The sequence below is a fragment of the Ictidomys tridecemlineatus genome, chromosome 15, assembly GCF_052094955.1.
Source record: "Ictidomys tridecemlineatus isolate mIctTri1 chromosome 15, mIctTri1.hap1, whole genome shotgun sequence".
NCBI classification, from domain to species: Eukaryota; Metazoa; Chordata; class Mammalia; order Rodentia; family Sciuridae; genus Ictidomys; species Ictidomys tridecemlineatus.
The window spans coordinates 49,543,316-49,666,672 of NC_135491.1; the positions used below are offsets into that span (position 1 = coordinate 49,543,316).

General features: G+C 44.6%; 5 protein-coding genes, 2 long non-coding RNA genes and 1 other non-coding gene across 14 annotated transcripts; 5 read left to right on the forward strand and 3 right to left on the reverse strand.

Moving 5' to 3' along the window:
- Positions 1 to 4,541: 4,541 nt before the first annotated feature.
- Positions 4,542 to 30,101, forward strand: Aars1 (alanyl-tRNA synthetase 1). Of its 2 annotated transcripts, none has more exons than XM_013366099.4 (21): positions 4,542 to 4,638; positions 7,162 to 7,326; positions 11,651 to 11,839; positions 12,146 to 12,291; positions 15,655 to 15,846; positions 16,392 to 16,536; positions 16,916 to 17,061; positions 17,748 to 17,856; positions 17,998 to 18,148; positions 19,073 to 19,197; positions 19,666 to 19,810; positions 21,179 to 21,357; positions 22,968 to 23,081; positions 24,054 to 24,260; positions 24,956 to 25,140; positions 26,825 to 26,933; positions 27,608 to 27,721; positions 28,285 to 28,404; positions 28,532 to 28,618; positions 29,018 to 29,131; positions 29,562 to 30,101. In XM_013366099.4, the coding sequence occupies exons 2-21, from the start codon at positions 7,183 to 7,185 to the stop codon at positions 29,745 to 29,747; spliced, it is 2,907 nt and encodes a 968-aa protein (XP_013221553.1). In that variant the 5' UTR covers positions 4,542 to 4,638; positions 7,162 to 7,182; the 3' UTR covers positions 29,748 to 30,101. The 2 variants fall into 2 exon arrangements, with proteins under 2 accessions (XP_013221553.1, XP_005318473.1); XM_005318416.4 differs by having other exon boundaries at positions 4,556 to 4,970.
- Positions 30,102 to 31,298: 1,197 nt separating this feature from the next.
- On the forward strand, positions 31,299 to 32,638 carry Exosc6 (exosome component 6). Its single transcript, XM_005318417.5, has one exon. It carries the CDS (start codon positions 31,367 to 31,369, stop codon positions 32,183 to 32,185), a length of 819 nt encoding a protein of 272 aa, XP_005318474.2. The 5' UTR covers positions 31,299 to 31,366; the 3' UTR covers positions 32,186 to 32,638.
- Positions 32,639 to 33,247: 609 nt separating this feature from the next.
- Positions 33,248 to 37,676, reverse strand: LOC110597466 (uncharacterized). Of its 2 annotated transcripts, none has more exons than XM_078032657.1 (6): positions 36,587 to 37,676; positions 36,388 to 36,444; positions 36,160 to 36,305; positions 35,887 to 36,003; positions 35,392 to 35,534; positions 33,248 to 33,926 (listed from the first exon to the last, which is right to left on the reverse strand). In XM_078032657.1, exons 3-6 carry the CDS (start codon positions 36,302 to 36,304, stop codon positions 33,888 to 33,890), a joined length of 444 nt encoding a protein of 147 aa, XP_077888783.1. In that variant the 5' UTR covers position 36,305; positions 36,388 to 36,444; positions 36,587 to 37,676; the 3' UTR covers positions 33,248 to 33,887. The 2 variants fall into 2 exon arrangements, with proteins under 2 accessions (XP_077888783.1, XP_077888785.1); XM_078032659.1 differs by having other exon boundaries at positions 35,887 to 36,000; positions 36,587 to 37,670.
- Trnag-gcc (transfer RNA glycine (anticodon GCC)) lies at positions 37,619 to 37,689 on the forward strand. Its single transcript has one exon. It is a non-coding gene; the product is annotated as a tRNA-Gly (tRNA).
- Positions 37,690 to 49,042: 11,353 nt separating this feature from the next.
- On the forward strand, positions 49,043 to 54,559 carry LOC144370902 (uncharacterized). Its single transcript, XR_013430985.1, has 3 exons — positions 49,043 to 49,940; positions 51,147 to 51,338; positions 53,857 to 54,559. It is a non-coding gene; the product is annotated as an uncharacterized LOC144370902 (long non-coding RNA).
- Positions 51,019 to 60,466, reverse strand: LOC101960525 (C-type lectin domain family 18 member A). Of its 3 annotated transcripts, XM_040279708.2 has the most exons (13): positions 60,264 to 60,466; positions 59,858 to 60,094; positions 59,215 to 59,306; positions 57,031 to 57,270; positions 56,165 to 56,262; positions 55,655 to 55,776; positions 55,378 to 55,485; positions 54,736 to 54,828; positions 54,258 to 54,364; positions 53,518 to 53,647; positions 53,061 to 53,157; positions 51,918 to 52,009; positions 51,019 to 51,441 (listed from the first exon to the last, which is right to left on the reverse strand). In XM_040279708.2, exons 2-13 carry the CDS (start codon positions 59,997 to 59,999, stop codon positions 51,404 to 51,406), a joined length of 1,359 nt encoding a protein of 452 aa, XP_040135642.2. In that variant the 5' UTR covers positions 60,000 to 60,094; positions 60,264 to 60,466; the 3' UTR covers positions 51,019 to 51,403. The 3 variants fall into 3 exon arrangements, with proteins under 3 accessions (XP_040135642.2, XP_005318475.2, XP_021577407.2); XM_005318418.4 differs by lacking the exon at positions 60,264 to 60,466 and having other exon boundaries at positions 59,858 to 60,257; XM_021721732.3 differs by lacking the exons at positions 53,061 to 53,157; positions 60,264 to 60,466 and having other exon boundaries at positions 59,858 to 60,257.
- Positions 60,467 to 69,420: 8,954 nt separating this feature from the next.
- Positions 69,421 to 110,957, forward strand: Pdpr (pyruvate dehydrogenase phosphatase regulatory subunit). Of its 3 annotated transcripts, XM_005318419.5 has the most exons (18): positions 69,421 to 69,655; positions 76,845 to 77,129; positions 81,865 to 81,998; positions 86,301 to 86,382; positions 86,476 to 86,639; positions 87,695 to 87,816; positions 88,592 to 88,709; positions 89,434 to 89,583; positions 91,171 to 91,363; positions 94,425 to 94,549; positions 97,230 to 97,385; positions 97,789 to 97,922; positions 98,480 to 98,628; positions 99,540 to 99,652; positions 100,728 to 100,822; positions 102,155 to 102,244; positions 104,459 to 104,641; positions 105,816 to 110,957. In XM_005318419.5, exons 2-18 carry the CDS (start codon positions 76,906 to 76,908, stop codon positions 106,218 to 106,220), a joined length of 2,637 nt encoding a protein of 878 aa, XP_005318476.1. In that variant the 5' UTR covers positions 69,421 to 69,655; positions 76,845 to 76,905; the 3' UTR covers positions 106,221 to 110,957. The 3 variants fall into 3 exon arrangements, with proteins under 3 accessions (XP_005318476.1, XP_040135733.1, XP_077888786.1); XM_040279799.2 differs by lacking the exon at positions 69,421 to 69,655 and having other exon boundaries at positions 76,826 to 77,129; XM_078032660.1 differs by lacking the exons at positions 69,421 to 69,655; positions 76,845 to 77,129; positions 81,865 to 81,998; positions 86,301 to 86,382; positions 88,592 to 88,709 and having other exon boundaries at positions 86,503 to 86,639.
- LOC101960820 (uncharacterized) lies at positions 96,565 to 119,506 on the reverse strand. The gene is made up of 3 exons (XR_257671.5): positions 119,268 to 119,506; positions 104,440 to 104,622; positions 96,565 to 97,376 (listed from the first exon to the last, which is right to left on the reverse strand). It is a non-coding gene; the product is annotated as an uncharacterized LOC101960820 (long non-coding RNA).
- Between the last annotated feature and the right edge of the window lie 3,851 nt (positions 119,507 to 123,357).

Consider the following 123,357-nt stretch of genomic DNA (forward strand, 5'->3'; position numbering starts at 1 on the left):
CAGGCTGCTAATTTTAAATGTCCAGGTGCTGTCAATAGGCTCTGTGAGATTTACCGGTATCCTAGCGAGCTCGCCAGATTTGAAACACATTGCATTTGCCCCCACCCCTCCACTGAATCACGAGAGTGGACACTGAAAGCCTTACAGCCACCACCCTGACAAGCCGCGGACGCTAAGAGCAGAGATGCACCCGACACCAGCCGTCGGTTATAGAAACAATCTGCATACACACATTTCCTGCCGCTTCTTAAAAGTTCTGCTCGCCTTTAGAGATTTAGAAGATGGGAACTTTCAAACTAAGTTTTTTCTGTCTTCTTTCAAAGTTGGCTTTGAATAGAACCTATTTTCCTATCAATTTGACTCCAAATTATTTCCGAAGTAGCGAGTGATGTAACCTACCCCCACAGGTATTAGAGCCGCTGTATAACAAAATATTCCCGTAGGTTAAAACTTTGCCCCACCGACAATGTGACAACACCACTTACAGGAATTTAGCGTTGAAAATATTTAAGGAAAGTGATAGGGAAAAGTGTTGTAGGTAGAGGGTCAGAGACAGGAAAGAGCAATGGGGTTTTGGGAACTGAACAGATAAACTATTCTGTCAGTTCTGCCAGGAAGTTAATGATCAAACATAGGAACTTTTGACATTAGCTGTGCCTGGGTTAGAAGCCAACCTCTCCGACATAAGGGTTGTGTAATTGGGATTATTTTATTTTGGGGGACAAAAATTTTGTATGTGTACCAGGGGTTAACCCTAATAGGGTTTCCTTATTTTTATAGCCTCACTAAGTTGCTGAGGCTGGCTTCAAACCTACGATCCTCCTGTCTCAGCTTCCCAAACCAATTGGATTACAGCCATGCAGCACCATGCCCAGTTTTGGGGACATTTTTTTAAAAGGAGGAATTATCTTAGGTTTTTAGAAGAGGTAAAATAAGGATTGAGACATTTGTTTTCCTCAACTGAAATCTAATAGGCTTCTCTATTTTTTCCAAGAAAGAAGTTAGGCATTTTCCTGAAACCTGAAAAAAAAATGAATTCCAGCTTCTTTCATTTGCCACTACTCCACTACTACAAGTTAACATCAGGTAATGGTGGGTAGGTAAGGTTGTGCACAAAAGAAAAAGGCAAACAACCTGAGCCATGACCTCTATCTCATCAAGGGAGAAGCCACCCAAGGAAAATTCTTTCAAGAAATTATGTTAAATTTTTAACAGGGTTGAAGAAGGAATTCCCCCCCACAAAAAAAAAGTTTAATAAAAGTTAAAAATCAGATTACCTGAGGTACAGGTATATAACAGGTTCCACTTGTGCAACAAAAAAAACAAAAAACAAACAAAAAACCCCCTCAACTCATGTATATGCTTTGTATACAAAATGGAAAATGCATAAGGTACACACAAAATTGAAGCTTGTCTCTAGGGTGAGGGGTGTTAGGATAGGGTGGGAGACTTCTTTTTGGTACTTCATCCTCTGAAATTATTTTCAATGCTTTTCCTTTTACAATTCTATCTCAAAAAGGAAAAGGAATAACAATTACCCAGATTCCCACCACAAGGCTGAAGAAATAAAACAGTCTGAGTGTGGTAGCTCACCTGTAATCCTAGCAACTTGGGATGCTGAGGCAGGAGGATCACAAATTCAAAGACAGTTTCAGCAATTTAGCAGGGCCCTAAACAATTTTAATTTTTATCAAAATATGAGATAAAAATGGGCTGTGGATGTGACTTAGTGGTTAAGTCCCCTTGCATTCAATCCAAAACAATAAAAATAAAACAATCAAGAGGGTCTCTGTGGCCTAGACTTGTAATCCCAGCAAATAGGCAGCTGAAGCAGAATTGTGAGTTTACGCCCAGCCTTGGCAATTTTGCAAGACCTTGTCTCAAAATAAAAATTAAAAAAAAAATTAAAAGGGATGGGACTGTATCTCAGTGGTAATATGCCCCTGGGTTCTTTCCCCAGTATCAAGAATTTTTTTTTTTCATTAAAAAAAGAAAGGTGGTTATTGGGGATGTCACTCAGTATAGAGAGTTTGCTTAGCACGTGCTAGGCCCTAGGTTTAATCACCAGCATTGAAAAACAAACAAATGAATAAAAAACTTCAATTGAAGTCTCTCTCCCTGCATACCCATATCAAGACAACAGCTATTCTGGAATTGACACTTGTTCTTCCTGTATACACTTTTAGCATGTATTACTTTTTCTATTAAAACAAACAAAAGAGCTGGAGTTGTGGCTCAGCCAGAGTACTGGCCTCACACATGCAAGGCCCTGGGTTCAATCCTCAACACCACATAAAAATAAATTTTAAAAAATGTAGATAAAAATATATATTAAAAAAATAACACCCCCCCCAAAAAAAAAAAAAAAACACGAAAAGCCAGGTATGGTGGCCAACACCTATAATCCCAGCGACTCAGGAGGTTGAGGTTGGAAGATAGCAAGTTCAAAGCCAGCTTCTGCACTTTAACAGGACTTAAGCAGCTCAGGGAGACCCTGCTTCAAAAGAAAAAATAAAAAGGGCTGAGGATGTACCTCAGTGTATAGACTTTCCTAGTTCGCCCCCAATATATATATGAGCATGGCGAGACTCCTACCAAGAAAGAACCTGATTTCCAAAGTGGGGTGTGGAGAGAGGTTTCAAGGGAATAAGAACACCTGGATTTGCGTGTGCTCCCACGTGGTCTTGGGCAGCCTTAGTTTCCTCTAAAATCATAGGTTTATAACACACGGCAAAGGAATCTACCAGATCACAAAGCAAAGGCCTTGAGGTCTAGTGCCTGGCTTATGGTGAAGCCTGAATAAATTCCAGTTATTATTATCCCCCTGCCCCCAGAGGTAGGGGCAAGGAAGACGCTGAAATGCGGAAAAACAAGGACTGTGTCTACCCTCCCATATACTCACACGGCTCACAGCCAGGGCGAGTGAAAACCTCCCCCGGCCTCGGCCACGGCTGGCAGCCCAAGCCATCACGGCTCAGCATGGCGGTTGCACTCCCCCAACTGCCACTCATTGCCCAGGATAAGTCTCAGCCTCATTGGCGGAGGCCGGAAGCCAGCCGCCCAGCCAATCCCCTTACAGAATGGGACAGGCCTGTCTGGTGCAAGACCAGGGACTTTGGGGGAGCGAGGGGGGAACGACCGGCAAAGACCAGCACTAGTGTCCTGCAGAGGACGTGCTTTTAATATCCAGCTTTGTCATTTGTCGCAGAATGTATGTCTCTGTGACCTGGAACTCCATGAGAGTAGCAGTGTCTGCCTTTTTTAAAATGTTGATCCTCGGGGACTAACATATGGTAGTGACTTTAGGTCCATCAAACTTTCTAAAGCTTTGCTTCTGGGGCTGGTTGTGAGGATCAAAAGCTTAATCAGTACCTGGTGTATACTTAGCACTCAACAATTGTTAGTATGATTACTCTTAGTACATTGTTGTGAAGTGGGGAATTAATCAAGCAATTTATTTTTACTGGCTTAGGAGCTTTACATATTGGTATAGGATGCTATTTTACTTTTTTTTTTTTTTTTAGAGAATTTTTAATATTTATTTTTTAGTTTTTGGCGGACACAACATCTTTGTTGGTATGTGGTGCTGAGGATCGAACCCGGGCCGCACGCATGCCAGGCGAGCACGCTACCGATTGAGCCACATCCCCAGCCCCGCTATTTTACTTTTAAAACTATATTCTTCTGCACTGTCTGTAACCAAGTTATGAACAGTACAATTTTCCTCCGTGTATTTGGATATACCGAAGATGTATGTAATAAAGAAGTGATTAAAGACACAAAAGTTTGTATTCTGACTTTGCGACTTAATGATCAATATGGAGTTGGACAAATTCATTTGCTCATTGCTCATCTGTAAAAAAGGGATGGCAACACCTACTACAGTTTATTACTGGTACTGAGTATTGAAAGGATACTTTACCACTGATCTACATTTTTTTTTTTTTTTTAAGCTAGAGATTGAACGCAGGGGAGCTCTACTACTGAGCCATATCGCCAGCCCTTTTTATTTGTGAGACAGGGTCTTGACAAGTTGCTGAGGCTGGGCTCCAATTTCCAATTCTTATGTCTCAGCTTCGCGAATCACTGGATTACAGGGCTGTGCCATGATGCCCGGCTTAGTTTTCAAAGGCCAATGGAGGGCCAGGTGTCTTTTACTGTTAGATCATTTCTTCCACGTGAAATTGAAGGTCTGAAGAACAAGTGTATACATGAGCACAATAAGAACCGTTGAGTTCTGCACATAATTCTATAACTAGAACGAAGAGAAGTATACCAAAGACCTCTACTACACACGCTACAGCTCTTGTTAACTATGTCAACTGTTAGTAATTCCCATGAGGAAATCAAAATGTCGGTTTCCAGGAGCCAGCCTCCATCCCCGTCACGTGACCTACTCTGCCCATCTTTCTCAACCATTGCATCAGCCGAGCTAGAGCCGCCTTTCCAGAAGCCGATTAATAAGCTGATTCGTGATCAGGTTGATTGGCATATATGTTGACCAATAATGTTTCCTAGGAGGAGATCGTAGCGGAGCACTTTCCTTTGGCACGCCCTGATTGGATAGGGCGATGCGGGTTGCGGCGGGTTGTAGCCCGGGGCGGGTACAGCTGTGCTTTTGCTCCTCTAAGAGAGCAGGTAACCTCGGGCCTCCGGTGGGCTCTGAGGGAGGAGTTAGGAACGGGACCCTAGTGGGTGGCAGGCAAATTTCAGATCTCTGCGGCGCTGGGAGGGACCCGGGCCTAGGGGAAAAGGAGCAACTGCGGCTGGTGCCTGGGCCAGCTCCCGCGTGGCCACGGGAAGCCGGGCCTGGGCTGGAGCGGGGCCCGAGTCCGGGCGGGAGCGCGAGAGCGGCCCTTGCCAGCCCCTTGGCGCGCTGGAGGTGGAGCCGTCTCCGGTGGAGTTGCTGAGGACCCAGGCCTTGCGAGGATCACGGTGGCCATCGAGTTCCCAATTTTAGTCTCTTAGCGGTGAGTGGGGGTTCAGAGAAGCGTGACCCGAATGGTCGGAGTCCTTCTGGGAGCTATTCCCTCAATTCCTCAACTAATAAAAAAATAAATTAATTAACGGAATTGTTGATACCAGCCCAGGCTTACCCTGAGAATCATGTTCTGCTCTTTCAGACAACCTGGGTTTCCTATTGTGCTTTAAAATATGCGAGTTTGTTGTAAAGGATTGGTATAAATGATGATGAAATAGGCATTTAGCAACCAGTGTATTAGATACCGGGAATAAACTGTAATAGCCAAAAACAGCCCCGGTACCCACTGAGATGTAACTTACATCCCGATGGGAGACAGGTCTTAAACAGCCATCAAATGCATTTGGAAATTACGAAGGGACACACTTGGGGCTATGAGTCTAATGTCGGAAGCGAAGGCTTCCTTAAATAAGTTTCTTTGGAATTCAGATGTCAAAATGGAAAACTTAACTAGGAAAAGGGAAAGAAGTAGGGGTGGGTAGGGAGCTTACCTGGCACATGGAGGGAGAGCTTGTTACAAGGTCCTGTGCCTGGAGCCACAGTGTGATTTAATCTAGCCAAGACCTTTACAGTTCCTGCTGGAAAGCGGAATTTGAGGTCCTGTCTTTGTGCTACCTCTGTATCCCATGTAGACATTCTATTGACAAAAAATGAATGAGTTGTAGTGACACACAGCTTTTGATAGTCCCAGACTCCTTAGGGCTTATAGCCAACATATTAGGTCCTTTTGTACAACACTGTAATTATTTGTGTATATGATGGTCTCCCCATGAAGGACATATGGACATATACTGTAATTCCTCTTGATTCCCTGCATATAGTATGCATTCATTATGTTGAATGACTAAGCAAAAATGGGAAATTCATGTCTTGGAATGTAATTGCTTATTTACCTCAAGTGGTCCATTTAAATAAAGAAGTGGTGAACATTTTTTTTTTTTTTTTGGTACTGGGGTTTGAATTCAGAGTCACTTGACCACTGAGCTACATCCCCAGCTCTATTTTGTATTTTATTTATCGACAGGGTCTCACTGAGTTGCTTAGCGCCTCCCAGTTGCTGAGGCTGGCTTTGAACTCATGATCCTCTTGTCTCAGCCTCCCAAGCTGCTGGGTTATAGGCATTTGCCACCTCACCCAGCATGGTGAACATTTTCAAATGGCCATGTGATACTACAAAGGAAGAATTACTGCCATCAATTCATTTTTGCCACCATAGTTAAGATTCTTTGAGAGCCATGACAGGGAGGGGTGAGAAAGAATGTGGTAGGAGAAAGTTTCTGAAAAATTCAAGGCTTGACTCTTAGCATGGACAGCCAGTTCCTATGTGTGAGATTTATAGTCCACTCTTTGGTTTTCAGCCTGTTTTACTCTTTTTGCCAGAAGGGTTCTGAGTAATGTGTTGATTAAGTGGTGAATAAGTCCATTGAAATTGTAGTTAAACATAACTCTTGAGAGTCAAGGTATCATGTTTTACTGTGAACCTCTTTATTGGTTCCTCCTCATGAAAATGTTTTATGCTAAATGACTTAAAGTATTAGCTATCTTGTTCCTTTAGAACTTACAGTTTACAAATTACTTCCAATCAAATACAGTATTTTTTTGGTGTGGGGGGCGATCCTCACAAAACCCTGGTTGAATAAATAGGTAATACTACTTTAAAAACAAAAACAAAAACAAAAAAAAGGAACCAAACTCCAGCCAAAATAACTTATTTCAGGTAGAGTTGGGTCTAGAAAGAGTTCTAGAGACTTTTAGATAATGTTATAAATAAGGTGGTTCCATTTTTCTATTTATTTTTGTGGTACTGGGGATTGAACCCAGAAATGCTCTACCATTGAATTATATCCCCTGTTCTTTTATTTTTTATATTGAGACAGGGTCTAAGTTACTGAGGTGGCCCTCAAACTTGGGATCCTCCTACTCTAGTTGGTGTGTTGATGTGTTGAGCTTATTGAGACTGGCATGAAAAAAAGAATGGAAGGGGTTGCTGTTTGTTGGTGTAGCCAAGTTTCGCTTTGATAATGTTTTTAGCCTTGGACATTACAACATAGAGGTTTTAAGATTAAATAGCTTACCTATGTCTTGCTTTGACTTGGCTTGAGAAATGGGAGTCTTATGTAATGCCTACTTTTAGTTCCAGTTCCCTTGATTTTTCTTTTTCTTTTTTTTCCTTTGGTAAGTTCTTTGGGTTGACTTTCAAGATGGATTCAACCCTAACAGCAAGTGAAATCCGAGCACGATTTATAGATTTCTTCAAGAGAAATGAGCACACCTATGTTCATTCATCTGCCACTATCCCATTGGATGATCCCACATTGCTCTTTGCCAATGCAGGCATGAACCAGGTAAGGATTTCTTTCTCCTTGACTATCCACATAGGAGGCAGCAGAGCAGTGATAAAAATACAGTTCTTGGAATGAGACAGAATCCCAGTTCTGTTACTTATCGTGTGATCTTTTATTTATTTATTTATTTTAGTTGTTGAAGGAAAATAAATAAACTTTATTTATTTTTATGTGGTGCTGAGGATTGAACCAAGTACCTCACAAGTGCTAGGCAAAGTGCTGTACCACTGTCCTCACATGTGATCTTACAGAACATTCTAGTCATGAACCTTAGTTTCTTTGTGAAACAAAGAATAATATTTCCTGCCCATAGATTTCAGTGAAAAATGAAAAAGAAAGCTGGGTTTGGTGATGCAGGCCTGTAATCCCAGTGTCTCAAGAGACTGAGGCAAGAGGATCGAAAGTTCAAAGCCAGCCTCAGCAACTTAGTGAGGCCCTAAGCAACTTAGTGAGACCCTGTCTCAAAATAAAAATAAAAAGGTCTGGGGATGTGGCTGGGTTTAATCCCTGGTACCAGAGTACCAAAAAAAAAAAAAAAAAAAAAGAATGCATAGTGCATACAAAATGTTTAGCATGGCATTTCGCACATAGTAAGTACTCAGACCTTAACTATTTTTAGTTATGATGATAAGAGACCTTCAGGGGCTGGGGTTATAGCTCAGTGGTAGAGTGCTTGCCTCACACATGTGAGGCACTGGATTCAATCCTCAGCACCACATAGAAATAAATAAAATAAATATATTTAAAAGAGAGAGAGAGAGTTGTGATTTATCTCTCTAAAGAAAAATAATAGCGTGGGTCTGGGTTTGTGGCTTAGTGATAAAGCACTTCCCTAGCAAGTTTATGGCCCTGAGTTCAACCCCTAGCACTTCAGTAAAACAGAAAAAGTAAGAAAATATAGTCTGCCATCTAGTCTATAAAATTTTGTCTTTTTTTTTTTGTAATGAAAAAAATTCAGCATTTTGTTCAAATTTTTTTTTCTTTCTTTTTTTAATATTTATTTTTCAGTTTTCAGTGAACACAACATCTTTGTATGTGGTGCTAAGGATCGAACCCGGGCCACATGCATGCCAAGCGAGTGCGCTACTGCTTGAGCCACATCCCCAGCCCTGTTCAAATTTTTTTTAATAATTTTTTTTTCCTTTCTTTTTTTTACACTGTTGGCGATCAAACCTCAGAACCTCACACATGCTAGGCTGTTTAGGGGACAGATGAGACAGAACACCAAAGACAGCAGGAAGCAGTTTTATTTGGCTACAGCCAAGTTCAGGGGGTAAAGCTCTCAGTATAATCAATTAATCTGAACCCTGAGTTCAGGCAGTTTCAGAACTTTATGCCCAGTGTGTAGGGGGAGGGGCTCAGAAGTTCACACAAAAGCAGCTTTTTCTTTCACTGTTCTGGGCAAGTTAACCCTTCAAGGACAACACCTGCGAAGGGGAGAGCTTCTCTCCTTTCTTTCATCCCCCTGCCAGCTGTTACCATGGAGCCCAATTAGTAACATCTTCTCTTGAATTTGAAATGTAAACATCTCTGTGACGCTGGTCTCCTTAAAAGAATCTATTTTTCTTATCACACTCTGCATTTACAGACACACTTCCCTTGAAAACCTTTACAAATTATTATATATATTTTGTTACCAGAAAGTCAATAAATGGAGCTGGGCATATAGCTCAGTTGGAAGAGTGCTTGCCTTGCATGCAAAAGGCCCTGGATTCAATCACCAGGGATGAAACCTAGAGTTTGGTGCCAGGGATGAAACCTAGAGTCTAGCACATGCTACCCACTGCACTATGCCTCAAGCCTCATAAAGGAGTTTATTTATTTTTATTTTTTATTTTTTTGGTAGTTGTAGATGGACAGGATTTCTTTATTTTACTTGTTTATTTTTATGTGGTGCTGAGGATCAAACCCAGTGCCTCATGCAGGCTAGGCAAGCACTTTACCATTGAGCTCCAGCCCCAGCCCTAAGGAGTTTATTTTTTAATTTATTTTTCGGTGCTGGGAATTGAACTTGGGGACAAGCTCTCAGTGAGCTACATTTCAGCCTTTTTTTCTTTTTTCTTTTGAGACACGGGTCCCTAATTTGCCCAGGTTGGCCTTAAACTTGTGATTTCTTATCTCAACTTCCTAAGTCACTGGGATTTCAGGAGTGCACCACAACACCCAGCTTAAAGGAATTTAAAGGAAGTTTTTTGGTTAGTCTGAGGCATTGAGAAATGTTTACTAGGGTGATCCTTACTTGGAAGTGGATGCAGGTTAGGTAGTGCTCTCAGGGCTTTCTACTTTGATTCCCCTGCAGCCCAGGCCCAGGGATCCACCAGCCATTTGGATGCTCCTCACTCTCTGGGATAAATTAACATTTTATTTTCTCTCAGATGTCTTATTTGGTGTGGAAACTTGCAAGAAGTGGGAACATTTTCTTCCTTTTATATCATTAACTGTGAAATTATGAAACATGTTTTCAGTAATATGGGAGTCTTCTGCATACATCTGGAAATGGGACATGATTTCAGGTGGACTCTTTCAAGGGGATGGGTTTTCTGGAACACTGGAAAGGTTCTGTTCTATTCAGGCATACCAGGGCACAAACCATCTTCTCAAATGAGCTGCTTCTTCAGGGCTGGGGATGTGGCTCAAGCGGTAGCGCGCTCGCCTGGTATGTGTGTGGCCCGGGTTCGATCCTCAGCACCACATACCAACAAAGATGTTGTGTCCACCGAGAACTAAAAAATAAATATTAAAAAAAAAAAAATTCTCTCTCAAATGAGCTGCTTCTGTAAGAACCACAGAGGTCCAGTGTTTGGAAATATTCTCCTAATAATAGGAACTGTTATCCTGTGTGTAGTACTTGCTGTGTGCTAGTACTGTTGTCTCCCACATAGTTGACTCATTTAACTTTCACTGTTGTCATCCCTACCGAAGTGCTAAAAGCTCTGAATCAGTAGCCTCTGCTTACATAGCTGGTAAATGCCAGATTGTGGATTTGAATCTAGGCAGTCATTTCCTAAACTTTTTTTTTTTTTTAATTTTTTTTTTTTTTTAATATTTATTTTCGGCGGGCACAACATCTTTGTTTGTATGTGGTGCTGAACTTTTTTTGTGCTACTTTGCCTCAAGATCATAAATAGTTTAACCTTCTTTTTTTCTTTAAACAATTTAAAATGGTATTTTTTGGACTTCTACTTTTTTTTAGGGATTATGCCAGTCTCGGGATGTATAGAGATGGGTGAGGTAATTTTTATGTTTAAGGAGTTCATGATCTAGTACAGGACTATTCAGTAGACTTTTTACAATGATGGAAATGTTCATATCTTTGTGGCCCAATATGGTAGCAACCAAACACATGGAATTACCAAGTTAGTGTGATGAAGAAACTTTTTTTGTTGTTGTTGTTATTGTTATTTGTTTGTTTGTTTGTTTGTTTTGGTACCAGGGATTGAACTCAGGGGCATTTAACCACTGAACCACATCTGTAGCCCTTTTTTATATTTTATTTAGAGACAGGGTCTTGCTAAGTTTCTTAGGGCCTCCCTAAGTTGCTGAGGCTGGCTTTGAATTTGAGATCTTCCTGCCTCAGCCTCCTGAGCTGCTGGGATTATAGGTGTGCACCATCTATAATAAAAAACAGAATTTTTAATTTTTTAAATTATTAATTAAGGCTGGGGCCATAGCTCAGTGATAGAGAACATGCTTAGCATATCTGAGGCCTGGATGTGATCCCCAACACTCAAAAATAATAGTAATAATCATAATTATTAATTATTTGATTTTAATTAACTTATTACATGGTTACATGTAATGGTGCTTAAATGGACATTTCCTACTGGGAAGAGTAAGACCAAGCTAATAGCAATGATACATCTAAGTATGATTGGAAAAGTCCTCAGCAGGGAAATACTATTTCTACACATTTAGTTATTCACCAAGCTGCGCAAATTTCACTCCATTAATATGTCTCAATTTTCTTTCTCACTTTTATTCCTAAACAAGCATATCAATTTTTAGAATAAATTCTTCCAGGAGGATTATAAAAACCCTGAACATTAGAGACTTGTGAAGAAGAAAAACCCTTGGCCACTTCCATCTGGCAGGCCTTCCCTAGCATAGGTGGTATCATTGGCAGTGGTGGAAATCCTTAGGGAATTAGTTTTGGGTAGAAGCTGCTCACTTCTGCTTTGTTCCATCAAGCTACCTGCTTCTAAGTGCTTATATTCTAGGCTCACTAAATCCAAAGCACAATTTGTGTGTGTTCTTTTCCTGCCAGGTTATGGCCACCTGACATAATCTGCAGCTCAAAAGTCATACTGTCCTGTTCTCTTTTTAGTTCAAACCTATCTTCTTGAACACTATTGATCCATCTCACCCTATGGCAAAACTGAGCAGAGCAGCCAATACCCAGAAATGCATCAGGGCTGGAGGCAAACATAATGACCTGGATGATGTGGGCAAGGATGTTTACCATCACACCTTCTTTGAGATGCTGGGCTCCTGGTCTTTTGGAGATTACTTCAAGGTAAGCTCAGTGCAGAAGAACCTTTGGAGTTTTAAATAAAGGGATCATTTCCATTAAGGAAACAAGTTTGTTTGTTTGTTTTTAAAGCATGAAATATCATCATCTAGAAGATTAATAGTGAAGGATATTTGTTAATTCTAATACCCCGAGAAATAATAACTCTAATTTGATGATTTCAGTTTGTATTTCTTACATACATTCATCCTGAATTTGGTTGAGTTTATAGTGAAGATATTATAGTTTTCATGTTCTTAGGATATTTTGGTTTGGCCATCTTCTTTATCTTTCATTTTGTTATTTTTGTAGGAATTGGCCTGTAAAATGGCTCTGGAACTTCTCACCCAAGAATTTGGCATTCCAGTTGAAAGACTGTATGTTACATACTTTGGTGGAGATGAAGCAGCTGGCTTAGAACCAGATCTGGAGTGCAAACAGATCTGGCAAAATTTGGGGTAAGAATGCAACTCATTTGTAGAGAGTAGAGAGGAGTAAGTGATTACTAAACTCAGTGCCAGAGTTTATGATTTTGAATTCAAAATCTTATGGTTTTAAGTACATTGCCATTTCTCATTTTGGGATGTGTGTTTGTGATGTATGTTAGGGTGACTGAGAGTAATTATTCTTTTTTATTTTTCCTCCTCTGCTGGGGTTCCAAACCAGAGCTTTGCTAGGCACATGTTCTATACTGGACATATCTCTAGCCCCAGGAGTAAATATCTTTTGATGTATTCATTGCTTTTCTTTGGGGGGGGTACTGGGGATTGAACACAGGGATACTCCACCACTGAGCCATATCCCCAGCCCTATTTTTTTTTTTAATTTATTTTTTTAATTTTCGGCAGACACAACATCTTAGTATGTGGTACTGAGGATCAAAGCCGGGCCACACGCATGCCAGGCAAGCATGTTACCGCTTGAGCCACATCCTCAGCCCTCCCCAGCCTTATTTTGTATTTTATTTAGAGACAGGGTCTCACTGAGTTGCTTAGTGCCTCACTGTTGCTGAGGCTGGCTTTGAACTCACAATCTTCCTGTCTCAGCCTCCCAAGCCCCTGGGATTACAGGCATATGTCATCACACCCGGCTTCATTGCTTCTTAATATGTTCAGTCATTCTATTGTTGAAAGCTGACACAAGAGTCCCTCATTTTTTGTGTTTTATAAATTTTTAAAAATTGTGTATATAGGGGCTGGGGTTGTGGTTCAGTGGTTGTGCGCTTGCCTAGCATGCGTGACACACTGGGCTCAATTCTCAGTACCACATACAAATAAATAAAATAAAGGTTCGTCAACAACTAAAAAAATATTTTTTAAAAAAATTGTGTATCTAAGGCTAGGGTTGTGGCTCAGCAGTAGAGCGCTCACCTAGGATGTGTGAGGCCTTGGGTTCGATCCTCAGCATCACATAAAATAAATAAATAAAATAAAGGTATTGTGTCCAACTACAACTAAAAAAAATTAAATATAAAAAAAAATTGTGTATCTAGCCAGGAGCAGTGTTGCCTGTCTATAATCTGTGGAGGCTGAGGCAGGAGGATCTCACGTTTGAGGGCAGCTTCAGCAACTTAGCAAGATCTGTCACAAAATAAAAAGGGCTGTTGATGTAGTTCAGTGATAAAGTGTTGCAGGTTCAATTCCCATTACCCTTCCCACCCCCCCCCAAAAAAAAAATTGTATTTCTAATGCATGTGTTGTAAACATTTAAATGCTATTGAAATGTTGAAAATAGGAAATGAAAGTCTCTAAGATTAATCATTTTTCAGTAATTGTATACTCTGTACGTAGTCTTCCAGCTCTTTTTCATATTTTTGTAGACTAGTTTTTTTCAAAAGTGGTGTTCTTTATATGAAATAGTTATTTCTTATGAAAATGTAATGGTATCAAACAGGATTAGAAAAAAGAAAGTTTTTTTAAAGTTTAATGTATAATATATTATAAAAGTGAACACAATGGATGAGTTATATGTTTTTGTGTTTGAACACTTAAAATAATATTGAAATCTTAATAGTATTTGTGCTGTATCAAGGAGAATCTGAATATAGGGGACTGGGATGTCCATGTTGTCATTGTCTTATTTTCTTATTAACTCTCTTGTTATACTTGGACGCAGTATTGTATCATTTGTTCTTTTTTTATTATTATTATTTTTTAGTTGTTGTTGGACACGTGCCTTTATTTTTATTTATTTTCATGTGGTGCTGAGGATCGAACCCAGAGCCTTGCACATGCTAGGCGAGCACTCTACCACTGAGCCACAACCATAGTCCTGTCTTTTCTTAATTGATTTTTTTTTTTTGTAATGCAGATGGAACCAACTTAGCCACGCCCCCTACCCTGCTTTGATTTTTGAGACAAACAAGTCTCACTAAGTTTCCCAGGCTGTCCTTAACTTGAGATCCTCCTGCCTTAGCCTCACAAGTAGCTGGGGTTATAGGCATGTGCCACTGGGGCTGACTTTAATTAAAAAAAAAAAAAATTACTTTCACTGTACTTGAATCTTGTTTTTTTTTTTTTTTAAAGAGAGAGTAAGAGAGGAGAGAGAGAGAGAGAGAGAGAGAGAGAGAATTTTTTAATATTTATTTTTTAGTTCTTGGCGGACACAACATCTTTGTTGGTATGTGGTGCTGAGGATCGAACCCGGGCCGCACGCATGCCAGGCGAGCGCGCTACCGCTTGAGCCACATCCCCAGCCCCCTTGAATCTTGTTTTACTTGACTTTATATATATCCTGTACTTTGTTTATCAAACAAGCAAGATCTCTTCTGAGTGCTTTATTATTTAGCAACTTTCAACAAAGCAAATGGTTTTTAATTCTTTTAATTTTTTTTTTTTTTGAACTGGGAGTGTTGCTTAGTGGTAAAGTGTGTACTTAGCAAGCATGTGGCCCTAAGTTTGATGCCCAGCCTCATACACTCACAAAACTCTGCTCTCAATATCACTAACACCCTCTCCCTCCATCCCCCCCCCTCTTTTTTTGGTACATCCGATTAAACCTAGAAGTACTTAACCACTGACCCATATCCAAACCCAGAGGCACTTAACTAATGAGCCACATCCCCAGCCCTCTTTATTTTTTTGAGACAGGGTCTCACTGAGTTACTTAGAGCCTAAGTTGCTGAGGCTGGCTTTGAACTTGCTATCCTGTCTCAGCCTCCAAAGCCACAGTGCAACTGTGTCCAGCTTAACTAACCCCATCTTGCAGGAGCTATATTAATCTCTTATTGAAGGTTAAGTCCTCATGACCAAATTACCTCTAAAAGTCCCACCACCTCTCAACACTATTCCATTAACTATTAAATTTTCCTTTTTTTTTTTTTTTGGAGGGGGGAGCTGGGGATTAAACCCAGGGCCTCATGCTAAGCATTCATAAAGCCACTGAGCTATGCCCCCAGGCCCTAAGCAGTTGAATTTCATGAGTTTTATTATGAACAGACCACCTCCACATACAAAGCATAACAGTCATTTTGAAAGATGAAGGGTCATTTGTAAAGAAAACATTTGTTAGCTGGGCATGGTGGTGCAGGTTTATAATCCCAGTGGTTGGGGTGGCTTAAGCAGGAGGATCTCTAGTTCATAGCCAGCCTGAGCAACTTAGTGAGGCCTTAAGCAATTTAGTGAGACCCTGTCTCAAAGTAAAAAAATAAAATAAAATAAACTTTAGTAGGATTTGTGTGTAGGCTAGGCTTAATATTAGTAATTACAAAGAGCAGGCCTTCTTTAGGAGAAATCATAAGGATCTCTTTTTGTGGTGGAAGCAGTCTTGGCAGGATTCTTGTCAGTGACTGTAACTGGGCTTATCTTCCCTGTTGTGTGTAGGCTGGATGACACCAAAATTCTCCCTGGCAACATGAAGGATAACTTCTGGGAGATGGGTGACACAGGCCCATGTGGTCCCTGCAGTGAGATCCACTATGATCGGATTGGTGGTCGGGATGCTGCACACCTAGTCAACCAGGATGACCCCAATGTGCTAGAGATCTGGAACCTTGTGTTCATCCAGTATAACAGGTAGCAATGGGATCCTGCTTCAATCCTGCTAAGAGGAGAACCTTTCCTTCAGTCAAGCAGAGAAAGAGGAATCAGCTACGTGACCGTCTTTGTGGCTGAAGGTTCTTTTCAGACCCTAATCTTTAGGGACAGTGGAACAATACTCATGTCACCTCTAGAGACATGAGATCTTATGGCAGTTCTTTAAATTTTATTCTCAGGTTTCTCCACTGATCTCTGTGGTAGAGCTAGGCCTATTCTTTTATAAACTAATTTTATCCCTTATAGTACCTTGAGGGCTACTCCTATAATGACGTTCCTGTTGACATTTGAGCTGCTATTTTAAAGCTCATTTCTCTGAAGCGTTCCTCATTCTAAAATGGACCCCAAAGTACTACCCTTTCTTTTGCCTTTCTCTCCTCCCCTCCCCTGTCACCAAACCAGACAAAAGCAAATGACAAATAGTCACAGGCTATAAACTGCATTGTGAGTTTTGACCAGCAGGACCTGAAGAGGTGACAACCTGAGTCCTTGCTTCAGCTTCTTCCTTTCTCTGGATTATACAGGGAGACCGATGGCATTCTGAAACCTCTTCCCAAGAAAAGCATTGACACAGGGATGGGGCTGGAGCGACTGGTGTCTGTGCTGCAGAACAAGATGTCTAACTATGACACTGACCTTTTTGTTCCTTACTTTGAAGCCATTCAGAAGGTATTGGTCCTGTTGCAAAGATTGAAACTTCCATGGAAGTTTCTAGGCTTTGCAATGCTGATGATCTTTGCAGCACTCAAAGATAAATCTCAAAGATAAGTCATCATATGCTTTGTCAGCCATCGGTACCTGTTACCATCTGCTTATTTCATTGCCAGTAGCATGAGACTCTAGGCACAAGACAGTACAATTTGTTGAGTGTAAGGGGCTGGCAGGAGGGTTTTTGCTTTCCCTAGGGTCGCCTTTCCTGGGGTTATGGGATCTGGCAAAATAGTCATCCTTTCTCCCAATGCTCCTCAATCCTTTAAGACCCTCCTTGGCCAAGGCAGCATCAGAAGGGCTGTCTGCTAAAGGGCTGTGTCTGGGTGTTTACCTGTAGGGTACAGGTGCCCGGCCATACACTGGGAAAGTTGGTGCTGAGGATGCTGATGGGATTGACATGGCCTACAGGGTGCTGGCTGATCATGCTCGGACCATTACTGTGGCATTGGCTGATGGCGGCCGGCCTGACAACACAGGGCGGGGGTGAGTATATACATACTGGGCAGTGTTTGGATGGATACCATGAGTTTTATGACTCTTTGAAACTTAATACCAGACTTTATTATTGGTTTTTGTCTTCTGGGTAGGTGGAAGGATTTTTTCTTTTTAAGGAATAAAGGGAATTTCTGCTTATGTTAAAGAGATGCCACTATATCACTATCTTGAGTCTTTTATTTAAGGTTTTATGATAGAAATTTGGCAGGGGTGGATAGGTTCAGGTATTAACTATCCCCAGGAAATTTTATTACTGACAGGCAGGGCCTGAGATTACATGCATCTGGTTTGTTCTTGCCTCTCTCTGGGTAGCCAAATGTGAAAAGACAACAAACTAGGGTTTAGTCTAGCTAATCTTTGACATGCAGTTGGGGGTGTATTACTGAGTTTATGCTGGAATTAATCTTAGTGACTTTGGGGAAAACAAAAAGAAGCAGGATTAGGATAGAAAAAAGTCTATGCAGGAGCAAGTCAAAGGGCTGGGGATGTGGCTCAGTAGTAGAGCACCTGCCTAGCACACATGAGGCCCCATGTTCTGTCTCTAGCACTGCAAAAAAAAAAAAAGCAAGACAGAAAGTTGGTCATGTTGCCTTGGGTGGAATTACAAAGGTGCTATGACAGGACCCTCAGCTGGGAATGTTGTCTGCCAGGGCACTAGATTTTGCCTCTTACAGGTACGTGTTGCGACGGATTCTCCGCCGGGCTGTTCGATACTCCCACGAGAAACTCAATGCCAGCAGGGGTTTCTTTGCTACATTAGTGGACGTTGTTGTCCAGTCCCTGGTAGGTTCATTTCCCTGATACCTCGTCTGTGCTAAAGCCATATTCTAAGAGGGATAGAGTGGGAGGCAGCATGTTATTAATGGGCATTTGTAAGAGGGGTCCTGGAATGGTCTCTGGCTTGAGCACCCCCTTCTTTGTCAGGGAGATGCATTTCCCGAGCTAAAGAAAGACCCAGACATGGTGAAGGACATCATTAATGAAGAAGAAGTGCAGTTTCTCAAGACTCTCAGCAGAGGACGTCGCATACTGGACCGGAAAATTCAGAGCCTGGGAGACTGTAAGACCATTCCTGGTGAGGCACAGTTTGTGGCTTCCTCCATACTGGCTGTGGCATCTTTCTAGGAAAGGCAAGGCCCTCATTCACAGGCCTACAGTGGGGCTCCCATATGTGCCGAGGCTGAGCATAGCTGGGTCAAACTGCTTTTGGTGTAAAATGGGATTAAGAGTAAAATTATAAATGTTATACTTTATTATGGTAAGGTATTCAAACAATACAGAAGTAAAAAGTGAAAATCCTTTCCCCAAATTATTTTTCAGAGGTAATAGAGTTTGGTGTATTCAGGATTTTTCTCTAAATGCTTGAAATGCACATTTTTCTCTAAATGCTTGTATATATGTGTATGTTTTTCAGCAAAAGTGGGAACATTTGGCATATACCATTTTGCAACTTGCTTTATTTTTCACCAAATGGATAATTAATTTCAAAGGATTTTTGTTTTTGGTTTTGGTTTTTGGTACTGGGGATTGAACCCAGTGATGCTTAGCCACTGAGCCACATCCCCAGCCATATTTTTTGTATTTTATTTAGAGAGAGGGTCGCTGAGTTGCTAAGTGCCTTGCTGAAATGCTTAGACTGGCTTTAAATTCCCGATTCTCACGCCTCAGCCTCCCAAGCCATTGGAATTACAGGCCCAGCTTGTTGTTTGTTTGTTTTTTTTTTTTTTAATTGAAGTATTATGTATAAAGGGAAGAATCTAAATTTTCTCAAACTGAACACACTAATTCAAATCAAGAAATGAACTTTACCAAGAACCCTGTCCTTCCTCCAGGTCACTTCCAATAGATTTATGGGTATTCTGACAAGTCTTGTAGGACTAATATTGACTTGTCTTGACTCTAATCCCTTTGGTCATTCCCAGCATCCTCTTGTGCATTCCACATGGAAAATAAGGGGGCTGTCCATGTTATTCTGATGCAACTCCCTTGTGCTATATAGGGGACACTGCTTGGCTCCTCTATGACACCTATGGGTTCCCAGTGGATCTCACTGGACTGATTGCTGAAGAGAAGGGCATGGTGGTAGATATGGATGGCTTTGAAGAGGAGAGGAAACTAGCCCAGGTAAGGAATGTGAGAGTAATCAGGAAACCCAATACCTTGAATCCCAGGCAAGACTTGGCTACAAAGCAACCATGACTTTCCTTCCATTGAGGTCTTTGAAATTTTTTCCCTAGACTAGAGGATCTCAAATGGGAGTGAATTTGCACCTTTTGGGGCCATTTGGCAATAATACATGAAGATATCTCTGATTTTCACAACTAGGGGTGAGATGCTCTTGTCATCTCATTAGTATAGGCCAGGGATGCTACTCTACATTCTCTGATGCAAGAGACCATGTCCACAAAAAAATAATGAACTGGCCTAAAATGTCAGTAGAGTGCCAAGATTGGAAAATGCTGTTCTAGAGCTTTACCTTGAGTATAATTTTGCAACTATACCCAAGGTATATATATATATATATAGTCCAGGCTTTAAGGTTCTCTTCCCCTATACACTTTAAGGTAACTAATGCTTGTCTCTTTTTGACAGCTGAAGTCACAGGGCAAAGGAGCAGGTGGGGAAGACCTCATTATGCTGGACATTTATGCTATTGAAGAGCTTCGGGCAAAGGGTCTGGAGGCCACAGACGATTCTCCAAAGTATAACTACTATTCAGATTCCAATGGTAGCTATGGTATGTTGCTGGCCTCCTTCTTCTGAGCTGTCTGCCCCTTACCTAGAGTGTTTTGAGAGATCAGGTGCCCTGCAGCAGATCTCCCAAAAGCCTTTCCCTTAATGCTATACAGTTGTGTCAGGCTATTTCTTTTTCTTTTTTTTTTTTTTTTTTTTTTCTTTCTTAAAGATGGGGTCTTGCTTTGTTATCCAGGCACCTCTCAAACTCTCGGACTCAAGAAGCGATTCTGTCCAGGCTCCTAAGTAGCTGGTACTATAGACTTGCACCACCACACCTGGCTATGCTGCACTTTTATTCGCAAAAGCATCCTGGGCTGGTGGTTTTATTTTTATTAACTTTATTCTGGAATTACAGTTAGAGGACGTTGTAAAAAATAGAATTGCAGGGAGATTCTGTGTATCCTTTACCAGTTTCCTCAATTTGTACCACCTTCAAGGAATCAGGCAGTTGACCCTGAAACAGTGGCAATTGAATTTTGCATCAGTATATAGCATTTTAAAGTTAAGAAACAAAAGAAATAAATAAGCAATACAAGCTTTTGCATTTTTGCCCATCAGAGAGCAGTCTTAGACCAAAGTCTATCCAAGTGATCACACAAATTGAATACATTCTTTTTTTGGTACTGGGGATTGAATCCAGGGGTACTACTTAACCACTGAGCCACATCCCCAGTCCTTTTTATATTTTATTTAGCTGAAATTGGCCTCAAACTTGCAATCCTCCTGTCTCAGCCTCTTAAGTAGCTGGGATTACAGGCGTGTGCCAGTGCACCCACCTTTGTTACTAAAAGATTTAATCAGATTTATCAAGTTTCTATTCAGTGTCTATGAGTTAGAGTGACCAGCTGTCTAGTTTGCCCAGAGTTATCCCAGGGTTAACACTGAAAGCTTGCATCTCAGGAAACTCCTTAGTCCTAGAAACTGGGACACTTAGTTCCCCTATTGAGTGTTGCATCACCTGGTGTAAAACCAGCCTGCTAATTCTTTTTTGCCTAGTAAGCAAAAGACCCTGGGTTCAATCCCCAATACTGAGAGGAAAAAAATTCTACCTTTACATATATCTTAAGACACTCTTGGGGCTGGGGATATAGCTCAGTTTGTAGAGTGCTTGCCTTACATGCACAAAGCATGTAATGGGCTTACTTTCTAATAAAATTGGACAATCAGGACCTAAGAAGGATTTGAAAAAAACAGCAAAAGCCATCTAGGAATGTGTGAATGGAGCTGGGGACATAGCTCAGTGGTAGTATTTGCCTAGCAATGGGTGAAGTCCTGGATTTGATTCCCCAACACCAGAAAAGAAAAAAAAACAAAGTGTACGAGAGTCGTTGATCTTGTCTTCTCCCATCTTTGCATTTCCACCGAGCAGTGTTTGAGAGTGCAGTGGCCACAGTGTTGGCTCTGCGCAGGGAGAAGATGTTCGTGGAAGAGGTGTCTACCGGCCAAGAGTGTGGAGTGGTGCTGGACAAGACCTGTTTCTATGCTGAACAAGGAGGGCAGATCTACGATGAAGGCTACCTGGTGAAGGTTGATGACTGCAGTGAGGATGTAAGCCAGCAGTTCTTCCATGTTAGCTAGGGAGGCATGGGTATGAAGCCCAGAACCTTCTTTTGCTCCTCAGCACTCCAGGCCTTGAGGAGCACACCCAATAGATATATTTTTTTTAATTAATGTTTTTTAACTTATATGTAACAGCAGAATGCATTATAATTCTTATTACACATGTAGAGTACATTTTTTCATATCTCTGGGTGTATACAAAGTATATTAACACCAATTCATTCAATAGATCTTTGAGTTGGGTTTCGTTGTCCGTGTTTCTACAACCAACAGAGCTGCTTATACTTGTTGCTTTCCTGACCATTAGGTATCCTTGTAGGGAAGATCCTTGGAACCAGGGTACACGGGTCAACCCTAGTTCTTGCATTCTTTCCTCATGAATAAGGAGAGGTATTTCTCTGAATGGCAAGCATCCTTGTAGGAAACTCGGCCCTTAGCTTAGCCACTGCTGAGTTTGGCTTCTGTTTGTTTTTTTTTTCCTACCCGCTTCCCACCCCAGTACTGGGGTTTGAACCCATAGGTGCTTTATCACTGAGCTACATCCCTAGCCATTTTTTATTTTGAGACAGGGTCTCAATTTCTGAGACTGTCCTCGAACTTATTATCCTGCTCCCTCAGCCTCCCAAGTAGCTGGGATTACAGTCATGTGCCACCACACCCTGCCAGGTTTGGCCTGGATGAAACACTGTCTGATTATTTATAATGGCTTTCAAATTCTTGAAGATGCTTCTCAATCTTGTGTATATGTATGTATATTTAACATATGTAATGGTATTGTATATATGTATATAGATAGAAACCACTAAAGAGGGCCCTTTTTTTTTTTTTTGTAGTGCTGGGGTTTGAACCCAGGACTTTGTGCATGTAAGGCAAGCACTCTACAAACTGAGCTATATCCCCATCCCCAAGAGTATCTTAAGAGAATACATGTATGTGTACAATTTATATATGTAAAGGTAGAAATTTTTTTCCTCTCAGTATTGGGGATTGAACCCAGGGCCTTTTGCTTACTAGGCAAGCATTCTATCACTGAGATACATCCCCAGCCCCTGAAGAGAGAATTTTTATACATGTGAATTTTAATTTTAATATTTAACATATATGAATTTAATTTTAATGTGAATTTACACACACACACACTTAGATTTTTTTTGTTTTGTTTTTGTTTGGTACCATGGATTGAACCTAGGGCAATATACCACTAAGCCACATCTCCAGATCTTTTTATTTTTATTTATTTTTTAAAAATATTTATTTTTTATTTGCAGTTGGATACAATATCTTTATTTTACTTATTTATTTTTATGTGGGGCTGAGGATCGAACCCAGGGCCTCGCTTATGCTAGGCAAGCACTCTACCACTAAGCCACAACCCAAGCCCCGACCTTTTTATATTTTGAGATGGGGTTGCCCTAAGTTGTTTAGGGCCTTGCTAAGTTGCTGACGCTGGTTTTGAACTTTTAATCTTCCTGCCTCATCCTCCTAAGTCATGGGGATCACAGGTATGCACCACCACACTAGGCTCACACATAAATTTAGAGAGAGAATTGATGTTTTTTGAAAAAATCATTTGTTGGTTTCTTGCTTGACTCCCTTAGAAAACTGAGTTCACAGTGAAGAATGCTCAGGTGCGAGGAGGGTATGTGCTCCACATAGGAACAATCTACGGCAACTTGAAAGTAGGGGATCAGGTCCGGCTATTTATTGATGAGGTGAGTTGCATAATATTGGCCCCTATGGATCTTGTTAGTAATCATCTCCTTCAGTTTTATATTGTCCCATCTTTGTCCTTCCTAAGTGAAATTATAAGTAGGGTGCAGGAGTAAATTTTGGTACATTTTTATGGCTTGTGAGGGATGTGACTGAGTAAAACCTGCATGTTCCTTCAACAGTGGTTTTACCACTACTTTCTGTTGAGATCCTATGGACTTGTTCCATGGATTTCTCTTCTAACATTAAGCACTTCTTCAGAAGCTTAAATTAGTTAAGAACTAGGCTCTACTGCATGTGATAGCAAAGCTCCAAAACCATAGTTTAAAGTGAGATAGCAATATATATTTCACACCTAGAAGTCCAAGGTAACATAAGACTCTGCTCCACAGAATTACAGAGCTCAGCTTCTCCTCACTTGGTGCTCCATCATTCCTGGGGTTTGCCCAGGACTTCATGGTCTGTAATGATAACTATCAGACCCATGGTCTACACTAGAGGTTAGCAAATTATTTTTCATGAAGGGGCAGATGGTAACTATTTTGGCATTGTGGACCACATGCTGTCTATCACAGTTACTCAGTTCTGCTCTAGTAGTGCACAGGCAGCTGTAGACAGTATGTGAACGAATGAGTTTAACTGTGTTCCAAAAAAACTATTTGTAAAAATTTATAAAAATAGACAATAGGCCAGATTTGGCCCATAGGCCATAGTTGACTATTCTGGTTTTAGAAAGTGAAAGTGAAAGGTGCACACCCCTTCTCTTAAGGGTACTAATCACTTCTGCTCACATCCTCTTTGCCAGAACTTAGTCATATGCCAGAACTTACTGCCTTCAAGGGAAGCTGGAAAATGAAGTTTTTACTCTGGACAGCCATGTATCTAACTGAAAATTCTAGTATTGGGGGATGACTGGCCATTTGTTATAGCTATCCATTCATTCCCCAAATATCAGCCACCTCTTCCCTTTACAGCCCCGGCGGAGACCTGTCATGAGCAACCACACAGCTACGCACATTCTGAACTTTGCCCTGCGCTCAGTGCTTGGGGAAGCTGATCAGAAAGGCTCACTGGTTGCTCCTGATCGCCTTCGATTTGACTTCACTGCTAAGGGAGCTATGTCCACCCAACAGATTAAGAAGGCCGAAGAGATTGCTAATGAGATGATTGAGGCAGCCAAGGTAGGTTGGACTTGTCTAAGTTCATGACCGTCACCCTTTCCCACACCATCACTTTTTATCATGGAGGCTCAGCAGTTCAAGTGCTTTCATTCTATTATACCATATTGTGTCTTGCACATAGCTTTGCTTAAAGCAGGTAATTTTCCAAACTGCTTTTGTAGTGGGCAAAGGTAGTGTTTGGTGGTGGGAGAGAGCAGTCTTTAACCTGTTCCCTCCTTAGACAACCAGAGATCTTCTAGTTATCTGTTTCTATGTGTGTAGATTCTCTCTGTGTTGTTCAGGCTGGTCTCAAACTTCTTGTCTGAAGTGTTTCAGCCTCTAAAGTATCTGGGACTACAAGCATGTATCACTGTGCCCAGCTATATTTCTATTTAATGTCTATTTACCTACATGCATCCACATGTGAATTGGCTTACAGTTTAACAAAATGTTGGAAATTCCCATCTTGATCCCTTTGTCTTGTACTGGTACATTATTTCAGGAGGCTTCGGGCACATGCCAGGCAGAGCTAGGGTTAGAGCCTTGGAGTCCTGCCAATAGGTCCACACCACTGAACCCAATAAGATGCAAAGGCTGGCCTTGAACTTGTGATCCTCCTGCCTCAGCCTCTCATGTAGCTGTTCTCTGTGCCTCTTGGTTCATCTTCAGGAAAGATTTTTTCCCAGTTTTTTTTTTTTTTTCTTCTTTCTTGGCAGCCTGTCTACACCCAAGATTGTCCACTGGCAGCAGCAAAAGCCATCCAGGGCTTGCGGGCTGTGTTTGATGAAACTTATCCCGATCCTGTGCGAGTTGTCTCCATTGGGGTCCCAGTGTCTGAGCTGTTGGATGACCCCTCTGGGCCTGCTGGCTCCCTCACTTCAGTTGAATTCTGTGGTGGAACGTGAGTACTGTGGGAGGAGCAGCAATAGATGTGGCACCTGCGTTTTGTTAAATTGGCAATACCTTTGAGGTAATAGGCTAGCTAGATTAGCTCATGTCTTCTTTCCTTTCTCACTTCCTCCTCCTTCTCTCCTTAGGCTGTATCCCTAGCTCTTTTTATTTTGAGACAGGGTCTCACTAAATTGCTCAGATCGACCTCATATTTATGATCCTCCTGCCTCCAGTCTTCCAGATAGTTGAGATTCAGGCTTGTGCCATTGTGCCTGGCCAGCTTCCTTTCTTGCTTGCTTGCTTATTATTTATTTATTTATTTGTTTGTTTTACTGTGCTTGAGATGGAACCCAGAGTCTTGCACATATTAGGCAAGCAGTATACCAATGAACTACATTTCCAGCCCCCAACTCTGGTTTTTCCAAGGTTGAAATGAAGTCCACAGATATGCGCTTGCTAAATGGTATTGTCAAGAATCCCAGTGCTTTAATCAGAGCCTTCAGTGTCTGACATTAACATTTCCTGGGTTTGTGATGAAATATTTTTCCTGGAAGAGGAGGTAAAAAGCATTGTGTACACACTTAGCAACAAGAATGCTGGTGTGAATTCAGGATTCAGCAAGGCCATGAAGTGCTTGTGGAGTTCTTGGTCTGGTCTCAGCCCCATTCATTCCTGGCACCTCACCTCATTTCCTTTGCTAGCTTTAGCAGCATCTGAGGAATTAAGGCTGTTGTCTCAGAGCTCCTGAGCAGGCTATGAGGTAGACCTGGCTCAGACAGCCTGGGAGAGCCAATTATTTCTATCAACTTATATTCCCTCAGAGCTAGTGGGGTCTTTTAGGGTAGGTCTTGGTGGCTTGGAAAGTTTCAGAGTAAGCCTGGTGGAAAGAACATTCTTAAGGCCATAGCCAAGCCTAGCCAGGGTTTCCTACAGGCCTTAGGCAGTGAACAGGTGGGGTGTATGGAGGGCAAGTGATGGACCTGAGGGAGCAAGTCCTAGGCCCCTGCCAACTGAATTGGACCTTCAAGTGAATGCCACTTCTTCCCGAATACCTGAAACAACTTTCAAAGACTTCATACCACCCTCACAGAATGACTGTGAGAATTATTGAGGAATAAGACCCTATTTGTTTAAGGGGTTGTGGAAAGATGTCAAAACTAATCCTCCAATATTCTCACCTTGTGAGCAGGGATATAAAAATATAGCTTACATTCCACCAAAGGACCAAAAACGTCATGTAGAGCCTATGTCATGTAGAGCCTGTCAGCCCTAATATTGGATGTTAGGGATTGTAGAGCACCTTCATGTTTATTTTATTTGATTTCACAACGGCCATGTGGGGGAGAATTATCCCCATTTTATACATGAAAAGACTGAAACCCAGAGGGATGATGTCCACCCAGTGTCAGAACACTCTTAAGCCCAGGCCTTCTCTCTCTTTCCCTTACTGCTTCTACTGTTCTTTAACCAGAGTTGTGTTCTGAAATTTCCTTAAATACGAGGTAATTACCCACTGTTCTCTGAGGGATGATGACCTCATGGGGTTCAGCCTAGCAGCTATGGGCTCCCCAGGGGTAGGGAGGTGGCTAGGGATCCTGGGCTTCCTTTCTTTTTTTTTTTTTTCCCCAAATCAGAACATGACAAACAGCACATCTGGGCTTCCTTTCACTCCTGATTTGTGTTCTACCATTCAGGCATCTGCGGAATTCAAGTCATGCAGGAGCTTTTGTGATTGTGACTGAAGAAGCTATTGCCAAGGGTATCAGGAGGATTGTTGCTGTCACAGGTGCTGAAGCTCAGAAGGTGAGCACAGCAGGCAGGTGTGTAGTTTATTTAAACAAGGCAGGGGGAGCCCATTTTGAGAATCCATGGAGCAAACAGTTCTGTGGCTACTGTAGTCAGAAGGAAAATCCAGATTGCTACCCCCACCTGTCCTCCAGTTAACTCTACCTGGCAGAAGAAAGCCACCACCACATTGTCGTGTTTAACTCCCAGCTGTTATGATTAATCTTTTAAATGTATGTAAATTCTGTCTCAGTTCATGCATGTCTAGGAGGGTAAGCCAAAGTTTTGCTGTGGCTTCAAGGGTTCCCTCTCTTCTCCACCTATCCTAAGGATGTTTACCTAGTGTGAGGTGCAGGACATAGAGGTGCATGTTCTAAGAGTGGGAACTATAGTTTGTGCCAAATCCTGAGGACTAGTCATTTCACAGTTTGAAAAGGGCTCCTGATTTATGATTTCTTGGGCATCCTGAGCCTGATGTAGCAGGCAACTTTTGCTGACTGGGCATGTGAAGAAGGTGCTCCTTTCTGGGGCAGGAGGCTGTCAGCATTTGCTTCCCAGAGGAAAGAAATTTCTAGTCTCTTAGAGCATGTGCTCCACATGTGCTGTTGCTGCTTTTGTAGCTACTTACAGACAGAGCTGTGAGACCAGTGGGGGATGACTCAGATTTATAGATCTGATTGTCCCCTTCCCAGGCCCTCAGGAAGGCAGAGAGCTTGAAGAAATCTTTGTCTGTTATGGAGGCCAAAGTGAAGGCCCAGACTGCACCAAACAAGGATGTTCAGAGGGAGATTGCTGACCTTGGTGAGGTAAGGACAGCCTTACTCCCTCCTTGGCCTGCTCATTGCTTGTGTGCCTATGGAGCAAGGCCCTCCCTGTTCTTAAGGAACTCTCACTGTAGCCTCTGGGCTGACTTGTTATCCAGTGGCCTTGCAAAGGGGACTTTTTTGATGCTGGCCTACAAATCCCTGGACCCTGCCTACTGCTTCCAGTGCAGCTGGCAGGAGAGCCCTTTCTAAGTGTTAGTGGGGGTGAGGGAGGTGTGGAGGGAGAGTGTCCACTGTTTCCAGGCCTGCCTGGTGATTCTTAACATCTGGAACTTCCCCTAAGCCTTCTCAGCTGTGCTCATGGCCTGGTAAGGACCAGGTCTTACATGAGAGCTGAGCCCTCTTTATAGTGCCCCTTTCTCTCTAGCCTTGCTTGTGACAACTGCTGCAATTGCTACAGTGACTGGTCTCAAGACCAGCAGATATCTTTTCCTAGACACAAGCTGGAGAGGACTTTGGTTTAAAAGAAGGGTGGGGTGGGCTGGAGCTTCATATCCTAGCACCATGTAGCCCAGAGCCAGTTAGTCTTCTGGTTCCTGTTCCAGGCACTGGCCACTGCAGTCATCCCCCAGTGGCAGAAGGATGAATTGCGAGAGACTCTGAAATCCCTGAAGAAGATCATGGATGACCTAGACCGCGCTAGCAAAGCTGATGTCCAAAAGCGAGTGAGTCCTGGCTGTGCTGGTGGCAGGAAGGGAGCCAAGAGGATTTCCTGGACAGAGTCTAGGTGACTGCTGCCTGGGTTTTGGGGTCCGGGCCTTTGGCCTGACACTCTGCTGGACTTCCTTGTAGGTGTTGGAGAGGACAAAGCAGCTCATCGACAGCAACCCCAACCAGCCTCTGGTTATCCTGGAGATGGAGAGCGGCGCCTCAGCCAAGGCAATCAGGGGCTAGGGTCTGGGCACTTCCCGGCCTGTCCACTGCATGTCCCCTTCCTTCTAGGCCTCATCAGCCTTCTGGTGGCAGATGGGTGGGCTTTGAGTCTCTGAGCCATGTGGTCAACTGAGGACTCGCTGTCTAGGATTAAGGTTAGACTGAGCCATGGAGAAATATGAGCTGGAAGAAGGAGCAGCTCCCTGGAGTTATAAGGCAAACTTCAGAGCCAGAATGTGGGCAGGGCTCTGGGCTTGGTCCTTCTTCATACAGGCTCCCAGGGACAGCACCTGCTCTTGGAAGGAATTGGGGTGGTGGCTTGAGGGCTGAGCTCTGTAAACTCCCTGATTTAGAGCAGGGCCTCCTGCCCCAGGGCCCTAGCCTAACACTAGGTTCCCCCTGTAGGCTCTGAATGAAGCCTTGAAGCTTTTCAAGACGCATTCCCCACAGACGTCTGCCATGCTCTTCACAGTGGACAATGAGGCTGGCAAGATCACCTGCTTGTGTCAAGTCACCCAGGTCAGAACTCCCTACAACCTTGTTCCAAGCCTGTAAACCTCTGCACCTCTGGGAAGCACAATCTGGCTTCTCAGAGTTTGATTCTTCTGTTGTTTGCTGAGACCCATTTATGTGTGTGCAGCCCTTGTAAAAAAACAGCCAACCTCCTGCCCACCTGTGTGTCACCTTTTTCAGTACCACTTACCCTCAGGCCTTTTCATTTGTGACTATGTATGACTGTACTGGCTGACTTCTGGCTTAGCCACTCTTCTTCATCCTGGCAGTGGCCACTGACTAATCCTCTACCATTTGTAGAGTATGTCTTGGACTCTGGTAGCAACACCCAGGGCAGGGGGCGGGTAACAGTGGCTTTCCCTCCTTTTTCTTTCCCTCCATGCCCCTTTAATCCTATCCTCTGACCTGACTCCCACTTCCCCTTCCTGTCTTTCAGAATGCAGCCAACCGGGGCTTAAAAGCCAGTGAGTGGGTACAGCAGGTGTCAGGCCTAATGGATGGCAAAGGTGGTGGCAAGGACGTGTCTGCCCAGGCCACAGGCAAGAATGTGGGCTGCCTGCAGGAGGCACTACAGCTGGCCACTTCCTTTGCCCAGCTCCGCCTAGGAGATGTGAAGAACTGAGGGTAGGGGGGCTCTCACTGGCAGGTGTCTCCCTCTCACCCGGATACATCAGTCCAGCTGGGAGCTCTCCATCTGCCACAAGGACATTAGAATCTTGGAACTTTATAAACAGCACCATCCGTCCTAACCCAGCAGTAACTGGAACACACCTGAGAGCCATCCTGTGACTCAGTGCCCCATTACATTACTTCCCTTCATATCAATGCCGTCTGTTTAGAACTACTACCCCAGGATTGCTATTTAACAACTTCATGATCTTGTCTGTAGATAACAGTTCTCTGCCAACCAGAGAGTTTTGGGTCTGCAGGTAGGAAAACTTTTTGCTGCAGAGAATAAAAGGACCATGTGCAATAACTTGATGCTGCCATGTGATCTGTGTCCCTGCTTCTCCTGAGGGACTCCTGTAGAATTTATGCTGTGTTCCAGCTGGTTCCTGGTTGCAGTCCTTACTGAGTCAGGCCCCTGAGCCCCCAGGAATTATCTCAAGACATTTGTGGAGGTGGAGGCAAACTAGGCCCCAGGTTTGATCCTCAGTGCAGCAAAAAATAATAAAAACAATAAACACGACTTAAGGCTATGGACGTAGCTCTGTGGTAGAGCACTTGCCTATTATATAAAGGCCCTGGGTTCCATCCGCAGCACTGCAAAAAAAAAAAAATCTACCAAGAGTTACAGAAAGCAAAGCAATGCTTTTCTTAGAGCTTCTCTTGGGGAGAACATCTCCATGTCTTAGACCCTCCGCTGGGGACATTGTGTGCCCCGCCCTCCCTTTGAGGCAGCTGCTGTGAAGTCAGGTGGTTTATGAGAATTCAGGTGTAGCATTGCCCCCCACCCTCACTCCAGTAATTGCCCCATTCCCACTTGCTTGACCCAAACATGGTCAGTGAGGATAAAGACCCAGGTCTAGCTCTGAATTCAGTTGAAATTGAAATTCAGTCTAAAACTGCAGTTTGGAATCAGTATGTGGGAAGTAAAGATATAGCTTACCTGTGTTAGATACCCGATATAGCTAAGTGGTCCTGGGGCCAAGGGTCACTCTTGGCCCTGCCATCAGAGTTGAAGGGGGAGCAGGTCTATGCTGCAAGAAAGGGGCCCTCCTCCCACAGGGTATGAGAAAGAGGGAGGGGGCTGGGACCCTGGGTTAAAGCCGCATATGCCAGACAGGTGCCAGAAGTGCTAGAGATTGACTACATTGTCTAGTGCCCAGTGCAGCAAGAGAGACATTCCATCCATTCATTAAACAAGTATATCAACTAGGGCCCGGAGTACAGGAATTCAGGAACCAAAAAGTCCTTGCCTTGGACAAATCCATAAAAGAGTTGCACACGTGCAAAATTAAGATAACTGCAACCTTCACAGGAAAAGAAGATTAACATCCTGGCCTGGGAGACGCCATCAGCTGGATTCCGCCTTGCTCCCCCTGGCAGGCCTGGGCTTCCTTGCCCCTTGCAAGCGGTGGCGCTCGCTGTTCTTCCTCCAGGCCGGCAAGGGGCAGTGTGGGCTCCCCGCCTGCTGCTATCCCGACAGCCCTCACCCGGGCGCGCGTCTTTAAGCTGGCGGAAGAGCCGGCGGGCGAGGCAGGGCTGGGGGCGGAAGTGGCTCGCACTCCGGGTGCTGCCATGCCTGGAGACCACCGTCGCATCCGCGGGCCCAAGGAGTCCCAACCACCTCAACTGTATTCAGCGGACGAGGATGAGCCGCCTGCCCCCCGCGACCCGACACGGCTGCGGCCTGTGTACGCGCGCGCCGGGCTTCTGAGCCAGGCCAAAGGGTCGGCCTACCTGGAGGCGGGCGGTACCAAGGTGCTGTGCGCCGTGTCTGGCCCGCGCCAGGCCGAGGGCGGCGAGCGCGGCAGTGGCCCTGCTGGAGCGGGCGGCGAGGCCCCGGCCGCGCTGCGCGGTCGCCTGCTCTGCGACTTTCGCCGCGCACCCTTCTCGGGCCGCAAACGCCGCGCGCCTCCGGGCGGCGGCGAGGAGCGCGAGTTGGCCCTGGCGCTGCAGGAGGCGCTGGAGCCGGCTGTGCGCCTGGGGCGCTATCCGCGCGCGCAGCTCGAGGTGTCCGCGCTACTGCTGGAGGACGGCGGCTCGGCGCTGGCCGCCGCGCTCACGGCCGCCGCGCTTGCCCTGGCCGACGCGGGAATTGAGATGTACGACCTAGTGGTGGGCTGTGGCCTGAGCCTCTCGCCGGGACCTGCGCCCACCTGGCTGCTGGATCCCACGCGGCTCGAGGAGGAGCGCGCCGCCGCCGGTTTCACCGTGGCGCTTATGCCGGTGCTCAATCAGGTGGCCGGGCTGCTGGGCAGCGGGGAGGGCGGCCAGACCGAGAGCTGGGCCGAGGCCTTGCGCTTGGGCCTCGAAGGCTGCCAGCGCCTCTACCCCGTATTACAGCAGTGCCTGGTGCGGGCAGCCCGCCGGAGGGGAGCGGCCTCGGCATCCTGAGTTCCAAGCCTGAGCACCAACAAATGGAGTGCTGCTGCTGCTGTCCTTGAAAGACCTGTGCCGTCGGTCTCCTGCCTCCACCCAGCTAAGAATCTGGAGCACAGGAGAGGAGGTCCACACATGTACCGATGCACTGGACAGCTATGTTTGAGTGACTTTTTTTTTTACAAACTGTTAAAGGGACTTTGCTACTTGAGCTGGCACCCAGTTACGATCCAACTGAAGAAACCTATGGAAGCAGCCTTACTTCCAAGTTGAAAAGGACTTAAGCTGGACTTATCTGAAAAATGAGATCTGGAGCTGTGGCCTTTTAAGAGATGAACCCTGTATAGGCCAGCTAGTGACTCTTTCCAATATAACTGGGCTACTCTTAAGAGGATGAACAAGGGGGCAGTGCCTCAATATCTAAGCTAAAACATAACAAAAAAACTTTTTTTTTTAATGTTGTAGAAACGTCTTCTGTTGTGGTTCTTTAAGTACCAGAGTAGGGGCAGCTGCTGAAATGTAATAAGAATGGGGAAAGTTGAATGTCCTTGGGTTACACCCCTACTCAGGTTTAGAGCCAGATAAGATACAAATCAGGGTTGGGTATTTGGAAAGGATTGTACTTTGGATGGAAGCAAGATCTCATCAGCATAACCACAGGCCTCCATTGCTGATGAGAAGTGGGGTCCTGGGCTGCCTTCATCTGGTGCCCCTGGGAGCAAGACCCTGAGCAGTGTGGCCTGGGGAGATGGCAGATGCACTGCCAAGAGTGAGAATTCCTAGATACAACGCCTCCTGCCCGACAGCCTCACCTTCAGATACAGCCCCGCTATTCTATAGGGCAGAGCTAGCTTAACTGACCATGAAGATGGGGTCTTCACTCTACTCAGACCTGGATTAAAGGAAGCTAGGAGACTTGTTCAGGAGGCAGCACAGCCCTTTCCCCTCTGTACCCTAGTTTGGTATGAGCTTTGAAATTTGAAGGTATCAAGGACCTGTTCAGCCTCTCTCCTGACTGCCTAGGACAGCCCAAAGACCAGAATAAAGTTGAGACCACAATAAGAATCCCCAACCAGGAAGGAGATATACAAATTTTAATGCTTCCCTTCTGATGTAATACATTTTGTGAGGCAAACCTGAAATATGTGGTGTCATACTAGCAAGAAACTATGAAGCTGGACACAAAAATTATACCCCTATTCTGAAGCATGGCTTTATAGAGTAGATGGGGAGTCTGGAACTAAAAGGGGTTAGGTGGGGCACACACAGGGTCTTACTATTTAGTGTCAGACTGGAGGCACACATGTGTTTTCAACACTTGCTGGAGAAAGCTGGGCTGGCTGCTGCATGTGCTCCATAGTACTGTGATTTGTGGCTCATGGGGAGGTGGCACCTGAGCCATATCTGCATCCAGGGAGCCCTGATGCTGCTCCCTACAGTACCCTATCAACTGCCTCCTCCCAGACAGCCTCACCTTCATAAGAATGGTGAGCTACTGCTGGGCTGTCCAGGAGCTCATCTGAAAACCCTCTCCAAAGCTAAACCCACCACTATGGGGAGACTCAGCTGGCCTGCCTGACCTGTGCCTCTTCTTCCATTACTCAGAATGGGTGCCTCAGGTTGCCTGGATGCACCTAGGAGGCCTTTGGAAAAACAGGCAAGGAAGGGAGCCACCCAAGAAGGTGCATGAAACTGATGAGCCTGGAAGGGTTCCCACCTACTGGCTTCCCTCTTGGTAGGGTGCTTGATTCTTTGTCTGTAGAAAAAAATAAAAAGATGGGCCTGAGGTGGTGGCTCAGTGGTAGAGTGCTTGACTAGCGTGAGGCGCTAGGTTTGATTCTAGGCACCACATACAAATAAATAAATGTTCATCAACAACTAAAAAATATATTTTTAAAAACATTTTTAGTTGTAGGTGGACACAAAACGTTTATTTTTATTTTCTTAAATAACTTTGTTTAATTCTTTCTTTTGTGTGGTGCTGAAGATTGAACCCAGGGCCTCATGCATGCCAGGTGAGCGCTCTACCACTGAGCCACAACCGCAGGCCCCTAAAATATATTTTTAAAAAATAAAAGAGTGGGGCTAGGAATGTGGCTCAAATGGTAACGCGCTTGCCTGGCATGCACGGGGCGCTGAGTTCGATCCTCAGCACCACCTAAAATAAAATAAAGATGTTGTATCCACCGAAAACTGAAAGGAAAAATATTAAAAAAAATTCTCTCTCTCTTTAAAAAAAAAAGTAGCTGATAAGACAGGGAGGCAGAGTAGAACTAGGAAAAAGGGCCAACATGTAGTCCCTTTGCTACCTGCCCCCCCACCCCTGTGTCTTTGGAGCTTTAGCAACTCCAGGGGAACTTTAGAGTCTTTTTGGGGGGTTGGGGTACATCTGGAATTGGACCCAGAAGTTGCACATGTTAAGCACACCCTCTATTACTAAGCTATATTCTCAGTTCCTCTTCAGGCTTCTTGAGACCTGGGAACTCAAAACCAGCAGGCAAAAGAAAGCATGTTCTCCTTCTAACCCATTCTTTTCCCAGGTCCTAGACAGTAGTGAAGGCCCTCCTAAGCTCAGAAGGCCAAGGGTGGAACTGAGGAGGTGGAGGAAGAGAGCTCATTATGCCCAATTCCGTGGCAGCACTGGCCTTGCTAAAAGGGCCCAAGAGGCAGTGTGGGCTTGGCCCATCTTAGGGACCACCAATAGTAGAAGAGAGTATGGGAGAACCAGTAATATTCAGGACCTTTAATACTGAAAAAATGGCATCTTCTCCAGCCAGGAATGTCACTGTACCATAGCTTCCCAGGGAGCTTGGTGCCATGCAGACAGCTCAAAGGCCCTGGGGGAGTAGGACCAGGGAGAAGGCAGAATTTGGTTCTTACCCAAGGGATCTGGGACCATGGGACACATTTGTAACGTTTCCTCTATAGTCTATAGCTCAAACATCTCCTGCCTTCCAGATAGAGATGATATTTCAGCCCACAACAGATCCAAGTGCCCAACTGCTTGGCAGTAGTCCCTGGTATAGCATAGCTGACCAAGCCCAGAGCTGCGAGGATAAAATGCAAGGCCAGGCCCATCCTTTACTTGGGCTCCTCTCAAGTTGAAGTCATATGCTTTCCCCTACCCCACTATTGTGTGCTGCACAAACCCAAGTCCCTCCCTTGCTCTGAAGGCCACAAGGACCCAAATACAAGGGGGAGAAGAGGGGTAGACCACTCACTGCCTGCTGGGTGTCTGTGCTTTCCTCGGAGCTGTCTGCCTCCAGATGGAACATCTGGTCCCTGGGCTCCTGCTGGGGCTCCGGAGTTCTGCATGAGGACCCCTCACTACCAGGGTTCCTGTGATCTTCACTGTCCTTTGTCCCTGCGCAGAGTTGCCAGTCAATGGCCAAGTTTGGAGGCTCCAGCTGACCCCATCAGGGTCCAGCATTGATTTAGGATATCTAGGGCTTGGGAGGGCAAGAAGCAGATGGACCAGGATACTGCTCAGGCTCCAGATAGCTGCTGAATAGGAGGGGGTGACAGAACAACCCAGAAGCCACAAGCATCCTCCAGTCACAAGAACAGCCAGAAGGAATAGATGGGAAGTGCACTCCAGAGAAGGGAGGCCTGCAGACAGAGAAAACCCCAGGCGGAACCCTGGGCATCCTGGCATCTTCAGAAGCAGGAAAAGCTGGGGCTGAGAGCATGGCCTGGGCCCACCCTGGGTGCCTGACCTGCAGGATGGTCTCTCTGTTGGTCCATATGTTCCAGACTCTCCAACAGGCTGTCCACTTGAGTTTTGATCTGGCTCAGCTCCCCTCTGATGGAGCGCAGCTCCTCAGTCCTGACTGCTGGGAGAGGGCCAGTGTTGGACCTCAGCTCCTGGGCACAGAGGCCACAGGAGATGAGGGTAACGTTGCCAGGGCTCTAGGGCCTGTTCTTATTGTAGGTACAGCCATACAGTTCCTCCCAAGCTCTGCAGGAGAAATCTATGTCCCCTTACTTACGCTTTATCTGCCTGGGGGACAGGTGGTTATTCCTGGAAACTTTGTAGGGGCTGCAACTGTTCTTGACTCCCATGCCCAAATGGGTCCTTCTCATCTTGGAAGGCATCTGGCTGATGAGTGGAGGGATCCTCTGGTATTCATTCATTCTATAGGGACAGGAGAGAGGAGAAGTCAAGCCGATCAGCACCTCCTTCTCCCCCAGAGGACCCAGGAGTAGGACCCACTCACCTGTAGGGGACTTCTTCTCTGTGCAGCTCAAAGTTCAGGTTGTAGTTACTGCTGCTGCTGCAGAGACAAATGGGAAGTTGGGGAGGGCGGGGTGGGGGGGGGAGTCACTGTCTAGGGCCAGAATTTCTACCCGGTCCCTAACTGAATTTGGGGAAGTGGAAATAACACAGCTGTTCCTTAGAGCCCCAGGATTCTCCACCTGAAGAACCCCCTGGGACTTGCTCAAGGTCACTTTGAGAGACCACAGCAAACCAGCTTTCCCCTGGATGCACTCTGATGAGGAGCTAATGGTTCCAGGTGGCAGGAAGAGACAATCGCCTGCAGGCTTCTGGCCCTCCAAAGGCTTTTCTGCCTAAGCAGGGCACAGTTGATGTTCTGGATCTTAATCTGGCAAAGGATGAAAAGGAAGAATTAAGTCAGAGCCCAAAGCCACTGTGGGGGTGTGAGAGTCTTTAATCCTCCTGTGGCAATTGCCAGGATGCAGCGACTAGCACAGGCAGGGCCAGCAGGCAAGGACAGAGCTGTAGCCAGACCACCTGCCCCTTTGCTGCAGGCCTTGGGAAAGGACAAGCTCCAGAAAGAACCCAAAGCTCACAATGTCTGACTTCAGCCTTCTCACACACACTGAGCGCTCGGGGGTGCAGGTGCCAGGAGGGTGGGGGATTCGTTCAGGGAGACAACTGGGTCTCTTCTGCCTGGCAGGAAGGGTCTGTGGGGACACCGGGCAGGAGCTTCAGGTACCATGGCGCTAGGCCTGGGGAAGGTGAGGAATTGGGGATAGTGTAGAGGGTACATGGGATAGTGGAAAGGGGCATAAGTTCTGGAACAACTTTCTGGTACTGCTCAGGGCCAGCCCAAGATAGGCCAGGTGTGTGCGGTTCCCTGGAGCGGTCCCTGAGCGGGGCCGCCCTTCCCTTTCATCCTCAGGGTCCCCAGAGCTGCAGCCCGCCCCGTTTTCTGGCTTCAGGAGGCCCGGGAAGCACAGGGCTGCTGACGATTCCGGAGGATGGGAGGAGGAGAAAGAGAAAGGACCGCAGGGCCGGCGCAGGTTCCTCCTCCTCCTCCCCGCGACCCCCAGGTGAGGTGGGTTTGAGATGAGAGGAGCGCTGGGATCAGGTCCCAGCTCCAAGTGACCCGTTTCTGGAGCCCAGAAGGTTGGGCAGACGCCCGATCTCAAAGGACGTCTGCCTTTGACCACCTGAGCCTCGGTGTTGGCCCTTCCCGCAGCTCGGCATTGGTGGTTCAGTGGTAGAATTCTCGCCTGCCACGCGGGAGGCCCGGGTTCGATTCCCGGCCAATGCACGCTTTTTTCTTTTTGTTTTTTTCTTCCTTTTGGAAAACTCCTGTTTTCCAAAATGACCATTTTAAATGTATTAAGCCAGGGATGAGTCTTGTGAAGGAACAGAATTTTACTAACTACCGCTCAAGGTGAGACGGGCAGGGGTTGGGGCGCATGCGCTCCTGCAGCGGAGCCTGTTTCGGGGAGAGGTCCCTCTCCTCCCGGGGCCTCCCTACTCCCGCTTCCTCTGCGAGCGCTGACCGGTTCCCCCGGCGGATGGCCCTGCCTGTTTCTCCCCCAGGGGAGCGTCCTGCTGGCACCTGGGCAGCGGCGTCCGCTGCCTCTGGTCTGGAAACGGTTACAGTCTGCCAGCCTGGACCTTCCAACGACAAGGGAGAGAACACAGCAGGAATGGCTGTGTGGGGCAGTGGTCAGGCCACCTCCTCAAGTGTCCCCAGACCGAGGAGCAAGAGGGACCCGTGTGGGTCAGTCCTTCACACCACAACTTTCCCTGCGCTTGACAAATTCCATTTTTCAGATTGGAAAATGGGATCTGAAATCCCCCAGTAAGTACTCCTGGAGGGGCGCCCAAGCAGCGCCTGGGGTAGCACTGGGTGGCTCTCACCGGAGTCCCTGGGCACAATGAGGCCTTAAGGAGGACACCTACCTCTGCCTACCTCTGCCTCAGGTCTTGAAAGCCCAGAGGCCCCTCGACATGAAGACCGAGTCCCTTTAGGACAGGCAGGATCCCTCATTCCCCATGGCTTCTAGTCTCCCGCCCCCACTACCACCCCAAAGTGACCCAGGGTGGGAAATGGATCCAAGTCGGCTGGGAGAGGGGTTGGAGCAGAAAATATGAAACTGGAACTGAAAAACTGAGGAGCCACTAATCTTCCATCAGACAGCCTCAAAAAATGGTCATAAACGGGCATCATGGCGCAGGCCTGTAATCCCAGCAGCTCAGGAGGCTGAGGCAGGAGGATTGGGAGTTCAAAGGCAGCCTCAGCAAAAGCGAGGTTCTAAGCAACTCAGTGAGACCCTGTCTCTAAATAAAATACAAAATAGGGCTAGGGATGTGGCTCAGTGGTCAAGTGCTCCTGAGTTCAATCCCTGGTACCACAAAAAAAAAAAAAAAAAAAAAAAACAGAAAGAAAAAAATGGTCATGATGGCAGGTGCAGTGCACGCCTGTAATCCAGTGGCTCTGAGGCTGAGGCTGGAGGATCACAATTCCAAAGCCACTCTCAGCAATGCAGTGAGGTCCTAATCAATTTAGTGAGACCCTGTCTCTAAATAAAGCACAAAATAGGGCCAGGGGTGTGGCTCAGGAGTTAAAAGCCCCTGGGTTCAATCCCTAGTTCAAAAAAAAAAAAAAAAAAAAAACTGGTGTGAGCCAGGAACAGTGGTGCATGCCTGTAATCCCAGCTACTCAGGAGGCTGAGACAGGAGGATCAAAAGTTGAAGGTCAATCTCAGTAACTTAGCAAGACCCTGTCTCACTTTTTTTTTTTTAATATTTATTTTTTAGTTGTAGTTGGACACAATACCTTTATTTTAGTTATTCATTTTTATGTGGTGCTGATGATTGAACCCAGGGTCTTGTATGTATGAGTCGAGTGCTCTACCACTGAGCCATAACCCCAGCCCCCATTGTCTCACATTTAAAAATAAAAATAAAAAGGGCTGGGGATGTGGCTCTGTTGCACAGGGCCTGTGGGTTCAATCTCCAGAACAACAACAACAACAACAACAAAATAAAGTAAAATAACAAAATACATCACATGTGATAACTAGGAGAACCACTCTTCCATCAGACAGAAGATTATAAAGTCTTATCAACAGACTCCCCTAGTTGAGAGTCTTGCTCACAAACCAACACACAGCATTTACAGATCTACATCACCAAAGAATGTAAGGTTAAAAAAAAAACAAAACAAAACAGATGTACACCTCTACTCTGCAGCCCCCAAAACAAAAACAGTGAGAAGCTGCTCACACTGTTACACTGCAGATGACACAGACTCAGACTGCTGCTTGCAGGGAGAGATTTGGCCTAATTCCTCTTGAGGTCAACCTGGAGGTACAGAGGCATCTCAGAAGCCCACACCCAGCCCTTTCACCCCACTTCTGGGGAGATGAGCAGAAATGAATGCCAAAAGTAACTGGAACCATGGTACTGGGGTGTTTGCAGCTGCACTGTTCCTAGCAACAATCACCTGTCCTCAGAGCAAGGCCGAAATCTCCCCAAGTGCCACATTGCAAATGCCCAGTTAAGGAGATGGAGAGGACAATGGGGGTTCAATATACCCTCCTCACACCAGTGAGAATGGCGTGTTTGCTAGAAAACGTTGGCGAGCTCCTTTATGAAAATGTTTAAAGAGTATAAAAATCACTTTAAGGGCTGCAGGGAGCTCAGTGATAGAACACACTCTGGAAGCATGTGGGAAGCACTGGCTGGGTTCGATTCCCACACCAGAAAAAATATATATATATCTCTATATATTGCTTTAAGTTTCCCAAGTGAGGGGCAAGGTGTCATCCAGAGAGGTTCCCATTTACTACTTCTCAGTGTCTATACCTAGAAAAAGCCCTCGACTCCCACAGGTGAGGTTTCCCCTCAGAGGACCCAGGCCTGGCTCCAGAACAGAGAAGGGACACCAGCAAGATGGTGACCGGGTTCGTTGGCTACGAAAGTACTGGAATGTGCTGGGGTCATATTCCTGAGGCTGAGGGACAAGGAACCTTCTCTCCAGAATGAGCAGACTGTGCGTGGAGTGGACAGTGTACTGACGGACCCACTTGGAGTTCTTGTCCTGTCCCAGGAGAACCCAAACAAGCCAGCAACCATTCTCCCTCCTCAGCCGGCCAGGGGACAGACTCACCAGAAGATGGCGGTTCCCAGCTGCCTCTTCTGGCTTGACCGGGCAGGACCGGGCCTGGGCTCTCGAGCCATGTCCAAATCTAAAGAGAGAGCAGGAGAGTAGGGCAGAGGTGAAGGGATGAAGGGGTGCAGTGGGAGGGGAGTGGGGGCACCTGTGCACAGGGCCCTGCTCTTCAGCTCTGGAGGGAAGGCCAAGATCCAGCCGGTCAATGGGCAGCCTGGCCAGGTCTCCAAGGGACCCAGACCCCCTACCCAGGCCTGGCATCAGGCCCCAGGAGTTTATCCTAGAGGTGCCCCTACCTAGACAAAGAGACAGGCTCTTGGGCACACTTTAAAACAAAAATAGTTAGAAACTTCCAGACTTTGGGAAAAGAAAGCTATTGCTTCCTTCAAACCCACACCCACAGCCAATTGACCCATTGCTCAGTTCCCATAACTGGGAGTGGTCCTGTCAAAAGGCAGGAGAGGGTTTGCCTGTGATCCTTGTGTTCTCTGAGGAGACACCCAGCCCTGGTCTGGGATAATTCTTAAGAGTCCTCCTGCTGCCCTGCCGGCCGGGGATATAGCCCCTCTGTCTGCCTGGCTGCCTGTGCCCGCACTGGCCTGCTCGCTGCCGGGCCCACGCCCCACACCTGCCTCTGTGCTAAGCCCCTTGCCAGCTGTCACTGAAAGAGCCAGAGTGGCTCAGAGTGACAAGCAAGTCTCAAATTCACAAAAGTGTTGCCCTCAGACAAACAAATTTCCCAGCCCCAAACCCAGATGGTTTACCTTGAACTCAAAAGCATCACAGAAAGGCGGGGGCCCAGCACAAGATGTGGAAGGCTCACCATGTACCCAGCTCTGGGATGAGCTCTGGAACTTGAACGCTCATGGGAAGAGGAAGTCCTGGGTATTAGAGGCCAGTAATCTTTATGAAATTCTACTAAAGTTAATTTAACAGATTTGAAATTCTAATTTTTAAAAAATTTTTTTTTAGTTATAGAGGGACATAATACTTTTTTATTTATTTATTCTTATGTGGTGCTGAGGGCTGAACCCAGTGCTTCACACATGCCAAGCAAGGGCTTTACCACTAAGCTACAACTCCAGCCCCCCTCCCCAACATTTTTTTTAAAAAAAGAGGTTTATGGGGCTGGGGATGTGGCTCAAGCGGTAGCGCGCTCGCCTAGCATGCGTGCTGCCCGGGTTCGATCCTCAGCAGCACCACATACCAACAAAGATGTTGTGTTCACCAAGAACTAAGAAAAACTAAAAATAAAATGTTAAAAAAATTCTCTCTCTCTCTCTCTGTCCCCCTCTGTCTCTCACTCTCTCTTTAAAAAAAAAAAAAAAAAAAAAGAGGTTTATGTAGTATTTTATGGTTGCCAATTGAGTGTATCAGCTAAACTTTAGCAGGATACATTTAAGTATTTAAGAAGAAAATATAGCTGGGTGTTATGGCAGATGCCTGTAATCCCAGTGACATGGGGGTCTGAGGTAAGAGGATGGCAAGTTCAAAGCCAGCCTCAGCAACTTAGTGAGCCCTAGCAATTTAACAAGACCTTGTCTCAAAAAAAAAAAAAAAAAAAAATTAAAGGGCTGAGGATTTGAGGATTTGGCTCAGTGGTAAAGTATCCCCTGGGTTCAATCCCCAGTATAAAAGGAAGAACAAGAACAAGAAAAAGGAGAAGAAAATACAAAGGAGTCCTAAATTCTTCAGGCAACTTCCTAATGGATGCCTTGGGCCCAAGGAAGCAGGGAGCAGGGATCCCTGAGGGCCGTTGCACTGGGTCTCGGTGTTGCTGGCCAACGGGCCACATCCACTTAGAAGGGTCAGGTAAGGCTCCCCCTGGGACTAGTGTGGGGCTGGCTGAGTTCAAAGGACTGAGTGGGAGCTGAAGCAAGGAAGTTGGGCAGCCTTGGGAGGAGGGTGCTGAGGACCCCGGATTCCCCCTTCCCATCTGGACAGAGAGGCCTGGAGGGTGTGCTTGGCCTATGATCAGCCCCAGATTCTCTTGTGACTCAGGAGGCAGCTGGCCGGCCATAATATTACTTAGGGAATGGGTTTCTGCAGCAATGTTCGAGGTCACATCTGGGGCAAGGAACCTGCTGGTTGATAGTAGAACCATGGACAACCATGAGTCAGGACCCTCCAGCCCCAAGGGGCTCCTCTGCCCCAGCCCCCTTGATATGCAGTGACGGCAAGAACAGGGAGGACCTCACTCCCATATTCCCAAATGCAGGGAGGGCTTTGCAGGTGTGCAAGCTGTGCAGCCACATGGGGTCCTCATTCAGAAGGACCTTGTGCTTCCTATACGCTCTGCTGTTGCCATTTTGAAATTCTTAATAATTTTTGAACTTGAATTCTCATTCTGTATCAGGCCCTACAAATCATATAGCTGGGCCTATGCCTCAGCCTCAACCAAAGGTTGACCTGAAGTTTCAGTGGACAAATACAGCAACATATCAATCACCTCTCGATCTTCCACTCTAGCACAGGACCTCACACACAGAGCTCAGCAAACATTCTGCCGAGTGATCAGGTTATAGAGCCTGGATTCTGTTTCATCATCCCTAGGAGAGGTGTTGTTTTTTTGTTTGTTTGTTTGTTTTGTTTTTTTGTGTTTTTTTTTTTTTTAAGTGCAGAGGACAGGGAGACCCAAGCCTCATATTTCTCATATTTGGGACATGAGGCTTTTGGGCCAACCAGGTGAGAATCTTTCTCAAGCCTTCTCCTGGGTGCAGGAGGGACAACCCTGGTGAGTTCTAAGGCAGCTACTGACCTCTTTTCTCCAAGACATTCTGGATGCTCAGAGCAAATTTGGAATGGATGTTGACAAGATGAAGCTGTGCCCCAGCCAGCACCCTCTACCAGCCTTCTGTCCTTCAGCATGTGTGACATTGTTTGTAAAACTATCTGTACCACCAAGGTACCTTCCTCTTCACTTCCAGAATCCAACATTCAGAGGAGGTTGTCTGGAACTATGTTTGAATCTCCTTGTCTCTGCCCAAGGCACAGAAGCAGAGATTGAGGGAAGAACTGCAAATCCTAGAGCTGCTTTGGCTCCTTAGCATTCACCTCCAAAGACAGAGCAGGAAAAGCAGAGTCCAGGAAGGGGAGAGCAGTGCATTCAAACTTTTTTTTTTTTTTAATATTTATTTTTTAGTTTTTGGCGGACACAACATCTTTGTTGGTATGTGGTGCTGAGGATCGAACCCGGGCCGCACGCATGCCAGGCGAGCGCGCTACCACTTGAGCCACATCCCCAGCCCCGCATTCAAACTTCTTCCCCCCCCCCAAGTGCTCACCCAGAGCACTCTGTGGTCTCCTCTCCTCACTCACTTGCTTTTTCACTTTCTTTTTCTTTCTTTTTTTTTTTTTTTTTTGTACTGGGTATTAAACTCCGGGCACTTAACCACTGAGCCATATCCCCAGCCTGTTTTATTTTTTATTTAGAGACAGGGTCTTGCTAAATTGCTGAGGCTGACTTTGAACTTTTGATCCTCCTGTCTCAGCCTCCCGAGCCCCTGGGATTTCAGGCAAGCTCCACCACACCTGGCTCACATCATTCTTTTGTTGTTGTTGTTGTTCTCCTTAGTTCCACATGACAGCAGGATGCATTTCAGTTCATTGTATACAAAAGGAGCACAGCTTTTCATTTCTCTGGTAGTATACAATTTACCATATGCGCAGTCATACATGTACCTAGAGTAATGATGTCCATTTCATTCCACCATCTTTCCTATCCCCATGTCTCTCCTCCTCTCCCTCCCCTTTGCCCAATCAAAGTTCCTCCATTCTTCTCATTGCCCCCCGCCCAATAAGGATCAGCATCCATTGAGCAGGGAGAACATTTGGCCTTTGGTTTGGGGGAATTGGTTTACTTTGCTTCGCATAATATTCTCTAACTGCATCTATTTCCTTGCAAATGTCATAATTTCACTCTCTTTTAAAGCTGAGTAATATATCATTGTGTGTATATATCACAGTTTCTTTATTCATTCATCTATTGAAGGGCCTCTAGGTTAGTTCCACAGTTTACCTCTTGTGAATGTCACTTCATTCTTGAAACCAGAGACCCCATGAATTTAACAAGGAGCATGTTTGGATGCCAAGTCTTTCCTAGAGGAAGCTCCAGTTCTGCACAACTAGCCAGCTTGAAGAACGTCCACCCCAACACTAACCTACTGGATCTCAGCTAAATTCCACCTGCAGCCCGATTCCCCAGAGAGCTCTGCAGTGTGAACCACACCACGGAGAGGAGTCTGTCCTTTCTTGGGGCCTGCCCTCTAATTGACATCTCTCTCTCTTCTCAATCCTATCTCAGGACAAACAGAAGTAGTCCCTGACGAGGGTGGTGTAGCATGGCTTATCCTTTTCAAAGTCTTTTCACGTTTTGAACAAGAACCCCGGGAGGTAGGAAGAACCAAGATCTTTTTTTCCCATTTCTCAGACAAATAAACAGGGGTCCAGGGAGGCAGAAATGGGTTCATAGTCCACACTTCTTTTTTTTTTTTTTAAAAGATAGAGTGAGAGAGGGGGGAGAGAGAGAGAGAGAGAGAGAGAGAGAGAGAGAGAGAGAGAGAGAGAATTTTTAATATTTATTTTTTAGTTTTTGGCGGACACAACATCTTTGTTGGTATGTGGTGCTGAGGATCGAACCCGGGCCGCACGCATGCCAGGCGAGCGCGCTACCGCTTGAGCCACATCCCGCTACCCTTGATCCACACTTCTTGATTCCCAGGCAAGGAATCTTTCCAGAAACCCTAGCGTTCACCTACACTCTTCTCCATCATCATAACTCCACATCAGTCAGTGTCCACTAGCCAATTTCAAAACTCACTCTGCCCCAAAGAGTGACCTAGGAACAGAGACATTTGCAACTCTGTTGGAAACAGAACAAATGCAAGAAGCTCATTTTTAGGTCCCAAGAAGGTCAAAGCAAATTAAATGGTGGGTGTGTAAAAAGGTCCAACAGCCTACTCTAGGCAGCCGTGGGCTGGCCCCAGTTGCCAGGCAATTGTTTCCTGCATTTTTTTTCAACTACATCAAAGAGATGTTTGGGTCTGAAGTAAAATGTCAGCTGAAGCTGGTTCAAGGGAGGACCAAGAAGTCAGGTGATGTAGCCATTTGTGCTCCACTATGGGAATGTCACCTCATGAGTGGACCCTCAGGCCATTCATCTCCTGGCTCCTCTTTTTCACCATTCTTCACTGGAAAAGACAGATCCACACCAGGGCAGAAGATGAGGAATGCTAGTAGTGCTGTAACCCCTCTGCTAGGACAAGGCCAGGCATGTAGTAGGTGCTCAATTGATATCTGCTAAATAAATGAACTAAACCATTACAGATGCCACACATCTGGAAGTGGGCTGGAGGTCTTTGTTCCATATTCATTGCTCATAAAGCCTCCTAGAAGAATCCTAGGAGCCACATCCTCTTTCATTCCCACCGCTGTGCACATTTGACTGCATAGAACGTGGTAGGTGGGACATTAATGAATGGGAAACAAGATGAATGACAGAAGATGACTCAAAGACACAGGAGGTCAGCAATTAGGTGTGAAGAAAGCAAAAGAACAAAAATGAGAGGCCAAGGAAAAATGAGAAAAGAACAAGGAAAAATGAGAAAATCACAACAAACACTGGTCTCCCTGGAGTTCACTGAGCTGATTCCCAGATGTGCCCACGTTGAATTCATCAGATGCACAGAAAGTAGTCAACTTATTTTTTTAAATTTAATTTTCTTTTTTTTAACCTTTATTTTATTTGTTTTATTTTTATGTGGTGCCGGAGATCGAACCCAGTGCCTCATGCATGCTAGGCGAGCGCTCTACCACTGAGCCACAACCCTGGCCCATCAACTTGTTTTCATAGTGCCCCCAGGAAGAATAGAAAGGGTAATTTTGTCATCTTCAGTATTAAAGACTGTCAGTAGCTAGGTGTTATGGCACGTGCCATGGAGGAGCTGGGATTACAGGCACACACACAGGTGCCCAGGGAATTCCTATTTTTTCCTATGCATTGTGCTATTAACTTCACATCTGTTGTTTCATTAAACCCTCCACAGCAATCTCAAGGTTGAGGTTAATGGATTTGTCCAGGGCCACATGGACAGCAAGTAGACAACAGTCATGAGCTCCCTCACTCACAACTGCTATACTGTTCCAAGAAATTAGATAATTTATTGCAAACACTCAGAGGGCTCAGCTACAAGCAAAGCCCTTGTATAGGGCTACACTATTACTCACTTCAAGCTGCAAAGAATCCAATGGCAGGTGAGTCCTTGGCTATGCATGTGTATAGTGGTGGGTGGGTGGGGGGAGGGCAGGCTGCTAACACTAGCACTGAGGCCCTAAATCCTGGATGTACCAGGGGCTTTTTGCAATGAATATGGGTCATTCTTTGAGTTACCTCATATCCCAGCCCTCTTCCTGTTCAGTGGTATTCCCAAACAGAGCCTGTCTCTCCTGAAAGAAGCTGAAAATGCCCTTTCTGCTTTGCTTTCCCAGTCTTCTTGCAGCTAAGGCCTGGGAACGTGGCTTAGCTCCTTCAGGCAGATCCAGGCCCAACTTGGTACTACAGCTGCTGATGTGCCCAGCAGAGGCAGTAGGGTCTTCACCAGTCAGTTCTACTGTGGGATCTCTTCTAGAACTGATTCCCCTCCCCTTCCAGAGCTCCTGGGAACTAACAAGTATTTCCCACAAACTCATTCCTTTCTACTTAGAGTTGCCAGAATTAGTTTCTGTGGTTTAAAACTGAGAACTTTAATTAAAACCAAAACAGCACCAGGAGTGAATGAAGCAAGAAGCCCTGAAGGAAGTAGGAGGACTCTCAGGCTGGTAAGTGGCCAGAGGACTGTGGAACTCCAGCTAGTAATAAGGGACAGGACGCCAGCAGCCCATGCCATGCCATGGCAAGACAGTTAATCCGATAGTCCCCTAGAACAAAGCACTCATCTCAGACAAGGCTTTGAGGGAGCTAGTGCTCCTGTCATAGAAGAGAACAAAGATCACACTGAAGTCAAGATCTGCTGGGCAGGTAGTTGTGCCAATGGCCATAGGAAAGCAATGCCCAATGGCTGCCTCCACCTTCAGGTACCTAGCCTGTGAAGCCTAGATTTCCTAGGTCTCCAGAGAGCACACCATATGGCAGTCTCTCTGGGTACACAATGAGAATATTGGATATTTACATTCATCTTCATTTTTAATTTTTAAAATTTTTTAAATTGTAGACAGATACAATGCCTTTTTTTTTTTAATGTGATATGAGGATCGAACCCAGTGCCTCACACATGCTGAGCAAGTACCCTACCACTGAGCTACAACTCCAGCCCTATACTCATTAATACCCTTTAAAGTATTCATTTGTGTCTCTTTCATAATGTGCATAGTATTTTAGTATTATAGTACTTGGAGACAATTTATAAGTGAATACAGAATGGAAGCACTTTTTATTTATTTATTTATTTATTTTTGGTACCAGGAATTAAACTCACCCACTGAGCCACATCCCCAGCCCTATTTTTATTTTTATTTTTTTAAATATTATTTTTTAGTTATTGGTGGACACAATATCTTTATTTCATTTTTTATGTGGTGCTGAGGATGGAACCCAGTGCTTCACCCACGGGAGGTGAGCGCTTTACCTCTGAGCCACAACCCCAGCCTCCTATTTTTTATTTTTAATTTAGAGACAGGGTCTCACTGAGTTGCTTAGCACCTTGCTGTTGCTGAGGCTGGCTTTGAACTTGTGATCCTCTTGCCTCAGCCTCCTGAGCTGATGGGATTACAGGCATGGCCATTGTGCCTGGCTTTAAGTTGCTTTTTTGTTTTGGTACTAGGGATTGAACCCAGGGTTGCTTACCCACTGAACAAAATCCCCAGCCCTTATTTTATATTTTATTTAGAGACAGGGTCTCACTAAGTTGCGGAGGCTGGCTTTGAACTCACAATCCTCCTGCCTCAGTCTCCTTAGCTGCTGGGATTACAGGTTGTGCCACCATGTCAGCCATGTTTTAACTTTCACAACTACATTATACACAAGATGAGCGAGAGAGAGAGAGAGAGAGAGAGAGAGAGAGAGAGAGAGAGAGAGAGAGAGAGAGAGAGAACTATGCCTTCTAGAACTATCTTTAGAACACCAATTTGAGCCAGAAGGCATTGCAAGGGGTTCACTGTCCTGTTCTGGGCAGAACCTCAGGAAAGGGCTTCCTTTCTCCTGGAAAGCCCAGCAGCTTGTTCCATATTATCTCTCTCCCTGGAGGCCAGCTGGTTCTCTGAGTTATGGTCAATTCATCCACTTAGCCAACTTTGCTTTCCTGTTCCCCCCTGGGGAAGGTAAACACAGGCTGGAACTTTTTTTCTTTTTTCTTTTTTCTTTTTTTGGTGGTGGTAATACTAGAGATTGAACCCTTTCTACTATCACACAGTATCCCCAGTTCTTTTTATTTTGGGACAGGGTCTTGTTAAGTTACTGAGGCTGCCTCAAACTTGTAATCCTCTTGCTTCAGCCTCCGGAGTCACTGGAATTACAGGTGACTGCCACCACACCCGGGCTAGGTTGGGACTTTTAAAGAACTAGCTCCAGGGCTGGAGGTGTAGCTCAGTGGCAAAGCACTTGCCTAGCAGGTAGGTGGGGGCCTGGGCTCCATCTCTAGCACTGCAAAAATAAACCACCAGAAAGGCGGCAGATACCTAGTAGATCAGGCCTTGCAAAATTTCCAGAATGTACTACTGTATCACTATCTGATCATTTAACCAATATCTGTTGATTGCATAAAACTGTTTTGTCCTCGGATTGTTGGCCATGCCGAGATATAAAGGGCAGCAAAGCCAGACAAACAACCACTGAAAACCTGAGGGAGGAAGCAGGGAGCGAGCCGGGCTGCCCAGGATACGTGCCTTCGATGGCACCGCCTCCTCACACCTTGGGCTGATCTCCAGCGCGTCCCAGCTCAGAGTGAGCCTTGAGGACCTCGGAGGTGACTGGTCGCGCCCCTCCGTTTCCGCGGTGAAGCCTGTGGACCACCAAACGAGCCGCGGGCAGGTCTTTCCACACCGGCGTCTACACCTGCCGGGAGCCCACTGGACTTCGGGTCACACAGCCCAGCCAGGAACCACTCTTCCCACCGCCCACTGCGTGGTGTTGGGGTGGGAGGGTCTGGGACCCGCCGCCGGGACTGTCCTGTAGCGGGTCGCCCCCGCAGGGCGCGCCCAGGCCAGACCCCGCCCCGTGGGCGCGCGCAGGACGCACCCTTTTCGGACACGCCTCAGGATGCAAAAAACATCGTGCCTCCCACGGGGGACCCACCCCGACGTGCCACCTTCACCCAACGGCCCCAGGAGGGCCAGGTGACCAACGAGCGTCTCAGCTGGAGGAGTGTGGGCCGTGTCCCCCGAGAGCCGAGGACCCGGAGGTAGGCAGCGGCGGGGTCGCCCGCAGTGGGGCTCCCTCCCGGGTCTCCGAGGAGGGACCGGATCGCCCCGCGGGACTTGGGACCGTGCGACTGCGCATGCGAGGGCGAGGCTCCCAGGGCCACAAGGTGCCTTTGTGGGCAGTGCGTCCTCCGATCCTGAGGCGAAGTGGTCTTCCACGACCCGGGTAAAGAGTTGTGACCGGATGGGTGACTACCTGGCAGGACCACGGCGGGGGAGCAGGGCCCCTCCTGTCTCCCGTGAGGCAGAGGAGGCGTTGGGCAAGCTGACCCGCAGGCGTCCTTGGGCAGAATTTTGGGGTCTATGGCCCCGGGTTCTCGGAACCGAGCAATTGCAAGACCAGCCTGCTCCTTTTGTGAGTGGATGATATTGTTAGGGACATCTGAGTTAGGGCACGACAAAACTTTTCCCATGCCCCCTGGATTAAACCCGCCGGACCAACCCCCACCAACCAAAGTAAATATATATATAAAAGATGAGATGACGGGACTGACCAGGTTTGATTCCCAATGCACTACTGCCTCCGGTAAATTTTTGAACCTCTCTGTGCCTACATTTCTTCAACTGTAAAATGAGGATAGCAATACTCACTTCTCAGTGAGGATGTCTGTTTAAATGAGTTAATAGACGTCAGGTGTTGATTACAGAGTCGGACACACAGTACTTAAGTGCACGCTCCAATAGCTGAGGAGCTGGATGGGGGAGTGTAACTCTCCAGGTTCTTACTATACCATCAGCCCTGATATGTGAAAACACTACATCATGGGAAACAAGAGACAGACTCACACACACTGTGTCCCAGGTCTACGGGCAGTGTCTACCCTGCTTGCTTGAGGCCCTGTCCTGGGAGTTGCTGGAGAAAAGACCCCCTACTGAGGCAGAGTTTGGTTTTCTATGTTACTGGAGAGCCTGAAAACATCCAAAGGGTAGTCTGGGTCACAAGACTGAGCAGGAAAGGAACAAGGTGAATAGTGGGAAAGTGAGATGACAAGCCCCCTCTGTCTTTTGAGGATCATCCTGGGGCATCGGAATTCTCCAAGCTGAGCAATTGCAAGTCCAGCCGATTCATAAATTAGTTTAATCCTTCCTGGGAAGCATCTGGTGGTGACAGCTCCAGCTGCCCCAGGGGTTGGCCCAGGGGGAGGATGGCAGCCTCTTCTGACTTCTAGCTCTGGCTTCTGTTTCAGTGCCTCACAGAAGCCCATCTTCCCAATCAAAAGTCAGCTGAGGGACCCAGGCTCTCCTCTTCCCATGCCAAGCTTCTCCACCACCCTCCCCACTCCCCACCTGCTTCACTGCCACCCTCTGCCCAACTTCCTGCATCATGCAAGGTCTGAGACCTCATGTTGGACTTTGGGCCTAGTTCTTCTTCCACACAGGTGAGTAGACAGGCCTGCAGGGCTAGTGCACTCAAGGGCTGACAGGAGAGCTGCCTGGTCAGGCTTCAGGGCCCTGGGTCCCACCGAGAAATGTGTTCTTGGGCTGGAAAGGAAGTAGAACAGGGTGGGACTTTGTGGCAGCGCAGGCAGTAATGGGATGGAGAGCCTGCTTCACTAGGTCTGGAAGTGCCCATGGCCTAATCCCACATGGAGCTCCCATGTTGGACATGTTGCTGGGAGCTGGTGCTGGGCCAGGTTTCACCTATGCCCTTCACTATAGTTCACTGGACTTTAGGGAATCAGAGAACACTGAGGGACCCAACAGGACCCCAGGTGGCAACTTTCATGGTAGAAGGAGAGGGACCTTGGAGAAGTTCCTTGAAAATGTTCTAGTCCTGTGTCTGCATGGACTTGCCATGTGATGCTGGGCCCACTAAAGGTCCTGAGCAGGACATCCTCTCTGACCTGGTGTGCTCAGACACTCTATGTGGGTGACTTGGATATCCTAGCAGCCTAGAGTGGGCCATCAGTACCCAGGGGACAGGAACCAAAGGAGGGGAACTGAGGGCAGGCCCTCACCAAACTGGCAGATGTAACGGTTTCGAGTTTTGCAGCGCTGGTCGTTCCAGTTGAAGGCAGCAGATGCCTGCAGCTCCACACAATTGCCAAACCTGCCAGACCAGAATATGGGGTGCTCAGAGTGGAGGAATGAAATCAGGGTCTTCTGCATTAGGCCACCTGGGCCCAGGTGCCCCAACCACAGATGGGGCTACTGGAAGCCAGACCAACCCTCAGGCTCCCATTATGCTTCCAGAGCACGAATGCTCTTCTCAGGGAAGCCAGGAGGTCTCAGGAGACCCCTCACTGCAGCACTCAGCCACACCAGCCAGTGGGATGAACCTGGAACAGAGAGCCCAGGTCCTTCCCTTCCATCGAGGAGACGTGCCTGGAGCCTGATCAGGCCTGGCTGCTGGCAAGGAGGGCTGGGGATGACATTTGGAGCTCTTACTGGCCACACAGCCTCACCACCTTCACCTCTGCTGCCCCTGCCCTGGGCGTTACTGGGCTTGAAGGCATAGAACTAGAAGGTCTTTGGTAGGGGGGTCAGGACAGCTAGGGGGGTCAGCTGGGGAGTGGATGTGTACATGAAGGATGCAGGTGGGTGGATGGCTGGAGAATTGGTGGACAGCAGAGGGTAGATGGGCCAGTGGAGGGAGGGGCAAGTGAATAATAAATAGAGGGGCAACTGAGGGGACAATGGGGATGGACGGATGCATTAAACTTTCTTGGGTTCCCTCTTTTTTGGAGGGAGCAGTACTTGGGATTGAACTCAGGGGTGCTTTGCCACTGAGCTCTGGCTCTTCCTTTTTATTTTTAATTTTGAGACAGGGTCTGGCTAAATTGCTGAGGCTGGCCTCAAACTTGCAATCCTCCTGTATTAGCCCCGCAAGTTGCAGGGGTTACAGGTGTACACCACTGGGCCTGGGCTTGGGGTCCCTCTCTTTTATATCATGCACCTTCTGATTTATACCTCCCTCACCTCAGGCCTGTGCCTGCACCAGCTGTGCCCAGACTTCCCTGGCACCAGGTCAGGCCCACAGCCTCAAAGGGCTGGACCAAGCAGCAGGCTGGGTAGAGGTTCTTCAGTGGAGTCCAAAGACTCAACCAAGGAGGCCCAGGCGACACCCTTGGCCCAGGGGAGTGCGGGCACCCCAGACTCACCCCTGGTTGTCAGGCTGCCCAAAGGCAAAACTGGTGAAGGAATGGTGTTCCCCAGTAGTCCAGCGGAAGGAGTCCTTTGCCATCTTGTAGGTGAGCCCTGGGCCAGGGTAGCCAAGGTCGCCTATCATCTGAGAGCCCAGGGGCCCTGAGAGGAGTATCTGAGCCCAGGAGCCTGATGCCTCATACCTTTTGGGCCCCCAGCTCTTAAACTCTTCCCAGTGCCTCCAGCCCTTGCCTCTGCACTGTGGTTCACCCCTCCTGCAGCCCTCTCCCCAGGGAAGGGGGTTGGAAGCCTGTCTACCCTCCCTGTTCTGGACTCTAAGCCCTCAACATACCCTTGCTATTTGCTAGGGAGTACTCTGGGTTGCCATAGCCCAAGCGCAGGATTCCTGGAGCTCTGTAGAGCATTCAGCCCCATGTTTCCCACTCACCACACCCCAACCAGCCAGGCACTCACCGATCCAGAAGTTCCTGGTCTCAAAGTCACTGTCAGTCACCTCGTTGGTGGTCTCCAGGTGACTCAGGTAGAAGGCGAGGATATCCTGTACTTTCTGGCTCTCAATTTGGGCTAGTGTCCCTCCCTTTTCCTGAAATCCCAACCCTGGGTTTCAGTGGCAGAGCTCCAAGAGCTTAGGCCAACCCTTTCTCCCATTCTGCCACCCCACCATGGCCCTAGATCCCAAATGTGTGTGCTGGTCAGGCCTCATCACATACCCCTTCATGATCATGATCTCTTGCCTCTGAGAATAGAGGTACCATTCCCTTCCCTGACAGCTTCTCCTCTGTTTGTACACAGGTCACAGGCTGGGCAGGGTCCTGCCCTCAGGAGGAGTTTGTCTTAACTGCACAGTACCTTAAATATATTCACATTGCATATTGGCAACATTAACTAGTCAAGAATTACGGATGAAAATGTGGATTTCTGACTTTGAAAAACCCTGAGTCCTGACAACCTGACCTGCCATCCTGTCTGGAAATCAGCATCTGGAGCTGGGTCAGGACAGTGCCTGAGACAGAAGTTGGGTGGGGCTTTGTCTCTGGGTTGCTCACTTAATGACCTCCTGGCTTCCTGAGCCTCTGGGTCTGTGACCTCTGTTTTATATTGGGTCAGGAGAAGGCAAAGGAACCATCATTTAGCCCAGGGTCATCTCATTTGAGAACCTGAGGAGTTCCTGGGAAGGTAGGGGTTACCATCACCTGGCATTTCATCTTGGCTCCATAATAGGTGTCTGCCTCCGAAGACACCATGAAGCAGTCTCCATCGATCCTCAGGTCACAGGTGTGGAAAGGAAAGTGCACCTTGGCTGGTGGGGTGGAGGGGACTGAGTTTGTGTCCCCTCCTTAGAATCATGACCCTCTCCCACCCTACCAGAGATCTAAGCTCAAGGTGCCCCTTCCTGTGGCCACCTGCTCCAAACTGGAAGCAGGTGGGCTCAGTGGTGTGCTGATAAACGTATAACAATGAGCTCTCCCCCTTAAATATGTATGGAACCCATGAATACTTGTCGATTTCAGTGGTGTAAATACCCTCACTGTGGCCAACTGCAGACTACAAATGACGTCATGGAGGGAGGAGCTGGGAAGAGATGCACACAATGGGATCCTGGAGCTGATGGAACCCAATCCAGTACCCCACCAAAGGGAGTCCTGGGAGGGGTCTTGGGGCAGGACTCACTGTCACACTGGGCTCCCCCATAGCCAACGTCGCAGACGCAGGAACACTCCTCTTCCCGGAACCTGCCATGAAGGCACTGCACACTGCACCGCACTGCCAGGACAGGGCAGGAGGGCAGAGCACTCAGCCTCCAGCCTCCTGGCGCCCAACCTGCCCGCCATGTTGCCCCCCACAGACCTTCAACATTCAGCTACCACAGCAAGAGCATCCCTCTTGGGGACAGAGCGCACCTGGGCTTCCAACTGCCATTACACTTGGCTTCTTTGGTTTGATCCTCATTATAGAAAGAAGCAAACTGGGGTTTGCCCAGGGTTGCAGAGTTGGGGGGCAGTGGAAGAAGAACCCATTTTCTTTTTCCTAATTCTGTCTTCCTCTCTCTTTCCCATAGCCTCAGGGCCATTTTGATTCGCCTGCATAGCACAGGGTCTGGCAAACTGTTGGTGCTCAATGAATGCTTGTTGAATGAATGCATGCAGTGTGCAAACTCCAGCAAGTACTCCCAAGTAATCCACTCAGAGACTCCCTCAAAATGTTCTCAGCCTCCAGCCACCCCACAGCCACACCATAGAGCAGGGGTTGACACAATGGGGTCACCCCCCTCCTCACCCCTTGGGACTGCCTGCATGGGCACTAGGTCCTCACCTTGACAGTATCTGCCTGTGTAGCCAGGGAGACAGTGGCATTGGCAGGTGCTAATGTTGAGATGTCCATGGTTCCGGCAGCTCATGCGACATGGGTTCCTGGGGACCTCTGGTCAGGCACGGAGGGAACTCTAAGAAGGGGCCTCCCCTCCGCAGTCAGGAAGGTGCCTCCCTGGGTGGTGAGGGGTCAGCGCTTCTGGGATAGTCCCTCAGGCTGCTATCACTCATGCCAGAGCCACCTACTATCCCAGGAGGAGTAGGAAGGGTGGGGCACTCACCACAGAGCCCCCCTGCATGGTCCCAGGCCTTGAAGCAACCAGAAACACTGGCTGTGCAGAGCGAACACCAGGCGCCCTTCTTATAGGGGGTGATTGTCTTCCCGTTTACCTTCCAGTTGCCTCTGTGAGAACAAGGGTCGGAGGGTCTGGAAGGGGCCAGCCTTGGGCAGAGCAGGGGTGGGGCCTTGCTGCCTACCCACAGGCCCCTTCAGCTCTTTCAGCATGCCCACAGAGTCAGGGAGCTGGGTGAGACCGGGAGATTTTCAAGGAAGAAACAGATGACCTCCAAATAAATCCCCTGAAACCGGTCATGCTTTCAGGAAGGGACATCACGGATAAGCCTCAATCTGCACGTCCAGAATCTTCCACAAGCTCTCCTTTCCCTCCTCTTCCTTCTCCCACACAGGGTGCAGACCAAAGGGTAAAAGGCCATTTGGGTGGATAGGCATCTCACCCTGGATGAAAGTATCCCACTTAGCCCTCCCCGTAGCCCATGTTGTGGGCACTTACCCAGGAGAGTAGGCACAGACAAAGGCTTCCATCGCCACCTGGCCCACAGAGCACCGGTGTCGCCCGCAGCCCAGCTGACTCGAGGTAGCCCACACGAGCTGCAGGGAACACAGTGGCTCAGAAACACTATGGTAGACTCCCCCCTCTCTAGCATGCACAGGCAGTGCATGCTTGGCGGGGGGCGGGGGGGGGCACAGTTTGACTCACAATCCACATAAAAAGAAAGCAGCTGTTCTGGGCAGAGCTCTGAGGATGGTGGGAATCATGTAGGAAGCCTTTCTGAGTGGGATGGGGAGTGGGGGCAGTTAGCAGATGTTTGAAGGGAGGGGAAATCTGGGGGTGGATGGAGAAGAATGGCAAAAGAAAGTCTTGGACATCAAGGGCCTTGTGATAGATTGCAAAAATGCACATGACCTTTCACTTGTTGCTATAGTCCACTTTTTTTTGGGGGGGGGCAGGTAGTAGGGATTGAACCTGTGGGCACTTTACCACTGAGCTACATCCCCAGAATTTTTATTTTATTTTTAAATTTTGAGATGGGAATTCATTAAGTTGCTGAGTCTCCTTAAGGTGCTGAGGCTGACCTGGGACTTGAGATCCTCCTGCCTCAGACTCCCAAGGCCCTGGGATTACAGGAGTACACCATGGTGCCTGGCTAGCTCATTGCTTATTTTTAATTTTTTTAATTTTTTCTGTAGTTGCAGATGAACAGCATGCCTTTATTTTGTCTGTTTATTTTTCTGTGGTGCTAAGGAACAAACTGGGTGCCTCACATATGCCAGACCAGTGCTCTGCCACTGAGCTACAGCCCCAGCCCTTCTGAGCTGAGCCAGCTGCCTTCAGTTGGCCTCACCTGCAACACTCACCTGAGTGTAGTGGGTACAGGTGGCATTGTGGGTACACTCGGCTGCTGCATGGCTGTACTGCTGCCCCTCTGCATACCAGAGACTGACCACTTCAACAAAGGAGGCCAAGCCTGCAGGCAGCAGCTGCACGTTCCAGCCCACTTGGGGAACACGCCGTGGGTCAGAAGTCAGGATCGGGGTTGGGGCGCCACAGAGAGCTGCCCTGGCATAAGCCAGTTGGGCCAGGCTCTCGCTCCAGTCCTGGGGGCAGAACAAACAGATATCCACGGGAGACCTTTATGCAAAGGAGAGGACCACTGGGCAATGGCTTAACTCCCCCATTGTCTCTGAGTATCCACTTCGAGAGGCTGCGTGTGGACTCTTTGGCAAGGGAGCCAGTGACGGGGGTGGGGGGGGGTAGATCTGGCACTGGGAACTTCCCGTGGCAGTCCTTCTGGGATAGATCCCCTGAATGCAAGTAAACTCCCCCTCAGCTCTGCTAAGAGGTCTCATATGGCACCAGCGATGGGGTGACCTGCTGCAGCCACACAGCCTCTCAGAGATGGGTGTGTCCTGCCAAGATGCCAATCAACCTGCTGACTGCAAGACAGCAAGATTCCACCCCTGAAAGATTCCACCCCAGACAAGATTCCACCCCTGAAACCTTAGTCACTTGAGTCTCACAGAGACTGAGTGACTGCTGGAGGTCATGCTGGAGGTCATGCAGGAGAAATGAAGTGGCTGGGTTAGAGAGGAGTGGAGTGGGGAGAGGTCAGCTGGTGCTGGTGGGAATGTGCAGATGAGCACCTACAGAGCGCTCTACTCACTGGGGCCCAAATGCCAGGCCCAGGGGACCTCTCACCCTTTTTTTTTTTTTTTTGTCTGGGCCTGGGCATTTGGGCAGTCACTCAATCTCTGTGAGACTCAACATCCTTATCTACAAGGTGCCTATTGGATAGGGTTGTGGGGACTGAATGAGTACAGGGAGGAAGGTACCCTGCTCAGGTAGACCCACAGAAAGCTTCACTTTGGGCTCGTGTTCATTATGATTTTACCTCTGATGAGGGCTGGAGGTAGGTAGAGGTTCTCCCCAGGGCACCTTAGAAGCCACAACCACCCTAATGGCTTCATCTTCCCCATGTGCAAAGAACAGGTGTCCTAGAACCTTAGAGGCCTCTAAGGGACAGAATGGGAGTGGGCTGCTGGTGGGCCTCCACTTGTGTCCTTTTTAGAAAGGTGAGTTTCTAGGGCTTTGCCAAGGGCCCTGGAAAGGTTACAAACTGCCAGCCAACTGATCATAGCTCTCCCCTGCCTGCAGGGTCTTGGGTGAGAGCACTCACAAGATGCTGGGAGCATCTTGGCTACACAGAACTCACTCAGGGCAGGAAAAGGGGAAGAAGCAACCTGCCCTCCTCCGGCCTGCCCCACCCCCACCTCCTGGGAAACTGACCCCTGAGCTCTCAAGGTCGCCACCCACACACTGTAGCTGCCAGCCTCCTAGGAGTTCATGGGAGGCAGCCATGAGGAACCGCTGCTGGGCCCCTAGCCATTCTCCCCTGCCCTTCCTCCCTGACCTGTTAACATGGGCTGGAGCTGCTGGGTTTCAGGCCATGGGGACATAATTTTTGAACTCCAGGATGACAGTTCCAACCCTGCAGTCTCAATGAGATTGGTGGGAAAACTTCCATATGCTCCCCCCACACCCTGTACCTCACTCCTGCTGTGAAATTATGAACTGTGAATGTGTGAATAGGCCAGGAAATTGAGAGGCCCCTCCTAGTTTCCCAGATAGATCCTGGTCACACACAAGCCCCTCCACAGCTCAGCAGGCCACTTGTCCCTCCCTTCCCATTGGACTCTGTGCAGAGCTCCTGTTCCCTGGGGGAGGAGATCCCAGCTCCTAGCATGTCTCCTGGTCTCCGTGGCAACGGGATACCAGGGAAGACCCAAGGTCTGCCTTTCAGGCAAGCATGAGCCAGGGGCATGGCCTCGTATACTGAGGGTCCTTCTGGGGAGGAGTAAGCCACAGAGTTCCTCAGCAACTAGGGCCATGGATCCTCAGCGGGCAAGGTGACTGACTGTCCCCACCAGCCCTACCCAGGCAGAAGGGCACCTGGCACTGGCATGGCCTGGTGAGCCCCTGACAGGTCTCTGTCTCTTCAGCTACCCTCCCACTCTGGTGGAGCTGGAGTTGGGGGCACTCACCATTCTCCGCATGTTGGCTGCAGGAGGTTGAACCCGACTGCGCAGGCGGTTGTGAAGAGACAGGAGCAAGAAACTCTCCTTCCTGCTCAGGGCTAGGGACAAGGACAGAAGGCCAGGTCAGTGAACAGTGAGCAGTGGGACTGGGTCAGTCCTCATGGCCAGGTAAGAGTGCAACCTCACCCCTAGGATACAAGGCCTGAGACAGAGAAGAGCAATGGGTGGGTATGGGGGAGAGGGAGGGAGATGGGGACAGGGGTAGGAGTGAGAAGAGAAAGACCGGATATAAAGTAGTGCCATGACTGAGGAGTGGGGGACAATGGAGGTAATGAGGGACTGGGACCAGGCATGTGGGGACTCAAAGCCCGCCCCTCCTCTCAGCGATTGCATCTCTCTGGGTCATCAGCTCCAGCCTTCAGCTGGTACTCCACTTTGACCCCAACGTGGGCCCATCCCCTTGTCCTTCTTCCCAGCCCCAGTATCCATCCATCATGTCCCCTGGACTGTCCTTTTGTGTCCCTCCTCAAATCACACCAACACCACCCAGGGCTTAGGCCAGAGATCTGGCTTCCAGAAATCCCCTGGTACCCCCTCCTCAAAGCTCACAATGGCTCTTCTACCTCTGTCCTTCCCCTCCTTCCCTTACCTCTGGGCATTTGAGCCTGCTCTGGTGGTTGGGGTGGCTGCATCTCTGCCCAGGCGATGCCAATGAGAGTCAGGAGCACGGGCAGGAGGCCAGGCCGGTGGCCCTGGCCTCCCAGCCCCAGGGAGGGCTCTGGCTGTAGCATGGGTCAGTCGGTGCTGCAGGCACAGTCTGGCTTCACCAGCCAACTCACTTCCCAGGAGAGATGGAGCTCTTCACAATCTCAAGGAGTCCGGTGGGCTGGCAGACAAAAGGGGGAGGCCCCGTGAGTAATCAGTGCGTCCAAACAGCCTCCTGTTGTTGCTGGCATGAAAAGAGACAGACAGCTCCCCTGGATGCCTCCATGCTCCAGCCTCTGTGGCCTGGCCAGCCTGCCCCACCGACAACAGGCAGAACAGTGTGCACTGACCTCGTGGCCCCTGCTAATCATTGCAGGATTATTAGCGCCCTCGGGGAGCCCCCAGAGACCCCGCTGATTGGCCCACAGACATTCCAGAACAGTGGATTAGTGACTGATGGCTGTTCCCTGGCTGGGACAGTGTCCTCCAAGCCCATCAGCAGTTTCTGTTCCCCAGCCCCAGACCCAGGGAGGAGGCTGGGGCTTCAGCTTTGTTCCCTATGGGGCAGGCAGGAACTGGGCAAAACCCCAAGGGAGTTCTTTCCTTTCTTGGGAAACTCATCCCAACTCCCTGCCATGAATTAAACATAGGCAGGAGGTAACCGCACACCAGGCACCAATGAGCTCAAAGGGGAATGGGCTGGGGCCGTGCTTTTGGGAGGAAAGGGGAGCATTACTAAAGTCTTTCTGGGCAGCGTGCAGGTAGGGTGAGCCCAGCCCTGGTACCTGCCACCCTCACCCATGTGACTGTGAGCCAGGAGGGGACAAGGCAGGCAGGGAGGAGAGTACATGACCAATGCCTTTGGCTGACTGCAGCCCTGCTGGGAACAAGTCGGCTTCTAGGCCATCAGGCCACAAGGTAGCCGCAAGGCACACATGGCCATATGACTGGGGCCTGGCTAAGCCTACACAATAGCACCAGAATTACTGCAGCCGGTCTCACAAGGCCACACCCCAGTGCCCACATTCCTCTCAGGGCTGATCAAAGGTTATTCAGCCATCCCCAAGCACAGTGGCGGCCCCTGACCCCTGAGCCAGCACCATCTCAGGGTGAGGTGTCAACTCCATGGAAACTCTGCTGAGATGCAAGGGCTTGGCTTTCTGGGAAGCACTGATGGAATGTGGGTATCATTATGAGTGTGTCCCTGCACAGTACCTGGGGCCTCAGAGTTTCCTCGCCCTCAGATGGAGACCTGGCAACCTGCAGCTCATCATCTCCAGGTCCCAGCAATGCTTAAGCAATAGCCAAGTCTAAATAAAGCCCCCAAAGCACAGTCACATGTGAGTCGTTTTGTTGTCACAAACCAGTGCAGTAGCAAATGTGATACCAAGGAGTATTTATAGATGAGGAAACTGGGGCTCAGTAAGTCCAGGGACTTGTCCATGGTCACCCAGAAAGTACCTGGTGCATCACAGCTAACTCAGGGCCTCCACTTTTACTTTTCAAGTGCTTTAATTCATATTGTGGATTTTTCTGAGATCTATTTTTTACACCCCTGCTCTATGCTGTATGATAAATGACTTAGTTCGTGCTCCTGGGCTTCAGTGATACGCGTGGCTTGTTGTCCCATGTAGTGTGATACCAGGCATCTGAGTCAGGTGGGAGGAAAATAAATTCTAGGGGTTGGGGTAGAATAACTATCAAAGGGTCCTAGTGGTCCTAGGCCAAGGCTCACTGAAAGAGGAGGCCAGGGTGAGCCCAGTCTTAAGAGCTGGAAGAGGAAAGGCTGTGAATACACCATTAGACAGATCCCGGAAGGCCTGGGCTGTGACCAAGACACTGTGTGTGACCTGGGTCTTGCACCCCTAGGCCTCAGTATCCAATGGCAAAAATTAGGGATGACAACCCCAGCTGGACTTCTTTACCAAAGCTTCGCACCTTGTTTTACATGATATTTCTTCTTGAGTCTAGACTTTTTATGTTGCTTGCTCAGTGACTGGGGTAGGTTTTGAGAATGGGCCTGTTCTTGCAAAATGGCTTTCTCCAGATGAGGTTATTACAGCTTTTGTTACAATAAACAAGTGTTGAAATTCACATTTCATTGTTTGCTTTGTCACATGTCTCTACCTATCCACCTGCTATAATTTGGATCTGGAATGCCCCTCTCGGCCTGTATTTTAAAGCCTTGGTGTTATTGGAAGGTGGTAGAGCCTCTAAGAGGTGGGACTTAGTTGGAGGAAGTTAGGTCACAGGGTCATGCTCTTGAAGGGGATGTCAGACCCTGGCCCCTTCCAGTCTCTTTGCCTCCTGGCTCCCTTGAGATGAGCAGCTTTGCTCCATCACGTGCTCCTGCCATGACATTCTGCCTTATCACTGGCCCCAAAGCAACTGAGCCAACCTATGCTGTAATGAAACCTCTGAATTTGAGAGCCAAAATAAACCTTTACTTCTTTTACGTCAATGAGCTAAGGTATTTCGTTTCAGTGGCAGAAAGGTGACTAACTCAGTAGCCCTCTCCTGCCCGTCACCTCTTTTCTCAATTTGTATTCTTTCTCAGAAAACTGTATTTGTGTTTAAGCTATAGTTTCTGTTCCTGAAGAAGTTCACGTTTCCACAGCCACTGAATCATCTTGATGTTCTCCAAAAAATTCTCTTTCAGATTTGCATTCAACTCCAGATCTGTGGTCATGTCTCTTCTAGAAATTGTATATTGTTGTCATTATTATTATTACTATTATTAGTAATAATAATAGTAATAGCTTCCATAATAAATTAATTTTTTTTGGTACTGTGGAATGAACTCAGGGGCAGTTGACCACTGAGCCACATCCCAAGCCCTATTTTGTATTTTATTTAGAGACAGGATCTCACTGAGTTGCTTAGCATCTCACTTTTGCTGATGCTGGCTTTGAACTTGTGATCCTAGTGCCTCAGCTTTCTGAGTCACTGGGATTACAGGTATGCGCCACCATGCCTGGCAGTCTATATTATTTTATTTTTAATTTTTTAAAACTTTATTTTGTAGCCAGGTGCAGTGGCATATGCCTCCCATCCTGGCTACTTAAAAGACTGAGACAAAAGGGATTGCAAGTTTGAGGCCCAGACAGCAAGTTAGCAAGGCCCTATATCAAAATTTAAAAATGGAAAAAGGGCTGGGGGTGTAGCTCAGTGGTGAAACACTGTGGGTTCAATTCCTAGTACCCAAAATAAATACTTTTTTTTTAATATTTATTTTTTAGTTCTCGGCAGACACAACATCTTTGTTGGTATGTGGTGCTGATGATCGAACCCGGGCCGTTGGCATGCCAGGCGAGTGCGCTACCGCTTGAGCCACATCCCCAGCCCAAATACTTTTATTTTTGATACAGGGTCTTGCTAAGTTACAAAGGCTACCCTTCAATTTGCAATTCTTCTGCTTCAGCCTCCTCAGTGACTGGAACTACAGGCATCAGCCACCTTGCCCAGCTAAGTTACCAGTAACTCTACATGGGTAAATTTCTTTTTCCTTTTTATTTAATTTTTTTTTTTTAGTTGTAGCTGGACACTTATTTATTTATTTTTATGTGATGCTGAGGATCAAATCCAGTGCCTTGTGCGTGGTAGACAAATGCTCTGCGATCTAGCCACAACCCCTCTTTTTCCTTTTTCTTTTTTGATGTTGGGGGTTGAACCTAAGCTCTTGTGCATCCTAGGTCGTCCTACTGCTTGCTACATCCCTATCTCCTGCAGAAATGGATCCTAAAACTTATATGGCTATGGTACCCTGATGTTTGGTTAAATGCCAGTCTAGACACTGTTGTAAAAATATTTTATAGATGTGATTAATATTTAAATCAATAGACTTTGAGTAGGGGGCTGGGATGTGGCTCAAGCGGTAGCACGCTTGCCTGGCATGTGTGCGGCCCAGGTTCCATCCTCACACCACATACAAACAAAGATGTTGTGTCCGCCGAAAACTAAAAAAATAAATATTAAAATTCTCTCTCTCTTTAAAAAAAAAAAAAATATATATATATATATATATATAAATAGACTTTGAGTAGGGAAGATTACTCTCAATGCTATGAGTGGGCCCTATCCAAACAGTGGAAGGCTCAAGAGAAAGACAAAATTCCCTAAAGAAAGGCATTCTGCCTCCAATTCTTTGAACTTGAGATGGCAAAGTCAGATCTTTCCAGGCTTTCCAGCCTGTTGGTCTGTTCTACAGATTTCAGGTTCACCAGCTTCCATAATAAATTGAACTGATTCCTTAAAATAAACCTTTCTTTTTTCTTTCTCTGTTATAAATATATTTCTCTTTGGTTCCGTTTCTCAGGAGAACAGTGACTGATGCGAAGATCTAGGAAAGGCAACTGCCCAAGGTCATACACCAACGGGGAGGCAACGCTGGCATTCAGGACAACAGGTCCAGCCCAAGGTCATGGTCACCAACTAGCACAAGCTGGGACGCTGAGCGAGCTGAGTTAGAGGATGCCTCAGAACTCCTGCAGGGTCTGAGCGTCCTTGACTCTAGAGCCTTTCATGGGAACATACAGCTAGAGAAAAGGGCGCATCCCTCTTTTCAAGGCTGCCCCAAAGGCCTGAGGCACTCTTTACCATAGAGGTCACAATGAATTAGGGAGATTTTATTAGTCTGACTTGGGTTGTAATTAAATGCGACAGAGTGTGCTAAATGGAAGGGGCTGTGTGAACCCGGGAATTCTCAATCCACAGACCACAGCGCCACCTACTGGTCGATGCGCGTGGACAACGCAGTAAACGCATCCCCACTCCGTCTGAGGCAACTCTGGCATGATTCTCATTTTAAAGATCGGCAAACTTTTATTTTTATTTTTAAATAAGGATTGAACCCAGAGACGATTAACTATTCCCAGTCTTTTTTTATTTTTATTTTTGAGTTGTAGATGGACACAATACCTTTATTTTATTTGTTTATCTTTATATGGTGCCTAGGATGGAAGCCAGTTCCTCGCACGTGCAAGGCAAGTGCTCTACCACTGAGCTACAACCCCAGCCCTTTTTATTTACAGACAGGGTCTCACTAAGTTGCTTAGGGCCTTGCTGAATTGCTGAGGCTGGCTTTGAACTTCCATCCTCCTGCCTCAGCCTCCTGAGCCTTTGGGATTACAGAGGTGTGCCACTGCGCCTGGCAGCAAACATTTTAAAAACTTTAAAACGTTTTAAATAAGATTTCTTTCTCCCTCTCCCCATTTCTTTCATTATCTATGAAATGTAGGCATAGTGCTAGTGTTGGGGTTTCCATGAAGCCCTGTGCTCCTGGGGCGGGCTAGAGAAAAGGGCGCATCCCTTTACAAGGCTGCCCCGAGGCCTGTGGCACTCTCTACCAAAGAGGTCACAATGAATTAGCCTTCGGAGGAAGATTTTATCGGGCCAGAAACAGAAGAAGAGAGACATGAAGAAACATCAGAAAATGATACAGTGAGGACATTAAGGGAGGCCTGTTCTCCCGGGGAAGGAAAGACTCCACTGAAAAGATGGAGAGGGCCGCTGAGTTTTTTAAGATGGGGGAGGGGTCCTCCCACTCTTTGAGATGGGGACTCGCTAAATTGCTGAGGTTTGCCTTGAACTTCCAATTGGTCTCCAGAATTGCTAGGATTTCAGGATTCTACCACTGCATCTCAGCTCCCTTTATAACTTTTAAAAAGACCCTGATTATATCCTCCCTATTCTACAAAATTTCCAATAACCATTATTTCTTTCTCAGGACTCTTTTTTTTTTGTTTGTTTTTCTTTGTGATGCTGGGGTTTGAAACCAGGGCCTTATGCATGTGAGGCAAGCACTTTACCAACTGAGCTATCCCCTCAGCCCTTTCCTCAGGACTCTTAATAGATGGTATTCAATGGCTTCAAGATAAAAAAAAAGCGAGTTTCTATAAATCTCTTTAGAAATAGTTTGTCCTTCAGTCTTGTTGATTTTCATTCATTCAGAGGCTATTGTTATTGTGCTGCCTGAAACCTCAGATGTTTCTAAGGAAGCACCCCTGATTCATTACTTAGCTCTTACTTGAATCAGTCTTTCAGTTATTAAATCTAAGCCTCACTTTCTTCATAGGCAAAGCAGGGCTACTCTCATCTATTGTTCACAATTTAAGTGAAGTTTTGTTAGTGTAGCTGGCGCAAATATCTGTGAGAGACACAAGTCCGAGTTCAAGCAAAGGTTTATTGACAGAGAATATCTGCCCAGCTGCCCTTTTGCAAGGTGCAGCAGGCTGCTGGAAAAAAACTTCTGTATAGTCTGTACAATAGATTAGTTAAAAGATAACCCATCTGGTCCTGTGATTGTTATTTGGTGTTTTTTGCTGTGGTTTCACTAGTTATGGACTCTTTGGGGGCAGGCCTAATGGGAAGGTCATGCTTGGGTGGGGAGGTGCTGATTTTCAAAATGAAGTTACTTTGGTTTAAAAACCTAACAGTTTCAATGAGATGACAAAGTTCAGGACTTGTTTACAGTCCTGTATCTTCTATATCTTAGTTTCCAATTTGTCTTTTACACTTTGGTATTACAGACATAAATGGTTTTGTGTACATTGTTTGGCCATAATGATGGTAAATAATATATCATAGTGAGTGACAGTGTGGATGATGGATATTTCACAAGTGGGCATGGAAAGAGGAATTGAAATGTCTGTTCATTTATTTATACACCTAGTAACATTAAAAAGACAATATCCACTGAAACTCAGCTGGCTACAAATACAGTGCATAATGTTAATACTCTGTTCAGGGATGACAGAAATGCTCAGTGACCCTATGTATTCAATGTCACCAGGAGTTAGAGATAAGATCTCCTTTACCAAAGTGCCGAGAATGTCTTTAGGATGACATGCCAACTCTGCATAGGAACAGAAGGGGCCTGAGCAGAATTGCACACTTACAAACACAAAGAATGAGTTACAGGACATTGTGATAATTAAAATGCTGTTTTATACATCCCAGGAATTGACCAGAGAGTGAGAACTAGGAAATCCTTCACTGAAAAGAGCTGCAGAGATTCCCACCCTACATTCACTTTTTCTGAGAAAGGAGAGACTATGGTGGGGTGGTGAGAACTCACAGACTGAAACAAACTTTCCTTCTTTCTCATTTTCCCCTAATCCATCTGCCATTTGGCATTGTGAAGTGTAAGACTCAGAACTGGGCTTAAAGAAAGAGTTGCAGCAAGATCCAATTTTTGGTTTACAAAGTAACCCTGGTAAAGATCTTTTGAAACAGATGCTAAAAATATCTTCCCCTCCTCTTATAAGTTCTATCCTTCACAGAAAAACAAGGATGCAGAATAGGTTTGTGAAGAGTAAAAAGTTAATTGCTTCCTCAACCTAGATGTTCTTCAGTAGATAAATGGATAAAGAAAATGTGGTATACATACACTATGGGATATTATTCAGCATTGAAAAAGAATAAAATCATGGCATTTGCAGGAAAATGGATGGAGTTGGAGAATATGCTAAGTGAAGTTAGCCAATCCCAAAAAACCAAATGCCAAATGTTTTCTCTGATATAAGGATGTTGATTCATGATGGGGTTGGGGGGGCATGGGAGGATTAGATGAACACTAGATAGGGCAAATGGGGTGGGAAGGAAAAGGAGGGGGCATAGGGGTAGAAGGACAATGGAATGAGATGGACATCATTACCATAAGTAAATGTATGAAGACATGAATGGTGTAACTCTACTTTGGGTACAACCAGAGATATTATGTGTAATATGGATTGAACTGTGTTCTGCTGTCATATATAACAAATTAGGATACATAAAAAATAAAAAAATTATTGCTTCCAAATCTCATAAATAACATCATTAACATCATAAATAAATTGTTAGATTCTTCAAAGGACACTCAGCATCCAGAAGTCAGGATCATTCAAGAACAACTCAGATATTGTATAAAAAAAGAGAAGCCAAAAACATAAGAACAACCCAATTGAATACACCCAATAGGGTACTACTACTAGCTATGAAAACTATAAGGGACAAAACTTACAAGGTAAAGGGCTTTGGATGTAGCATTTAGTTATTTATTTTTAGTATTATTTAAAATTTTCGAATTAACAAAAGTTCATTCCCTTACAATGCTGGAGGACAAAGTCTGAAATCATAGTGTTGGCAGGGTCATTGGGTGTAGCATTTAAAAGGGGAGAACCAATAATGGTGATGGGGGAGGGAAGTAGGAATGGTCTATTCAGCTCTGCACTACTTACTGCATGTAGACAGAAGGGAATCAACGTATTACTCTTACTTCATCCATTCTCCCTATGGACACCATGTTTTTCCCAAATCATATGCTTGGAAATGGCAAGAGCCATTTCCATTCACTTTTTCTGAGAAAGGAGAGACTTTTATGAAGAAAACTTGTGAAGTTTTTCTCCCAAAAGTTCCTCAGGGCATCAGGAATGGCTTCCCCAATGTTTCTGATAGGTCCATCTCTTAGTTTTAGGACAATTTGTGTTAAACCCTTAACTAGCATATGAAATGACTCATCAAGCACAGGAGTCCAGGTGCCTAGAATTTTCATTTATCAGAGGATCGAGGGCAGTTTGAGTCCTCCAGCAGGCAGACCTCACCTGGTAGGTTCATTGATGTGGTATAAGTTATGGAGCCTGTGGAATGGCATGGTTGACACCGGGTCCCTGCAGCTTTATTGCCACTTTCTAAGGACAGTAGGACCTCTTCCCTTGTGCTCTGTTGCACCCCAGCAACCAGCACAGTGCCTGGTTATGGCCAGGAAGCAAAAGCCCCTCTGATTGGCTTGTGTGGTGAAAAGGGCTGGAATTCAAAGAATAGGACTAGGGATCATGCGAGGCCCCAGGTGCGGTGGAGACTGCACCCTTCGGTGTCCAAGCATTTCTAGAAGGCCATACTGGACGATGCGAGGCGCTAGTCGAGGTGCGTGACACTCTGGTTTTGTCGTCAGAAGTCAGAGAGCCCGGCTGACATCGTGGGAAAGGCAGTCAGCAAACACATACTTGAGAGTGATGAGTTCTATGAAGTAATGGACCTGGGTGATGGGACGGGGGGGTGGTGGCAGTAGTGGACAGGGGACTTGTCTGAGGCTCTAGTGACTGAGCAGCTCTTCCTCAGAGCCGGGACGAGCTGGGAAGGAGCCACGAGTGAGGTCAGCAGGGAACTCTGGTTCGCTAATCGTGCCTCCGAGGCCTGGCCAGGACAGCACGTCGGCTCTGGGGTCCGCTCTGCCAGTGCCTCGCCAGGAAGGCCAGAGGCAGCGGCGCGACCACCAGTCCTGGGCCTTCTAAGCGCTGGACTGGACGCTGCTCTAGGCAGCGGACCCGCGGGGGAAGGACCAGGACACAGGCCTCGAGGTACAAAGAGCCCCCCAAACCGCTCACGCTCCAGCGGGACCTGCAGCCCCGACGTCGCCATCCCATTTGCAGTGACCCACGCGGGCGCTGGGCCCAAGTTCTAAACCCGGGGCGGAGCCTCGCGAGACCCAAACAAGCCCACGTGGCAGGGGCGGGGCCGCCGCGGTGACGTCACTGCGCGCTCGTGCGCAGCCGAGGTCGCGCGCCCGTCATACCCTTGCTGGGGGCCTTAAAGCGCGGAAGGTCGCGGGCCCCATCTTCCCCGGAACTTTTTATTCCTCAGGCCCGCCCCTCTTCCCCCACCCGCTTCCCGCTCTCCTGCCCGCGGCGAGCCCCGCAACCGCCGTGCCGCGCTTCGCTTCGGCCGCCGTGTTGTTGAGCGCGGAGCGCGAGCGGCCGCTGAGGTAAGGAGACAGCCGTGGGGTCGCTCTGGCTCTCCCGGCCCGCGCGGCCCTCGCGCCCCGGGACCCCCGTGTTGCCCGCTTCGCGCTTGCATCTGTCCCAGAAGCGGTCCCTTGGTCCCTTGCTGCCCGTGGGCTTCGCCTTGTTCTCCTGGAAAGACGCGTCCTGGCGTCAGTCCACCCGCGTTGTTCGTGCCTCGGGGGCCCGCGCCGGCTGTCCGGGCCTTCGCGCTGGCTCTTCCAGGTGCGCGCGTTTCAGCCGAACGCCCGCGGCGGCCCGCGGACCCCGCTGCGGCTGGGAAGTGCACGCCCCTGCAGCGCAGTCTGCTCCCGGCGCGGCTAGCCCGGTCCCGCGTCTCTGCAGGTGAAATCGTTTTCCCGCCTTCACGCGCGTGGTCCACCTGTGCTTTGCTCACTCAGACTGCTGCAGCGTCTGGCAGAAGTTATCTGACGGTCTAGGCCAGGGCGGTGGGATTTCCTCCTAACGTGTGGCACTCTGGGACTGCTGTGTGTGATACTCGGTTGAGTCGGGAATCTGCAAGCCTCTTTTGCGCGTGCATTGAAAGCACAGTGTGCAGGGCTGGGGTGGAGAGTGGGAGAGGCCGAACGGTCCGTTTTCCGTGGTAGGGATTTGAGACTGACAAACTCTTGGTCACCAGGTGCACTTGTTTAAAACTATAGCACCCTGGACCAAGGGATCAGAATCTCCAGAAGTGGAGCCTGGGGCTTTTGCTTTTAAATCGGTGTCTCTGGCAGTTCTGCTGAGACTGCTGAGTTCTGCTGTGGCAAATGTTGTGTTAGTCCACCTGTACTCACCAAAGTTTCCTTGTGACCAGCAGCCCACCTGTGCCTAATGCTGTAACTCGGGAGCTAGCTCGTCACCTTGCTGCTGTTGGTATAAGCAGATCTGAGCAGACCTAGGCTGTTCAGCAGGAGCTCCTGTCTGTATTACAGTCGTTTTCAAGAACTTTAAAACAAACTCTTTAAACCAGATGGTGTTTCATTTCTTTGTCATCTTCAGTATCTTTCTCGCTGACTTTACCTCCTTTGCTGTCATGCTTTTTTTTTTTTTCTTCTTCCCATTTTTCTGCCAAACCTGCTGGAGGTTTTCTCTGGTGTCTTCTCTGTTTACTTTAAACTCTTCTTCCCTCACCTTTTCAGTCTCTTGAAGGTCATGATAAGCACAAGGTCAGCAGTCTCTTGGTTCTTATCACCTTGGGCTTTTAACATGGTTTATTCCAATTTGAAACTCCTCGCTTGTCATGTTTCTTCTGCTACCTTTGCAATTCCATTTTCCCTCCTTGGGGATGGACCTTGGGTTCAGTCCTCATAGCTTCCCTGTCCTGGCTCATCTCCTTTTATTGGAAAGGTAGCAGGGGAAGTGGTGATAAACAACAGGTTCTGGTGCCAGACTGGCAGGGTTGAATCCTGGCTGTGCCCTCACCATGATACAGGAGATTGGGTGAATCACTGAACATAATGTGTATCTGTTTCCTCAAAAGTAGAATAGAAATGATATCATCATCTACCTCGCAGGGTTGTGAAGACTTAGTATTTGTTATATAGTGTCTGGCATATTGTAGCTATCCATAAAAATACTTAAAAACAATTCAATTATCTCCATATCCTCCCAAATCTGGAAACCTAATCTTGAGATCTCCAGTCATCAATGATATTTTTCTTATTTTCTTTGTGTATAGCAGGTGGGTGCATAGTGGTGAACATGTTGGAGGTTGAGGGAGGTGGATTTTATCTATCTGATCAAATGGTGATGGTCATTCTGTACTCCATAAGTACATCTGAAGTTCAGGATGTGGTGGGTCAGGCCATCAGTCATGGTGAAACTGAAATCACCCTGGGTGAGTGTATGGAAGGAGAGAAATTGTCTTCATAAAGTTCTGAGGACCAGGGCAGAGGAGAGGGATCAGCAAAGAGGTGTTTAGAAAAGAAGTTGTAGTGAGGGGAACGGGAAAAATAATACAAGGGGGAGAAATGAATTACAGTAGAGGGGGTAGAGAGAGAAGAGGGGAGGGGAGGGGGGATAGTAGAGGATAGGAAAGGCAGCAGAATACAACAGACACTAGTATGGCAATATATAAATCAATGGAAGTGTAACTGATGTGATTCTGCAATCTGTATACGGGGTAAAAATGGGAGTTCATAACCCACTTGAATCAAAGTGTGAAATATGATATATCAAGAACTATGTAATGTTTTGAACAACCAACAATAAAAAACAAAAAGAAAAAAGAAGTTGTAGAGGACCTTGTATGTGGGTAGGAAGAAATGATCGGCTGTTAATTAGTATTTAAAGAGGTCAAGTGTTATAGTGCCAGGAGAATGTCCTTGGAAACCAGCAACTAGAGTGTTATTGGCAAGAGCAGTGTCAGTGTTATGGTGGGACAGATGCCTCAATGCTGTAAGTTAAGGAGAGATCTAAGTATAAAACAGTATATGCAGTCCTTTCTGTTTACTAATTTATTGTCAAGTGAAAATGACAGGTTGCTAGGGTTTTGCATATATGTGTTTGGTTTGGGGATTGAACCCAGGGCCTTTGGCATGCAACGTAAGCACTCTACCACTTAGCTACATCCCCAGCTCAAGAATGAATTTCTGTTTAAAAATTGCCTGGCAGATTGCCCAGGTGAGACTCCAGAATGAGTATATTAAGACTGAAGATCCATATGGTATCAGTGTCATCAGGGCAGCCATTGCTGTAGAAACAAAAATTGTGTTAAAATACCATTAGCACCAGTATTGGTGAATCATTGTGTCGTGGGAAATCTTAATTCCTTCCTGTTTTTGAGTTTTTGCAAAGACTATACTTTGTGATTTGGATTTTTTTTTTTTTTAATGGTATTGGAGAATGAAATCTACCACTGAGTTACATCACCAGCCCTCTTTAGTTTGAGACAGGGTCTCAATAAGTTGCTAAGGCTGGCCTTGAACTTACAATCTAGCTCAATTAACAACTTTTAATTTTAAAAATTCTAAATCACTCCAGGTGCAGTGGTGCATGCCTATAATCTCAGGGAGGATGAGGCAGGAGGATGGAAAATTTGAGGCCAGCCTCAAGAACTTCGTGAGACCCTGTCTTCAAAAAATAAAAAGGAATTGTAATGAAAATAAATAAATAAAATCATAAAAAAATAAAATGAAAAGGGATGGAGGTTTGGCTTTGTTATAGAGTGCCCTTGAGTTTAATCCCCAGTATCACAAAGGGGAAAAAGAAAAGCTAATTGAAGAAAGTTGTGGAGTTTTTATTTCATGTCTTAAATCACCTGAGAGAGACTTGCGCATATTAAAATGCTGAGAAGGAGCCAGGTGGCACAGAAACAACACAGGTACGTGAAAGAGGACAGTTGACGGGGTTGGGGTGCAGAAAAGAAAGGCGGAGGTGGCTGGGACTCTAGTGGAGAGATGCACTGTGAACCAGTGGAGAGTTGCAGGTAAAGGTAGGTTCATAGGAGGCATTTCGGGAAGGAGCTGAGACAGGCTGCTTAGAGGGAGGGAAGAAAGGAGGTGGGTGGAAAGTGATAGAGGAGCATGCTGTGGATTCAGAACCTGTCTGTGGGGGAGCCTTGACCTGTTGGGGTGCCTGCTAGCCTTAGTCTGAAGGAGTGGGGGCTTTTTGAGCATGACTAGATGGTAATGGTTGGGAATTTAGGAGGATAGCCAGTTAGGTGGGTGGCCCAGGGTTGTGTGGCATGGCAGTTCGAAGGCTGCATTTCCCTTGGGAAGGGTGGGTATTTGTTGTGGGAATGGTAGTCTGGAAGGTACAGTAGAGAAGTCTGTAGGGGGCGTGGGCCATGAAGAGAAATTGGCTACATTTATATGAGATTATAGAAAAACTAGTTGTGTGGAGAAGCTTATAGATACCAACGATCAGGAAGGTGAGGCATGGTGGCAACCACAAGGTGGCCATGATAATCAGTCTCCACTTGCATGAAGTTTCTCTTGCCATGCAGTTTGTGCCTGGCATTGATTGCAGATCTGAATCCTCTCTGATGACAGCATGGACTTATGGGGAGCCACCTGTGGGTCATTATGCTGATAGTGGAGGTGGTAGTGGCTTTATTGTCAATGTGCTGCCCTGATGCCCATATTTACTACTCCCGGTGTCTTCAGCCTCAATCTTCTTGTACTTTAATGCTAGTATAGTCTGCTAGTAGATCAGTCTTATGTTTCTTAAAGCAGTCCTCTGTTTTGCTGCTAAATTTTATTAAAATCCTGTCTTTGTCACATTCAGCCTGTAGTAACTCATTGTATAACTGCCACATCAGACCAAGTATTAGTCTCTATGGTCTGGCTCTACTTCAGTTCCTACTTCCCAGTATTCATTATAGATTTTTTTTGGGCTTTGTGCCAGGGTCCTTACTGTCCTCCCAAGCAGATATCATGGTCATATTTATTTTATCCTTTCTCTTTTGTGTTTCCCATCACTTTGTCTCTGTCCAAAATTTACCCCCCACCCCCCGTCAAGATTCAGCTCACCTCTTACCTTCCTAGTCTAGTTTCTATTTCTGCTAGTGCTGCTAGCCTTTACCTTTTTCCTTTTCTAACCTATTATATTTGTTGTCTTGTAGAAATGTTTGCTTGCTTACCAACTGTGACTTGGGTGTATAAATGATAAGCCTACATGACTGACAATTCTCTCCTTCCTAGGGAAAGATATCTGATACTTAAATCTCCACCAGACCACCTGTGGAAGCTTGAGGCCTGCTATCCTTCTCTTGGACTCTGGGGCTCATCTCTTCTTTACTTCTGAAGGATTCCATTCTTTGATATTGGCCCCTTTCCCTTTTGCTGGGCCATTCCTACCAGAAGAAAATATTCTTTTAATATCCCCCATCTTTTAAAAAGCAAACAACTTTGCTTTACCCCACATTTTTCTCTTCTGTCTCATTTTTCTACTCCCTTTCAGAGTAAAATGTATGGAGCTGTCTATTCCCTTGTCTTGTCTACTCTTCAATTTGCTCTATTTTGTTTTATCCCTAATACTTGAAGATGTTTCCTTTTTGAGGACATCAAGGCCTTTATGTTTTCGCATCCCTTTGGACACGTGGTTGTCTTGCCTGATTGTTCAACACCATCTGCAGTTAACACCACCTCACCTCCCCTTTTTTTGTGTGTGTGGCATTGGGGATCAAACCCAGGGCCTCATGCATGCCAGGCAAGTGCTGTACCACTGAGCTACATCCCCAGCCTCTGCAGTTAACCTCTTCTTGAAACACTTTCTTCTCCTGGCATCTGTGACATGCCTCTGCCTGGCTTTTCTCTGTGCACTGACTACTCTTTCTCCATTTCTGTAGCCAGTTCTCTTTTTATCTGGATGCTCTTTTTAAGTCCAACACAGTATTCTGTTCTTATCGCTTGTCCTTCCCTTCTTGTTCCAGTCTGTAAATACTGGGGAACCTTGGGTGCTCTTCTCCTTGCTCTCTAGATGACAGGGTTTTAAACATTGTATTTAAGGGTAAGGACACCCCTAACTGTTTACCATATTGCCATCTTATATATCCAGCTGTTGCTTGGCATTTCTAAGTGAGTAACATTTAGTTGTCCATTCCCCTATGCCTACCCTTTCGATCACTGTCTTTCCTCACTTCTTTCCTTCCTTCCTTCCTCATTCCTAGTCTTTCACACTAACTGGCACTAGTTGATTATCCCAGAATCTTAGCTATCATCCCTTTTACTCCTTTTTCCAACTTTGATAAAATTCACTTCGTTAGCACATAAGTTCTCTCATTTCAGAAACTTTCTCTGATTGCCACTATCTAGTGATTGCCACTATCTAGTGTAAGCCATGCTACCCTTCCTTGGACTACTGCAGTAGCTTCCTAATTCTCTACTTTTCTCATTCTACCATCCATCCTAGCATGGAGCCAGACTGACCTGTGAAAAATATAGCAGGTTATTCCACTCCCCTCGTTCAGTGAGTTTTCTTTACACTTAGAATAAAATTCTATCTCCTCATGATGGTTGTTTCTGCCTTTATCTCCAGATTTATCTGGATTGTTTTCCTTTTAACATGCTGCAGACATGCTGACTTCTGTTATTGGTCTCATCAAAGTCTGTCTTACCTCAGGACCTTTTTTAAAATTATCTTTATTTTTTTATTTGCATACTTTTTTTAGAGAAAATTTTTTAATATATATATATTTTTTAAGTTTTTGGCAGACACAACAACTTTGTATGTGATGCTGAGGATCGAACCCGGGCCCACGCATGCCAGGCGAGCGTGCTACCGCTTGAGCCACATCTCCAGCCCCATTTGCATACTTTTTTATTGGTTCTTTTTAGTTATACATGACGGTAGAGTCCATTTTGATAAAATTATACAAGCATGGAGTGTATTTTATTCTAATTAGGAATATTATTTACATTTCTTAAAGTAAACTGATATTCATGATAATATATACAAAACAGCAGCAATAAATTTCTTTTTCCCCAATTACTTCATTTTTTAAATATATGACAGCAGAATGCATTACAATTCTTGTTATACATATAGAGCACAATTTTTCATATCTCTGGTTGTATACAAAATATATTCATACCAATTTGTGTCTTTATACATGTACTTTGGATAATAATGATCTTCACATTCTACCATCATTTATAACTCCATACCCCCTTCCTTCCCCACCTCAGGACTTTTATACATACTTGTTTTTCTGTGTAAACACTCATATAGTTGGTTCCTTCTCATCTATCCGGGCTCTTTTCAAATGTCACCTTCCTTGAAGACCTTTTCTAACCATCCTACTTTAAATATGTCCCTAGTTATTACTCTATTACATTAACGTTTTTTACTTTTTTTTGTATATTGGTTGCCTCTCACTAATTCACACAAACTTTCAAATATAACTTTTTTTAAAAATATATTTTTAATTGTAGATGGACACAATACCTTTATTTTTATGTGGTGCTGAGGATTGAACCCAGTGCTTCACACTTGCTAGGCAAGCTCTCTACCACTGAGCCACAGCCCTAGCCCCTCAAATGTAACTTTTATAAAGGCAGAGACTTCCTTATTCTTGTTCACTTCTATATCTATACTTAGCAAAGTGTCTGAAACTCAGATCCTCAAATGTGTCATATGAATTATTACTATTCTTTGTTAAATCATTTTCTCGTTTGTTCTATGCGTTGAGTTAAATGTAATGAAATATGCTTGCTTTTCTCTGTCTAGTTTGAATTCCTGGGATTGCCTTAGCTAGCAAGAACATAGTTCCTGGTTGGTGACAGACATAATGTTTTACCGGTTGCTATCAATTGCCCGAAGACGAAGAACCAGCCCAGGATGGCAGAACTGGTCCTCGGCGAGAAACAACACGTCAACTGCTGAGGCACAATCTATCACCCTGCCTGCCCAGGCCCAGGTTGTCATCTGTGGGGGTGGAATCATGGGCACATCTGTGGCCTATCACCTCTCCAAGATGGGGTGGACAGACATTGTCCTTTTGGAGCAGGGCAGGTAAGGATCAAATGGGACTTAGCTTGTGGCTGTGCTGTACTAATGGTAAGGGACTCCCTCATTCCCTCTCTTCTCCACGATAATGTCCCACCAATAGTTAATCCAAATGTTGCCCAGTGTCATGAGAAGAACTGAGGTGAAATCTTCTGCACTTTGTTTAGTGATACTAATGTTTGGGTTTTTAGAAAGGTAGTAGATTTCAACAAAACAAGTATCTTAAAAGGATTTATATAGAGATTACACTTGCATACCTGTAATCTCTGTCTCATCTCAGTAGTATGAGACAGAAAGATTGCAAGTTGGAGTTCTGAGACTCTGTCTCAGAAACAAACAAATAACAAAAAGGGGCTGGGGATGTAGTCAGTGGTAGAGCACCCTGGGCTCAGTCCCTAGTACTAAAAAGAAAAAAAAAAAGGATGTATGTGTTTACAACACATTTTATCTCATTCTCTTTGTTGTCACCCAGTAGTTTAAGTCCTGTGACTTTGAACTGAGATAAAAGTGATTGCATTCTGCCTATATCTCCATTATTGATTTTCATTTATTTATTTATTTATATCATGCAAGGCAGATGCTTTGCTACTGAGCTACATCCCAGTCCTTATTTTTTTTATATATATATTTTTTTAATTACAGATGGACACGGGCTGGGGTTGTGCTCAGCAGTAGAGCACTCACCTCGAACGTATGAGGCCCTGGGTTTGATCCTCAGCACCACATAAAATAAATAAATAAATTAAAATAAAGGTATTGTATTCAACTACAACTGGAAAATAAATGTTTAAAAAAATCATAGATGGACACAATACCCTTATTTATTTTTATGTGGTGCTAAGGATTGAACCCAGTGCTTTACACATGCTAGGCAAATGCTCTACCACTGAGCCCCAGTCCTAATTAGCTTACTTTTGAACAGCTTTAGATGTACAGAAAAACTGAGGGTTATTATAAAATTCCCATATACCCTATGCACTTTCTTTTATTATTCTTAATTTTTTTAAAAAAATATTTATTTTATAGTTGGACACAATACCTTTATTTCACTCATTTATTTTTTATATAGTGCTGAGGATTGAACCCAGGGTCCCATGCATTCGAGATGAGCACTCTACTGCTGAGCCACAACCCAGCCCTTAATTTTTAAATTTATTTATTATTTTTAATATTTTTAGTTGTCAATAGACTTTTAATTGATTATTTATGTGTGGTGCTGAGAGTTGAACTCGGTCTCATACAAGCTAGGCAAACCCTCTACCACTGAGCTATAACCCCACCCTCCCTAGATCCACTTTCACCTAACATCTTACGTTATTACAATTACCAAATCAGAACTCATGCATTAGTATTAACAAAAGCTCATTCTTTATTTTTGTTTACTTTTCTCCTAATATCCTTTTTCTATTCTAGGATCCCACCAAGGATCCATTTCTCCCAGTCATCATATGTCTTCTCAGACTCCTAAGAGCTGTGACAGTTTCTTGGGCTTTCCTTGTTTTTGGTGACCTTGACAGTTTTGAGTTTTCTGTAACATTTTAGACTTCAACAAAAATTTGTGCTTGTAAAATAGGGTAAATTACATTAGGTAAACAGTTATCTTTTAGCTAGATTTTTATTGCTTTCTTCCCCCAAAAGAAATATGCTTTCTTTATGTGCTTTGCCTCTTTTTCAGTTTTTGCCTTCCTTTAGATGAATCACATATTTTTAGTATTCTATTTTATCTCTGTGGACTTTTTTTTTTTTTTTTTTTTTTTTTTTTTAATATTTATTTTTTAGTTTTTGGCGGACACAACATCTTTGTTTGTATGTGGTGCTGAGGATCGAACCTGGGCCGCACGCATGCCAGGCGAGCGCGCTACTGCTTGAGCCACATCCCCAGCCCCTGTGGACTTTTTTTTTTCAATGGTTTTTTAGTTGTCAATGGACCTTTATTTTTTTGTGGTGCCGAGAATTGAAGCCAGTGCCTCATACATACCTGTTAAGTGCTTTATCACTGAGCCACAACCCCAGCCCCTATCTTTGTGGACTTTTAAGCTACTCTGTATCATCATCATCATCATCAGTTATTGTTATTGACAGATATCACTATATTGACCAGGCTGCTATTGAACTTGTGACCCTCCTGCCTTTGTATTATTTTTTTAATGATTATAGAGATCAGAATATGTATTCTTTTTTCCTCCTTTTGTGGTGTTGGTGATTTAACACAGGGCCTTCTGCATGGTAGGCAAGTGCTGTACCACTGATCTACACCCACAGCCCCATGTATTCTGTTTTTTGTTTTGTTTTGTTTTTAGTAGCATTTTAAAAAAAAAATTTATTTTTTAGGTGTAGATGGACACAACACAATGCCTTTATTTTTATGTGGTACTGAGGATCGAACCCGGGTCCCGCCCATGTGAGGCAAGCGATTTACCACTGAGCCACAGTCCCAGCCCTAGTAGCATTTTTTAATCATAAAATTCTTAGTTTCAACAGAGAAACATTACAGCCCTATGTATTCTTAATTTATTTGTCCATTATGAAGTACTACTATACCACTACTTGAGTATTATTGGACATAACAGTATAATTGTTTACCTCCTTTTGCCCTTTGTGTTATTGTATATTTTAATTCTATATATTTTATAAATTCTGTAATAATTGGCATGTTTGCATTAATATTTTTCTAGCAAATTTATTTTGAAATGACTTAATTCACTAAAAAGCTTCAAGAACAGTACAGAGAATATCCATATTTTTTTTTTACCAAAGTTCCCCCATTGTCAACATTCTAATGTATCTGTTGTATCACCTGCTGTGTTCTTTGTAGATGGGTATACACATAGCCATGAGAGAGAGAGAGAGAGAGAGAGGAGAGGGTGTGTGTATATATTCCCTTTTTTATAACTATCTCAGCATAAGTTGCAGACCTGATAACCCAGCACCTCTAAGCATTTCAGGGTGTTTTTTTCCTCAAAAAACAAGTGCAACCTCCTACATAACCATCATACCTGAATATCAGGAAAATATGAATACAACACTACTATCAGATTCATCAGCCTCACTCAGATTTTGCCAACCATTCCAATAAAGTCTCTCTGTCCTTTCTGGTCCAGTATTCTCTTCAGGAACTTGTGTTCAGTTGTCATGTCTCTTCTGCTGGCACAGTTCTTCAGCCCTTCCCTGTTCCCGTGTCCTTGACAGTTTTAAGGAGTACAGGCCTTTCTCTCTGTGGGATAATTCTCAGTTTGGGTTCAACTGACATTTTCTTGTGATCAAACTCGAGTCACACAGTTTTTCAAGAACAGTGTATTGCATTCCATACCAGTCATCCTTGTCAAGTGCATAGGTCATTGGCTGTTAGTCTGTTCACAGAGTTGTACATCTGTCACCACAATGAGACCAAAAATTTTAGGCAGGAAGACCACAGAAATGGTGCTAGGCTTTTTGCAGTGTACCACACCAGGAAGTGCATGGCTGGCATGTACTACTGGTGGGAATAATCCTGATCACCCAGTTTTGTTAGTGTCCTCTGAGTATCTCTGTGGGAGCCACTTTTTTTTTTTTTTTTTTTTTTTTTGGCGTTGGAGATTGAATCAGACTAGGCAAGCACTCTTACCATGGAGCTACATCCCCACCTCCCCCTCCTTCCAGTTTTTGAGATAATCTCACAAAATTGCCTAGGCTAACTTTGAACTTTGAATAGCTGGGATTATAAATGTGCCCTGCCCCTTCTGCCCTCTTATAATGGGCTAGCAACCTTTGGGGAGATGGATTCTGAGATTTTTGCCAATATCTTAATGTCATACCTCCACTTACCAGGCTTAACTTCCATTGGCTGCACCTACCACCATGATGCTTGCCAAATGGTGAGGTTTCTTTCCTCATCCTTCTTCTTTTAGTTGGCCTTCTACTCTTGGAAAGTTTTTCCTCTACCTCATTTACTTATTTACTTAAATGCACACACATATCAGTTTAGAGTGCTTGCCTAGCACATGTGAGGTGCTGGATTTGATCCTTAGCACCACATAAAAAAATATATTTAAGGGGCTGGGGATGTGGCTCAAGCGGTAGCGCGCTCGCCTGGCATGCGTGCGGCCCGGGTTCGATTCTCAGCACCACATACAAACAAAGATGTTGTGTCCGCCGATAACTAAAAAATAAGTATTAAAAATTCTCTCTCTCTCTTTCTCTCTCTCCTTCTCTCACTCTCTCTTTAAAAAAAAAATATATTTAAAAAACCCTTTTCATTCTTTTTGTAGTTGTAGATGGACACAATGCCTTTATGTTTATTTATTTATATGTGGTGCTGAGGATCGAACCCAGGGACTCTCACATGCTAGGCATGCACTCTACTGCTGAACCACAGTCCCAGTCCACTCTTTTTTTAAATTGTATATATTTTTGTTGTTGATGGATCTTTATTTTATTCACTTGTTTATATGTGGTGCTGAGAAAAAAAAAAAAACATGCTAGGCAAGTGCTATGCTGAGCCACAACGCCACTGAGCCACCAGCCCATCCCTTATTCTTAAAATTATATTTCTGACATTCTCCCTAAGGCGAGAGCGACTATCAGAACTCAAGGAGTTCTATGTTGGGAGAGATGGAACTCCCACCCCAGATAGATTTGGTGATCTCCAAAATTTTAAACCGTATTTGCATTTTTTGATATTACAAACAATATTATAATGAGGGTTCTCGAACATACTCCGATATGTGAATCTGCCTAATAGCATTTTGCATCCGTCTTGCAGGTTGGCTGCTGGCTCCACCAGGTTCTGTGCTGGCATCCTGAGCACTGCCAGGCAGTTGACCATTGAGCAGAAGATGGCAGACTATTCAAACAGACTCTACCATCAGTTAGAGCAAGAAACAGGGATCCAAACAGGTAAGCAGGTAATTTGCCATTTACTGGTCTGTCTCTAGACTAAAAGTATTTACTTTATCTGATCCTATACCAGGTTTGCTTGGTGATTTGGTAATTAAGACTAGGGTTTTAGTCTAGTCTGCCACCAGCTGGAACGTTACCATGGGCAAGTGACATAACTTGTTGAGCTGCTAGATTTCAGATGCGTGCCTCCACGCCTGGCTTTAAACTGAAATTTAAAAAAACAAAAAAAATTTTTTTTAAGCTGTAGGAGGGACACAACACCTTTATTTTATTTATTTATTTATGTTTTATGTGGTGCTGAGAATCGAACCCAGTGCTTTACATGTGCTAGGTGAGCACAATAACACTGAGCCACAACCCCAAACCAAACTGAAAAAATTTTTTATATGTATGTTTTTAGTTGTTGATGGACCTTTATTTTATTTATTTATGCAATGCTGAGAATCAAATCCAGTACCCCACACATGCTGGGCAAGTGCTCTACCACTGAGCCACAACCCCAGCCTCTTATATGACATTTTGTTAATACATGTATTTAACCATGTGCTCTCTGTACCATATTTTTTTTAAAAATATTTTTTTTAGTTGTAGATGGGCAAAATACCTTTATTTACTTATTTTTATGTGGTACTTAGGATCGAACCCAGTGCCTTACACGTGCAAGGCAAGCGCTCTACCACTGAACCACAACCCTAGTCCCTTTCTCTACTTACTTTTGAAATTATTTCTCTTATTTCCTCAAATATGGTAACTTTTTTTTATGTACAAGGGATTGAACCCAGGGGTGCTTGACCATTGAGCTACATCCCAAGCCCTTTTTATAATTTTGAGATAGGGTCTTGCTGAATTGCTCAGGGCCTCACTAAGTTTCTGAGTCTGGCTTTGAACTTCTGATCTTCGTACCTCAGCCTCCCAAGCCACTGGGATTATAGGTGTGCACCACTGCGCCCAGCCACTTTTTTTAAATATAATTTTTATTTTATTTTTTAGGTGTAGATGGACACAACACAATGCCTATTTTTTTTTTTTTGCGAATTTTAATATTTATTTTTTAGTTTTCTGTGGACACAACATCTTTGTTTGTGGTGCTGAGGATCGAACCCGGGCCGCACGCATGCCAGGCAAGCGTGCTATGGCTTGAGCCACATCCCCAGCCCCAACATAATGCCTTTATTTTTATGTGGTGCTGAGGATCAAAACTGGGTCCTGCCCATGCTAGGCGAGCGCTCCACCGCTGAGCCACAATCCCAGCCCCAAGCCACTTTTAATAATAGTTAAATAAAAGTACATTTTAGGCTGTTTTCCAGATTAACACATAATCCTATTTCATTTTTTAACTGCAGAGCGGTGTTCCATAGCACCTGCCATTCAAAGCTTGTCATCTATTTATAGGTCCCCCCACATTTTTAAAAATTTTTTTTATTTTTTATTTTTTAATTTTTTTTAAGAGAGAGTGGGAGGGAGAGAGAGAGAGAGAGAGAAAGAATTTTTTAATATTTATTTTTTAGTTCTCGGCAGACACAACATCTTTGTTTGTATGTGGTGCTGAGGATCGAACCCGGGCTGCATGCATGCCAGGCGAGCGCGCTACCGCTTGAGCCACATCCCCAGCCCCACATTTTTTTTTTAAATAAATATTTTTTTTAGTGTAGTTGGACATAATACCTTTTTATTTATTTTTTATTTTTTTAAAAAATATTTGTTTTTTAGTTTTGGGTGGACACAATGTCTATTTTATTTTTATGTGGTGCTGAGGATCGAACCCAGTGCCTCGCATGTGCTAGGCAAGCACTCTACCCCTCAGCCACAACACCAGCCCCTTCCACCTACTTTTATGCCACTGTGCCTAATGGTTCAGTTAAGATTTTTGTCCAAATACCTTTTTTTTTCTCCTAATTCTAAAGAGTAGATTCCTTCTAGAAAAGAGATAAGTTGGACAAAGGATATAGGTACTTTATATTTGGATGGTTATTGCCTAATCATTCTCCTAAAGGGTTATACTCTCACCAATAATGTATGAGAGTGCTTCTTTCTTTTTCTTTCCACAGTTTTTATTGGTGCATTATAGTTGTACATAGTGATGGGAGTTGTTAAATATTTGTATGTGCATATAATGTAACAATATAATTTGGCCAGAATCACTCCCCAGCATTTCCCACTTCCCACCCTTTGGTCCCTTTCTCTACTGATCTCCCTTTGATTTTTAGAAGAGAGAGTGCTTATTTCTTTACAGTCTTCTCAACATTGGGTATTTATTTTTGCTAATCCTGAGGGGTGGAAAAAAAAACTTTCAGGATTCTTATTTACATCTCTTTCAGTTAAAAATCATTTCATAGGTTTACTGGCCATTTATAATTCTTCTTTGAATTGCCTTTTATTATCATATGTCTCCTTTGTTTCTTTATTTTTTTTTGAGAGAATTTTTTTAATATTTGTTTTTCAGTTTTCTGTGGACACGACATCTTTATTTTATTTTTATGTGGTGCTGAGGATTGAACCCAGCGCCCCGTGCATGCCAGGCGAGCACATTACCGCTTGAGCCATATCCTCAGCCCTCCTTTGTTTCTTTATTGATCTATAAGAATTCTATTTTATGACTCTTAACATTTTAAAATATTTATTTTAGTTATAACATTATTTTATTTGTATATGGTGCTGAGGATCCAACTCAGTGTCTCATGCATGGTAGGCAAGTGCTCTACCTCTGAGCCACAACCCCAGCCCGTGACTTTTAACATCTAACAACACAAATTATATGTCAGAATTCCTTTAGTCAAAACCTTTAAAGTCTTCTGTAGGAAAATAATGAAATTTTAATCTTATTAATGGGTGGAGTGAAATGTAACTTTTGGGAATGTGATTTAACATAGTATAACATGCTTTATTGTGTAGGTGCATGTACAATAAGTAGTACCTTCCTCTAAATAATCTTTCATAATGATTACAAAATAGTTGCTGACCCCTTCATCTGTCTTAAAGTGAAATCCAGCGTGTGATTAGCCCACAGATCACTGGCCAAGATCACTGCACAAAGCTGGTATATCTACTAATTTTAAACACTAGGCTTTGAAATTCAGATCCTTTAAACTGGGATCTTCTTGTCATGTCAGTGTAGGGCATATTTATCTGATGATTTCAAGAGATTTTGAACTATTTAAATTATCCTGACTATACATTCTATTTAAAAAAAATTTTTTTAGTTGTAGTTGGACAGAATACCTTTATTTTTATTTATTTTTATGTGGTACGGAGAATCGAACCTAGCACCTCACACGTTCTAGGCGGGCATTTTGCCGCTGTGCCACAACCTCAGCCCCCTATACATCCTAATTTTAAAGATACCTGACTGATCATTGTTTCCTTCACAAGAACTGAAAGTGTTTTAGGATATTCATTGACTCCAGTATAATAGTAGTAATATATCATGTATATTGATTCCAAATAGACTGTTAAACTTGAGGGAAAAAAGGAGCTTGTTGGAAGGATGTTGGGCACTTGTGGAGTTGGCAGGAGGTTGCCAGCTGGAGGCAACCGGGGGGCCAGGATGTGAGGAATAGGAATGGCCAGGACACTGCTGCCCCTAAAATGAGAGCTCTCCAGTCATTAACCCACTTGCTACAAACTGAGGGTCCAGTTGACTAAGCTTAAGTGACAAGCCCATTGTTTATTTGTACTAGGGAAGGAGAGGGAGGACCTGCCCTCTGATAGCTAATGTTATGTGTAGTTTGCCAAGAATTATACTCCGACCAGGACTAGGAAGAGGAAAGGTGAAATTGCCTAGGAGTTTAAAAAAAAAAAAAAAAAAAAAGGATGGATTCTAAGTCACATCTTGCCTAAAAAAGATTCTTGAGCTGTTATTTTTTGTACTGGGTATCAAACTTAGGGGCATTTAACCACTAAGCCACATATCCAGCCCTTCTTGTATTTTATGTAGAGACAGGGTCTCACTGAGTTGCTTAGGCCTTGCTAAGTTGCTGATACTATCTTTGAACTCAAGATCTTTCTGCCTTAGCCTCCTGAGCCACTGGGATTACAGGCATGCCCCACCATGCCCAGCCTATTATGAGCAATCTTATGTACATCAGGACCTCGTTTGTTTCTCAGAAGATGATGAGCTGAGAATATTTATACATCTGGTGTATTTTAAATTTTCACTAAAAGTTCAAAAGAAGCTAATTGGCTTACCCAGGGATGTTGAGTGCCATTGTTAGGATTTGGGACACATTTAACCTATAATGCAGTGGAGCCCTCTTTACATTTGGTCTGGTCTGTCTCAGTTTGACTGATGTTTCCTTACAGGTTACATAAGGACAGGCTCAATCTTCCTGGCTCAAACACAGGACCGGCTCATTTCCTTGAAGCGCATCAACTCAAGTTTGAAGTACGTAAGAGGCTAGAAGCCTGTCCTGACTTTGCCAAACTGACCTCTGCAAAGAGCCCATGAATGTCATTGTCCCCTTGTGTTCATTGGCAGTGTTACAGGCATCCCTTCAGAGATCATCTCCCCAAAGAAAGTGGCTGAACTTTACCCTCTCCTCAATGTGCACGACCTGGTGGGGGCCATGCATGTTCCTGAGGATGCTGTGGTGTCCTCTGCTGATGTGGCTCTTGCCCTGGCAAGTGCTGCCTCCCAAAATGGTGAGCAGGTTTTGTGTTTTCTTAACATGGGTTTGGGAGAAAGAAGTTACCTGAGAAGTGTCTTATGGTAGGAGGCAATGATTCCAATTCACATTTGGAAAAAGTGTCCTCATTGGGTATTCATCTTCCTGCCTTTGAATACTGGATCTCAAGAGTTTTAAAAATATAGTATTTTTTTTTGTATCTGTTGATAAGTATTTTTTCTCAGGGTCATATCGAGCTTCCACTCACCCACTGCCCTTAGTAATGGGGATTAAACCCAGGGCCTTGCACATCCTGGATAAGCACTCTACTATTACTGAACTACTCACCCAGCCTGGGCCACATTTTTCATGTTAAAAATTTCAAGTAACTACTGTTTTTTTTTTTTTTTAAATATCTTTATGAGGTGCTGAGAATTGAACTTATGCCAGGAGAGCACGCTACCACTTGAGCCACATCCCCAGCCCCAAGTAACTGCTTTTTATTGCAGATGAGTGATAAGTTTCAGACTTAGGGGAATTCCCCTTCCTCCAGGACTTAAGAAGCTCTAAGGTTAGCCTTGGAGATTGGATGCACAGCTTAAATCATGATCTGGTTCAGATGTATGATGGGAAGAGTAGTATCCAGGGTGTTATATACTTTAGGTGAACTGATCATGATGTGGGTAGATTGGGATTTAAGATGCCCTATTTGGGCTGGAGTTGTGGCTCAGTGGTAGAGCGCTCGCCTTGCATGTGTGAGACCCTGGGTTCGATCCTTAGCACCACATAAAAATAAAGAAAGATATAAAAAAATCATAAATTAAAAAAAAGATTCCCTATTTGAACTCTTTCATCCTTGCTCCATATTTTCAACTAATATGTACTAGACTCTGTTTTTAAATTGATCAGCTATTTTCAGTCTTGAGCAAGGCCCATTACATAGTCTCAAGATGTCATTCCTAAGGGTTTTTATTTCTTAAATTAGAGCACTGACCTACTTATTCAGTTATTCTTTAGGGTGGAGAATCTGCTGCAGATGTTTCATTCTGGAACATCAGATGATGTACCAGCTTTTTCTTTATTTTGGCACAGGTGTTCAGATTTATGACCGGACAACTATTCTTCATATAATGGTCAAAAAAGGCCAAGTTACTGGTGTGGAAACAGATAAAGGACAGATTGAATGCCAGTATTTTGTCAACTGTGCTGGCCAGGTAGGTTAGCAACAATATTGAGCAGATGATTTTCTTATTTAATTTGGATATTTTTGGTGTAGAGCATTAAGATTAATACTGTGATGGACTAAAGAGAAGTTAGGTACTATACTATTTCTTGTTTGGACTGAAAAAATCAGAATTCTTTTATCTGAATCAGAAAATTATACTTATTCCTCAAATAGAAGCATCTGTGACCTTTTCCTCCTTCTGCACCAGGTTATTTGGTGCCATCTGGTCAGGAATGCCAGCAAATAGTTAGACATTGACATGAATCCTTGCTTTTGGGTATTTCCATAATATTAAATTTCATTCTACAACCTAGCAGTTAAAATATTAGGCTATTTTATTGTATTAGGACCATGTTTGAACACTAAGCTCCTTCTACTTCTGAGGCAAATTGGTACCTTTCCTTCTACTCTGCAGTCTTAAGGTGATCTAGGAAATACTCCTTGCTTTATGAAGTTTACTTAATGATTGGTATCTGGAGTTATTAGTTGAGGCCAGGCATTTTATTAAAAGGACTTCTGCTGACTGATTGGTAAATCTATTGTCCTTTGATTAAAAGGTTATTTTTATGTTAAAAAATTTAGTGTTGCTCCCCATCCAAATTCTTGAACTAATTAAAGCAGGCTGAAACTTGGCTTCCCACACCTGTCACTCTAGCAAGAGCACACAGAAGCCACTTGAAATTAATTTCTTTTCAAGAGGCTAAACTTGCTCATTTGTGTTTCTGTTCCTCTTCCTACCCACAAATAAATCTGTCCATTTGTAGTGGGCATACGAGCTGGGTCTGTCCAACGAGGAGCCGGTTAGTATCCCGTTACATGCCTGCGAACACTTCTACCTTCTGACTCGCCCCTTGGAGACCCCTCTGCAGAGCAACACACCAAGTGAGGACTTGTATTTTTTTACAATCTTATCTACTTGCCAGTATCCTGTCCTCTGAAAAGGAAGACTTTCTGAAAAGGACAGATTGTGCCTGAGTCTTTTATCTTCTGCAGCATGTTACAGGGAGGTAGACTCAATTCTAACTTTTCTGTGATATTTCTTTATGAAAGGATAGTCAAATGGGCATATCATCAAGGAATTTTTTGTTTTTGTTTTTGCAAGCTAACTTTAGTCCCAAAAAGAGGTAATTGAGAATATTTGGAATGTAACTTTCAGTTTTTAATTTGAATGCTATCAATTGTAGAAATGTTACAGGTAAACCATAAACTTGGGTGGTATATCGGCTCCAGGTACTCTAGGAGAGGGTTTTGATATTGTTTTCAAGCTCTGCAGTCCCCTTTCTGTTAGACTTTTGCTTGGCACATGGCAGTCATGTAGTTTGGTTGTGAGACTTTGCAAAGCTTCTAGGTTCCTGCTAAAGTTAGGGATAATCAGAGAAACTGTCGTCTCTGTAAATCTGCTAGGAAGATCCTCCCCCATGAACTCCAAAGGTATTTTTAAGCTGACTGATGCCTATGTGTATTGGATGCCATTTCCTTAATAAATCCATTCATGGGTATTTTGTTTCTTTTATGTCCATTTAGAAAGCTGGCTTGCCTCTAAACTCTTGTTTGTTTGTTTGTTTGTTTTTCCTACTCCCCACTCCCTTGTCATTTTCCTTCTCAGCTATTGTTGATGCTGATGGAAGAATTTATATTCGGAACTGGCAGGGTGGCATCTTGTCTGGGGGCTTTGAAAAGAACCCAAAACCTATTTTCACTGAGGGAAAGAACCAGCTGGAAATTCAGAATCTGCAGGAAGACTGGGATCATTTTGGTGTGTGAATTACATTGTAATGATAATACCATCAATTTGTCTAAGATGTTCTACTTTTATTTTTTTTCCAAAGGTGTTATATTTCTCAAAGCATTTCAGGAATAGTACAGTAGTAGTCACCAAAACATTCTCCATAGTTTGCCTAGTGTAGGGATACAGTTACTGGTTAGCAAGTTTAGGGAACTAACATCTTGGTTAACAAACTTGGTTTATTATTTTTTCCCCTAAATCATTGCAGAAATTTTAGGCTAGGAGACTGACTTTTGGTCATATTTTATATAAAACTGAAGAACTTTTTAAAAAGCAGAATTGTTTTATTATGTGGTCTCTTAATTTTATTTATTCAATAATTAATAGTTACATGGTTCCAAATTCAAGAAATAGAAAAGTATCTCTGAAGATGCATTTCCCTTTCATTCTTTTTTTTTTTTTTAAATATTTATTTTTTAGTTTTTCGGCGGACACAACATCTTTGTTTGTATGTGGTGCTGAGGATCGAACCTGGGCCGCACGCATGCCAGGCGAGCGCGCTACTGCTTAAGCCACATCCCAGCCCCCCTTTCATTCTTTTTTTTTTTTTTTTTTTTTTAATTTTTTTTTTTTAAGAGAAAGTGAGAGAGGGGGACAGAGAGAGAGAGAGAATTTTAACATTTATTTATTTTTTCTTAGTTCTCGGCGGACACAACATCTTTGTTGGTATGTGGTGCTGCTGAGGATCGAACCCGGGCCGCACGCATGCTAGGCGAGCGCGCTATCGCTTGAGCCACATCCCAGCCCCCCCCCTTTCATTCTTGATGGCTTTTTTTTGTTATGGGTGGTGGACTGGACTGGGGCCTTGAACATACTTGGTATACACTCTACCAGCACTATGTGAACTTTCTTTTAAAAATAAACTTCTTATGGGAAGTTTGAAACTTTTCAAAGTATATAAAGTAATATGATGAACACTGTCCCACCACCACCACCCCCACGAACCCAAGCAACTCTACCCTGGATTCATCTATTACCAATGTCCTACGGAATTATGGCCAGATGACAGATTCATTATTAAAAATGGGTAAGGGTCTGTCTTGGAGCTATTCCAACAAAGGAAAACATAGTCTTTCATTGATATCTCTTTGGGCATCACTTAAGAGTTTTTCCACTCAATACTGGCTCATTCCATTACTCTCTCTGGCCACATGTATTATGCCGTTCAGTAGCTCTCTTCCTTTCTAGAGTGTGTTTTTTCTGTCTTTATGCCAAGCATTTTGCAGGTGTGTCCTGTAATTCCACCAAGCTTTCTGATTTCTGATAAATAGCCCACTTGGCTCTTAGAAAAATCCCTCCTGAGAAGTTTTCTGAAAGGAGTAGTAGTTTAAAAAAATCTCCCTATATATATTGGAGCTGGGGCTGTAGCTCAGTGGTAAGCACTTGCCTAGCATGTGTGAGGCACTGGTTTGATTCTCAGCACCACGTATAAATAAATGAACAAAATAAAGGTCCATCAATGTATAAAAAAAAATATATGTATATGTATATAAAAGATTTGAAAGTTTTTAAATTCCCTAAAGGTAAACTGTATTTGGGTTTGTTTTTATTGCTCAGAGCCCCTGTTGAGTTCCCTCCTGCGTAGAATGCCAGAATTGGAGACTCTGGAGATCATGAAGTTGGTGAACTGCCCTGAGACCTTCACACCAGACATGAGGTGCATCATGGGCGAGTCTCCTGTAGTACAGGGCTACTTTGTCCTGGCAGGGATGAACTCTGCTGGCCTGTCATTTGGTGGAGGAGCTGGAAAGTAAGTCTTCACGCAGAGTCAGTTATGAATACATGGCAGCTTGCTGGGGTTTTTCCCTTCTAGTATTACTTGCTAGGATGTTATGTAATATTTTTAATCTGAGATGCTAAAGATAATGGTAAGATTGACATACATATAATTTGAGAATTGTCTCCTACAAAGAATTCACCACGGGAGGCTCCCCCCATATTCTAGAAGTATCATTTTGCAAAATATTTTGTGAACATCTTTTTTGAAGTTAGCCATAGAACTTGTGTTTTTTGGGTTTTTTTTGTACTTTTTCCAGTCATAACAAGTATGGCCCTTCAAAGTGTATATTTGAGTTTAGAAGTAGCCAAGTGTGTAGTGAGTGTGTTAGGTGATCAAACTGTGTGACATGTTATTATTTAAAAAGTAGGTATTAGTAAAAATCAGTACATTACAAAGGGATGTAAATACTGTACAATTCCACTTATGTGAGGAACCTGGAATGGTCACATCTGTAGACAAACAGCACAGTAGTGGTTGCAAGGGTAGTAGGAAGTTACTGTTTAACAGGTATAGTGTTCAGGTCTGCACGATGAAGAGTGAGTTCTAGAGATGGATGATGTGCATGTACTTAATACTACACACGTAAAAGTAGTTTAAGGTGATAATTTTTATTTGTATAGTTGACCCTTGAACAATTTAGGGGTTAACTGCATAGTTGAAATATCTGCTTATAACTTATTCATAACTTATTCATTCAATTATTTTATAGTACTGGGGACTGAACCCAGGACCTCATGCGTGTTACATAAGTGCTGTGTCTCTGACCTACATCCCCAATCCTTTTTTAAATTTTAGTTTTCATTTATTTATTTATCACTTTTTGCAGCACTGGGGACCAAACCAAGGCCCTCACACATGCTAGGCAAGTGCTCTACCACAGCCACATCCCCATCCCCAAAATTTTATTTTTGAGACAGTCTCACTGAGTTGCCCAGGCTGGCCTTGACTTTTTAAGATCCTTCTACTGCTGAATAGGTGGTATTTATAGGCATTTGTCAGTTTACTCAGCTTATAAATTTTGTTTTAAAGTGATTTAAGACCTTTATTAATAGGTGCTTGCAAGTGTTAACTTTTTTTTTTTTAAAGAAGTATCAGTTCATAAGGGATTGGGTGTATACTTAGTATGAGACCCTGTTTATTATAAATTATAAATGGAGTTCTTAAAAATTTTAACCTGACCAGATACAAAAGCATTTAAAAGCTTATACAGGTGTATTGAGAACAAACAGGCTTTTTAAAAAACAAAAAAATCTCAAATTTGTTATCAGCAGAGTATCAATTATTAAAAATAACAAAAACTCCCATGCTGCATAGATAATGCACATGGTTCTAATTATCTCATTAGTGGATAAAAAAGCAAGCACTTCAGGTCTTCACTTCTGTTCATTTTGTATTTATTTTTTTCTTTTTGGATGACTGGATGATGGTGAAGATGGTAAGGTGGCATTTACCTAGCCCTACCTTGCTCAGCCTTGGGAGCCCATGAAGTCTAAGCTGATGGATAGGCTGCCTCTGGCACTGTGCTATCCTATGGTTCAGGTTTTTCTGGGCATCTGCAGGGTAACTGAAGTTGCGGCTCTACTAAGATTGAGATGGCTGCTGACCTCAAGTCTCTTTGATTTTATCTTCGTTGCCATCTTCTCTAGGAATCATGGTCTTTAAGCCCATACACATCATTTCTCACTGGTCCACCTTCCCTGCACCATGGTTGTCAGCATCAGCACCCTGTATCACATCTCCCTGCATGGTTGGTTCTGTGGTTTCACATCTGTGGTGTCTCTGCAGTAGGTGGGGGGGTGTTTTTTCCTTTTGGAGATCAGTTCTGACCCCTCAGCCTTTCCCCCAGTCTATTCTGGTAATTCTGGTGACTGTATGGATGATCCCCTATGATGTAAATCACATCTAAAGTGGTTATGGTCTATTGCATATTTTCTGCCTTGAACTGGAACTCTACCAGATCCTGACACATTTGCTGCTTCTACCTCTTCTTTTTCTACATCAAACTCCAGTCTTTCTATCCTCTTTATCATTAAGGGACTTCTGGGGGTTTTTACATGACAAGCTGACCTTCAAATATATCTCCCTTGATATCATTCCCACTGATGAGACCATATCCACTTATTTTATTCTATCTTATTTATTTATTTATTTATTTTTGTGGTGCTGGGGATTGAACCCAGGGTCTTGTGCATGCTAGGCAAGCACTCTACCAACTGAGCTATATCCCCAGCCCCATATCCTTTTCTTAAATTGAACTGTTCCACTGCTCCCAAAACTGAGATGATCTTTTTAGTTTCTACCCACAGGCAATAAATGTGAGGCCACCCCAGCCATTGCTCCCAGCACTGGGCTTGGCATGAGCAGCAAGTGGCTGCTGAATCTGTCTCTTGCTCACTAGTGCAGTGATGGCCTGCTGTGGCAGCTCCTCTTGAGTGAGGATGACTAGGCTAGTGGTGGCAGGCTGCTCAGGGCATGCTAGGCTCCACTTTCTGCTTCCACTACTAATCAAACTCTGGATACAACTTTTGAACTCCCCCAAAACTTAACTCTAACAATCTGCTGTTGACTGGAAGCCTTGGTAACATAATCAGTCAATTAACACTTACTTCCCATGTTGTATGTATCATAAACAGTGAAAAATGCAAGAGAACTGCAAGATCATGTTACTGTGGAAGATGAGCTGCTTATGGGGAGATGAACAGCACTCAATGGTGGTTTAAATGGATGCTCACAACGCTTGAGCTCACTGAAATAGCAACAGGAGGTTATCTTATTTCTTCATTGATGTGGCTTATGTCAAATACTTTCTAGGGACTCTTACATAGTGTTTTTCTGAGATACTTTGGGTCCATGTTTTTTTATTATAAAAAAGTTAAGAAAATTGCCCCAAATTGCTCAACTGTTGGTGACATTGTAGGATCTTTTGATTCCACTAGTTCTTGATTTGTAGAATATTGCTTTAATTCTCTTGTGTATCACATCTGAGACCCAACAACTTTTTGTCCCCCACCTAAGATACTTGTCCCCACAGGTATCTTGCTGAATGGATGGTACATGGTTATCCCTCAGAAAACGTCTGGGACTTGGACTTGAAACGCTTTGGAGCCCTCCAGAGCAGCCGTACCTTTCTGCGTCACCGGGTCATGGAAGTCATGCGTAAGTGAATCTTTATCCTAATTGCACCTAGTTGCAGATATCTGTCTGGTGACATGTTTTATCATTTGAATGGGGCAGAGTTTTCTTCATTCCTTTATTAACTGCTTGAGCTGGGCTTCTAATGTGTGTTTCAGGCCTAATGCCCCTTGTGATATTTATGGAACATTTTTAGTATATTGTACATTGTTTAATTGTACATTGTTTAATTTTGGGAACAGGAAAATAGAAAAAGGTTTTCAGGCGATATGCAGTTGCTTCCTCTATATTGCCAGCAAGTGCCTCCTTGCCTTCTTTCCTGCCTTGCAAGATCCTATGTCAGATGTTTTGCTCCTCATTTGGTTGGTTTGTTTTTTTCAGTACTGGGAATCAAACTCTGGGCATGCTGGGTAAACTTAGCACATACTAAGCCAGTGCTCTACCACTGAGCTACACCCTTATCCCCATTTGGTTTTTGAGATCATTGTTTTCTTTCCAAGGTACTCTCAGAATTTCAGGGTTCTCTGATGTACAACCTCAGCCCTTGGTTTCTTCATTTTGACTTGTTATTCTACCTTGTCCAGTAAACCTGTAGAGACAGCTTTTTTTTTTTTTCCTTTGGAGGGGGGTGGGTAGTACTAGGGGTTTAACCTGGGCAATTAACCACTGAGCCACATCCCAGCACCCACTTTTATAAAATGTATTTTTTAAAATTTTGAGACAGGGTCTTACTAGGTTGCTTACAGTCTTGCCAAACTGTCAAGACTGGCTTTGAATCTGTGATCCTCCTGTCTCAACCTCTCATTCTGCTGGGATTACAGGTGTGTACAATAGCTTTTGTTTCAGGAATTTAACCAAATTATATAGGTTCTGACAAGTAATAATTTAGTTTCTCAGTATAGGACAATCATTCTGACTTTACTAAATCATGTCTAAATATTTTGGGCATATTTATGCTTAGGAATAAATTTCTGAGCCAGGTGTGGTGATGCACACCTGTGATTCCAGTGACTTAGGAGGCTGAGAAAGAGGATTGCAAGTTCAAGGTCAGCCTCAGCAACTTAGTGAGACAATGCCTCAAAATAAAAAACAACAAAAATAACTGAGGATGCTCAGTGGTAAAGCATCCCTGGGTTTAATCCCTAGTGTCCCCCTCCTCGACAAAAAGGAATAAAGTTTCTAGATTACTGTGACCACTATTTTTGGTCAAAATTGATTGCATTGTTCACTTAGTAGCTCGATGATATTCATGGTAAGACTTTTGGATGGCCTTTGACGCCCGAGTGCTCACTTTTGGCTATGGCAGACAACTTACATTCTTAGGAGATAAAGGATCTAGAAGCAGTATATTTAACTGATAAGGTTAATTTTAGTAAATATTTTAGCAAAACTGTTCAAGTCTAGATTTTTCCTGCTTTTGTTATTTTATTTGGTTTTTGCGGTGCTGGGGCCTCATGTATGCTAGGCAAGACTCTACCACTGAACGACGTTTCTAGCCCTCCTGCCCATAGTTACTTTAGAACCTGTGTAAATTATAATAAAGCTTGAGCTTCTCCTTGGTGATGAGACACTTTTGGTGTCCTTCTTTGATTCTCATAATAGAAATTGGAAGCATGACAGAAAACAGGGAAGGAAAAAGTAAAACCTATGATAGATATTGGAGGTTGACAAATTGTCAACATGCAGGGAACTCTGTGGCTTCGTCCTCTTTAATCTCCCAAAATCCCTTCCATCCCCATCCCAGTGTACCTTTCATCTGGAGTAAAGTCAGGTCTTCTCTCTGGAAGAGATTAGAGATCACACTCTTTTGGTTGTTTTTACTTAATGCTGTTGCAGATTGGCCATGAAGAAAAATGAATTCTGACCCTAGCTGTATTATGTGAATAATGGGACAGTACAGTGCAACCTCTCAAATTACAGAGCCACCAAATGGAGGCATACTGTGTACCCTTTCACTTTAGAAATTTGATTAAATCTTAATGGAGAAAGAAATACCTGTAATGGGTATTCAGATCCCGACAACAAAGCAAAGAATCAAGTACCATTTTTCACATTGTTATTATCCACCTGGGTCCTTAGACATAATCTTCTCCTCTGTTGTGGAATGCCGCAGTCTGGCTGGGCACAAAATCACAAGCCACTTAAGCAGGAACAAACTTTACTTTTGAAACTGCCACCAATACCCCTTACGCCCCTGGGAAGATCACTGACCAACGCATCGTTCTCTCCGATCCCAAGAGGAAGTTCCTCCTACCGCACTTCCCCAACCAATGGGAACTCTCCAGGAGTCCCATATCCATATGAATGTAAATCTTAACATAATCATATCTCAATGGCTAGCTGGCGTCACCTTTCAACCAAAAATGCCATGCATCATATTACTTGGCTGTGGCTCTTCTTAGCATCTCCCCTCTTCTGTTTAATTAAGCAACAAGCAATGTGGCTAGGGACGTGCCTGTTAGGTTTGTCCAATTCAACATATGGTTCTTACCATGAGTCACTGGTAGATAGCTTTATATGGTCTTACAGTGTTGTCCTTTCTTTTGGATCATGCCTGTCAATACTAGGTAATACCTGACAAATTAGGCTGCATTAGCCTGCAAATTATTCTCTCATGAATAGAAATGATTCAAGTCTAGTGGATATTGGATATTCAGCTCCAGAATCTGTGACTTGAACTTTGATAGACTCTTGTCTCTTTTAGCTCTGATATACGATCTGAAGGTTCCCCGTTGGGACTTCCAGACGGGTAGGCAGTTGCGCACATCTCCTCTGTATGACCGGCTGGATGCACAAGGAGCCAGATGGATGGAGAAACATGGATTTGAGAGGCCAAAGTACTTTGTTCCACCTGACAAAGGCAAGAAGTCAAATTTTTGTTAAGTTTTACTGGTTGCCAATTGAAAACAAAAAGATTATTTGTAGCCAGGCATGGTGGTGCATGCCTGTAATCTCAGTGACTTGGGAGGCTGAGACAGGAAGATTACAAGTTCAAAGCCAGCCTCAGCAACTTAGCAAAGCCCTGTCTCAAAATAAGACACAAAAAGAACTGGGAAAGTGATGCACTGGTTAAGCACCCCTGGGTTCAATCTGTTACTCCACCCCCCTGCAAATCTAACTTATTTGTAAATGTATAAACCTACAATGTAGTCTTGTAAGAATAAATAATGAATTCCTGCTAGGCTACACCAAACTATAAAGGAATAGTACCCAGTGTTAATCCCCTCCTTTTCTCTCCACCTTTTGTTTTTTCTGATCCACAGACCTCCTTGCATTGGAGCAGAGCAAGACTTTCTATAAGCCAGATTGGTTTGACATTGTGGAGGCTGAAGTCAAGTGCTGTAAGGAAGCTGTGTGTGTCATCGACATGTCCTCTTTCACAAAGTTTGAGATAACAGTAAGTATTTATGAACCAAAATAAGATTGGGAAACTTGTTCAATTCATCTGTTACTTCAAAACTGATTCTGAAAGAATCCGAGTAAACTGCAATGTCACATCTATATTTTCACATTTTTATGACTATTCAGCTCCTCATGTCCATTTTTTGTTGTTTTTATTTAGAGTTTTTAATCTGCTTAGAGTGGCTCATTTAATAGCAAGCTTTCTCTGGATCCTCTTACAGTAGAGTAAATCTGCAATGCTATCACACGGGAGCTGGCTCATTGAATTTTCTCAGCAAGGTGCAGTGCTAGTTGGCCATGCTACCAGCCAGGTGCTCTCAGGGGCACACAATCACTGAGCCACATGCCCAGTCCTATTTTGTATAGAGATGGGGTCTCACTGAGTTGCTTAACTCCTCACTTTTGCTAAGGCTGGCTTTGAACTGACAATCCTCCTGCCTCAGGCTCCCAAGCCAATGGGATTACAGGCCTGTGCTTCCACACTCAGCCACTAGCCAGCCAGGTGCTCTTGCTCTCGATTTAACTTTCCCTCCTTCATTCTCTGCCCTGCAGTCCACTGGGGATCAGGCACTAGAAATTCTACAATACCTCTTCTCCAATGATCTGGATGTACCTGTGGGCCACATTGTACATACTGGCATGCTCAACGAGGGCGGAGGATATGAAAATGACTGTAGCATCGCACGCCTGAGCAAACGCAGGTGAGATTACTTGCCATTCCACCCTGTTCTTCCAACAGGCTGATCCCTTAAGGTTTCTGTAGCAAGAGTACTTGATGTACTTTTCCTGGGTCTAAAAAACCATTTCATTGCTGGGAGCGGTGGCAGAGTCTTGTAATCCTGGCGGCCCACGAGGCTAAGGGAGGAGGATCACAAGTTCAAAACCAGCCTCAGCAACTTAGTGAGGCCCTAAGCAACTTATCAAGACCCTGTCTCAAAAAGAGCTAAAAAATAAAAAGGGATGGGGATGTGGCTCAGGGCTTAAGTGTCCTTGGGTTCAATCCCCAGTACCAAATAAAAATAAAAACCAATTTCGTAAACTTATGGTCAATTCACAAATTTTCTGTAGTTTGGTGTTTTCCGCCCCCCCCCCTGCTGATTTTTCAGTTTAGGGTTGACCATGAGTTTGTGAAATGGTTTATGAAATGGTAGTGCAGTCCCTCCTCTTCTGTCACTCCAGTCCAGGTTTTAACCTTTCTCTGTGACATTGTTTACTCTCCCAGACCATCTTCATCAGTTTTTGTCAATAGTAGCAAACGTGATGAAATTCTTACTACCAGGTTGGTAAACTACCATTTCATAAAGTCATTGTCAGCTCTAAACAGAATTCAGGCTGGGGGGAACCCACCAGATTACAGAAAATAATTATAGAAGTTAGATAGCCTATTGCCTAATGTTGGAAAGTTTGTATAACTTATTGGCACTTAACAAGAAGCTAGAATTTTCTGTTTTGTTATTTTGTTGTTTATTCCATAATGATGCTACAGACCCTTCAACAAAGTTAAAGCATCATTTCTCAGTATACTCAATGGGCTTTTGAAACTAGAGAACTTAATGCTTCCTGATGCTTTCTCTGCTACCTAAATTTGATCATTTTGGGGTCTCATTTTCAGTTTCTTCATGATCTCTCCAACCGATCAACAGGTCCACTGTTGGGCCTGGCTTAAGAAACATATGCCGAAGGACAACAACCTGCTGCTGGAGGATGTCACCTGGAAATACACTGGTAATAGGGTTTTATCGGGTCAGCCAAATGAAAAAAAGCTAACCGATCCAAAAGTATCTTCCACATTTTTCTTTTTTTGGATTCTTAAAAGTGAATGTCAGAGCTGGAGCTCAGTGGTAGAGCACTTACCTAGCATGTGTGAGGCACTGGGTTCAATCCTTAACACCTCGTAAAAATAAAATAAAGGTATTGTGTCCATCTACAACTTAAAAAACAAAATCAGATTCTGTGGTCATAGAAAGTTAGTCTGATACCTCCCCCACTTTATTCATTTCCATTTAAATATTTGTTAAATGAGTAACTTTTAAAGGAATTTTCATATTTATTAATATATAATGTTCTTCAGATTTTCATCTTTTTTTTCAAATGGGTAGTTTTTTAAGGATGACTTAATTTCCTGATTCTCTGTTCTTTAGCAGCTTCTGTTGGGGAACCAGCTCTTCCTTTTATTATCTCATTTTGGGTTTTAATTCCTCCTTCCTTGCCTCCCATGTGACTCCTGCCCCTCTTCCTGCCAGTATTTATTCTCCCAGGACTTCTTTCTCAATTTGTCATTAGTAGAAAATGTGATTAACTTCTTGCTATGAGGTCGGCAAACTCCAGACTCTTAGAAAGAAGTTGTGTTCTAGCATGTACTAGGTTAACTGATGTGTAATTTTCATAAGCTAAGCCCAGGATGGGTGGGCAGCTCCCTTCCAGGTACTTTTTTGGAACTGGGGCTTTTTCCATCTTGTAGCTACACTGGGAAGACAAAGAGAATGAGAATTGTGCAGAGGGGGGAAGTGTCTCTTTGGCTGGACTTGGTCTCATGACCTGATCTCAATGTAGAGACTAGAATGTTGTCTTCCTGTAAAACAGGGAGAAAAAACCTACTGATCAGGCTCTCATGCTAGCACCGTCACATTTCCAGAATGGGAGTGCTTGACATCCATTCCTGGATTGCCTAGGCAAAGGAACACTTTTGTGATTTTACCAGCCAGGCTAGGCCACAGTTGGCAGTTTCAGAACAAGCTTTTTGCATTGGCTCAGCTGTTCACCTGGAGAGGCTGGACATCTCTCTCTTTTTTCTGTACAGCCCTCAATCTAATTGGTCCTCGAGCTGTAGATGTGCTGTCCGAGTTGTCCTATGCCCCCATGACTCCAGACCACTTCCCAACTCTCTTTTGCAAGGTATGTGCAAATAGTTTTGTTTTCACATGAGCAGAGAATATTTCATAGTGGTGACAGATAACATTCTTATTATAATATTAACACAAAGTGTTCTGTCCTTTACTAAGCAAAGAAAATGACCATGTCTTTATTTTGTGGTACTGGGGATTACACCCAGGGCACTTTACCAATGAACTATTCCCAGTCCTCTTTCTTTAAATTTTGCAACATAGGTAGGCCTTGAACTTGCAAACTTCCTGCCTCAGCCTCCCAAATTGCTGGGATTATAGGTGTGCATCACCATGTTGGCTACATTTTGTGTGTCACCCACTTTCCTATTATTGTAGTTTTCCTTCCTTTGCAAGGTAGTAAAAACAATAGAAAACTGTGTTAGCCATCAGCAAATCCTTATATAATGCCCTCTCTGCTGCTAGAAGGAATAATCCATGTGCCTGGTAAGTGCTGAATCATGGCAGGCTTCCTATGGAAGTGTTTGCATCAATGCTGAGATGTTACACATTCCTTTATTGGGTAGTGATTGAATCGGTGACTCCTCCTAGGTAACCTCTGGTCCCAGGGTAGCAGATGCAATGTGTTCTGCAGGGCTCAAGCTTTTTTTTGCAGGGGTGTGGGTGGATGAGTAGGTATTTGGGGATTGAACTCGGGGGCACTGAGCCACATCTCCAGCCTTATTTTTTATTTTATTTAGAGACAGGATCTCATTGAGTTGCGTAGCATCTTGCTTTTGCTGAGGCTTTGAACTTAAGATTCTCTTGCCTCAGTTTCTGAGCTGTGGGGATTACAGGCATGCTCCAAGTCCCCAAGAAAAGACACTTGTCTAGCCTTCAGATCCTCCCGAGTACCCCAAGTCTTTTTCTGTACCAGGGATTGAACCCAGGGGCCTTAACCACTGAGCTACATCCCCAGCCCTTTCATTTTTATTTAGAGACAGGGTCTTGCTGAGTTGCTTAGGATCTCAATGAATTGCTGAGGCTGGCTTTGAACTCACAATCCTTCTGCCTCAGCCTCCCAAGCCACTGGGATTATAGTCATGTGCCATCATGCCTGGTAAACCCAAATCTCTAGCAGGAGTTGGTAAAGAGAAATATTTCATGCTTATCAAAGACTGCTGTCACTTCCCTAAATGCTAAAACTCCAGAAATTGTGATATTCATAAGAAGACATGTTGTAAAGGCTGTGCTTTATTTTCAGGATGAAATGCTTTCCTTGATTGTGTCTGCTTAGTTAAACCAGAGGGCACAGTGCTAATGAAAGTATTCCCTTGAGCCATTCACTCCCTTGTCAAGCCTGCATGGTGTCCACTTATGCCAACTGCTGCCTTTTCCTCTGCAGGAGATGAGTGTGGGCTACGCCAATGGGATCCGGGTGATGAGCATGACTCACACAGGAGAGCCAGGATTCATGCTTTATATCCCCATAGAGGTAAGAGCTCAGCCTTCTTTTCTAGGGACCACTGTGAGGAGTGCTGGCTTTCCCCAAAGTTCCTAAGCATTAGCAGGTTTGAAAAGCTGTATCTGATTGGGAGTTTGAAATTCCATGAGGTCAGCTGCATGGAAGAGATTTTATAATTTCCAAGTTAGTTAAATTAATAGGTAATACACTTACACGGTTTAAAAATTCAAATGTGTGTGAAATATATAAAACTGGTGCTGTCTGACAAGTTCTTACCAACCACAACCAATGTATTAGTATGTACATGCAAGCAACTTTAAAGATGGAGTTCTTAGCCCTCTTTCCCCCATTTTTTGTTAATTTGTTTTTGGTGGTGCTGGGATATCAACCACTCTAGCACTTTTTTTTTTTCCCTCTTTAAGACAGGGTCTTGCTAAGATGTTGAGACTGGCCTCAAACCTCCCCAATAGCTGGGATTACAGGCATGCACTGCCCCAGGAAGCTCTTAGTCCCCTTTTAAAAACACAAATGAAAGCATAATGTTCATTTTGCTTTTTTCTACTTAATAATTTATCTTCTAGATTTTTCTATATTAGAGCTTAAAGAGAAAGTTTTTGTTTAAGCAGTGACACAATATATTGAGTCTTAAGGCTAAATCATAATTAACTAGACTAGCACTAATAAACAGTTGTAGTATTTCCAGTCTTTAGCTATTAAAATTCTGTGGTATGTAAGAGTGTCTTTTTTTCCTTGTTGTCAGACCTGAGGCTTTTGCCAGTTTGTTAGGGGCAAAATAATTCTCATCAGTATATTTCTAATTTCCCCTTGGCTTTTCAAATTCCATCTCCATCCAAGTAAAAGCCAGTCTGTGGGGCCCAATGTGTCCTCCATTCTATTGCATGGTCTTGGACTGTCTTGTCTGCTTCTTTTCCTCTTGCTAGTCTTGGAACCTCCCAGATTTTACACTTAACTTCTCCCTCCTTTGGCATACCTTGCCCTGGATAGAAAACCTCAAGTTCACAGCCTCCCCTCCTTCAGGTCTTACTCACATGTCACCTCTCACTGAGACCTTACTGCAAGTTGCTGTTCTCCCTGTCCTTCCCTTTTTTCTCCATAGCATTTTTCACTGTCTAATAAAATATATTTGATTTCGTTCATCAGATTGTCCTGCTAACTTTTCTATTCCTGTCACCTAAGGGAGTACTTGCCCCATAGTAAGTACTCACTGAATTCTTCTGCTTATGTCCTGTCCATATTTCTATTGGATTATTGCTCTTTTTAATCAGTTTCCAGGCATTCTTTCTGTATTAAATAGCCCTACTAAATTATCTTGTTTTAGTTTTTGAGACTGGGATTTCCAGGGTTAAGTCTTACCTCCAAATAGTACAAGTTTTGCTTCCTCCTAAAATATGCCATAATCTATGAATAATTAGATGTGTGCGTGCACATCTAGAATTATGGGTAAAAGCCTGTTTTTTTCACAGCTTTGGACCATGCATGAGGGAATGGCAAAAGAGAAAAAGGTAGAAAGACTACAGAGGGTAACTGGACTATTTTAGAAACAATTATAAAACTTGTTATTTACCAAATGGTAAGAGTGCTTTAATAACTGTTATATATTGAAATCACCTTGCATTTTTGAGAAGTGAAAGATCAGGGTCCTGCCTTTGTGGAAACTACATTGTAGAGTGGAGTGGCCCCAGCTCATTACTGCTGGACTCTAGTGCCATGCTTTGTTGAGGGCAAGATGTCCTAGGAGTTTTCTATGATCCCTCTCTTGTCCACTGCTGCAACCTGTGCAGCATCAACAAAGGATTCTCACGTAGGGGTGACTGGAGGAAAAAAAGACACATTATCACATAAAGATGGGACATTGCACTCTGATGGAGGAACAGTGACCCAGAACTAGCTCTATAAATTTATCGTATAGTCTCATCATTAAACTATAGGGGCATTATAAATTGTTTAAGGCTTGCGAGTTGTCAGAGGTTGCTTTGTGCACTAGAAAGTTACAGAGCTAGAAACATTTTTTTGCAGCTATCCTAGTATAGCAGTGCTAGGAACTTTCTGCTGTGCCCAGGAAGCCCACTATAAACATCCTTGGCAAAGAAATATTTTCCAAGATCAAAGGGCTCAATCTGCTCTCCAGAGTCCACATTAGTGTTAGATATCACCACTTCCAGATGTATTCCATGTTTAATTCTGAAGATGTGCTGGTTACTAACCTTTCCTTTCTTTGTATAGTATGCTCTTCACGTATACAATGAAGTGATGAATGTTGGACAGAAATATGGAATCCGGAATGCTGGGTATTATGCTCTTCGCAGTCTCCGAATTGAGAAGTTCTTTGCCTTCTGGGGTCAGGATTTGAATACCCTCACCACGCCCCTGGAATGTGGACGGGAATCCTGGGTAAAATTAGAGAAGGTAGGGTATTAATCCAGAGTGTCCTGTAAATTGTCAATAGACCTTTGTTTTACTAACTTACATGTGGTGCTGAGAATCAAACCCAATGCCTCACACATGCTTGGCAAGTGCTGTACCACTGAGCCACAACCCCAGCCCCACCACTCAGCTTCTTGAGCACTGAAGAGCTGATGTGGCTGACCTGTATTTTTACACTTCTTCAATCAGGATGTATCCTCAGGGCAGAAGACTTGCCTATAGAATAAACATCTTTCAGAACAATACTCAGATAACATGCCCCTGAATGCACTAAAGGACTAGGCGCTCTGGGGGAAGTTTTTCTGAGTTGATTATGGTGATTAGTCATCTTATAGTACATTACCTAGTCTTTAGGTTCTTTGAAAAATTAGTCTTTTATCTCTTAAGCCCACTCAATCTCTGGTCCCCCTTTTTTTTTTTTTTTAAAGAGAGTGAGAGAGGAGAGAGTGTGAGAATTTTTAATATTTATTTCTTAGTTCTCGGCGGACACAACATCTTTGTTGGTATGTGGTGCTGAGGATCGAACCCGGGTCGCACGCATGCCAGGCGAGCGTGCTACCGCTTGAGCCACATCCCCTGCCCTCTGGTCCCCTTTGCCAAAAGAAGCTGTTTACTCTTAAGAGAGCGACAGTGTAAAAAATGCCAGGGTGTAATTTCCTCTCCCAACTTTAACCTAGGTGGTGGCATATTGTATGCATCTTTTTTTCAACAAATATCTTGGCACGTGTTCCCTAATAGTGCATGATCTATTATATTCTTTTTGAGCAATTAATGTTTCTGTGATGAAAAAATATTATAAAGGTATGCATTGATATAGACATGCATGGACTTTGTTTTCTAAAACAACTCTAGCAAGTATTTATTTTTACATGGTGCTGAGGATCGAACCCAGTGCCTCACATGTGCTAGGCCAAGCATTCTATCACTGAGCCACAACTCCAGCATGTATTTTTGTTCTGTGTGGTTTTGCAATTTCAACTGCTTATAAAAAAGAAAAATGTACGCTGTTGTTACAAAAATTCTCTAACTTCTGTATTATGAATGCAGCTTTTCATATAGTTGTAATCATGCCATTTCCCAAAACCCAACAGGGGTGAGGGTGCTATATTCCAAGGGTCAGATAATAGACAGGAGTCTCAGCTTTTTTCTTTTCCAGGGCATGGATTTCATTGGTCGGGAAGCTCTGCTGCAGCAGAAACAAGATGGGGTGTATAAACGCTTCACCATGTTCATTCTGGACGACCATGACACAGACCTGGACCTCTGGCCTTGGTGGGGAGAGCCCATTTTCCGGAATGGGCAGTATGTTGGCAAAACCACCAGCAGTGCCTATAGCTATACTTTGGAGCGCCATGTGTGCCTGGGCTTTGTGCACAATTTTTCAGAAGACAGCGGTGAAGAGGAGGTGGTAACCACTGATTTCATTAACCGGGGAGAATATGAAATTGACATCGCAGGCCACCGGTTTCAGGCCAAGGCTAAACTCTACCCTGTCACCTCCCTCTTTGCTCACAAGCGCCGAAAGGATGATGTGGAGCTGAGTGACTTACATGGGAAGTAATGGCAGAGCAATCTCACCTCCTGTCATCTCATCGTAAGGAACATCACCTCAGAAGCTTCTTTCTTTCCTCTCACCCTGTCCCTGCTTACTAAACCTTTGCTTCCCATCTCTTACCTCCTTGATATAATTTTAAACTTGACCTACTTTTAAACTTTTGCTTTGGAACCCCTCTTTTCGTCCTGGTTGCAGTCTTCCCTCCTGTTAAGATTCCCATGGTGGCAGGAAGTTTATCGGACAGAGGCAGGCTCCACTTGTGGAATTGTAAGGTGAAAAATTGTGTGTCTTAAAACAAGGCAAGCTGGTGTTTTAGAGGCCTTAGGACAAGAGTCCATCTCCCTTGGGCTAAGATTTCTTGGAGTAACTTGTTTATTTCGGTGGGGCACCTGTGTATTTCATGTGGCTCCTGGAATAGCTTATGCCTTTTAGGCAGATCATTCTGTTCCACTGCGCTATGGGTTAGTACCCAATACCTCTAGCAGAAAGATGATCATCTACCTCACTGGTGAGAAGTATTGCATGGACATCGTCTTGGCTGTAGCACAGACGAACAGTTAACCTTGCACCATCCTCATCTTCCCTCCAGAATGAATTCTCAGATCTTTGGGCCACGGCAGCCTATTGTTTTTTCTTTCTTAGCAAACAAATATGCCAGTGTTAGAGAAAAACCTTGTTGCCTTTTGTGTTGCTTTTCCCAACTGAAAGAGTCTGACTTCAGGAGGTATACAATCCTCTAAAATATTGCCTTTCTTTTTATTAAAGTGACTCCTAGCTCAGCCTCCCTCTGCTCACAAACTCAGCATACACTGCTCTCCCTTTAGAGCAGGGAGGGAAAGTTTAGGTGGGTTGTCTTAGCATGAATAACAAAGTTTGGTTATTCACCTGAGTGCCAGAGCGCTATTAGAACCCAAGCTCTATGTCTCCCTGGTGGGGAACAGAGCTGACCATGTGGATCCATGGAGAGTTCTAAGTACAGTGGGTGTAGGTTAGCTGGAGCACTGTTTTCCAACATTTCCTTCTACACAGCTGTCCATCTCTGGCTTTTGGAATGCAGATGGCTAAAAGTACCCTGCACATTTTCAATCAGTGTCTCTATTTTCTAAAGGTAGAACTTAGATGTCAGACTAAAGATGTCACACTATATAATATAGCCCCAAAACGTCACTTCCCCTTTCATGTGAACAAACTGCTATTAGAAATTTTAATTCAGCTGTAGCCTCGCTGTCTTGACATCTTGGAAGCATGCATTTTGTTAATTCTATATTAAAGGAGATCCTTTCATTTCTTTAGAGCAAAATAAAATTCTCAGGTGTCCACTTGCTCTGCTATTTCTGTGGGATCTGTTACCCACTCAGACCAGTTTGACAATTCCTACTTGATGACAGACTTCATTGTCCCATCTTTTTTGGGTGGAAGGGGTCTTAATTGATTTACTCTAAGCGCATATGATTAAAGCAAATGTGTATTTAGCCAAGACATGCTGCTTCTAGGAAGAGGAGCAAGAAGTGTTTCTGTGCTGGAAAACAGGAGAGCAGAAAGAGACCTTTAGGAAAGGAGCTGGCTGACATACTTTCCACCCTCCAAACTCCTCTTTGTAAATGAAAATTTACTTGGAATTAAATCAAAAAGAAATTCTTGGTTTATACAGACAGTATGTGAAGATAATTTGGGGAATGCCATTCAAATAGAAATATTATCAGAAGTGTATTCACTGTAGACTTTAGGACTTGATTTCTAGCTAATTATTGTTAAATTAATTTGCTTCCTCCTTAAGTAGGAGGGAATATGTGATGATGTATCCAAAACGGTCACTGCATGATTTAACTAGGGAAATCCTTACCTCTTATTGCTGATATCACAATCCTCCCCTTTTGAGCCAACAGGCAGTACTAATCTTGCTGGGAGGGGATGATGGAACAGGACAAGTGCTTTGAAAAACCTCCTCCATAAGTAGCAGCCATACTCCTAGGACTCTGGTGAGGTGCTGATCTTTTGAGTCTTCAGTGCCCTACATGGAAAATTTTCTTTGTCACTTTATCCTCTCGGTTCAAACATAGGTATTATAAATCTAAATTTTTAAAAAATTTGGTCCTACTGTGAGTGCTCTGAACAGACTGTTCCCTAGCATAACTACTTTGCCTCTGTGTCATAAGCATAATAGATGTTACAAGCATTCTGGGCTCTTAAATAGTCAGTAGAAGCATTAGATCTTGAGGTATAGCTGTAGGAAAAAGGCCCAACAACCAAAACATCATTTAGTATATCACTTTCTCCTTGGATGGTGGTGCTATATAGATTTGCCTGGAGTGACACCTCACCCTAGGAAGCCAGTTAGTTTGAGGAATTGTAGACTTTAGCTTTAGGTGGTTGCATACTTTTTTTCTTTCTGTGGTGGTGGGGTTTTTATCTCGTCAGCAAATTATTGTTGAATCCAGGAACGAAAAGTATGTTGCCCTCAAAAGAGATCACCCAGTGTTGCAAAGTTTTTGAATCCTTGTCCTTGAAATATCTTTAAGTACTTCCTCTGGCTTCCTGTTAGTATTGTATCCATCCACAACAATATATATATTTTTTAACATGGTGCTGAGGATCGAACCCAGTGCCTCACACATGCTAGGCAAGAGTTCTACCACTGAGCTACAACCCCACCCCCTGGCTCCTTGGGCCATAGGAAATCCTGTTTCTTAGCACTGCCGCAGTCACTTGAAGCTGCATTGGAAAGATTTCTCTGCCATGACATGGGCACTGAAGTCAGAACACTATTTCAGAAAGTTTTAAGAGCAAAAAGGGATAAGAGCTAACTGCTTTGTCTACTTGATATCATTTAATCTTGTGTGGCAGTCACATAGCAACTTCTCGTGAGCAGAACAGTTACCACTATATTTCTAGTATTCTTCCAGGGGTCTCTCCACCCCACCTAATGTGGAAGATTCACATCAGGCCATGAACACAGGGATCAATTAGCTCATTGGTTAAACTTCAGCTTCATTTCTGCAGCAGTGGAGCCCAGCCACTTCAGCTTGGCTCTCACCTGGAGGGGTGCCATTCCTGGTTCTCTCTAAGAAATTTTACCTACTTGCTTGCTTTTAAGCCTTTTGCTACCAAGAAAGTAAAACATGAAAAATAAAGCTTGAGCTCTCACAGTATACTCCATGCTGTGCATGCATTTGAAATGTTAGCCTCTTTCCTCATGGTTGACAGTGGCAATACAGGAATGAATGGTAGGAGCTTCCTGAAAGTGTGCTTTGCTTCCTGAGATGGCCCTGATTTCTGGTTCTGTTTATCCTCTGGCATATAAACAAATTTGCTGACATTTGAATATACCCTCATCATCCTTAAGAGAATCCGAGACAGAAGGGAATCTTTTACAGTGTTAGTACCAGGCCTGGGGGACTATCCTAGTAGAACAATTGCATCAGACTGCTTTCAGAAGTGAGTTACAAGGTTTATTTCCATATCTACTACTTCTAGGCTAGGATAGTTAACAGGGGTCCTTTTTGATATCTAAAAGCTCTGGTCACCAGTGGCTAATACTGAAGAATAATCTTTTGCCACTTTAGGTTTCCTTCTGCATTCCAATCCCAACATGCCTCTCACAAATACTGAGTAGCATTTTATTAAGTTCAAAATGAACATCTTTACCTTTATCAGCAGGCATATGAATTAAGGAGAAGCAGGTGAATAGATGGAAATGGTAGATGAAGTAGTTTGCTCTTGGACTTCTAACCACACCATGTGTACATGCAGGAAGTGGTGAGTGAGTTCTGAGTCTGATGGGCAGCACCACATTCCGCCCACCACCTCTTTTTTTGGCCTCTACTTCAAGGTGCTAAGTTGTAAGGCCCCCCGATTCATGTCAGAGTGGGACTTGCTATTACAGTCCCTTATAACTACCAATGCACTGTTTTTCATAAGATCGATTTTTGTATTTGCCTTCTCATTGTCCATTAGACATCAGAGTTGTTCCCTGTATAAGATTCTTGATTTTCATGAGCATAGTGTCTGCATCTCTTTAAGAATTATGCATTTCTTCACAGGCTATTTTTCCTCACATTTAGATGCACCTGTTTTTAATCCTTTGCAAACATCTTCTGCCTCCTTGTTTTCCTGTCCATGAAGGACAGAAACTACAAGAGAAGAGAATATTTAGCATCTGTTTCAGATCTATGCCAGGATTTCCTTTGCACACCAAGAACTGGAGTTTAGAGCTCCTCTTTCTGAGGCCAGTTCTAGTGCCTTACACTCCAGAATGTCAAGTGGCAGATGAAGGTAAGGAAGAATGGGAGAAGGAAGGTTCATTTCAGTCTGTGGGTTTCCATCACCCCCCCCCACCCCCGTCTCTCATTCCTCAGAAAAAAATGGGCGTGATGTAGGTAGTTCTACAGCTCATTTCTGCGAAGAATTTTCTAGCCATGTAGTTCACAATTACTCTGGTCAACTCTTGGGATGTCTAACACCACTGTTAAGTAACGTAACTCATTTGTGTTTTAAGTGTGCAGTTCAGATCAGCCCTCTCTGTTCCTATAAAGAGTTAGCACATCATCCTGAAGACACTCTAGGTGCTTGAGTAAAGGGCTCTTTTCTCAAGAGCCCAGGTGACTTTGGGTACATAGGGTGACGAGCATTTCTGCCCTCCATGAATGTGGCATAAATAATGTGCACTTTGTAACCAGATGGATTTCAACCGATTTTCTTTTCATGGTACTAGGTATGTAAATGAATAAAGACATTTTAATTTCTCTTGCCATGTCCTTGTGTTTTCCATCATAAGGGACGAGCACTGTATATAAAACCACTAGCCAAGAGCTTCTGTTGGTGTGGAAGACAAGAGTGTATTCTTACTCCCAGGAGAAGAATCACCTTATCCAACCATTTTTGCATTTCTGCATATGAGCATCCATAGGACCTAAAGATTTTCTTTCTTACATGACACCTGCAGGCCACACACAGCTCAGAGAGCTGGTAGCTCTTCTGCTGCTACATTCCTTTCTGCTACTGCAACTTGTCCCCTAACCCGAGGGGGCAACATGGATCAAATCTCTGGGCACCTAGACCATCCTGAGCATGGAACCAAATCTTAATAAAATGATTGTGCTGGCAAAAACTGATCCTGGGCCCACAGAAATCAACAGGGACACCCTGTAAGGGAAGTGGCTGCCTGCTATACACCAAGGTTATTCCCCAACTTTTCCAGTAACAATTCATAAGGTAAAAATAAAACTACTCCGGCTGGGGATGTGGCTCAAGTGGTAGCGCGTTTGCCTGGCATGCGTGCGGCCCGGGTTCGATCCTCAGCACCACATACAAAGATGTTGTGTCTGCTGAAAACTAAAAAAATAAATAAAACTACTCAGGGGACTGGGTGGTAGCTCTGCTAAAGTGCTTGCTTAACAAATGTGAGGCACTGGGTTTGATTCTCAGCACTGCATATGAATAAATGAATAAAATAAAGTATTTTAGTTGTTGAAGGGCTTTAAAAAGTCAACATTAAAAATAACAACACTACTCAGAATTACCAGGAACTTTTCAGGTATACATCCAAAGAGAAAAGAGCGCAAAATGTTTCTAGCCATCTAGAAAGATCAGCCATTCTAAAGACTGTTTAAATGAAAAAAAAAAAAAGATTAATTATCTTGAGGGGTGGGGGGAGCCCCAGAGAGAGACTACCATTTGGAGGCACTGGGCCTCTTCCCTCTCCCTCCTACCAACCAACCAACCAGACAAAAAAAAAACTTTGGCTTCAGGGAGTAAAAGCTTTTAAAAAAGAGAAACTGCCACTTTTGGAGACCACCAAATCAAGGAGTCGGGGGGTGGGGGGTGGGGGGGTGCGGAATCCACTAATTCGAACACTCTGCCCCTAATCCTGAGAAAGTAAATATATTTTTTTTCAAATGAATATACCTCACTATTTTATATATATATATATGGTATTGTGAGTAATATATATATATATATATATATATATATATACACACACACACACACACACACACAACTATATAATACAACACTATATATACTATAGCTTTGCTTAATTCCCCAGTCACATATCCATTGCTATAAAATATTCTATACTGGGGGTTGTGGCTCAAGCGGTAGCACACTCGCCTGGCATGCGCGCGGCCTGGGTTGGATCCTCAGCACCACATACCAACAAAGATGTTGTGTCTGCCGAGAACTAAAAAAAAATATTAAAAAAAAACTCTCTCCTTAAAAAAAAAAAAAAAAAAAAAAACCAGTTTATTTAAAAATAAATAAAATAAAATATTCTATACTGGACATAGATGCTCTTAGAAAAAAATTTGGGCACTTAAAATTGGCTTAATAACTTAAGTATCTAAGTCCCCAGATAAGAGACAAGACAGACAGCATAGCCCAATGCAAGTTGAAATGGGACATTCAAGGATTAAAACCTATTAATCAACTCTTTATATTCCCACTACTTTTCCTCAACTGCAACCCACTAAAGCCCCGCATCTGATACATAACACTAAAAGGACTGATTCTATTCAGTCAACAACTGGTGAACACTATGCCCTCACAGAACTGGCTAACCTGTTCTGTTAGTGCTATTTCAACAGTCTCTCAATTGCAGTTTGCACCCACCTCTGAAGGGGCACAATACAACTGTCTGGTTTACCCACAGGAGACCTCTACAGCTTTGCCATCACATGCAAACTAGACCAGATCTTGATGACATCTAACTCCTCAAGGAGCTCAGGTACAATATTACAATGAGGATATCCTTCTTGAAGGAGATTAATTTGATACATGAATTAAGGATATTGCAGTTCATTGCTTCTTAGTACTTTTGAGTTTTGGTAACAACATTCCTCATTTATGAATTTTCTAAATTAAAATTGACAGGCATTCCTATGAGTGTCCTCAAAAGTGCATGCATGGGGCTGGAGTTGTGGCTCAGTGGTAGAGCACTTGCCTAGCATGCATGAGGCACTGGGTTCGAGTCTCAGCACCACATACAAATAAAGATCCATCAAAAACTTAAAAATAAAAAAAAAAGTGCATGCTTATAATACCAGCAACTCAAGAGACAGACAGGAGGATCACAAATACAAGGGCTTAGGCAATTTAGTGAGACTCTCAAAAAGGGTTGGGGAAGTAGCTCAGTGGTAAAAGTGCCCCAGGGTTAAATTCCCAGTACCCCCACCCCAAATAACAGTTTCTTTATGATAGACTCATTGGTTGCTTTGTGTAATGCCTCTTACAGAGTGATGGCCATTAACTGTCCCAGGGCTTCTAATGCAAGATACTATTTTCTTGGCCTAATGCTGTACCTATTAAAACATATGACTGGCACCAACTGGCTCTCTTGGAAAGGCTCCCATAGATCCTAAGCCTGTGAGCATGTCCAGCTGTTTTGTTTTAGGTCATTGAAACGGCACTCCAGAGGCTCAACAAGGCCTCTTTACAAGATAGAAGCAAACCTGGACATTATTCTCCCTGCAGAAGTGGATGCTTTCCCATGTTCAGTCCCTTGCTAGGGGGATGGAGATCAGCTCTGCCTCACACCTTCTGACAATGTGGAAAACATCTTGATATTAAGTGAGAGAACAGCAATGGGAGTTCATGGACTCTGTTAACAGTACTGCCAATCATCGTACATATTGGAGCTTAATGGACTTCATCCTTTAGTCAGGATGTCCCTAATAAAGAAAAAAACATACTTAGCCTAACTTTGGACAGCTGTCATTGCACTAGATGCTCCCATTGGCATATTTATGATAAAAAGTATTGGGACAGTACCTCAAAATTGTCCCCTTCAAGATTTAAACCAAAAAAAAAAAAAAACCCTCCTGGGGCTGGAGTTGTGGCTCAGAGGTAGAGCACTTGCCTAGCACGTGAGAAGCTCTGGTTCGATCCCCAGCACCACATAAAATAAAGATATTGTGTCCACCTATAACTAAAAATTAAACATTTTTTTAAAAATTAAAAATAAAGATATTGTGTCCAACTACAACTAAAAAAATATTTTAAAAAAACCCTCTTGGAATCATGCCTCACAGATACCAAAGATAAAATAAAATCATAGATAACTAGGTGGTAGCACATGCCTGCAGTCTCATTGACTCTGGAGACTGAGGCAGAAGGATTACTAAATTTGACACCAGCTCAGCAACAGACTCTGTTTCAAAATAAAGGATAAGGGGGCTGGGGATGTGGCTCAAGCGGTAGCACGCTCGCCTGTGCCCAGACTTAACCTAATTATTAAATTATCCATCTCAATCCCATTTGACCTGAAATTACAGGCCAGATTAAGGGCATACTTACTCATGGGTCTCATTGTGCCACATATCAGGCAGCTGCTCATGTTAGGGGACCCATTTGAAGAAAAACTTGTACCAAAAAACAAACCCACACAATTCTGTTGACTGCTGGTCTAATTACTAGGTTGGATGCTTTCAATGATCTATATCCAGTGCCCACACTCTCCAGGAGACCATAGTTTCAACCAATTATGATAAATGCTAGGGCCCACATCAACTGAAGTGGTACGGTACCTGCTTGAAAGGGACACCCCAATTCCTAGATGACATCACACTGACCTAAAATCTTACCACTGGAGATGACATCACCCCAAACAACACTGCCTCAACCAAAGTCTTCAAGGTTGGAGATGATTTCACGTCATATACTAAACTGCCATTCCACTGATATCCAAGGGTTGCCTGTCCTACAACAATTTGGACACAGGACATTTTGGGTAGGTGGTATTGGGGACTGAACTCAGGGGCACTCAACCACTGAGCCACACCCCCAGCCTTATTTTATATTTTATTTAGAGACAGGGTCTCACTGAGTTGCTTAGCACTTCACTTTTGCTGAGGCTGGCTTTGAACTCGAGCTCTTCCTGTCAGCTTTCCTAGCCACTGGAATTACAGGTATGTGACACCACGCTTGGTGACATAGAACATTTTTGCTTTTCTTTCTGAACTATCTGCTTAGCCCATAATCTTGTTATACTTTTTGGTTTCTGCTCAAATGTACACCCCAACACTTCCAATGTAGAGTTTCCTAAAGGGAACTCTACATTGCTAAAAATAATCAATGTTATTGCTTTCTCTAGGAGACACTAGCCCCAAATAGACCAACCACCACCTCTGTGAAAAAAGCATCCACTCCCTGATCTTTTTTCCTATATCTCCCTAGCTTTTCACAATCTCCCACTTTGCATCTCTGAATATAACCACCAAACCACTCTTGCCCCTTATAGCTAATAGATAACCATGCAAGTTACATCTGCCTTTCATTAAAAGAATGAGAGCAAGGGCTGGGATTGTGGCTTAGTGGCAGAGTGCTTGCCTCACGTGTGTGAAGCACTGGGTTCAATCTTCATCTTCAGCACCACATAAAAATAAATAAATGAATGTATTATGTTAAAAAAAAAAGTATTGAGAGCAAGCCTATAATCCCAGAGGCTCAGGAGGCTGAGGCAGGAGGATTACAAGTTCAAAGCCAGCCTCAGCAATTTAGCAAGATGAGCCCTTTCCTCCAGCTGGCTGCTCATTAAAGGCTTGAGTCAGAAATCCTCAGACCCTGAGATCTGGGTGTCTTCCAACTTATGCTCCTCAGAATCACAAGTAAAATAGACATATGGATGGTTAAGAGCATGAGCTTGGAGTTGCCCTGGCATGAGTCTGAATGCCAGCATTACTTCTTCCTTTCTCCAAGTTTAATTTGTACTTAGTTTATCCACATGGACTCACAAATTCCTATTTTATATGATGGAGTCTTTCCCTGCTCAAGGAAAGTCAGCATGGTGGCATATATCTGTAATCCCAGTTACTGGGAGGCTGAGGCAGGAGGATTGCTAGCTCAAGGCCAGTCTTGGCAACTTAGTTAGACCTTATTACAAAACAAAAATAAAAAGGGATGGGATGCAATTCAGTGGTAGAGCTTTTGCCAAACATATGCAGGCGCTGAGTTCGATCCCCAATGTCTCAAAAAAATTATATATAAAAATTTAAGATTTGGCCAGGAGTCCTTTTAAACTCATTCCTGTGTATTTTTGGCATGTCTCATCACTTAGGGACCACTTCTTACTTCCTTGTACAATCAGATGCTCCAGGCTCACTAATCTATACCTTCCTAGTCTCAACCCAGAATCAGTCATTTCTTCAAGAAGCTCTGATTCTTTTCAGGTAAGAATTTCTTTAAAAACCAAGACCTGGGAACTGAGTGCTCACCCTATTAAGGTGGATTATCTGAGTCTTCTCAGCAGACAGAGCTGGAAAATAACCCCTCCCACCCTCACACACTCAAAAACAATGATTTAATACTGAAACTTTCAATTCCAATGAACCACCTCAGGTGCTCCAGTTATCCCCCTCCATATTGTAACACTCTTCTCTTAACACTGAAAATCCAAGCTCCCTTTATCCTCATAAAGTTACTCATTTGCTCAATCCTAGAATACCCAGAAAATAGAACTGTCATGTCCCTGTGGAAAACAAACTTTCTAATCAGGGTTCAATGCTTGTTCACATTTCTTTCTGACTTTGGACTGAGGGCAAAGCTTAAACACTGGACAAAAGCTCCCTAGGCTTGTTCTTTTTTCATTTTAGCTTGGCTTTTAATTATCTGAAATTGCTGAGGGCCATTGCCAAGTAGGAATGACGCATTGAAATTTCCTTGCCAGCGTACCCCATGTTAAATGGAAATTTGCTGTGACATTGCATGTGTCTTTGAGAAAGGTGACCCTGCTCAAGGACCAGGGTGGATTCAGGTTTAAGGTGTATCCTGCAGGTTTTAGGAAGTATCCCGGTTTAAGATAATTTGGGTTTAAGGCTTTCCGGTTTAAGACAATCTGGGTTTAGGGAAGTTCCAGGTTTAAGGTTATTGCTGCTGAGTATAGGGCGTTCCTGCTGCCTGAGTTCAGAAAGTATTTGGGACGTGAATTGTGTGGCAGAACTGGGATTTCCCCAGAACGTGTTTGTAGAGGGCCGGTGTGAGTTCGGGAATAAAGAATTGCTGTTTGAATCTACAAGGTGTGTGGTGGCTCAGTGCCCAGCCGAGACTGCGGCATGAAATAATTAAAAGTATCACAGTGGGGAATCCAGCCTCTAAAGGCAGAAAGATAAGTGAGAAAATTTCCCAACCTCTCATTAGCATGAATTTGAGCAATTTACTGAATCCTTTTGGAGTGTTCTCAGCTGCTACCTGGACTAGAAATATCTACCTCACATGGTTGCGACAAAAACTAAATCACAATGCAGAAAAAATGGGCAATTGATGGCTAAGAAGCACTCTACCTGGTAGCTACTATTCCCCATCTAAAATGACCTCTCTCAAGGCAGGGACAAACTAACTTCACCTAGGGACCAGTGTTAAATGCTGGGAATTCAACACCAGCAGCTGGGAAACAGGCTTGTGAGTAAGTCAGAACAGAGAACAAAGGAGATAGGAAAAATATCATTGATGACTGGAGAGTTCAAGATTATGTTCCCATATTTGGGGGGATATGGAGATAATTGAATTTTTTTAAAGTATTTTTACGGGAAGCTACAATATGCCAGACACTGCAGATAATACTGAATCTTCACAACCCTGCGAGGTAGATATCATCATCATTTCTATTCTACTTTTGAGGAAACAGATACACATTATGTGCAGTGATTCACCCAATCTCCTGTATCATGGTAAAGGCACAGCCAGGATTCAAACCCTGCCAGTCTGGCACCAGAACCTGTTGTTTATCACCACTTCCCTGCTACCTTTCCAATAAAAGGAGATGAGCCAGGACAGGGCAGCTATGAGGACAGAACCCAAGGTCCATCCCCAAGGAGGGAAAATGAAATTGCAAAGGTAGAAGAAGAAACATGACAAGAGAGGAGTTTCAAATTGGAATAAACCATGTTAAAAGCCCAAGGTGATAAGAACCAAGAGACTGCTGACCTTTTGCTTATCATGACCTTCAAGAGACTGAAAAGGTGAGGGAAGAAGAGTTTAAAGTAAACAGAGAAGACAGAGAAAACCTCCAGCAGGTTTGGCAGAAAAATGGGAAGAAAAAAAAAAAAGCTTGACAGCAAAGGAGGTAAAGTCAGTGAGAAAGATACTGAAGATGACAAAGAAATGAAACACCTGTACTACAGACAGGAGCTCCTGCTGAACAGCCTAGGTCTGCTCAGATCTGCTTATACCAACAGCAGCAAGGTGACGAGCTAGCTCCCGAGTTACAGCATTAGGCACAGGTGGGCTGCTGGTCACAAGGAAACTTTGGTGAGTACAGGTGGACTAACACAACATTTGCCACAGCAGAACTCAGCAGTCTCAGCAGAACTGCCAGAGACACCGATTTAAAAGCAAAAGCCCCAGGCTCCACTTCTGGAGATTCTGATCCCTTGGTCCAGGGTGCTATAGTTTTAAACAAGTGCACCTGGTGACCAAGAGTTTGTCAGTCTCAAATCCCTACCACGGAAAACGGACCGTTCGGCCTCTCCCACTCTCCACCCCAGCCCTGCACACTGTGCTTTCAATGCACGCGCAAAAGAGGCTTGCAGATTCCCGACTCAACCGAGTATCACACACAGCAGTCCCAGAGTGCCACACGTTAGGAGGAAATCCCACCGCCCTGGCCTAGACCGTCAGATAACTTCTGCCAGACGCTGCAGCAGTCTGAGTGAGCAAAGCACAGGTGGACCACGCGCGTGAAGGCGGGAAAACGATTTCACCTGCAGAGACGCGGGACCCGGCTAGCCGCGCCGGGAGCAGACTGCGCTGCAGGGGCGTGCACTTCCCAGCCGCAGCGGGGTCCGCGGGCCGCCGCGGGCGTTCGGCTGAAACGCGCGCACCTGGAAGAGCCAGCGCGAAGGCCCGGACAGCCGGCGCGGGCCCCCGAGGCACGAACAACGCGGGTGGACTGACGCCAGGACGCGTCTTTCCAGGAGAACAAGGCGAAGCCCACGGGCAGCAAGGGACCAAGGGACCGCTTCTGGGACAGATGCAAGCGCGAAGCGGGCAACACGGGGGTCCCGGGGCGCGAGGGCCGCGCGGGCCGGGAGAGCCAGAGCGACCCCACGGCTGTCTCCTTACCTCAGCGGCCGCTCGCGCTCCGCGCTCAACAACACGGCGGCCGAAGCGAGGCGCGGCACGGCGGTTGCGGGGCTCGCCGCGGGCAAGAGAGCGGGAAGCGGGTGGGGGAAGAGGGGCGGGCCTGAGGAATAAAAAGTTCCGGGGAAGATGGGGCCCGCGACCTTCCGCGCTTTAAGGCCCCCAGCAAGGGTATGACGGGCGCGCGACCTCGGCTGCGCACGAGCGCGCAGTGACGTCACCGGTGTGACCACGCCCCTGCCACGTGGGCTTGTTTGGGTCTCGCGAGGCTCCGCCCCCGTTGTAGAACTGGGGCCCCGGGCCCTTGTGGGTTTCTCCAAGTTGGTTTGCGACCTCGGGGCTGCGGGTCCCGCTCGAATGTGAGCGGTTCGGGGGGCTCTTTGTACCTCGAGGCCTGTGTCCTGGTCCTTCCCCCGCGGGTCCGCTGCCTAGAGCAGCGTCCAGTCCAGCGCTTAGAAGGCCCAGGACTGGTGGTCGCGCTGCTGCCTCTGGCCTTCCTGGCGAGGCTCTGGCAGAGCGGACCCCAGAGCCGACGTGCTGTCCTGGCCAGGCCTCGGAGGCACGATTAGCGAACCAGAGTTCCCTGCTGACCTCACTCGTGCTCCTTCCTCAGAGCTTGTCCGGGCTCTGAGGAAGAGCCACTTGGGCCTCGCATGATCCCTAGTCCTATTCTTTGAATTCCAGCCCTTTTCACCACACAAGCCAATAAGAGGGGGTTTTGCTTCCTGTCCGTGACCAGGCACTGTGCTGGTTCCTGGGGTGCAGCAGAGCACAAGGAAGAGGGGGCTACTGTCCTCAGAAAGTGACAATAAAGCTGCAGGGACCCGGTGTCAACCTTGCCATTCCACAGGCTCCATAACTTATACCACATCACATCAACCCACCCGATGAGGTCTGCCTGCTGGAGGACTCAAACTCTGCCCTCGATCCTCTAATAAATGAAAATTCTAGGCACCTGGACTCCTGTGCTTGATGAGTCATTTCATATGCTAGTTAAGGGTTTAACACAACTTGTCCAAAAAAGAAGAGATGGACCCATCAGAAACATGGAGGAAGCCATTTCTGATGCCCTGAGAAACTTTTGGGAGAAAAACTTAACAAGTTTTCTTATGAAAGTCTCTCCTTTCTTAGAAAAAGTGAATGCAAATGGCTCTTGCCATTTCGAGGCATATGATTTGGGAAAAAACATGGTGTCCGCAGGGACAGCGGATGAAATAAGAGTAATACGTTGATTGCCTTCTGTTTACATGCAGTAAGTAGTGCAGAGCTGAATAGACCATTCCTACTTTCCTCCCCCATCACTATTATTGGTTCTGCACCTTAAAATGCAAAGTCCAAATTGGTTTTCTTTCATTGTAGATGTTGAGTCTTCTATGTTCTCTCATAATTATTTTTTATGGATATATATATATGGAGATTGACTCCAGGTGCACTTTACCTACATCCCCAGGGTCTTGACAGGGTCTTGCTAAGTAGCCTAGGGCCTTGCTAAAATGCTCAAGTTGGTCTTGAACGTTTGATATCTTGCCTCAGCCTCCCATGTTGCTGGGATGACAGGTGTGTGCCATGGTGCATGATATGGATAATTTTTCTTCAGAAATTTGGATGCACCTAATATGAGTGTGTGTGTTTGGCTATTGAACCTGGGGTCTTGTGCATGCAGGAAAAGTACTATAATTCTGAGCCATGTTTCCCTCCCGTAGAGCATTTAACTTTTCTCCTTTGCAAAGTATTCTGCCTTCTTGTTTTCCTGTGAAGGCCTGAGATTATAAGAGGAAGGGAGGATATATTTTTGTCATCTGTTTCAAAAGATACATGCCAGGATTTCTTTTGCACACTAAGAACTGGAGCTTGGAGCACGATTCTTGGGATGTAAAAAACAGCATTGTAATTATTGTGATTTACTGTGACTCATTCCTTGTGTTTGAAAGTGTGCAGTTTGGCTTAGGCCCCTTCTGTTCCTGCAGAGTTAGCATGTCCATTCTGAAGGCATTCTAGTCACTTCATTAAATGGAACCTGTCTCTAGAGCCTTGGTGATATTGGACACTCAGGATCAGAACACTTCTGCCTTCTGTGAACACAATATCAACACTGTGTGCTGTATTTCTAGCCAGCTGGGTTTCAATCAGTGTTTTCTATTATGTTATTAGGTGTGAAAATGAATAAACACTTCCTCATGCTTTGTCCAATTGTGAAATGTTCTTCCACCACATTAACTTGGTACAGTGTATGTATTTGTAATCACAAAGTGTAAATGATGTATATAAAACCATTTGTACCTGTGAAACCAAAGTGTAAAGAAAGAATTTGAAGCCAGGCATGGTGATGCACACCTGTAATCTCAGTGGCTTGGGAGGCTGAGGCGGGAGAATCACAAGTTCAAAGCCAGCCTCAGCAACTTAGTGAGAACCTAAGCAACTTAGTGAAACCCTGTCTCTAAATAAAATATAAAAAGGGCTGGGGAGGGCTGGAGCTGTGGCTCAGCAGTAGAGCGCTCACCTAGCATGTGCGAGGCCCTTGGTTCGATCCTCAGAACCACATAAAAATAAATAAAGGTATTGTGTCCAACTACAACTAAAAAATAAATATATTTTTTTTAAAAAGGACTGGGGATATGGCTCAGTGGTTAAGCACCCCTGGGTTCTGTCCCTGGTACCAAAAACAAAAACAAAAAGAATTTAGAAACTGAGGTAAAGAAGATGCAGGCTTTAATTTGACACTCCTTGCAGTGCTGCTGTGAGTGGGATAGGAGCACCTCCACCCTCTTTCTGTAGTTATTATTGCTGTCACTACACTTGACAACCTGCCTGCTGTTGATTCCCAGCACCAATGTGACATGACCCACTGCTCATGTATATCTGAGTCCATGTTTGTGTGGAAAATGGGGGATGTGTGTTCTTGCTCATACCTGTGGGAAGAGAAGCAGCGAGTGCCTTTTCACTATCCCCACCTTCCCTGCCGCAACCACAGTGCTCTTGTAGCTGCCCTGCTGGGTGTCATGCAGCTATTAGAGTCTGGATCAAGCAAAATGATAGTACAGTGTGCTTCCTGGCCAGGCTGTGTGCCAGAACTAAGCCCAAGGCTTGTAAGTGACAGTGTCCCTACTTCACCAAGGAAAGTGAGGCTTAGGAAAGTATATTCTCAATGTACTTTTGAGAAATAATGACCCAGGCTTAGTGACTCATGTCTATAATACCAGTGACTTAGGAGGCTGAAGCAGGAGGATTCCAAGTTCAAGGGTAGCTTCAGTAACCAAGCTAGACCTTAAGCAACTAAGGACACCCTAACTCAAAATAAAAAAATAAAAAGAACTGAGATGTAGCTCAGTAGTAAAGTGCTCCTGCATTCAATCCCCAGTAACAAGAAAAATAGAAAAAATAATGAAAAGCAGGACTCACCTGCAAGTTTTTATTTTTATTTTTTATTTTTTGGTACTGGAGATTGAACCCAGGAGTGCTTAACCACTGAGCTGCATTTTTTCTTTTTCCTTTTTTTTTTTTTTGAGACAGGAACTCACGAAATTGCTAGGCTGGCCTCAAATTTGTAATCCTCCTGCCTCAGCCTTCTGAGTTGCTGGGATTACAGGTGTGCCATGCTCAGCTCCTGTAAGTGTTTTAACATGTGAAAAAGTGACCTATTCAAGTAAGAGCTAAATATCATGGTACAGACCAAGGATGCTGCCTTAGAATTGTCTGAGGAATCTAAAACAATATCCTTTGAGTGAATTGGAATCAATAAGACTGAGGAACAAAATATTTCTTTCTTTTTTTTTTTTTTTGGTATCAGGAATTAAACTCAGGAGCATTTAACCACTAAGCCACATTCCCAGCCTTTTAAAAAATTTTCTATTTTAAGACAGTCTTGCTGAGTTGCTCAGGACCTCACTAAATTGCTGAGGCTGGCTTTGAACTTAAGGTACTCCTACTTCAGTCTCCTGAGCTGCTGGGATTATAGGCATGTGCCACTGCACCTGGCCTATTTAATTTTTTTAATATTTATTTTTTAGTTGTAGTTGGACACAACACTTTTATTTCACTTATAATTTTTTTATGTGGTGCTGAGTATCGAACC

Excerpts from the sequence above, each read along its gene's own strand:
- LOC101960525 (XM_040279708.2), bottom strand. The coding sequence starts at position 59,999 with ATGCTACAGCCAGAGCCCTCCCTGGGGCTGGGAGGCCAGGGCCACCGG. Across the intron at positions 54,829-55,377 it reads CACAGGCAGATACTGTCAAG|TGCGGTGCAGTGTGCAGTGC; the intron begins GTGAGGACCTAG and ends CTGTCCTGGCAG. Across the intron at positions 53,158-53,517 it reads GACCAGGAACTTCTGGATCG|GGCTCACCTACAAGATGGCA; the intron begins GTGAGTGCCTGG and ends ACCCTGGCCCAG.
- Aars1 (XM_013366099.4), top strand. The coding sequence starts at position 7,183 with ATGGATTCAACCCTAACAGCAAGTGAAATCCGAGCACGATTTATAGAT. Across the intron at positions 16,537-16,915 it reads ACTTTGAAGCCATTCAGAAG|GGTACAGGTGCCCGGCCATA; the intron begins GTATTGGTCCTG and ends GTTTACCTGTAG. Across the intron at positions 19,198-19,665 it reads AGGAGAGGAAACTAGCCCAG|CTGAAGTCACAGGGCAAAGG; the intron begins GTAAGGAATGTG and ends TCTTTTTGACAG.
- Exosc6 (XM_005318417.5), top strand. The coding sequence starts at position 31,367 with ATGCCTGGAGACCACCGTCGCATCCGCGGGCCCAAGGAGTCCCAACCA.
- Pdpr (XM_005318419.5), top strand. The coding sequence starts at position 76,906 with ATGTTTTACCGGTTGCTATCAATTGCCCGAAGACGAAGAACCAGCCCA. Across the intron at positions 86,383-86,475 it reads CGCATCAACTCAAGTTTGAA|TGTTACAGGCATCCCTTCAG; the intron begins GTACGTAAGAGG and ends GTTCATTGGCAG. Across the intron at positions 98,629-99,539 it reads GCACGCCTGAGCAAACGCAG|TTTCTTCATGATCTCTCCAA; the intron begins GTGAGATTACTT and ends TCTCATTTTCAG.
- LOC110597466 (XM_078032657.1), bottom strand. The coding sequence starts at position 36,304 with ATGAATGAATACCAGAGGATCCCTCCACTCATCAGCCAGATGCCTTCC. Across the intron at positions 35,535-35,886 it reads ACAGAGAGACCATCCTGCAG|GGACAAAGGACAGTGAAGAT; the intron begins GTCAGGCACCCA and ends AACTCTGCGCAG. Across the intron at positions 33,927-35,391 it reads GCACAGACACCCAGCAGGCA|ACAAAGAATCAAGCACCCTA; the intron begins GTGAGTGGTCTA and ends TTTTTTCTACAG.